This window comes from Gastrolobium bilobum, unplaced genomic scaffold (assembly GCF_033153095.1).
Source record: "Gastrolobium bilobum isolate Gb01-03AN ecotype WA unplaced genomic scaffold, APGP_CSIRO_Gbil_v1 utg32454, whole genome shotgun sequence".
Classification (NCBI taxonomy): domain Eukaryota; kingdom Viridiplantae; phylum Streptophyta; class Magnoliopsida; order Fabales; family Fabaceae; genus Gastrolobium; species Gastrolobium bilobum.
This window is the reverse complement of record NW_026899996.1, coordinates 1-128,838: the sequence shown is the minus strand read 5'-3', so window position 1 is coordinate 128,838 and position 128,838 is coordinate 1. Positions and strand designations below refer to the sequence as shown.

At 32.9% G+C, this 128,838-nt stretch overlaps 10 protein-coding genes, 1 non-coding gene and 1 pseudogene across 12 annotated transcripts; 6 read left to right on the top strand and 6 right to left on the bottom strand.

The window, feature by feature from the left end:
* Positions 1-10,395: 10,395 nt before the first annotated feature.
* Positions 10,396-12,140, bottom strand: LOC133294798 (uncharacterized). Its single transcript, XM_061493549.1, has 3 exons — positions 11,629-12,140; positions 10,841-10,951; positions 10,396-10,738 (listed from the first exon to the last, which is right to left on the bottom strand). The coding sequence occupies exons 1-3, from the start codon at positions 12,138-12,140 to the stop codon at positions 10,396-10,398; spliced, it is 966 nt and encodes a 321-aa protein (XP_061349533.1).
* A 16,805-nt stretch (positions 12,141-28,945) lies between these two features.
* LOC133294800 (NAC domain-containing protein 83-like) lies at positions 28,946-30,906 on the bottom strand. Its single transcript, XM_061493551.1, has 3 exons — positions 30,726-30,906; positions 29,442-29,713; positions 28,946-29,334 (listed from the first exon to the last, which is right to left on the bottom strand). Exons 1-3 carry the CDS (start codon positions 30,904-30,906, stop codon positions 29,080-29,082), a joined length of 708 nt encoding a protein of 235 aa, XP_061349535.1. The 3' UTR covers positions 28,946-29,079.
* A 5,686-nt stretch (positions 30,907-36,592) lies between these two features.
* On the top strand, positions 36,593-38,799 carry LOC133294802 (mitochondrial import inner membrane translocase subunit TIM8-like). Its single transcript, XM_061493552.1, has 2 exons — positions 36,593-36,745; positions 38,278-38,799. Exons 1-2 carry the CDS (start codon positions 36,698-36,700, stop codon positions 38,464-38,466), a joined length of 237 nt encoding a protein of 78 aa, XP_061349536.1. The 5' UTR covers positions 36,593-36,697; the 3' UTR covers positions 38,467-38,799.
* Positions 38,800-46,665: 7,866 nt separating this feature from the next.
* LOC133294797 (probable protein S-acyltransferase 5) lies at positions 46,666-56,968 on the bottom strand. The gene is made up of 5 exons (XM_061493548.1): positions 56,864-56,968; positions 55,837-56,019; positions 49,116-49,412; positions 48,159-48,392; positions 46,666-47,205 (listed from the first exon to the last, which is right to left on the bottom strand). The coding sequence occupies exons 1-5, from the start codon at positions 56,966-56,968 to the stop codon at positions 46,666-46,668; spliced, it is 1,359 nt and encodes a 452-aa protein (XP_061349532.1).
* Positions 56,969-59,421: 2,453 nt separating this feature from the next.
* On the top strand, positions 59,422-60,915 carry LOC133294796 (uncharacterized). The gene is made up of 4 exons (XM_061493547.1): positions 59,422-59,977; positions 60,039-60,288; positions 60,427-60,694; positions 60,823-60,915. Exons 1-4 carry the CDS (start codon positions 59,422-59,424, stop codon positions 60,913-60,915), a joined length of 1,167 nt encoding a protein of 388 aa, XP_061349531.1.
* A 20,075-nt stretch (positions 60,916-80,990) lies between these two features.
* LOC133294799 (bidirectional sugar transporter SWEET14-like) lies at positions 80,991-82,816 on the top strand. Its single transcript, XM_061493550.1, has 6 exons — positions 80,991-81,126; positions 81,285-81,321; positions 81,462-81,672; positions 81,801-81,965; positions 82,096-82,215; positions 82,342-82,816. Exons 1-6 carry the CDS (start codon positions 81,084-81,086, stop codon positions 82,564-82,566), a joined length of 801 nt encoding a protein of 266 aa, XP_061349534.1. The 5' UTR covers positions 80,991-81,083; the 3' UTR covers positions 82,567-82,816.
* A 126-nt stretch (positions 82,817-82,942) lies between these two features.
* On the bottom strand, positions 82,943-83,972 carry LOC133294795 (DNA-directed RNA polymerase subunit alpha-like; annotated as a pseudogene).
* A 9,319-nt stretch (positions 83,973-93,291) lies between these two features.
* On the top strand, positions 93,292-95,083 carry LOC133294794 (bidirectional sugar transporter SWEET13-like). Its single transcript, XM_061493546.1, has 6 exons — positions 93,292-93,431; positions 93,529-93,565; positions 93,665-93,878; positions 93,994-94,155; positions 94,262-94,381; positions 94,468-95,083. The coding sequence occupies exons 1-6, from the start codon at positions 93,386-93,388 to the stop codon at positions 94,651-94,653; spliced, it is 765 nt and encodes a 254-aa protein (XP_061349530.1). The 5' UTR covers positions 93,292-93,385; the 3' UTR covers positions 94,654-95,083.
* Positions 95,084-103,129: 8,046 nt separating this feature from the next.
* On the top strand, positions 103,130-108,623 carry LOC133294792 (membrane-anchored ubiquitin-fold protein 3). The gene is made up of 4 exons (XM_061493543.1): positions 103,130-103,266; positions 103,382-103,598; positions 105,670-105,840; positions 108,313-108,623. The coding sequence occupies exons 2-4, from the start codon at positions 103,469-103,471 to the stop codon at positions 108,366-108,368; spliced, it is 357 nt and encodes a 118-aa protein (XP_061349527.1). The 5' UTR covers positions 103,130-103,266; positions 103,382-103,468; the 3' UTR covers positions 108,369-108,623.
* Positions 108,624-109,343: 720 nt separating this feature from the next.
* LOC133294793 (protein MICRORCHIDIA 7-like) lies at positions 109,344-123,646 on the bottom strand. 2 transcript variants are annotated; one of them, XM_061493544.1, is made up of 20 exons: positions 123,102-123,646; positions 122,492-122,575; positions 122,332-122,366; positions 122,175-122,253; positions 121,494-121,586; positions 121,291-121,375; positions 114,965-115,040; positions 114,316-114,444; positions 114,062-114,160; positions 113,844-113,945; positions 113,395-113,556; positions 113,228-113,323; positions 112,550-112,601; positions 112,354-112,465; positions 112,182-112,255; positions 111,693-112,066; positions 110,798-110,892; positions 110,620-110,698; positions 109,873-109,995; positions 109,344-109,704 (listed from the first exon to the last, which is right to left on the bottom strand). In XM_061493544.1, the coding sequence occupies exons 1-20, from the start codon at positions 123,544-123,546 to the stop codon at positions 109,621-109,623; spliced, it is 2,478 nt and encodes an 825-aa protein (XP_061349528.1). In that variant the 5' UTR covers positions 123,547-123,646; the 3' UTR covers positions 109,344-109,620. The 2 variants fall into 2 exon arrangements, with proteins under 2 accessions (XP_061349528.1, XP_061349529.1); XM_061493545.1 differs by having other exon boundaries at positions 122,492-122,566.
* Positions 123,647-126,065: 2,419 nt separating this feature from the next.
* On the bottom strand, positions 126,066-126,172 carry LOC133294803 (small nucleolar RNA R71). Its single transcript, XR_009749250.1, has one exon. It is a non-coding gene; the product is annotated as a small nucleolar RNA R71 (small nucleolar RNA).
* A 37-nt stretch (positions 126,173-126,209) lies between these two features.
* LOC133294791 (uncharacterized) lies at positions 126,210-127,874 on the top strand (the record flags this gene model as incomplete). The annotated part of the gene is made up of 2 exons (XM_061493542.1): positions 126,210-127,022; positions 127,074-127,874. Coding segments are annotated over exons 1-2 (1,614 nt in total), but the record flags the coding sequence as incomplete, so codon positions are not given.
* Between the last annotated feature and the right edge of the window lie 964 nt (positions 127,875-128,838).

Sequence of the window (128,838 nt, the reverse complement as noted above, 5' to 3'; positions counted from 1 at the left end):
ACAAAATATGTTTTTGGTTACTTTTCTCATAGCCGTTGGATGACAGTGACAGAATCGAGAACCCTTGGAATTGGTAATATGTGATTCTGTAAATTTTTTTATTTAATAAAAAGAAGTATTTTATATATATTTTTTTTGGAGAGAATATTTGTAACTTTAAGCGTAAGTGGAGTTATTATAAAAAAATAATAATCAGTGTTATATTTTATTCTCACATTTTTTATCTTGTTGTCTTCAAGTTTTCAACAGGATAAGAAAAAAATGCAATGCTATTTTATAAATTATTATTTAATAATTTTTTTCATATCATTAAAATGGTTAATGAAATAATTTTTAATAATAATTATTGGAGGAACTAGAAATAGAATTAGCAGCAAACACTGTTTTGGAAATATTTTACATTTAATGTATACGTAATTGTAGGAATAGAATTAACAACAGTAATGTAATTGACAGATAACAGTAATGTGATTAGCTAATATGTTAATATTTTGCATTTAATGTATACATAGTTATATAAATAGAATTAGCTATCAGCATAAATTCAAATTGTAAATATTTCCTGTGTTGTTCTCTTTGTATTTAAGAGTCATATTGGCACAACAACAAAACCAGCCATATTCTTATAAGTTTATCATGGTATCAAAGATTCAAAGCTGAAGTGATCAAGTGTTATGAGTTTGATCCTTATTACCACCTCACTTTTAGGTGGAATTAAGAAAAGCACAATGTAAACAAAAAATAGATCTATACAGCACAAGGTAGACCAAAAAATGTGTCTGTGTCATAACTACATTTCAAATTTAAAGGGCTCTTGCATTATGGTGTATTAGAGAAATACAAAATGATTAATATATCGTCTCCTAATACTTTAAGGTTTTGGATTGAAGTAGCGCTTACCAATACTAAGAATAAAAAAAAACAATTAAAATTGCCATGACATGTTTCACTGAATTATTTGATGGATTCAAGTAACAGTATTGATACTAACACAGAGCAAAAATGACTAAAAAATAGGATCTATTAAAAGAAATTTTTATTCCTAATTATAATTACCAAAGTAATAAAATATTTAATAACTTTAAATACATCTAAAAACTTAAATATAATTTATTTCTATTCAATTAATATTAAACATTATTTATAAATACTTTTTTTAAAAAATAAAGATGATTATATTACAAATAAATGATCATTAAACCTATCTAAAATAAGGAAACAAATAAAAATAATTTACCTCCAATAATTACAAGAGAGTTATATGTATGTGTGTGTGAGGAGAAAGATGGAGAAGAACACGGTCAATTTGTTTAACGTAGGAAAACTTTCTCCAATGTGAAGAAGTAAAAGTCCACGAGACACTAGTTCAGAATCAAACTTTCATTATAAGAATAATGGGTTATAACAGTCAAATTTCCCTAGTCTTTTACTAGAGGTACAATCAAGCTTCACCAAATATGGTGGTAACATCAAACGTCCCTAAAGAGGTCTAACACTCAAACATCTCTTTAGAAGTATTCTCAAATAATCAAGCATCACTTGTAATGGTGGTAATCTCAAACTTTCCTAGAGTGCAGTGTTTAAAAACCCGGCTCGGCCATCGACCCGGCCGAGGTCAGGGGTCAAGGGTCACGGGTTCAACCGGGAGGTCACGGGGTCACTACGCTGACCCGATTTTATATATTAAAAATATATAAATATATATATCCTGTATGAAAATATTAAAAAACAAATCACCAATCATTAAAGATTCAAAATATATTTAACATAATTCATCAATTACAACCACAAGTCAATATTACACAACCTAATTAAAGTATCAAAATACCAAAGTACAAAATTCATATTCTAATGATACCAAAGTATCAAGATACCACAAGTCTAGGTCGCTGGGAGAGAAGATAACGATTAGATTTAGGTTTGCAAGCATTTTTATTTTATTTTTTTAATAAAACAATTTTGTTTCATGAAATTTTCTTTAAAAAAAACATGCAGTAATCTCCTTTGACCCCTCTGACCCGGGAGTCACTGAAACCCGGCCGGGTTTTGGGGGTCGATGTGCATATAGGGTCCAGCTTGTGACCCCAACCCTCAGAGGGGAGGGGTCAGGATTGACCCGGGTCAACCCGGGGGGTGGGGTGGGGTTTTAAAACACTGATAGAGAGGTCTCACTCAAACTTCTCCTTAGAGGTATTCACTCGGATTCTTTCTCTCATGGAGGATTTCTTCCCCTCAATTTGTTAATCTCATCTCTTCACCTAGAGTCTTCTTCATTTAATGTGGAGGATTTCAATACAACTCTTCGTTCTCCCATGAAGTCCTTTCATTTTTCCATGAAGCCTTTTTATTATTCCATGCATTGAAACTTGTATCTAATTAAGGAGAAATAATCCAACAATATATATTAAAAAAACATAAATCAATCAAGTTTCAAGCAATCACAAATTTTAGCTCTCCAAATATGACAACTTCCTCTAAAACGTTCGTCAGGATGTTTAATGAATCATAAATTTAGTTAAGATTAGATTTTTTATGATAACTTCCTTGAAAATGTCAGTCATGTTTAATGAGTCATAAATTTGATTAAGGCAGATGTTTTTGAATTTATAACCCAATAAGTGAATGAAAAATTATTTTCTTATTTGACATAAGATAGTACTCTAATCACATGGGGATAAATGAATATAAGAAAAATCACAAGGGATTTTTTAAAAAAATTCCCTACAAAATTTTACAATGACAATATATTAAAATTAAATTCTTTATTTTAATCATTTGATTGAAATTTTTCATTAAAGAACACTTTGAATTTACTTTTTAAATAACATGATTTTTGGAGGCTCCAATGGAGGTGTTAATTTGTGGGAGCAGCGGGGACAGGATGGTATAGCCTTGCTGCATCCGCTGTTCTCTATTCTCACCCTTAAAAAGGCTTTATTTGGGAGTTGATTTTTGGGGGGGAAAAAGAAGGAAAATTGAAAGTTTTATTAAGCTCTTCTTTGTTTGTGAGTTTAAAAAAATAGGGGAAGGAAATTGGAAATTTTTGCAAAATCCTCCAAAACCCTTCTCACCCTTAAAATTAAAGTTCTCTCAATTTGAGAGATTTAAGGGAGGAAATATTAAAAATTATTTATCTAACCTTAGCATTAAAATGTGAAAACTACATAAATATGAATCATTTTTAAATGTGACATTATTAGAAAAGTCTCAAATACCGACAAAATTTATCAAACGAAAAATATTTCGTCAAACATAGTGACGACGAAATTTTTGACAAAAATCACATTACGTCGAAAATAGAGACGAAACAAGAATTGGCCATAATCACTAACACAAAATTTTTTTGGAAAAAAATTCAGTCAAAATTCTTGATAGAATTTAAATTCTGTTGAAACTTTCAACGAAAATATTTCTGTCAAACTTTTCAAGCAAAAATATTTTCATCCAAATTTTTTGACAGAAATTAATTCCATAAAAATTTTTGTCAGAAAACATTTCCATCAAAATTTTCAATGGAACACATTTCCAGTGAAAATTTTCTACAAAAAATATTTTTGTAAAAATTTGTGACGAAAAAGTATTTTTGTAAAAATTATGATACAAAATTTTGTGTCAAAATTCTGTACAGAATCTAAATTCCGTTAAAATATTTTCATCAAAATATTTCACAAAAAAACATATTCGTCGAAATTTTCGATGTAGAAATTTTCCCTCGAAATTTTTAACGAAACACATTTCCATTGAAAATTTTCGTAAAAAGTTTTGACAAAAAAGATTTGTGTACAAATTTTTGGCAGAAAAAAAAATCGTCACAATTCTTTCTAAATTCTGTCAAAAGTTTTCGACGAAAATATTTTCATCATACTTTTTTACGCAAAGAATTTCTTCTGAAATTTTCGACGAAACACATTTCCATTGAAAATATTTCCGCAAAATTTTCAACAAAAAATATTTCTATCAAAATTTTCAAATAAACACATTTCTGTAAAAAAAATTCGATGGAAAATATTTTCGTAAAAAATTCGACGAAAAATATTTGTGTAAAAAATTTCGACAAAAAAATATTCTGTTAAATTTCTTTACGGAATCTAATTTCATCGAAATTTTCGTTGGGACACATTTTCATCAAAAAAATTTGACGAAAAATATTCCATTAAATTTTTTGACGGAATTCTTTTTTCCGTCAAAACTTTTGATGGAATTTTGATCGTTGAAAATATTTAACAAATCATTTTCGTCAAAACTTTTGATGGAAACTAAATTCCGTCGTAAATTTTCACAGAAAATTTATTTTGGTAAAAAATTTCATTGGATAATTTATTTTGACGGAATTTTCATCGTTCGCAACATAAAATTTTCTTCGAAAATATGATCTTTTTTAGTAGTGTGAAAAATATATAAATAATATTTTTAAAATTTTAACATTTAATTTTATTTGTAAAATAAATAATTATATTAATTTTTATAAAAGGGTAAAATTGTAAAAATATTTCATTGACTCTCTAATTTCTTCCTTACCATTTTTTTAAATTTTAAACAAGAGAAGAGAATACCCTTCAATTACCTTCCCTTCCTTCCCCTCCCTTCCCCTTGAATCTCCTTCCTTTTCTTCCCTTCCTCTTGTTTAAGGCTTTGTTTGGGAGTTTGGAGGGGAAGGGAATCCAAAAGGGAAGGAAATTGGAGGGTATTGCCTTCCATTGTTTGGGAGTTAAAAAAATGGTAAGGGAGAAAAGTGAAAGGTTAATGACATATTTTTACCATTTTAACCTTTTTTAAAAATTAACATAATTATTACATTTTATAAAATAAATTAAATATAAAATTTCTAACAAAATTATTTGGCAAAAAGCGTTTGTCATTTTAAATGACATAAAGTTATGTCATTTTAATATAGAGATAGGCACAAGAAAATATTTTTTTATTCAAAAATTAAATTAAAAAAAAAACCACTCAGTTTCTCTCCAATTATTTCCATTTCTTGTGTCTATCTCTCTCTTAAAATGACATAACTTATGTCATTTAAAATGACAAACATCAAACCCAAATTATTTATATACTTTTCACAATACTAAAAAAGACTATATTTTTGGACGAAATTTCTACGTTACAAACGACGGAAATTTCGTCACAAAATTATTTTTTCGTCTGAATACTTTTCGTCGAAATACGACGGAATTTTTTCCCCGATGAAAATTTTAACAAAAATTAATTTCCTACCAAAATTTTCGACGAAATTTAGTTTCCGTCAAAAGATTTGTCAAAAATGATTTCTTTCATCAAATGTTTTAAACGAAAAAAGAATTTCGTCAAAAATTTTGACGAAATATTTTCCGTTCAAAATTTCGATGGAAATATATTTTGATAAAAATTTCGAAGGAAAATTGTTGTAAAATTTTTTGAGGGAAATGGTTCATTCGAAACTTTCGACAAAATTTAGATTTTGTAAAGAATTTTGACAGAATATTTTTCGGTCAAAAGTTTTTATAGAAATATTTTTTGTCAAAAATTTTTACAAAAATATTTTCTGTCGAAAGTTTTTGACAGAAATGTGTTCCTTTGAAAATTCTGGTGGAAATGTTTTTTTATCAAACATTTTGACAGAAATATTTTTCGTTGAAAATTTTCAATAGAAATGTGTTTCGTTAAAAATTTCGACGGAGATTTTTTTTGTCAAAAAGTTTAACGAAAATGTTTCCGTCGAAAACTTTTGACGAAATTTAAATTCTCTAAAGAATTTTGATGAATTTTTTTTTTTCGTCAAAGATTTTTGATGGAAATGTGTTGCGTTGAAAATGTTGATGGAAATATTTTGCGTCAAAAATTTCTATAAATATGTTTTTTTGTGAGATATTTTGACAAAATTTAGATTCCGTAAAGAATTTTGACAAAAATAATTTTCCGTCAAATTTTTTTAGAGAAATGTTTTTGTCACAAATTTTTGATGGAAATATTTCGTAATTTTTGCAAAACTTTTTGATGAAAATGTTTTCCGTAAAAAATTTTGACGTAATTGTTTTACGTCGAAACTTTTCGATGGAAATGTGTTTCGTCAAAATTTTGGACGAAAATATTTTCATTGAAAGTTTTGACGGAATTTAGATTCTATTAATAAATTTGAATGAATTTTTTTTCCGTAAAAAATTTATGTCAGTGATTATGGCAAAATCTTGTTCCGTCTCTAACTTCGTCTTTAGTTTTGACGGAAAATTTTTGACGTATATGATTTTCATCAAAAATTTCATCACTATTTTTTGACGAAATGATTCACATTTTAATAATTTTACATTTAAAAATGATTCACATTTATGTAGTTTTCACATTTTAATGGTAAGGGTAGATAAGTAATTTTTAATATTTTCCCCCTCAAACCCCCCAAATTGGGGGAACTTTAATTTTAAGAAGAAGGAGGGATTTGAAGGGTTTAGTAAAAATCTTCAATTCCTTCCCCTTTTTTTTTTTTTAACTCCCAAACAAGGGAAGGACTTACTAAAACCCTCTCTTTCTTTTCTTTCCCCTCTTAAAACCTTGTTTAAAGAAACCTGCCATGTCAGAAAAAATAGAATAGAGATTGATACTATTACAGCTAGCGCTAGGGACTTTTTGACCCTTATAACCCTTTATTAATAATTAATTACCAAATTGACCTTCATTATAAACTATTTCGAAAATTTAACCTCCCAAAAAAACATAACACCAATTTGCCCCTGTTTGACCGTTGACCACCAAGCCTACCCGGGTACACCCCTCCCTACCCGGGTATTTTTTGAAATTTTATGCTTACCCAGGTAGAAGGGATGTACCCGAGTATATTTCTTGAGATCTGGAAAATTGCTTGAACTATTTACCCGGGTAGGAAGGGATGTACCGGGGTAAATTGCTTGATTTGGTTGAACAGTAATGAGAGGCTCCATTTGGGGAAAGCGAGCAATGAGTTGAGAACGTTTTGCGAGCTCAATTAGTTTATAATGAAGGTCAAGATAATTAATTATTAATTAAGAGTTATAAGGGTCAAAAAGCCAGCGCTAGGTGGTGGGTTTGAACTGAAAAACAGGTGCACAAGTGCATCCCACAAATGAAAAAAATTTATTTGATAACATTATTCTGAAAACAGTTTAAAAGTTAAAAAACAAAAAAATTGTTTGGTAAATTTGTTTCCAAAATGTGGTTTTAAAGTAGAAAAACTGAAAAAATTATCAAAAGACCAAAAAGTAAAAGAACATATCGCCACTGAGGTGGCACAATATTAACTTTTACTTTTTTATTTTCAGATTATTACCATCATGCCATTAATGAAAATCTTGTTCTCCGTATTTTTGTTATTTTGGGAGTAATAAAACCAAAACATGATAAGGGCGTTCTATAAATTTAGTTTTAAAAATTACAAATTAGATGTTGTTTTTAGAATTACTTTTACAAAACATTGATCAATAAACAATTTTTTTTTATTCTTAAAACAAGAAAAATATTTTACGAAATAGAAATCAAACAGTTAGTCTTGGATACGCTTTTATTCTTAAAAAAATTGCTTTTTATTGTAAAAAAATGTTCTTTTGAGAATTTTTAAATGTTTGGATAACAACTTTTTAAAAAATCAAAATTTAAAATAAAAGTTAAAATGCTGTTTTGTTAACCAGTAGTTGGTTAATTTTTAAAAAAGTACAAACTAAAAGATAATATAAATTTTTAAAATACAATTTTAACCTCATCCTATCATACATATTTTATCTCTCCTTATCTCACTATTTCATGCTGCTTTTTTTAATTAGGTCTTTCAACAACCTATCACTTTTAATCAAACATCTTTCTATAAAATTGGAGCAGTTTGTCGAACGTCTTTTCTGATATTATAATCACATTCTCCAAATTTCATTTGCGTAAATCCCAAAAATTTGTTAATTTTTTTTATAGATCCTTTTTGTAATTTTATATAAAAAAAAGTGTTTTTTTATTTTAACATACAAATAACTTTTTTATATAAAAGTGATTTTCAGATCATACATCCAAACTCAAAATAACTTTACCTTTAAAATAGCTTTACCTTTTAAAAAAAGTTCTTTTAAAAAAATCAATGCATAAAAAGTACTTTTTTTCAAAAGTTGAGAAATGGTGGTCGTGTGATATTATAAGCGAATCGTCCTCATTAGCAATATATAGAATGATTAATATGATTATTATTATAGTGTTAATTAATAAATCTAAAAGATATTAAAATACTTGAGAAATGGTGGTCGTGTGATATGGTTTTGGATAATTTCAAAGTTTTGCAGCAGTAGAGATTTGAATCGTCCTCATTATGCCAAACGTCCTCATTAGCCAATTTACTATATATATATCATATCATTTAATAGATTATTTAAAAGACATTTGTGATTAAAATTGCAAAGGATAAAGATCAAGAAAAATAAAGAATTAATCAAAATTAATCCTCAGCAAGCTGGCCCAGAAATAAAGGCCCAATTTAACTCTTTAAATACAACGAGACGAAGCCTTTGAAAAAGATTCGAAATTCGGAGACGCGAAGAAAAAGAAGAACTCAGAGACAAAGACGAAGGCAGTAGCGGAGGAGGAATACTGGAGCGGTGCAGAGGAGAAAAAAAAGATTAAATCTGCATCATTGATCATCACCATTGAACAAGTTTTACCATGAACCTTCTTTCTTTTAGAGTAGCTTTTAATTTTGTTTTTATGACTATGCGTAGCTAAATTTCTTTAAGTAGTTAGGGCGAGACGGAAACAATGGGTTCTTAAACGCTGTTTGCCTATCTTATGATTTACGTTCTTGATTTAAAGTTATGCAATTAATCTGTTATTTATTATTAGCTTTATTTATGAATTGATCACTCGTAGATAAACATATGAGTTATGCATGACAATAGGGATGTTGGTGTATCAATTCCGATTGATTGATTGCTGGAATTTATATGATCTAGGATAGACTTGTGAATTCTATAACTGTAACTTCTTGCGTTAATGCTTATTTTATGAAAAAGTACTAAGGGATTAGGCTTTTGAGTGGAGTAAAGGATTGAATTACCAAGGGATTGAGATTTAATCGAATATAGAAAGAACTGTTAATAACTTGATCTTGAATGTAATCATAAGAATAGGTAGATTCGTTGGGAAACTATTGGGGGAGTTGAATCCTAGCTACGTCTTTCATAAAAATTTAAAACCAATTTTCTAGCATTATAAATTATAAATTTAATTTCTTGGATATTGAAAACTAAATATAAGTAGTTAAAATCCTATTTTAATTTAATTAAAATATTCTCAAGAAACCCCTTTCACGATCGATCCAACTTTAATTTAATAGGTAAATTAGTGATTGGTCATTACTCATTAGTCCTTGTGGGATCGACAACTTTATTTTACCACTTTATTACTTGTACGATCGGTGCACTTGCCGAAGTCGCAACAACCTTGTTTATATAAAGAGAAGAGAGATTAAGCAATGTTGTGATGGACTACTTTTCATATAGAAAATAAAATAGAAAGAAAATAGACAATATAGAAATTTGAAAGCTAAAGATTGAACGATCAATAGTTTTACATGGTCATAGTCTAATCATATCAATTAAAATATGAGAGAATACGTTCCTTTTTTATTTACTTGTATAAAAAAAGGCTAAATTAATGAGTTAGGAATCATATCAATTAGGGATTTTTTTTTCTAAAAAAGGCTAAATGAAATTTACTTGCCTTTTTCATTTTTTGGAAAATGGTCAATTTGAAATTACTGAACGAATGAGGACTCCATTGTCACTGTCTCATGTTTCTGCATGCAAGGCCATAATCTGCACTGTATGCTGCGTTTTAGTTTCAATATATAATAACAAATTAATCAATTTTATTAGATTATATCGTACTAAAATTGAAATTCATATTAATTGATGAAAATTACTGATCGTTAATGACATATAGTATAATAACAAACTATATCGTACTAAATCTATTCCCTTCCTTGACATTAACTGAACCGGATCAGTCAACCGGGAATGAGCTGATGAATATCATTAATGGACGAGTCAACCTTTTTTTTTAGTACATACGAGACAACTCTATAGTTTGACCCACCATGGATTTGGTGTTGACACTAACTTTGATGGTACCATTATCTCCATCTTTCAAGTTTAACCGGTTCTCTCAACAGAAAAAAGTGTTAAAGATATATAAAATTATTAATATAACATCATTTAACAACTTACTTAAAGTGGGTGAGATTATATTTATAGTTGTAGAATAGGGTTATATTGACAAAAAAATTTTTTTACAAACTACATTATGTCTGATCCAATAATATTATACTGTATTATCACTAGTCAGACATAATCATAATAATATAATTTGTAAGAGTTTGTAAAAAAAAAATATATAAATATAAAATTGTCCGTAGATTTACGTATCTCTGACAAAAACAATCTCTGCCATAGTACCAATGTTGGGAATCAGAATGTCATCATCAAGTTCCGTTGGCCTCTCCTTGCCTTCGGGTTCACCACCACCTACTTGAAAATCTATGTTCTCTGTCAGAGCTTGACTAAACTGCACTGGACAAAACTCAGAATTCCGTGGATCCATGTTGGCCGCGTTGGATGTTGAACCAGTTTCATAGGTAGAATAATATGGTAAACTAAAAGGCTTTGGGTTGTTGTCGTCGTCTCCCATAGATATCCCCATCAACATGTTCAGTTCTGTTGTGCTTTCCTCTGCTATCATGTTTGCTTCACATTCTCTGCTGCTATTACATTTTTTCAAATACACATCAAAATGATATAATTTCATTAAAAATAATACAAAGTTATATTTTTTAAAATCACAAACTAGTTTCGCATATATGTACCTTAGATATGCAGAATATTTGATACATTTTTCATATCTTCGCGATGCCCACAAATCTGCTTCGAGGTTATCCGTGTTCATATGACACAACATTTCCACCTGATCGATTTTCCTGTGAAAAAAAAAATGAAATTTATTATTTTTATATCATAGGAATTTATATATGATAAAAACTTTATATTTTTTGGATATAATGAAATTGATTAAAACGTATGAAATTGATTAAAACGTAAATCACACTCATTTCTCTGTTAAAACCGAACTAACTAAAATATATGATTGGATATAATGAAATTGATTAAAACGTAAATCACACTCATTTCTCTGTTAAAACCTAACTAACTAAAATATATGAAATTGTTGTGAGGATAATTTTTGCACACAATTTTATCTTTATAAATTTATAAAGAAGATTATTTTCAAATTTGAATCGATGAACTTTCAATCACAAAGAGTATATAGATAAAATCACTCTCCATTAAATTTCAATTAATGAGGTTGAGCTGAAGACAAATAATTGCAAAAAAAACTATTTCGCAGATTTAAATAAAAAAGAATAGTTTTACCATCACTTTATGTTTATCCTCTAAATAAGAGAAAACTTTGTTGCACCGAGAACATCCATCTTTTACTAAAAAAGAAAAAAAAAATAGAACTTAAAAAGTAAATATAAAAAAAAGTATGGATAAAAAGAGAAGTTTTTTTCTCTGCTTTTTTTAGTAAAAATGAGCACCAAAGTTTTTCTCCTCTAAACAGAGTATATAGATATATGTGAAAAATTTAATATACCTTTTTCTTGATATGGGTGTTGGTGGTCGTATGTTTTGTAAAATCACAGGACTGATTTGAGGTACTTGATTGTGCTGGTGTTGTTGTTGTGAGGGTTGGGGTTGGGGTTGCTGCGCATGCCATTGAGGTTGATAATTTGTGGAGGCTCCAATGGAGGTGTAATTTGTGGGAGCAGGCACAGGATGATATCCTTGTTGCATCCACTGTTCTCCAAAAGTGGAATAGGATTTGATATTATTACCGCTAGTGTTAGTGTTGGTGATAGTGGTGGGTTTGAAGTTCATTAACAATGGGTGTTCATCGAAACCATTGGTTGGAAGTGGCTCAGGAACGGGAAAAGAAAATGAGTCATCCTCTTCTTGCCTGAGGATTAAATGATCAGCCATGCAAAAGTTAGTGTCTTGAGTGGCGGTGGTGGTGGTTATCGGCGGAGTTTTTGTGGTGGCAGTAAAGTTTGCAGTTCGGCAACATCGGAAAATGGCAGAGAGATCCCAGTCTTTCTCATTAGCCATTTGAGAGAATGAATGATTTTGGGTGAACACAAAAACCTTGTATATATAGAGATAAGGGAAATGGATAATGTGAATAAATCATAATCCTGTAAAGATAAATCAATTATCATGATTTTATAATTATCTATTATAATTTTTTTTATCTTTTCTTTTCACTTATCACCATCAATTCACCTTTGTATTTATAATCATCCCAATGATATAATCATATTTATTAACACATGAGAGAATGAGTAAGCAAAGTTGTGATGGACTATTTTTCATATATTGAATGACCAAAATCCCTTTTATGATAGTTTTACACGGTCATATAATCTAATCATATCAAAGATACCTTCCCTCCTTTTTTCTTTTCTTTTTTCATCCCAAATTGATTTAGGAGTTTTTTTAGGGATATTTCTTTCTAATAAATGCAAAATTAAATTGGATTAATTGCCTTTTTCGTTGACTTTGGGAAATTGTCAATTTGAAATTGCTGCGCCAAAGAGCACTCCGCTGTCACAGTCTCATGAATTTGACATATATCTTACATGAATTTGAATTTTCATTTATCTTACATTTGACCAAAAAGAGTTTTAAATCAACTTGAAATATTGTTTAGGAGTTGAATGACTGATGTTTGAATTCATACTTGTTATTCTTTTTATTAATGCTCATTTGGATACGCTTTTATTTTTAAAAAAATTACTTTTTTTCAAAAAAAAAATTCTTTTGAAATTTTTTAGATGTTTGAATAACAAATTTTTAAAAAAGTAAATTTTAAAATAAAAGTTAAAATGCTGCTTTTTTCTAGCCAGTAATTGACTGATTTTGAAAAAAATAGAAATTAAACGATAATATAATTTTTTTTTTGAAAAAAAATATAAATTTTTAAAGGTGAAAACATCTATCCTTTTAACGGATATAAGCTTATATCATTTTAGATCCTAATCATTGATTTTCGTCCATCAACGGTTATAATTTATTGGGTCAAACTTAATAGGCCAAATTATTATTAATTAATTAATAATTTTGATCCAATAGATTATAACTGTTGATGGACGGAAATCAACGATTACGATCTAAAATGATATAAACTTATATCCTTTAAAATGACAGATATTATTCCCATTTTTAAAATACAATTTTAACCTCATCCTATCATACCTATTTTATCTCTCCTTATCCCGCGGTTATGCTATTTTATCTGTTCTATATTGTAATTTTATATATAAAAAATACTTTTTTATTTTAATATCAAAACAACTTTTTTATGTAAAGATGATTTTTAAATCATACATGCAAACGTGAAATAACTTTATCTTTTCAAAAAAATTCTTTTAAAAAAATAATACATAAAAAATCATTTTTTTAAAAAGCTCGGGCCTTAATCATATAGTTGACAACTAATAATGATATACTATACGTCACACACATTGATAATCAAACTCATAAACAGTACACATGAGCAGTATAATAACATGTGAGGTATTTTTTAATGAAGTGAACGATTAAAGTCGTATTGATGCAACATTTTAATGCCTCGTAGAACTTGATTATAGAGTTTGCATAAAAAATAATGTATGTGTAACACCCCGTAGTACTCCGGTTGTTAACATACATGATATTTAACATTCACAGCGGAAGACTTTATTTGAAAAGGAATAAAGCATCTTATAAAAATACGAGTAAACTTTTTCCAAAACATTTCATAAAAATATTTCTAAAAATGTTCACGTCAGATCCTGCAAAAGCATAAATCTGAATATACATCTACTAATTAATCCCATGAGCCAGTATTAGTGGCCATTGACCATCAAGATATGACATCAAGTGTCATTCCTGACGGAGTCTCACGGACAGCATAACGGCTGTATTTCGGATAACTAGAAACATGATTCCACACATACAGATAACCTAATTAATACAACAATTTAAACAGATAGCTTGCAAGTCCCACACGGACTGCAATCCCCTTAATGGGTCAATACAACTAATAAGGCTCCATGCCCAAATTAACTGAATACATGCATCAAGTCTATATTAATTCGAAGTATAAAAGTATTAGTAAATAATCCATGGCTCTAAGAATACTATCATGAGCCTAAATAAATACATACAATAATCTCCATAAAATAATTAAGCATGTTAACAAGTCTACATGCCAACATCAAATCTAAACATAATATAAAATCATCAGCTGCATCATCAACTACTCCAATGCGGGGGCCTTGCCCCTAGAAGCATCACCACTACTCTGGGTACCTGAAATGATGTCCCCAAACGGGGTAAGATAACAACATCTCAGTAAGCTCAAGGTTCATAGAGGATCCTCTAACCCCTGAGCCCACTTCCTGCATAACAAGTCAGATATAAAGCATATAATACAGACATACAGCATAAACATAGCATCATCATATCATCCTTGTGTAACCCCAGGGTCAAAGCCATAGACGGTTACACATGTGTGACTTCCAGGGTCAAGCCATAGACAGTCAACACAACCTCAGTATGAAATAGCTCCCAGAGTCAAGTCATAGGCAGCCTACATACCATGATCACTGGCCAGGATCCTCATAACATATATCATCAGTGCATCATCATAACATCAAGATCATATAACATCTATATGAATGTGAATGAATGCACATATACATCATACCATATACTTTCATACAATATAACCACAATGCCCACCATCATGGTGGGGCCATAAGAGAGAGGAGTCAACTAGAACTAGGAGCTTACCTTAGGGAGCTTAGCACAAGCCCACACTCCAATATAATACGTATGCTCCAACAAAATCCTCAAGTGCACGGTTCTCTAGGCACACCTAGAGTAGGAACCATTCACATCATTAATTACATATTAATTAATCAAGTCATATCCACGACTTAATCATTTAATGATTCCACTTTTCATACTCATATGCCAATAATATGCCCATTACAAGCCTAGACCAATTATTACTTATTACATATTTTAGTGCATTATTACAAGCCACTTTAATCTTCAATTACTTACATAGCTTAGAATCGCATGCAAGGCTCACTTAGATTATTTTCAACTCATCCAAGTCATATTTATGATTATTATAAGTTACTAAGGGTTCCCCTAAGCCCACTTAGCTTAAATATCACTTTTACAGTTTTTCCATAACTGTACATGCTTCTGTTTTCTAGTTACTGGGCGTGACTCATTTGTTATAAAATTATCATCTTTTAGTATGTTAATCTAGACTCAATTACCTTTCCAAAAAGGTATCATATGCCTCATTTGAAGTTTCCTAGCTCCGGTTATCACCATTTGAAGTTGGACAAACAAAGCTGTTTGCCAACTCCGAACAGGGCCCTAAACATCCTTTACCATTTCTGCGATTATGAAAATTCTACTAAATCAATTGCTCTAAAATTTTTATTTAGACAACTAGACACCTCTATCTTTAATTAGACATATTATGAGCCTAATTTGAGTAATAATTGAGGGAGAAAAAATTCATGGAAGTGTCAGCCATGTACAGCGCCCCTGCACATGCCTCCATGTGCAGTCCTCACTCAAACGAACATACAGAATGGAATATATCTTCAATTGATACCAAATTTTGACACCACGTAGATAACATCTCAATCTTCAATTTGATATAAGGCACATCCATATATGAACTCTGTTGAGGAAGATATGCTCTCCCCAATTTTTCCTAAAAACTGGTTACTTAGCCTTAAATGTGTTTACTTAACAAACCTTAATTACTTTTGATTATAAATCCTAATTCACATTAATTCTTGGATTTTTCTATTATTAAGTCACATTATGAAATATCCTTAGTCCCATTATGTCATGATACTTAAATTTTACTAATTATTTAATTAGTGTACCTAAACCTTACTTTAGTCCATTTTTAGAGTTAAATCCTTGATTACTTTTGTTAATTAATCTCTACCCTTAATTAATCACCTAATTCATCATCTCCTTAATTTTAACACAACTAAACCCTTATGTACTTTATGGGGAAGATTTGATTAGCTATATTAATTAGGATTTTTAGCCATTATTAATCATGATTAGTGAGTTTTACTTAGAGTTAACCCACCTAGTTAATCTTTCTAATCATTTTTCCACACTTAACAACTTAATCACATTTTTTTGTCATCAAACCCTATCCTTACATGATATGGCTGAAATGTTCATGGTCCATTTTTGAGTTCATAGTCATCTTTTTACATGAACATCACTCAAAGGTCCAAAGGTGGCACCTTTAGTCATCCAATCCATCATTCCATGGTTCCAAACACACACACACTTAAGAATCATCATCAAACCATGACATTACAAAATTTTAAACAACATTCTCCTCATGAACATATCAAAACCAAGGCACTCAACAAGAAAAAGGGAGGCTTTTTGGTTCATATTTCCCAAGTGGGAGCTTACATCTTCAAGGTTTCTCCTTTAGCTCAAGTCTCCACCTTTTTCCACCAAGAACACACCTTTAGGCAAGCACACACCTTCATGAACATGCTCATGAGTTAGGCTCAAGAACGTAAGAAGAAAAGATGATATTTTTCATGAAAAAAATTTAAGAACACTTACCCAAAAATCAAAGGAAACAAGCAAGCAAGTGTGATTCTTCAAGAGAGCTCAAGAACACAACTCCATAGCCTTTGCTCTCCACAAAACCGTGGCTGTTTGGGATGATAAGGGACACAAAATTTTTGATTCACACCATGAAAATGGTATGGTTGTGAAGAGGAGAGTGAGGGGAACAATCTTTGTGAAGGAAGTTTGGTGGTTTAGAGAGATTTAGGTGAAGAAATCTTATAGAGAAGTGAGAGAGTTTTCAAAATGTGAAACTTAGAGAGAGAAGGAGGTGAAGGGGCTGCTGATCAGAAATGGAAGGGAAGGAGAGGAGGGTGCCCTAATGAGGGGTGCCATGTCACTTAAGTGATATCCGTCCTTTAGTGAGACCCGGTGTAATTTTTAACTGATCCGTCGTCAAATTTTTACCCGAAAACTCTCAAGACTCTAACTTTAAGTACTTAACATTAATTTTGTCTAATTATCATGTTCATAACTTAAAAATTTGATTAGTAGATCACAGATCCACTAACAGTTGTTTAATTGCATTGTAGTCTTTACTGGTGTTCTTAACTGTACCCGGATTTCATAATCTTCTTAACTTTAACATTTTTGGTCTAATTATGACTTGTTAGGCATATATTGGTCTTTATTTCTATTTTCTTATCTTTTTCCTGTTCCGGGATTCTACCGGATGCTGCTACAACAGTACAAAATACCCGGCATAAGTGACTTTTCAAAAATACCCCAATATGGGTATCAATCTTCACCAAATCATATCCTAACCTCATTCATGATGTTTATATCATTAGATTAGCTCTCTAACTATAATTTGCTAACTTGGAGCTATTCTACTAACTGTTATTACGTCAGCAGTCAAATTTAACAGATAAAAATTCATCTGTGCATAATACCTCAATATGGGTATCAAAATTCTTATAATTTTATGCTCATTCCATTTATGACTATAAGGTCCTCATTATAACCCTCTAATTTAAAAGTCATATAATTAGGGTTATTATAGTATGCATTCTGTATCGTTCTTTAAAATTAACTCTTATAAGGAATATTATATGATTTCTTTAAATTTACTATTAATGATAAGAACAATTAAAAATAACTATATGTTATCTACCAACATTACTTTATACAATACTTTAAGTCAGGTACATAGGAAAATTATTTTACATTGGTCCTACATTCTACTATATATTACATCACTTTAACTTATATGTTACATTATGGCATTACATAATTATACAATACAAAAGTCATATCCAAATCTAATCTATAGGTGTAGGTCTCCACACTTTCAGCATAGAATATTGCAGCATCTCATTGATTTCCTACTATAATATAGAATTCCATGTGATCATCGTAAGAGTAAACATTGATACTCCATCCTTCACCTGACAAGCTTAGGCTAGACATTATGATCATCTGAAAAGGTTAGCATAAAAATAAACAAACGTGAGAAAATTCTCAATAATATTGAGATTTTCTAACTATAACCATTTTCAACCGTAATAACGAAAAATACCATTCTCTTAGACAATTCCATAAAATAAAGTAATATAATAAATAATGCATTGTGTAATATTTAACTGAAGCTAAACAATTTTCCAATTTTATGGTTCTCTGCATATGGAAGATTTATTGTGGAGGAGCTCAAACTACGATAAGGCGTCATTTACCCTATAAACGTCTGAACTCAAACTCTGTGGGTCAGTTCATAGCAGTCTTCATCAGTTAAATGTACGCATTCTCTTTGTAATTATTTGGTACCAAATAATTACTCTACTAGATAATCAGTATATGAAAATAAATAAAATTTAAAAGAAACTAAAGATATTGTAAGAAATGAAATCATTGAACAAAATCAAACTATTGTAACGAAATAAACTTGAACTAAAGAATAAATAAAGAGAAGAGTTTGGCAAAACGACAGAGGCTTGTAAATAAATCTTCGTTTTGAAAAATAAAAAAAATGAGAGAACATTTTTCATCACCCAATATTACCTTATTTTGATTCTGTTTTCCTTTCTCCTCCTGATTTCACTTGTTTCTCTCTCTTAAGGTTTCCTTATGTTCTTTCTTATTCACTGTCTTTGATTTTTCTTCCTTTCGTGTTATGCATGGATGTATTTATATAGAGAGAAATGTATTACGTGTACAGATTACGCAAACTTATATTACATAATCTCTTATTTTTCTAGATAAAATCTATCTCATCTAATGATTAATTTGCTAAAAGAATCATATACTTTCGTTGTGCTGGAGATGTGGGGTGTTACCATGTAGCGTTTTTAGTTTCTGCCATTTATTTTCAACTTGTTTTTTTGTTCTGCACAGTGTTATTAAACCCGACATGGGTATCGACCCGGTCGGGGTACTGGGTCACTAGTCGGACTGATGGGTCATTGGTCGGACCGGTTGACCTGGATATATGTAGATATATAAAAATATATATAAATATGAACATATAAATTCAGTTATATTCTCCATATCTTAAATGAATTAAACAAGGTTCATTAAATAAACTCAAAAACAAGAAGTATAAATAAATAAAAAAACATGCTATTACTATGTCAATTTAAACTGCAACTCGGAATCCCCATAAATATACCACTCAATGACATTGAACTCATATTTTTCAAATTCAACTACATTAAAAATGAGATATGTCACATTCTCTTAATTTATTATTTCGCAAATTGCTTCAGTATTGGAAGCTAAAATTTGAGATCATTGTAGAATAGTATACTAGTAAATAAAATTACTAAAAAAATTTAAAATGAGTTCTACATTTTTTTGACAAGATGAAACAATTTTCGTTTTTGATTTTTTTTTTAAATGCATGACCAGACCGGATCACCGGATTTGGCCTGTTTTATCCGAGTTTTGACCGGGTCAATGCATGACCGGTTAAATGTTTGACCCGAACCGGTCCAATGACCTATTCGCCGGGTTTCAGGTCGACCCGGCCGGGTCGCCCCGAATTTTACAACTATGGACTTCTGCATATATATATATATATATATATAATATTTTAATTTTTATTTATTACTATGTTATTTTTTTTTTGTTATATTACTTTTATATTTATTATTCATTTATATTTTATTATTTAATAATTATTTTACAATTATTATAAATATATAAATAATTATATATGTAGATACATATCCAAGCTAATTATGATTGTTCAGCGCTCAACCCTCAATTTTGGGCGCAAAGAGCACTGCCTTGGCGCTGGGAGTATAAAAAATTTTAATTTTAACTTTTTTTTTAATTTTTCTTTTTGAAATTTGACCATTACACATTCCCCCTATATTCTATCTTTTTCACAATATCATCACACTAAATTTCATAAAAATATAACATTAAATATGTTAAACGTCACACTATTCTCATTATACTATCAAATTGTTTCATCTTCTATTTCTGTAATTTATCATATTTTTTTGGGAAAAGTGTTTGTCATCTTAAATGACATAAAGTTATGTCATTTTAGGAAAGATAGACACAAGAAATTATTTTTTATTTAAAATTTAAATTAAAAAAATAATTCACTTTTTCTCCCATGATTTTCATTTCTTGTGTCTATCTCTCTCCTAAAATGACATAACTTATGTCTTTTAAAATGACAAATATCAAACTCTATTTTTTTTTTCAAAAAAAAAAAAGCGCTTGAAATGCACATTGTGTGGCTTGTATAAATTTCATGGCTAAATTGCCCTTTCCTTTAAATTTTTTTCCATTTTCGCTTTTTAAATTATACACTAATTTATCTAGTTTTGATCAAAGTTGATCAAATAGGCCCACCTTAAAATCAAACTTTAAATGTGACATAACTTTATTTATTGCTCAATATTTATTTGAATAAATAGGTAGAGAGAAAATTGAGTTAATCAAAATGATGAAATGAAGAAAAAAAAATCAATAATCATATTATAATTAACGATAAGGAAAGAATTTTGAAAATCAATAAGGAATTTTAAAACATAAAAACATTTAATACATCGATTCTTTTTTAGCAAATAAGGAAAAAAAATTATATTATTATTACCGATAGCGAATTTCAAATTTTTTAATTTGTAAGAATTTTAAAATACCAGTATATAGTCATATTATTTTTACTGATAATCATTGTATAACTATTGATTATTGCGTTTTCTTTTTATTTTTATTTTCTTATTTTAAAAAATGGGGTGAATCGTATTTTTTTGATGAAAAGTGAAAAAAGGCCAAATTGACATTATTAATAATAGGTTTGATATTTTTGAATTTGTAGGGATTTTAAAATATCACAACATAATGAAAATGATATTTTGAAATCTCTGTAAATTTAAAAATAATGATATGATGATTAAAAAAATGTCCTTTGTTAAATTGCCAAAAATAAGAATCACGTTGATATATTGAAATTTTAATTTGGAGAAAAAATATTCAAAATATCATTATTATTTAAATAACTTAATTGTTTAATTTAATTCTCATCATCTTCATTTATTCGAATAAATAAATTTATTTTTCGAAATAAACTGGTGAAATTTAATCAAAATACGATGAATATTGAAATGTAATTTAGAAATTAAACCAATTAATAGTTTTTTTTTTTTTAAAGTAATCACATTTAACATTTTTGTGCACCACAGTTGGTCAGTTTATAAATTAATTTTTTTCGGACATCCTACCCCCCACAAAAAAAAAAAAAAAAAAAAAAAAAACTTAATTGTCACGTGCAATCCTTCCTCGTTTTTACTATGTTCTCTGGTATTGTGGGTTCCAGCAATTTAAGGTTAAAATGGAAATAAAACTAAAAATAAATTGCTATAAATATTCTTGCAAAGCGCAACAAAATATGTTTTTGGTTACTTTTCTCATAGCCGTTGGATGACAGTGACAGAATCGAGAACCCTTGGAATTGGTAATATGTGATTCTGTAAATTTTTTTATTTAATAAAAAGAAGTATTTTATATATTTTTTTTTCAATTTTTTTTGGAGAGAATATTTGTAACTTTAAGCGTAAGTGGAGTTATTATAAAAAAATAATAATCAGTGTTATATTTTATTCTCACATTTTTTATCTTGTTGTCTTCAAGTTTTCAACATGATAAGAAAAAAATGCAATGCTATTTTATAAATTATTATTTAATAATTTTTTTTTCATATCATTAAAATGGTTAATGAAATAATTTTTAATAATAATTATTGGAGGAACAAACACTATTTTAGAAATTTTATGCATTTAATATATATGTAATTGTAGAAATAGAATTAGCAGCAAACACTGTTTTGGAAATATTTTACATTTAATGTATACGTAATTGTAGGAATAGAATTAGCAACAGTAATGTAATTGACAGGTAACAGTAATGTGATTAGCTAATATGTTAATATTTTGCATTTAATGTATACATAGTTTTATAAATAGAATTAGCTATCAGCATAAATTCAAATTGTAAATATTTCCTGTGTTGTTCTCTTTGTATTTAAGAGTCATATTGGCACAACAAAAAAACCAGCCATATTCTTATAAGTTTATCATGGTATCAAAGATTCAAAGCTGAAGTGATCAAGTGTTATGAGTTTGATCCTTATTACCACCTCACTTTTAGGTGGAATTAAGAAAAGCACAATGTAAACAAAAAATAGATCTATACAGCACAAGGTAGACCAAAAAATGTGTCTGTGTCATAACTACATTTCAAATTTAAAGGGCTCTTGCATTATGGTGTATTAGAGAAATACAAAATGATTAATATATCGTCTCCTAATACTTTAAGGTTTTGGATTGAAGTAGCGCTTACCAATACTAAGAATAAAAAAAAACAATTAAAATTGCCATGACATGTTTCACTGAATTATTTGATGGATTCAAGTAACAGTATTGATACTAACACAGAGCAAAAATGACTAAAAAATAGGATCTATTAAAAGAAATTTTTATTCCTAATTATAATTACCAAAGTAATAAAATATTTAATAACTTTAAATACATCTAAAAACTTAAATATAATTTATTTCTATTCAATTAATATTAAACATTATTTATAAATATTTTTTTAAAAAAATAAAGATGATTATATTACAAATAAATGATCATTAAACCTATCTAAAATAAGGAAACAAATAAAAATAATTTACCTCCAATAATTACAAGAGAGTTATATGTATGTGTGTGTGTGAGGAGAGAGACGGAGAAGAACACAGTCAATTTGTTTAACGTAGGAAAACTTTCTCCAATGTGAAGAAGTAAAAATCCATGAGACACTAGTTCAGAATCAAACTTTCACTATAAGAATAATGGGTTATAACAGTCAAATTTCCCTAGTCTTTTACTAGAGGTACAATCAAGCTTCACCAAATATGGTGGTAACATCAAACGTCCCTAAAGAGGTCTAACACTCAAACATCTCTTTAGAAGTATTCTCAAATAATCAAGCATCACTTGTAATGGTGGTAATCTCAAACTTTCCTAGAGTGCAGTGTTTAAAAACCCGGCTCGGCCATCGACCCGGCCGAGGTCAGGGGTCAAGGGTCACGGGTTCAACCGGGAGGTCACGGGGTCACTACGCTGACCCGATTTTATATATTAAAAAATATAAATATAAATATCCTGTATGAAAATATTAAAAAATAAATCACCAATCATTAAAGATTCAAAATATATTTAACATAATTCATCAATTACAACCACAAGTCAATATTACACAACCTAATTAAAGTATCAAGATACCAAAGTACAAAATTCATATTCTAATGATACCAAAGTATCAAGATACCACAAGTCTAGGTCGTTGGGAGAGAAGATAACGATTAGATTTAGGTTTGCAAGCATTTTTATTTTATTTTTTTAATAAAACAATTTTGTTTCATGGAATTTTCTTTACGAAAAAACATGCAGTAATCCCCTTTGACCCCTCTGACCCGGGAGTCACTGAAACCCGACCGGGTTTTGGGGGTCGGAGGAGTCGATGTGCATATAGGGTCCAACTTGTGACCCCAACTTGTAATGGTGGTAATCTCAAACTTTCCTAGATAGAGAGGTCTCACTCAAACTTCTCCTTAGAGATATTCACTCGGATTCTTTCTCTCATGGAGGATTTCTTCCCCTCAATTTGTTAATCTCATCTCTTCACCTAGAGTCTTCTTCATTTAATGTGGAGGATTTCAATACAACTCTTCGTTCTCCCATGAAGTCCTTTCATTTTTCCACGAAGCCTTTTCATTATTCCATGCATTGAAACTTGTATCTAATTAAGGAGAAATAATCCAACAATATATATTAAAAAAACATAAATCAATCAAGTTTCAAGCAATCACAAATTTTAGCTCTCCAAATATGACAACTTCCTCTAAAACGTTCGTCAGGATGTTTAATGAATCATAAATTTAGTTAAGATTAGATTTTTTATGATAACTTCCTTGAAAATGTCAGTCATGTTTAATGAGTCATAAATTTGATTAAGGCAGATGTTTTTGAATTTATAACCCAATAAGTGAATGAAAAATTATTTTCTCATTTGACATAAGATAGTACTCTAATCACAAGGGGATAAATGAATATAAGAAAAATCACAAGGGATTTTAAAAAAAAATTCCCTACAAAATTTTACAATGACAATATATTAAAATTAAATTCTTTATTTTAATCATTTGATTGAAATTTTTCATTAAAGAACACTTTGAATTTACTTTTTAAATAACATGATTTTTGGAGGCTCCAATGGAGGTGTTAATTTGTGGGAGCAGCGGGGACAGGATGGTATAGCCTTGCTGCATCCGCTGTTCTCTATTCTCACCCTTAAAAAGGCTTTATTTGGGAGTTGATTTTTGGGGGGGGGGGGGAAAGAAGGAAAATTGAAAGTTTTATTAAGCTCTTCTTTGTTTGTGAGTTTAAAAAAATAGGGGAAGGAAATTGGAAATTTTTGCAAAATCCTCCAAAACCCTTCTCACCCTTAAAATTAAAGTTCTCTCAATTTGAGAGATTTAAGGGAGGAAATATTAAAAATTATTTATCTAACCTTAGCATTAAAATGTGAAAACTACATAAATATGAATCATTTTTAAATGTGACATTATTAGAAAAGTCTCAAATACGGACAAAATTTATCAAACGAAAAATATTTCGTCAAACATAGTGACGACGAAATTTTTGACAAAAATCACATTACGTCGAAAATAGAGACGAAACAAGAATTGGCCATAATTACTAACACAAATTTTTTTAGGAAAAAAATTCAGTCAAAATTCTTGATAGAATTTAAATTCTGTTGAAACTTTCAACGAAAATATTTCTGTCAAACTTTTCAAGCAAAAATATTTTCATCCAAATTTTTTGACAGAAATTAATTCCATAAAAAATTTTGTCAGAAAACATTTCCATCAAAATTTTCAATGGAACACATTTCCAGTGAAAATTTTCAACAAAAAATATTTTTGTAAAAATTTGTGACGAAAAAGTATTTTTGTAAAAAATTCTGATACAAAATTTTGTGTCAAAATTCTGTACAGAAACTAAATTCCGTTAAAATATTTCACAAAAAAACATATTCGTCGAAATTTTCGATGAAGAAAATTTCCCTCGAAATTTTTAACGAAACACATTTCCATTGAAAATTTTTGTAAAAAGTTTTGACAAAAAAGATTTGTGTACAAAATTTTGGCAGAAAAAAAAATCGTCACAATTCTTTCTAAATTCTGTCAAAAGTTTTCGACGAAAATATTTTCATCATACTTTTTTACGGAAAAAATTTCTTCTGAAATTTTCGACGAAACACATTTCCATTGAAAATATCTCCGGCAAAACTTTCAACAAAAAATATTTCTATCAAAATCTTCAAATAAACACATTTCTGTAAAAAAAATTCGATGGAAAATATTTTCGTAAAAAATTCGACGAAAAATATTTGTGTAAAAAATTTCGACAAAAAAATATTCTGTTAAATTTCTTTACGGAATCTAATTTCATCAAAATTTTCGTTGGGACACATTTTCATCAAAAAAAATTGACGAAAAATATTCCATTAAATTTTTTGACGGAATTCTTTTTTCCGTCAAAACTTTTGATGGAATTTTGATCGTTGAAAATATTTAACAAATCATTTTCGTCAAAACTTTTGATGGAAACTAAATTCCGTCGTAAATTTTCACAGAAAATTTATTTTTGTAAAAAATTTCATTGGATAAAACTTCTGTCGCCTCTCGATGAAATGTATTCTGTCGGAAAAAAAATTGACGGTATTTTCATCGTTTGCAACGTAAAATTTTCTTCGAAAATATGATCTTTTTTAGTAGTGTGAAAAATATATAAATAATTTTTTTAAAAATTTTACATTTAATTTTATTTGTAAAATAAATAATTATATTAATTTTTATAAAAGGGTAAAATTGTAAAAATATTTCATTGACTCTCTAATTTCTTCCTTACCATTTTTTTAATTTTAAACAAGAGAAGAGAATACCCTTCAATTACCTTCCCTTCCTTCCCCTCCCTTCCCCTTGAATCTCCTTCCCCTTCAACCGGGGGGTCACGGGGTCACTACGCTGACCCGTTTTTATATATTAAAAAAATATAAATATATATATCTTATATGAAAATATTAAAAAACAAATCACCAATCATTAAAGATTCAAAATATATTTAACATAATTCATCAATTACAACCACAAGTCAATATTACACAACCTAATTAAAGTATTAAGATACCAAAGTACAAAATTCATATTCTAATGATACCAAAGTATCAAGATACCACAAGTCTAGGTTGCTGGGAGAGAAGAGAACGATTAGATTTAGGTTTGCAAGCATTTTTATTTTATTTTTTTAATAAAACAATTTTGTTTCATGGAATTTTCTTTAAAAAAAAACATACAGTAATCCCCTTTGACCCCTCTGACCCGGGAGTCACTGAAACCTGGCCGGGTTTTGGGGGTCGGAGGGGTCGATGTGCATATAGGGTCCAACTTGTGACCCCAACCCTCAGAGGGGAGGGGTCAGGTTGACCCGGGTCAACCCGGGGGCGGGGTGGAGTTTTAAAACACTGCTAGAGAGGTCTCACTCAAACTTCTCCTTAGAGGTATTCACTCGGATTCTTTCTCTCATGGAGGATTTCTTCCCCTCAATTTGTTAATCTCATCTCTTCACCCAGAGTCTTCTTCATTTAATCTGGAGGATTTCAATACAACTCTTCGTTCTCCCATGAAGTCCTTTCATTTTCCCATGAAGCCTTTTCATTATTCCATGCATTGAAACTTGTATCTAATTAAGGAGAGATAATCCAACAATATTTTTAAAAAAACATAAATCAATCAAGTTTCAAGCAATCACAAATTTTAGCTCTCCAAATATGACAACTTCCTCTAAAACGTTCGTCAGGATGTTTAATGAATCATAAATTTAGTTAAGATTAGATTTTTTATGATAACTTCCTTGAAAATGTCAGTCATGTTTAATGAGTCATAAATTTGATTAAGGCAGATGTTTTTGAATTTATAACCCAATAAGTGAATGAAAAATTATTTTCTCATTTGACATAAGATAGTACTCTGATCATGCTCTCCTCATATCAAAAGAAGAGTTATTCTTTTTCTTTTTCTTTTTTTCTTTTTAACAATGGACTCCACTTTATTTGTCTCGGTATAGGATAGGAATTCTCTCCAACAATATGAGAGAAATAATTCCCTAGCTAATGTGATTCTCGACCAACTCAGTGTATGATCAAATATGCATTCTCAATATGCAATGATTTGAATCCTTTTGTAGTATGCCTCGACGACATCTCTATAAAGTATAGAGCAAATTCCTTTTCAATACCTGATGATTCGAAGTGCTTCAGACATTTTTTATCTAACACAAATAGTAATTTTTTTAAAAATTATTTTGATAATTAAATTTAAAAATTTGGTATTTGTTCCACTTGACCCAATAGTTCTACAACTTTTATTTTAACTGGTGAAAAGTATTAAAAAAAAAACTAACCTTCAAATTAAGATTAAAAAAAAATGACTTCAAATTGAATTTCATTTCTAAGGACAGTCAACTTCATAGGGATTAAAAGGATAAGAAGCAAACATGTGTTTGTTTCGAAAAGAGCAAAGAAAAACACTTTATTTTTTTAAAAGGAATTCCATAATCAAATGTAGTCAAATAAGGAAGGTAAATTCAATTAACATCTTAAATTTTGGGTTTAACTATTTCATAATAATAATATTATTATTATTATCATCATATATGATCGTAATTTGATGGACATGCATATACATCTTCACTAATAAAGGTAATAATTAAAAAAAGATAACGAGGACATGAAGTAAAGCTGGCCGGTACGTGAAGGAAACTAAATGTGCTAATAGAAATTTAGGATCACCACCAAATGATGGTAGCCTCCGAACAAGTCTGAGCTTACATGTTGGAACCAGACTTGAATATATATAAAAGCGAACCAGACTTGAATATATATAAAAACTCGTTTAATAAAAAGCTCGCAGGCTTCAATTAAAAAGCTTTTCCAATTTATTTTTTTTCATTCTCAGGATTCGAATTCGAGACCTCTAGTTAAGGGCTCAGACTCCTTACCATATGTTCCAAGAGTGTTTGATTTTGCAAATTGATTTGATTCAGTGGCCGTAACACCTCCAATTTTCTAACAATTTTTATAAATATTTTTGTAATAATATATTTGCCAAAATTCATATTTAATTATGGGGAGGATTATATTTATAAATTTTTTATTTACAAACTACAATATGTACTCCCGAAAATATACTAGGTTACACTATGTACTTCCAGGAGTACATTTGTAATTTGCAAAAGTTTGTAAAAAAAAATGTATAAACGGATCCTTCCCTTTTAATTATTATTTAGGATTTTATAAATACTGCAAAAACTAATCTAAAATTAATTTGGAAAAATGTTACCACGGCACATGTAACATCATATTTATGCATGTACATAGACACTACGTTATAGGAAACAATAAAATTAATCTTGACAAAAGAGTCTTTCAATCATTACCGATTGGAGAAAAACACTTATGTGGTTGTGGTCTGGTCCACATGGTTTAAGACAAAAAATAAAATAAAATAAAAGTTATTTGTAATGGAATCGAAATTCAAATACTCATTTAGTTCTATTCTTATAATTTATGACCAGATTGAGCTCATTATTGAAAGTACAACTAAATTCAGGAAAATAAGCACATTACAAGATTAATATTTATGATAGGAAACAAGCATATGATACATTCATTATAATGACCGTTCTTTCTGGTGCGTGGAGCAAATCACTTTGCGTATCCTCTGGCATATGATCTATTTTCTCTAATGGATATAGAACATAAGACTAATTTGCAAACAAGTGATCATTATATACTGCTCTTATAAATCAGCATAACCACTTGTTTCTTCATGGTCTGATGCATTTGAAGAGACCTCTCTGATGTTACTGGAACTTGAACATGAGGAAGATGTAGAAGAATCGGTCTTGCTTACCATCATAAAATCAAACATTCTTGGAGGAGCCCGAACTGTATTTTGCCTATGCATGTGAGTGGTGCTGCCATCACTTTCTATACTTCTTTTCTTCATGAATACGCGACATAGAACCCAATCTCCTATCTCGTTTACGTGGTTCTGCCAACATATATATATGTACAAAAGCATTAAATATATTTCCATATAATGATTTTTGTATTGCGTTACAAACGAAAATTAAAATAATTGACGAAACTTTAACTTACCTGGTTTGAGTTGCAAGCACTAGTTTCTACACTGACTAGGCGATATTCGTGCAAGACCCAATGAGTTCTAGACCCATTTGGCGATTTCCCTTCATAAAAAACCAATGTTTTTCTTATCCCCACAATACCATTACACGTTGAAGATGATATTTTTTTGTCTTTTCCTGTTGCTTTCCAATAGCCACAGTTTGTTGTTCGGTTCATGCGATTGCCATTTCGATACTTTGCTTCCTTGGAGCTGAAAAAGTACCTCTCTTGCTGGTCACAATTTCCTAATTAAACACACATATTAAACAAGAATCGTTAAGTTCCTCGTTATTTTTAACATGCAAGACCTTAGCATATTAAGCAGCAGAACAATTTTAATGACTTAATTTTCTCCTTTATTTTGTTAAATGATATCAGAATTATTATTGCAATGTCAGCGAGAGGTTGCTTAAGGTTTAAGTTAGCAATCTTGTACATGAAATAACTTTAGGGTTATATTATATTAATCTTTTACCATTATCAATTTTTTCAATTCTACATTTTTTTTCTCCATTTCAAATATATATATATATATATGGGTCAAGATCATTTTACACCAGTGTAACTTACACTCTCAATCTTGTCCACTGATTCCACTTATATCTAAGGGTTCAAATTTTTTAGTAATGTGAGCCATTTGATACAAGTAGATCAATGGTCAAGATTGAGTGTAAGAGTTATAACTCTTACACTGGTGTAAGAATATCCTGCCCCTATATATATATATATATATATATATATATATGGGGCAGGATCATCTTACACCAGTGTAAGAATAATAAGTCTTACACCAAATCTTAACCATTGATTTTCTGTATCTAACGGTTAAGATTTATTAGGTCTCACTCATTAATTAATTTTTAATTTCTAATAAATCTCAACTGTTGGATGCACGGAAATCAATGGTTAAGATTTGGTGTAAGATTTATTATTCTTATACTAGTGTAAGTTGATCCTATCTCTATATATGGAGAATGTTATATTTACAAACTTTTTGTTTACAAACTTTTTGTTTACAAACTCTTATAAACTACACTATGTCTTACCAGTAAGACACTCTTGAGTAGAGTCTTATCAGTAAGACATAATTTAGTTTGTAAGTTTGTAAAAAAAAAATTATCAATATAATCTTACTCTATATATAAATATGAAAAAAAATTATGATTATCTCGTGCAATTCAAGATAATATTATTTTGAAATTTTCGAAATAAAATAAATAACCTTTTATTATGTAAATTTTGGGAGTTGTTAGGTACCTGGCAAATCCCAAGGATCGTAGTTGCAGACATTGATCTCAGGAATGATAGAGGCAGGCAAGGGGAATGAGAAGATCTTACATTTCAAGTACTGAAAGACAAGCTCTCCATCTGTTGGCTGGAAACGAAATCCAGGAGGCAATCTGCTCACCCCATTTTTAATAAAATTCAGCTTTTCCATTTGCTTAAACAGCTAAACCTCCTCTTCAAACTTTGACTGTTAACGGGAAAAAAAAAAAAACAAAACAAAAAAGAAAATGGAATTTGGACTCTTAATGAATTAAGTGAGGCTGCAGACAGGCACATTAATGAATTAAGTTCGTACTTACATATATATGGGCTGAGAATGAGAGAGAAAAGCTAACATGGTCTTCATGAAAAGGGGACGATACTTAACCGGCTAAGTTTGATGTTTGACAATTAATTAAACAATTTTTCTTTTCTTATCACGGCCTCGAATTGAAGATCATTTTGTTTGATCACCTTTTGCTATGCATCACCTTTTATATGATAAAGTGACTTTTTTTTTCTTCAAAAATTTATACAGGTAGAATTATTGCCAACACTGCTATCAACTTTTGAGTAAATAAATAATTTATACCACTTTAATTTATCTAACTATTATATTTGAATTGAATATCATCAAAATTTTCCTTTTGTATAGCAATGATAATAAACTTTCACCATTGAAGGCAATGTTATTACCACCGGACCACTAACTAATTCTTAAAAATTGTGACAATAATGTTAATCACTAACCCATATCACTATTTTAGTTGGCATATTATTTTTAGAGGTATGTTATATTTATAAATTTTTTGTTTATAAATTATATTATGCACTACAAGTAGTACATACTAAAAGAGTATGTATTACTCGCGGAATATAGTGTAGTTTGTAAGAATTTGTAAATATAACATAACTCTTATATTTATTTATATATATTTATTATGTTTCTTTACGTAAATTCAATTCAACCACTGATTCAGTACCTTAACTGAGTTAATTATTGAATTTAATAACTCCTCACTAATTATGTCTTAGCAAGGATTAAAACATTATTACCGACAAAGTCCGATTGTACAGTTGGTAAATGATTGAGTTCCTTAAACATACTGACAGGGGTTTAATCTCCGGTCGTGTATATGAAAAAAAAATTTGTTAGTAGAGGTAAAACCCACTCTAGAGATCTCTATGCCTCGAAAGGATTAATTTAATTTTCTGCTATCGGCTGGGGGATACTTTGAGAAAACTCAAGGATTGAAACATCAATTGCAATACCGTTTAAGAACTAAATACTAGTTTGAAGTATGTTCATCTAATATTGTATAGGTCACTACTAGAAAAGTTCATTTTTTTTTACAGAAAAATCCCGTCGAAAATGATAAAAATTTCGTCGAAAATGAAGTTTTCGATGGAATTCAAGCCGTCGAATTTCTCTTCGTTGATAATTTTTTCGAAGGAATTAAAGATTCCGTTGAAAATTTTTGACGAAAAATCAATGAAATTCTGTCAAAAACTATTGTGATGGTTTTCGATGGAAAACAGATTTCGTTGAAAATTTTCGGCAGAAAACCAATGAAATTCCTTCGAAAGCTAATCTAAATATTTTCGACGAAAAATAAATTTCGTCAAAAATTTTCAACAGAAAATCAATGGAATTCCGTCGAAAATTGTTTTGATGATTTTCGACGAAAAATGGATTCCGTCGAAAATTTTCAACGAAATATCAATGAATTTTCGTCAAAAACTGATGTAAAGATTTTCGACGGAAAATAAATTCCGTCAAAAATTTTCAACTGAAAATCAATGGAATTTCGTCAAAAACTAATGTAAAGATTTTCAACGAAAAAAAAATTCCATATAAATTTTTTAGAATTTTTTTTAAAATTTCTCTCTACAAAATGAATACCTATTTTTTGTACTGCACCTGATAAAAAATATAATCAAAGTAAACAACATATCAAAATCAAATCTCCCTAATCAATATATTAAATGAACAAAGTCCATATGATATATTAGGCTAAGTATTAAAAAAGGCTTATACAAATAGCGAGCGGTGTACAATAAATATATATTGTAACCTTGAAAAATTAACAATTAAAAATTAACATATCAATACACAATACAAAACTGATTTCATAATTTAACGAAACAATTTCTTCTCAATCTTTTGTGTACTTCACATGAATACACAATCCTTTTATTCCAACTTATACGGAAAATCAATGAATTTCCGTCGAAAATTGAGATTTTTCTAGTAGTGAGTTATTGACTATTTTTCGACTCAGGTTTTTGGAGCTTATATATGAATGTCCCATAAGATTTTTTTTTCTCCCGTTCTTGATTAACTGAATCGATAAATTGCTGCCACATGGAGTCATGCTTTCCTAATCCGTAATATTACTTACGAGGAAATATACCTGGCGAATTATTCCATATATAACATGACAAATTATATATATATATATTGGTAAATACAAATTATATATATTTGCCTAGTCTGGAGTTTGTTCATCTAGTATTGTATAGGTTATTTACTATTTTTCAACTCGGATTTTTAGAGCTTATGAATGCTCTATTAGATTTTTTTTTCAGTTCTATATTAAGAGAATCGACAAATTGTTGTCATGTGGAGTCATACTTTTGAAATACAGAATTATGCATGAGTGAAAACACTTGGGGGTGTTTACCAAAAAAACAAACACTTGGGGGTGTTATTTAACATGCATGTAGCATGAAAAAATTGCATTCGAGTATATTGGTTTATTATTCATGGCTGAAAATATATAATTTTTTAATCCTTATATTTAATTTTATTTATTTTTCTTCTTTGCTTTTATTTATTTATTTATTTTATTTTATTTTATTTTTTCACAAATTAGCTACCACAAATTTGAGAAATTTCTTGATTGCCATTTTCATCCAACATCTCTTAACAATCATGAACTGAGAAATAGACACGCGGTTACAAAAACTTGGGGGCAAGAGTTTATAGAAATATATACTGTATAAAGCTCATACGTTTAATTCATTGTCAACAACAAATGACTTCAATTAAGCCATTGTTTATCCGAAAGATCAAAATTAAAAAAGACCCATATTGGTTGTTATATAGGTATATATTGCACCACCAAAACATTGATTCACTCCTATCTAATATGGGTCTGACCCATTCACTAAAATGCTTCTCCAAAATTGGGTTGTTACTTTTATAGGAAAGTCTTGCATGTGATTGCGGTGTCTACATTCCCTTTCTGCCAGAGAAATGACTAAGCTTTAAGTTATTTTATGTTTATATAATTTACATGGGATTGCAAAGTTTCATAAATCAGTATCTAACTAACCCATTATCCTCGATTTGCCTTTTTTAAATTTTATTCTAAATTTACCAAAATTTAAAAGTTTTCTTAGTAGATTTGCACATAAATTGACTATGATAATATGAATTAGGCTTTTGTCCTCTTTTTTATTTGTGAACTTGAATTGTTGATGCATAGATGACTCAGATCGACTCACTTTATGTCAAGCTGCAAGTCTTTCTAAAGACGAAGCTTCTTTTTTTCTTTAACAGTTTTCTTTACCACAATGTAGTTCGGCTTCGTTTAATTTTAGTTAGTTTTTTTTTTTTTTTTTGTAAAGTTTCCAGAGAATTGAATTGGAAAAACGAAAAAAGGAAAACCAATAGGGCCATGTTTTCACTAAAGAGAAAAATCACGATCAAACATGTACCTAGTCAACTAAGAGATACTGAAGCTTTCCTGTACCCCAAAAAAAAAAAAAAAAAAAAGGATTGGTACTTTCCTTCACCAAGAAGATGTTGATTTAAAGAACCTATTTTTTTTAATGTTAACAAGAACTAATTTAACTCAAAAGTTTAGACGTAATAGCCTTTTTTATGGTTTATATTATTTTCTAACATGTCCCTTCACACGAGAGTCTATTAGCTTGAAAAGTGGACAATGTACAAAGTCCATCTACTTGTACTAAAAAACTCACACATGACATAATTAATTATTAACTAAATGTAGGCAGTGGGAATCGCACCGGTGATTCTGATATCGAGTAAAGAACTATTTCAACCCAAAAGCCTAAGATGTAAGATGAGAGCTTTTTTAATGGTTTATACAATTCTTTAATAGAAAGATTTACCCCCTCGCTAGCAATTTAAAAGGAAAATTAAACTCCAACTTGCATATTTTCATGTTTGAATCCCTTTGCTTAAGACAGCAGCAAAAATAAAAAAATAAAAAAAGCCTACTATCCTTTTTTTTTTTTTTTTGATAACAAGCCTACTATCCTTTAAACGAGGGTCTTGTAGTTCTATTCTACACATGGGTCTCACTTCTCTTTATAGTTTATAGTGTCTAAACAATCGTTTCCTTTTTTAACTGGGGTTCCCCTCCTCTGTCGTCATTTATGTATAGGTGGAGCCTCTCTACTATAATCATGTGATCGTAATCTTTCATTCTTTTTCTTTCACGCATTACTTTTCAAGGTTCATAAATTCTATGCCAAAGAGAGCTGCGCTTTATAGCAGAAAAGGCAAACTATGCTTAACGCATAAGAAACTTTGTCAATTGTTTTTATCAGGATCGCTTGCAGTTAATTAGCATCGCCAACATTCACAACTCAATTTTGAGAATTTAATTCATTACAAATATAATTCATACATTACTCGATCAGAAGCTTAATTATATACAAAGTAAGGAAATGAACTATATTTGTAAACAAATTCAATCCGACATTAATCCTTTGAAATTATAAACAAATAATTAAATTTTTAATAATAAAAAGAGATAACTAATTAACTAACTTTGAGATGATATATGACCTGATGTCCGAAGAGAGATACGGTTATATACATAATAATCTTGAAGTCTTAATACATATTTAATTTAGTATTAGAATAAACACTTATATGAGATATTAAATAAATGATTTTATAAAAGTTATGTTGTGGGAAAAATGATTGTATCATGTCACTGAGATTCGTTTTTCGTGTCTTAGTTTTTTGTTTTTTTTTGCTTCAAAAAATGCGAGCCCCACAAAATGTTGTGTGTGTAAGAAACTTTACCATATCATGTTAAAGGACAAATGAAAACTCCTTCAATAAATTATCACTTTAATATTTTATTCATCATCAATTTCAAATTTATTTGATGATAAATTAAAGCAAGACATCGAAGTTCACTTGAGATAACACAATTAATAGAGTATGGGACATGAAAGACTAGGGGGTGTAAGTCTTCACCCTATCAAGGAAAACAGACCTAAACTCTTCATCAAACAATTCAGAAATCAATTTGAAAATTAAATGGGTAGAGTTAAGTAATTTATTTCTTAGATCAAATAAAATTAAAATTTTATTAAAATTACTATTTTTTTTTGTTTACCAAAAAAAAAACTACTATTTTTTTCTCATAACTCTTGCCTGACAATAATGATAAGTTGTAGCCAGTAGGGCTAGCCTAGTAGTGGAAGTCAAGGTAAATTGTGTTAGGATGTGTGTATTTGATTCCTGATGTATCCAAAAAAAATATATGGGTTATGTTTATTTCATTTTATACGAAATAAACAATTTTCTTACACACATAAAAAGAGATTGGGTCCCACCACTTTTTTTTTCTCTCCTCTTACCTGTGGGTCCCACTTATATTTTTATTTCTACAACATGAGATAACTTTTTCTTACAATATAAAAAAATTATATCCCAAAATATATATATGGTAAGTTGTTCCTTATATTTGTTTTCTCAAATTTAGGGCCTTTCTTTTAATCAATTGGGCCCAAAATGCCGTTTCCCTTGGTATGCGTGGGTCATTTTTCAAACACATTAATCATCGTCCCGTCGTTTTAGAGGGTTTTCACGAATTTTATCGTCGTTTCGCCACGAGCACTGAATACTCCTACTAGGGTTTTTGTGAGAACTCGTTTGAAGATTCCACTGCCGAATCATCTCTCCAATCTCCATGGATCTTTCAAATCTTAACTCACCTGAAATGCAGCAATTTTACTCTGTAAGTTATATATATACTTCTCTTCGTTCATGTGATTACGTTGAAGCAAGGAAAGAACAGTGAAGGTTGAGCTATAGTGTTTGTTGTTGGAGTTGATTCATATGAATTCTGATTTCCGAGAACCTTGTTTCCTTTTTGGGACCTCTGGCCGAATTAAAGAGTGGATTTTCTGTATACTGGTTTCCCCCCCTCTCGTGTTTATCGTTTAAAAAATAATTGGAAGACTACACATTTTTAATTGGTTTCACAATGTTTATAGCTTAAAGTTTGTGGCTTTTTCAACTGCTTAGCATCAGAGACTTAATGTATTTTGAACTTGAACAGTACATGGGTAATCTGGAACATGTTTCTTGGTAGAGTGTATTATGTGGAAATTGTGGAGTTCAGTCGCTTAGGTTTTCTTTTTGTGAAATGATGAAGCTTGTCTAGGTGGTCAAACTCAGTCTGAACTCTGAACACAAGCTTTAGGTTTTAAATATGAGCTGTCAAACTTGGGAACTCAAACTTCAAATAGAATAAGTATGTTGGATAGTGAAGGTAGATTCTGTTATGGATATAAAATAAGTCTGGATTGTCATGCAAAAGCAAGAACCGCATACCCTAATCATTGCAGTAAAGAGATCTGTGTAATGCAATTTAAATTATCTAATCATTGTTGTTTTTCAAAATTTAAGAAGTGATTAGTGGCACTTCAGCAACTGTTCATGTGGTGTTTGACTATGGCTAAAACACTTTTTCTGTGAATAATGTTTGTCTATATCTTCTTGGTTACACCTTAACTTTGCCAATCATCATATTCTACAGTCTGCTACACAAATAAGAATATCACTGACAAATTTTGCTTGCATAAACTTCATCTTAGACCTGTACTGTTTCAATTTTGAACTTGCCAATTTTTGTTGGTATAATTGTCATTTATTTTTTCTCGAGACTTAGATAGAAGTATACTTCTCATTTCTCAATGAGGAAGCTTTAAAACCCATTATTGTTTGAACTGCAGATATATGCTAAAAGGCCCTAAAGTTTCGAAGGGTGTGGTGGGGAGGGTTTAAAATAAGCAGAATGAGTAAAAAGTGCAATTAGAAACGCTGTCATGCATGGACCAGATTGTATAAAAGAAAACTAAAACACAGTTAGTTAAGGCGTCATTTCTTTGAATAAAGAAGGAAAAATCAGATGATAGAGAAAATGATTTTAGGGTTTTGAGTAGATAGTGTAAGTGTCAATTTTGTAACATCCATTCTGGCATAAAAATTAGCAGTTCTAGCTAGCTTTCTTATGCTGTGTCCGTGCATAATGTGATGTCTAAGTTTCATTTTCTGATTGGTATACTTATACCACATTCAGTTATTAGTACCTAGAGGTTTAAGTTGATGTTCTACTACTTATAAGTAAGTAACTTCTTTCTGGGCATTGTTGTTTTCCTTTCATGAAGATGCTTGTGATCTTACAGATTTGCTGCATAAAGAAGAAAATGTTTTTTCCATGCCTTAGTAAAGTGGTAAAACTTTAACTCTGTTCTCCAAATGCAGCAAGAGCAGCAATTAGCCATGGTTAATGAAATGGTGGCAAAGCTGACAAGCACATGCTGGGACAAATGCATCACTGGTACACCTGGGAGTAAGTTCAGTTCCAGTGAATCTACTTGTCTTTCAAACTGTGCACATCGTTATCTTGAGATGAGCGTCCTTATCATGAAAAGGTTTCAGAGTATGCAGTGAAGATCATGAGCTGTCATATTTTAACTTCTTAATGTTTAGCAGTTTTAAGAATTATTTTATCTTCTCAATTACTTTTTTTTCTTTTTGGCATCTCTGAAATTTGGAGGGGGGAAAAGTTGTATAACTATGATGAATATTTGATATTCTACAACTTATAGCTTGTGTGACTGGGAAGTGTGAAGGACGGATGGATCTTTATTTTAAGTTGTCAAACAAGCAACGAAAATGGGGTTTCGGTCTGTGATGCTGCCATATAAGCAGTCATAAGTACATGGTTGATATATTATTCAACCGCACTGGTGGATTTTATTTCTCTGTTATGCACAAATGAATTTGGTGATTTTTTCAGAAGTGAAATAGTTGGTATTCAAAATCTAATCAGAATATGCAATTCGATATAATCATGAATGAAGTTTTGAATTTTAAAATTGATCTCGACCAATTACAATTATCATAGCAATTAAACATGATCTGTTCTTACACCCATCAATACAACAATTTCTAGTCCTAAAGCGCTACTTGTAATTTTCTGCTTTCTCATCAACTCCTGCAGGCTAGTCGCCCATGGCATCTGCATGGTATTCGGCTTTTGGCTAGGTTGTTTGGAACAGTGGGATGTTGACATATTGATCACGGGACTGGATTGTTTCAAGATTAATATGATAGAAATATTTTAACCCTGAATCATGTATATGATTATAAAATACTTAAACAATATGAAATCAAAGTTGGGATTGTGTGTACCTTATTGGATCGTCACAAAGTGAAAGAAAGGAGGGAACTACATGCCAGATCTTCCTTTCTATCACCTATTTCGATAAAGGCAGTCTCAGCGATGGGAGCATGATGGCTCATGGAGTTTAACTCTAATATATATAGGTTAGAGAGGGGACCTAGCTAATAACCCAGAAAAGATTCTGTGTCTACTGGGTCCACCCATCATGGAAAACCAGAGTCACACTATAGCCTACACTGCTGCCCAACTAGGCCCAATAACAACAAATGCTAGAAGTCCAATTCTATCTGATCACAATAGGCTAGTTACAATAAGAATATTGGAATATCCATTAACCCGATTAATTTTAAATACAAAACTAATTAATTAATATTGCCCATAAAATAAATTTCTAACATTCTCCCACTTGGGCTATATTAATTAATGTAATATTATTTTGAAAATCATTTTATTTAGAAAACGACTCTATCGGGTTAATAACTAAAAATAATTTTACGTGGCCACAATTTTGAAAAACAATATTCCAATTCCAGCATCTCAACACAATTCAATCCAACATAACATCATCATAGGAATATGGCGATCAATATACCGAAAATATCATGGCATATGACCTTCCATACTCACATACAATAAGTATTACATCTTCATGAATCAAGGCCTACTAGCGTAGTAAGAATTAGTGCCAAAATGTGATCAACAATGTGACACACTAATTCTTATCGGTCCTCAATGTAATTTCTCAACCACATGAAATTACATCAGTGCAATTTCCAAGCAACATGAAATTACGCTCTGTAATGCAACTTCTCAACAACATGAAATTGCATTACCACAATTTCAAAACATCAGGAAATTGAATTAACACAATTTCCAAACGACATGAAATTGAATTAACACAATTTCCAAACGACATGAAATTGATGAGATTGGATAAACCAAAATGTCACAATACAACATGAGATCTCAAAATTTGTGACATCCAACCACCTTTAAGCTCACAACATGCTTAAAGATATTATTTCATACATATATTTCTCAGTCGACAGAAGAAATAATAATAATGATGATTATCAATTACGATAATTCAAACAAATATCACAAAATAATTATCAGTTTGCATAGATAAAAGCTTTTAGATAAACAAACTGAATATGACTCCCACTAACCAAAGGAATCAAAAGAATTTAAACTCATGTTATATACACGAAGGAAGCTACTCTAAGGTCTTTCTTATCAAAGCTTTTAGATAAAAGGCTCTTGTTTTAGTTAATAAATCAACATCTTACTAGCAAATAAAATGTCATCTACATAAAGTACTAAGAAAATATATTTACTCTCACTTACTTTCATGTAGATGAATCAATTAATTAGCATACACTGACTTCAGAGATCTGTTTCCTTTGGGCAGATAGATCACCTAGACCAATGCACCTCCAATAATTTTATTACAGTTAAGCTTCCAATTAAAACACAATAACCCCTTTTGGGAAGGAAATTGCATGAAATAACTAGAAGCATTCTTCAATAATTTTTACATTTAAACAGTTCAAGCGGAAGCATACAATCCAATAAACAAAAAAAATATATCACAGCATGCAACATAGGCTGAGAGTACAAAATCATATAACAATATCAATTGAGAGCTAATTTTTTTAATACACTGTGCACCAAAATATACCCAAAAATAAAATTCATAACTGAAGAGCTTAACATAAGTTAATTTTTATCACACAAAAAAAACATAAAATCAAAGTTCTTTCAAATAAGAAATATGTGTCAAAATCATTCTCAAAGGTGATAAAAAAAATAAAAATTCTTCGAAAATCAATTTTTATTCTAATATTAAAATTAAGTACACATATTCCATATTAACCTCAATATAAAACCAGACATATTTGTAACATATAATAATTCAAAATAATAGAATATCAACAATGCCCAACATGTTGCACTACACAACATTCCAATTAGTCCCAAGAAAGGTAAGAATAATGTATCCAATTTGGGTAGTTATCTTTACAAGAAGCTAATTGTACTAACAGAATATCCAAAGTAAATGTAAAGAAGCATGCTGAGAAAATATTTGAAGAGGCCTAAGAAATATAGATTCCTGAAGAGTTAACAAGAAATACCATATATAACCTTTACACTTAAGCCAGATCCCCACCCACTTATTAAGCAAACTAATCAATCTCCAAAAGTTGAAACTAAAATAAGGCTTCGATCTTCTTTTGTTCAGTAGAAAAGATCAAACAAAAAAATAAAAAATAAAAATAAAATAATAATACAAAAGATTCGCGATTTACTTTGTTCATCCAGGTACTGCCCTTGAATTTATTTACTTATTTGCACCCAATATTTTAGAAAAAGGAAACTAAAAGATTAAAGATATGTCTTCTCAATGCATATATTTCTACAAATAGATATCCAACGAGGTTCAACAACCACAATGCTAACAGTACGCATTCCAACAAAACTTTATTTTGGGGATCCATGATTCTTTATATTCATGGTCAACTGATAGAAGCCTCAACCTTCTTTTAAAAAATTAAAACAACAAACTAAAAAATGACATGCAAACATATATATAAACGACACCCAAATCAAAACAAACCGTAACAATGATTTGTATGGGACACGTAAATAATAATGCAAAATCCAAATTGATCAATATAGGAAATATCTTCTTTCGTGATATACACACAAACCGTAACAATTATTATTGTTAACATAAAAGTTAACTGATTTACACACATAACGCAATATAGTCATGAGCAATAACAAAAATAATTAAATATTATAGACTCTCCTTTGGGCAGAGTATATAATATATAATTATTTTTTATCACATGAAGATTTAACAACGGAGAGAATTATATATAATTGTCTAAAATTTATCTCCTTTGGGCAGATAAATTTTATAAATTATATATCTCCTTAATTCCAACATAAAAACATCATACGTAATTTTCAAAAAATTTATCCCCTTTGGGCAGATAAATAATTTTCAATTACATATTCCCATCAATAAAATCTATCTTCATGTAATTTATTATTATATATTAAAAACTCCCTTTGGCAGGTAATTAACATATAATAATTATTAAACAATAATAATAACTCATGAACCAAACATGCTCAAACAACATGAAACACTTTTCCAACATGTGTTTCTAAAAAAAATATTGCATTTGTAAATCAAGAAAAATTCCACTCATATGTCAACCACAATTATTAAAATTGTGTATCAAAACAATATTTCGTTTATATCATTACTGGATGTGCAAAGCAATTTTAAAATTATTATATAAAATTCAAATAATGCAGCGTATATTTAAAATACAGCATGGATATGCTACTCAATAATATAATAATAGGAACAATATAAAACCAATTTTATTGTTGAAGCTTATTAATCTTCGCACATTTGAATCCGTTACTGCAAACCCATTTGACTTTACTGGAAGCAAAAGATAAGATATATCTTATTGTTACAATCTTCTTAAAAATCGGAATCGATAAAATCGGAATTAATATATTTATTAGACAACAGTAAGATATATCTTTTTCAAACAAATATGACGATGCGATTCAAGAAGTATATCTACTAAATTGAATCAGTCAACAACAACAAAATGTAACGATAAAAATAAATATATCTAACAGAATAGATATATCCTAAAATATATATATATATACCAAATATAATAACAATATTATATGTAACATCCCGAAACGGTACTGTGGACAGAGGGTATATGAACAGTAACAATATAATAACAATATACCAAATATAACATCCCTATACCAAATATAATAACTCGATATCTATTGTTATATGTCATTCAAGATATCTATTGTCATATGTCATTCAAACGGTAAAAAAAGAACAGTAATATTATATCACGATGAAGGTTATCTAGAAGGTATACGAACAGTGATATGTCATTAGAAATATATGAATAGAAATATTTCACGTCTGGTTCAATTCCCTGAGAGTGTAAAATACCGAAAAAATCGTTTCTTGTTAAAATAATATAATAATCTGTTAATTTATTTATATAACAAGAAGTTTCTGTTGAAATAAAAAACCGTGCCTAACCCCTAACGGTAGCTCAGTTGGCAGCTGAGCTCCTGAGGGATTGTTTGATGCAGGAATCAAACCCTGCCTCAAGCAGTTTCTTAAAAAATTTGTGGGGGCTAGAGGATAAGTCAAAAATCTTCGGTTGGGGGATTAGTCTAGTCCTTTCTCTGGTTGCGAAGCTTAGTGCACACACTGTTACAATGAGGGGCTAGCCCAAACGGGCTGTACCCCGAAGGCATGGTGCCCGGAAAAGGCTGAATGGGGATACCTCCTGGCAATATACCAAAAAAAAAAAAACTGTGCCTTGAAAATCGGAATTGGCAAAACAAAAAACGGAAAAGCGGAACAGTAATAGTGATACTATATATACACATACAAGTTAATATCATGGGTTTACAGTAAAACCACTAAACAAAACACTAAGGTAGTGTTTGGTTCAGGAGAAAAATTTTTACTAGGGAAATGTAATTGATAGGGAAATAGTTGGAAAGTGAGTTTGGTAGGAAAATGTAAAAAGAGTTGTTTGGTTGACTGAAGTATTACCAGAGAAATTTATTTAAATATGTAAAATCTATGTTCGGGAGAAATTTTGCACCTGTTTTTTTACTTCTCCAGTTATCTCAAAATACCACATCTCAAGGGGTATTCTGTAACAGTGAATTTTATCCAAAAATCAACACAAAAGTCATTTTTCCATCTATCCTATTTGCCTAGTATTTTTTGAAAAAACCTGAACCAAACGTGGTATTTTTCAATATTCACTTACACTTTCTCATCAATCCCAAAATAAACCTTCAACCAAACACTACCTAATGATTATGTTCCACGGAATATTACTTCAAGTAACTGATATCATGCAACAAATATCACGAAAAAGTATCTAACAGTTATGGCCATGACACAACATTTAATATAATAAGACAAATACCAAATTTTGATACTCTGGATCATCTATTATTTTGGCACTAATAGAGGTAGGGTTTTATAAGAGTTATATTGTAGGAAAAGTGATTGTGTTATGTTATAGAGATTCATTTTGCGTGCTGAAGTTTTTTTTTTGCTGCGGGCCCCACAAAATGTTGTGTGTGTAGGAAATTTTTTGTGATCATGTTAAATGATAGATGATAAACCCATAGATGTATATGTTCAAACGGTAAAATATTTAATCATGCCTTTGAAAATCGGAACTGATAAAACAAATAAACATTTCAAGTAAACAAAAATTGGCCATGAAAATCGGAACTGAAAAAAAATGGAACAGTATATTATAACAAACAAACAAATTTTCACTACAAAACTTCCGTGGACTTCTTCAAAAGTTTTGAATAAAATAAATAAATAAATCAACTTGTCAAAGTAACAAAAAACCAACCACTAACATAATACTGCAGATACACCAGCTACCTTATTATAGGTCTTCCTTCTCCAATTTCTGGATACCGATAGCTTAAACGTAATTTATAGGGAATTCCATATTTCTAAAATTTATTAATCCATTTCATTCTCTTCTACGTTACTTCCGTACGCCATAGACAAATAAAAATAAAGATCTCATAGCTAACCAAGTATACCGCAAGACAAATGGTAAAACGACATTTCACTAAAAATAAAAATAAAATAAAAAATGTAAAAACGACAGACTAACAAAAAGCGGAAACAATAATGAGAAGTTTAATCTCACTGACAAGCACATGCAACCATGTTTTATCGCAAAGTATTTTAAATATGGGAATTGTTTTTATTATGTTACATAACATAAAATCATTTTCCTACACACACAAAATTTATATGGGACCTACTTTAAATTTTTTCTCTTTTTCCTATTCTCTCTTCTCTCTCCTCCTTTTGTGAGAATAGGAAATTTGATTTTAGGTTATGTTAAATAACAAAAGCAATTCCCTTTAAATAACCCAACAAAATGAAATATAAAGGGTTAACAACGTAGAAGAAGAAGCCATTTAAATGTTAGAATGAAGGTACTGTAGCTATAGCAAACTTAGGTCGGATAGCTAATTGAAGCTAACAAAAACTCAGTAAATACTAACGTAAAGATTTCGACGTGTAGAGCAAAACCCTAAGTTTCTTAATTCAATACAAAAAAAAATTCATGAAATAATGCATAAAAAAATCCCAAATTCTTTGATTCCATTCAACAACATGGATCCTATAATCATATACATAAGGCTCTGATACCGATAGAAATATTTTAACCCTGAATCATGTATATGATTATAAAATACTTAAACAATATGAAATCAAAGTTGGGATTGTGTGTACCTTATTAGATCGTCACAAAGTGGAAGAAAGGAGGGAACTACATGCCAGATCTTCCTCTCTATCACCTATTTCGATAAAGGCAGCCTCAGCGATGGGAGCATGATGGCTCATGGAGTTTAACTCCAACATATATAGGTTAGAGAGGGGACCTAGCTAATAACCCAGAAAAGATTCTGTGTCCACTGGGTCCACCATCATGGAAAACCAGAGTCACACTAAAGCCTACACTGCTGCCCAACTAGGCTCAATAACAACAGATGCTAGAAGCCCAATTCTATCTGATCACAATGGGCTAGTTACAATAACAATATTAGAATATCCATTAACCCAATTAATTTTAAATACAAAACTAATTAATTAATATTGCCCGTAAAATAAATTTCTAACATAATATAATATGATTATATCTAATGAATAAATTATAATTTTATTATTGTTATTTTATGCTAATATGAGTTTGTAATGAACCAAGCCAAAAATTTCAAATCAGGCTTCTTTATGGATGGGTTTTACGCTTGTCTCAAGTTTGAGTCAGTTGAACCTTTTACGGATAAGTTCTACACCAAAATAAGATTATCGAGCCCATTGAATTCAATCGATCAGACATCAGGTTACATTTTTTAATCAAATCAAAACTTCATGAAACTTATGTGGCCAAAATCTCTTTTAAGACCCTTTTTTTTTCTTCACGAAACATGAAGTGTCTGGATATATCTCTATTAGAGTTATTATAATCACATTACCCACATTTTCTCATAACAATACATCAACAATTCCGGCTAATGAAATTGCCAAAGGAATATAATAAAGGAAAAGCAAACTGAAAGATAAAAAGTGTAATATACAGATTTGAATGATCATTTTCTACAAATTCTATTTTTCTTCTGTACACAAACTCCTTTTTTAAAGCAATTAGGAGATCACCACACAGTACACAGATAACGATCTTGCAATCAGTAAAGCAAATTCCAACCACATTTAACCAAAAGACAAGCATTATTTCTCTATCAACCCCAACTTTAACATAACTCTTTTCTTTAGCCCATTACTCCTTTGAACTTTTAATTTACATCTCTGAAATTTTCCTGACAGGCTGACACTACGCACTATGCAGTGCAGCCGCTTTAGTTGAGTTCCCACTAGGCCCACTACTACAGTCACTAGCAGCGCAATTTGATTCCCCAACTTCAGGTACTCTGTCCAGAACTTCAGGAGTTATGTCCCACTTTCTGCTGGTTCTTTCCCCCAGAGAGTGAAGAAATAAAATATCTTGTCCCTCCCCACCTTCCGTGCGAATTGTCCTGCTTAAATCCGTCGACATATCAGTCAATCCACTATCCTTGCTAAGTTCCTCGTTAGTCAACCTATCTCTATAATCACTTTCCTCTTCGTCAGACTCATTGTAAACTGGCCTCCCTACTAATTCCACGTTCCCGGTGGTTTTTCTCATCATAGGGCTCAGGGACTGAACACCCACTCTTTGAGATGAATCTGATGGCTCCTTTGGAACCTTAGACCTGAAATTGTTCTTGGATGGAGGAATGCTAGTGCAGAATACTTCTTTGAAATTCGCAGCTATCCCTCTGTTATATGGGTTGATTTGTCGGTCATACCGGTATCTAAAATTTTCATAAGTAGACTGGACATAAAACAATGAATTTTCATCAACATATGTAAGAAAACAAAACTAGAAATGCACCCAAGTGTTTCGTTGTTTACAGGTCACCATATCATCTCTATAGCAGGCTACGTCATGGTTTCAAATGTAGAAATGTAGAATGCTATTGAGATATATAGTCCCACATTGGTTGTATGTGCAACTAATGTGGAGTTTATAAGGTCTTGGGCACTCCCACCCTTTGAGCTAGCTTTTGAGGTGGTGTATCCCAAGGTTCTTTACATGGTATTAGAGTCTCGCTGCCCCCCACTTTCTCTTGTGGCGTTTCTTAGCACAGGTAGGTTGGGCCTGTTGCATTGTCCACTCTTCAAGCCCAACGGGCTCTTGTGTGAGGGGGCGTGTTGAGATATATAGTTAGAGCCTCGCCGCCCCCCACTTTCTCTTGTGGCGTTTCTTAGCACAGGTAGGTTGGGCCTGTTGCATTGTCCACTCTTCAAGCCCAATTGGGCTCTTGTGTGAGGGGGCGTGTTGAGATATATAGTCTCACATTGGTTGTATGTTCAACTAATGTGGAGTTTATAAGGTCTTGGGCACTCCCACCCTTTGAGCTAGTTTTTGGGGTGGTGTATCCCAAGGTTCTTTACAAATGTAATAAACGATGATTGGATACACCCACAAACAGTTAAAAGTCAAATGCAAGCAGGTAGGTTGGGCCTGTTGCATTGTCCACTCTTCAAGCCCAATTGGGCTCTTGTGTGAGGGGGCGTGTTGAGATATATAGTCCCACATTGGTTGTATGTGCAACTAATGTGGAGTTTATAAGGTCTTGGGCACTCCCACCCTTTGAGCTAGTTTTTGGGGTGGTGTATCCCAAGGTTCTTTACAAATGTAATAAACGATGATTGGATACACCCACAAACAGTTAAAAGTCAAATGCAAGGTCCAAAAGATCATGAACTGAATGACATTCAAACCTGGTTTGTGCTGATGAGATACGTGTGGAAAACAGTCAAGCCACCAACAAACCAGACACAAACGAAAGTGTAGATTATAAGTGCAACGGATGCGGGAGTTTTGGTCATTGCTTTCCAAATTGATATTTCCTCAGAGTCCATGATCCTCTTAATGTAGACCCAGCTAAAGCCATGTACATACAAGCAAAGCAGAGTTGCAGAGAAGACAAATATGTAGTAGAACCGGTAATTTCGCTGCAGCCAATGTACATACAAGCAAAAAGGGAAAAGAAGAAGAAGCTGATTTAGCAATTTTATGATCATATTAATCATATCTACTATAAATATAATTGTTATATTGTTGTTTGTCCTTTGCCACGTGCCGTTGTAAGTGTATTAGGCATGAAAGCAGAAAAATACCAAAACACTTGTTAAAAATCATCAATTACTTTGTTTTCTGGCAAAGGATAAGAATATGATCAGCATAATTAACAAATACTATGAATTTCAATAGACACGTGGAACTTTTTCAAATATCCATTTAGGAAGCCAAAGACATGATTCCAAGGGCCATTACTATCCCTCCTTCCATAACAAATTCTATTGTTGCGCATTCCCTGTAATTTTTAAGCACTACCTCCATCAGCGGACTATATATTCAACATCCATGATTAAGTTGTTTAGACATGCCTCCTTATCCCTCTTTCAATAGTAATAGTGACTGTACCCGTATCTATTTTTTATTAGTGACTCTAAGCATTTGAACACAGTAAACTAAGAGTTCGAATATCCCACTAAAATTGATTTTATCTGTGGGGAATTCACGAGGGCAAGAAGAAGATTTCATCAAATAGTAGATTAGTGAGACAAAAGAGCAGTTAAAAACTTAGCAGGAAAGAGGAAACATTAATCTTCTAATGACCGAGACACTGTTCTTAGGATACCATCACAGTGAAGATATGAAAGAATGGTCATTACCAATCCAATACACTGGCCCACCCATGGGCAGTGATGATCAAATCGCTCCACGCAGTTATCACATACTGAGCAATGAGAACAACGGAGGGGTCTATACAGCATGCAAGTATCGCAGTATTTGATTTTCACAGGTATACCATTGACAATTACGTCCTTCGTCCGTGGCAAACGTGGCCGTGGACTTTGTCCATTGTTCATATTTGCAATCGCTGGATGGTCATCTGGTTCCGGAGGATAAGCATTACGAGGTACAATGCCTGGATCTCTTCCTGAGGTCAGAACAAGGGTGATCAGAACCTGGGAACACATTTTAAGACTTAGGAGTACAGCACTGAATGAGAAACAGAGCTATAACAGATCTCGATAACAAATGAAAAAGTAATCTATGCCGAAATTTGAAAATTCCTATATATAGTCATCATTTTCTGCTCATTTGAGTAGGGAATAAAAACAATGGTTTTCTGTAGATTCTGTTCACCCATAAATTGTTGAAAATATAAATTGAATTTGAATTATAGTTCCTTAGAGATAAGAATGTTTTGTTTGTTACAGAATTTATTCTGATTATTGTTAAGTAGTTAGGATAGTTTCCTATTTTTATGTATTTGATTGTTGAGAGTCCCTTGTATAAATATCCCTCCTTTAAGAGGTGAAAATAGTTGAATAGAAAAGGAAAACTTTCCAGAACTCATATCTTAACATGGTATCAAAGCAGTGTTCGATCCATTAAAAATTTTATCATTGAATTTTTTTTTTCTAATCTCTCCAGTATCCCTACTCCCATCCTATTTATCCTTTTTTTTCTTCCCGTAATTTCCTACCCGACCCACCCAATCCCATTCCCTAATTTCCTCTGTTTTTTTTCCTTTTCCTAATTTCCCAAAACCCTAATTTTCTACCCGACCCGACCCAACTCCCTCATTTCTTTTTTTTTTCCTTTAGCCGTAATGGCCTCCTCTCCCACATCTCCAGAAGCTTCTCCAGAACGCTCCCCAAACGCGTCTCACACCTCCGCTCCTTCTCCCAACATCATCATCCAAAACGATGCTTCCTCCTTCCCTGTCACCGTCCTTCTTGATGATGGCAACTACCCTCTCTGGTCCCAGTTGATGGATATGCGTATTGGGGCCAGAAATAAGTCCGGCTACCTCACCGGAGCCACCGTGAAACCACCCACCACTGATCCTTTTTATGGCACCTGGATTACTGAGAACAAGAAAGTAAAGAGTTGGCTAATCGAATCGATGACGCCATCCTTGATGCAGCGGTTTATTCGCTTGGAATCCGCTCGAGAGATTTGGGATGCGGCGCTTCGGACCTTCTATGACGGATCCGACGAGACCTGTCTTTTCGAGCTTCATCAGCGCTCCTTCTCCATGAAGCAGCTCGGTCGTCCCCTGTCTACCTACTACACTGATCTCCTGGCCATATTCCAAGAGATCGATCACCGAATCTCATCTTCAGCAACCACTGTCAACGATGTGGTCAACACGCACTCATCCTTAGCCCGCATGCGTGTCTACATTTTTCTGAGCGGCCTTGACTCCGAATATGATCATGTTCGCGGCGAGATTCTCAGGAAAGATCCGAAGCTGGACCTGGAAGGCACATATGCGTTCCTCCGCCGTGAAAATCAGCAGCGTATCACTATGAATCGTCCACTTCCTTCCTCTGACTCCTCTGCCTTGGTTGCTCGTTTCCCCTCTAAGGCTCTGCGGTCATCTTCTGAAGGAGACACCTCTACTCCTCCTCAAGCTCATGCTATCTATGAAGGAATCCTAGGTAAATCTCTTGCTTTCTCTGCATACTCTGGGAATACCTCTTGGATAATTGATACTGCTGCATCGGATCATATGATTCGTGATGCCTCTGAGTTGACACAGTCCTTTCCTTGTGATAAAACCACTGTCACCACCGCTAATGGTGGCTCGGCCCCGATCACTGGTCAGGGCACCATTTCCCTAACACAGACCCTCACCCTCCATTCGGTCCTTGTGGTACCATCTCTCGATTTTAACTTAATTTCTGTCAGTAAACTTACATCAGACCTTAACTGTATTGTGGTTTTTTGGCCTACATTTTGTGAGTTTCAGGACGTCCAGACGCAGGAGATCCTTGGCTATGGTGTTAGACATGGCAACCTCTACTTCTTCCACCTCAAACATGGTTCTTCCCAGCACCCAGTAGCTTCGGTTACCAAGGTGCCAGTCTCTTCTCCTTCTGAAGTTCTAATTTCTGAGTCTTCTCATTCTGCAATATGGCTTTGGCATCGGCGACTGGGACATCTTTATTTTTATTCTCTTAAAAAATTGTTTCCTCACTTATTTGTTAGATGCAGTCCTTCTATGTTTAGGTGTTCTGTTTGTGACATGGCTAAAAGCCATCGCATGTCTTTTTACCCCAGTCCCAATAAGAGTTGTATCCCCTTTCAAGTAATTCATTCAGATGTATGGGGACCTGCTAAGGTTCCCTCCCTTTCCCAGTCTCACTATTATGTGTCCTTTATTGATGAATGTACTAGGATGGTTTGGATTTCACTCCTTCGAAATAAAGCTGAAGTATTTTCTATGTTTCAGAAATTTCATAGTATGGTTAAAAATCAATTTAACAGCTCCATCCATATTCTGCAATCTGATAATGGCCTGGAATATAAAAATAAACCCTTCTCTGACTTTCTAATTTTCCATGGAATTAAACACCAAACATCTTGTACTTATACCCCTCAGCAGAATGGCTTGGCTGAAAGAAAGAATAGACAACTTTTAGAAGTGGTCCGGGCCCAACTGTTTGGCATGAATGTTCCCTCATCCTATTGGGGAGAGGCAGTCCTCTCCGCTACTTATCTCGTAAATCGTACTCCCTCCAGTGCCTTGAATTTCCTCACCCCGCACCAGAAGCTTGAATCCTATTTCTCTATTCCTCATGTCACTAAATTAGAACCTCGAATCTTTGGTTGCACTGCCTATGTTCATGTACCTAAACCCCTCCGCAGTAAGCTTGAACCTTGTGCGAAAAAATGCATCTTTGTCGGATATTCTGAATTCCAAAAAGGATACCGTTGTTACGATCCCACAACTAAAAAATTGCATGTCACACTTGAAGTCTCTTTTCGGGAATCCGAAGCTTTTTATTCAGGGGGAGTCCTCCATCCTTCTTCTCAGGGGGAGACTAAATATATAAGAGAAGAAGAATTTTCCTTCCCTGTGACCATAACTCCTACATCAGCACAAAATCTCACTTCCCCAGAAGTCTCAGCCACGGATCTACACACCAGTCCCGATCATGCAGAACCTCCTACACCTGAAGGGTCACCATGTCTACCTCTCATAACTGAATCTCCTGCTATGGACAACTCTGAAACACAAGCTACTCTTGAGGTAATTCCTGATCCCACTTTACCAAATTCTGATTCGGATATTCAAGTAAGAAGGTCAGAAAGACAAAATAAAGGTGTACCCCGGACTACTTATGAACCAGACCCGAATGCAAAAATTAAATATCCCATTACCAGCTATGTGTCATCTCATAGGATATCTGGATCATATGCTTTAATGATTGATCAATTATCTTCTGTAGCTATTCCTAACAGTGTGCAGGAAGCATTGGAGGATCCAAAATGGAAGGAAGCAATGAACTTTGAAATGAAGGCACTTCAGAGTAATCAAACTTGGAGTCTAACAAATTTGCCAGAAGGAAAGAAGACAATTGGATGCAAATGGGTATACACGGTTAAGCTAAAGGCAGATGGAAGCATAGATAGATATAAAGCGAGACTTGTGGCAAAGGGATACACTCAGAAGTATGGGATAGACTACCAAGACACATTTGCTCCAGTAGCTAAGCTCAACACCATCCGAATCTTAATATCAATAGCAGCAAACAGAGACTGGCCGTTAAAGCAATTTGATGTGAAGAACGCCTTCTTGAATGGTAGTTTAGAGGAAGAAGTCTACATGGAGGTTCCACCAGGAGTAAAGGCAAAAGAAAATACAGTTTGCAAGTTAAATAAAGCCTTATATGGTCTCAAACAGTCACCAAGAGCATGGTTCGGCAGACTTACACTTGCAATGAAGAAGTTTGGCTATAGGCAAAGCAATTCGGACCACACACTGTTTATTAAACGAAAGGAAGGTAAAATTTCCATTTTAATTGTCTATGTAGATGATATGGTTCTAACAGGAGATGATATAGAAGAAATAAAAATATTGGAAAAAAAACTTGCTGCTGAGTTTGAAATGAAGAGTCTAGGACAACTGAAGTACTTCCTGGGAATAGAAATTGCAAGATCTGAACAAGGGATATTCATGTGTCAAAGGAAATATACACTGGACATTTTATCTGAGACTGGAATGATGGCTTGTAAACCGTGTGACACCCCGATTGAGATGAATCACTCCCTTGGCATATATCCAGGACAAGTTGAAACGGATAAAGGCAGATATCAAAGGTTAGTAGGAAAGTTAATATATTTGTCACACACTAGACCTGACATTGCCTACTCTGTAAGTGTAGTGAGCAGGTTCATGCACTCTCCTAGTGAAGAACATATGAAGGTAGTATATCGTATTCTTAGATACCTGAAGGGATCACCAGGAAAAGGTCTTCTATTCTCAAAAAATAAGGAGGCTTGCATAGAAGGATATACAGACTCTGATTGGGCTGGAGATAAAACTACTAGGCAGTCTACTTCCGGGTACTTCACTTTTGTAGAAGGGAATCTAGTCACATGGAGGAGCAAGAAACAGAAGGTAGTAGCAAGATCCAGCGCAGAAGCAGAATTCAGAGGAATGTCATATGGCATCTGCGAACTACTTTGGATAAGAAGCATACTTGCTGATTTAGGGATAAAATATGATCAGCCAGTGAAGCTCTTTTGTGATAACAAAGCTGCTGTGGAAATTGCACACAATCCGGTTCAACATGATAGGACTAAACATGTTGAAGTAGATAGACACTTCATTAAGGAAAACTTAGAAAATCAAGTGATCCAGATACCCCATGTTCGATCAGAAGACCAGCTTGCAGATGTGCTAACAAAAGGTGTTTCAGTAAAAGTATTTGATAGACTCATTGACAAGTTGGGCATGACAGATATACATGCACCAACTTGAGGGGGAGTGTTGAAAATATAAATTGAATTTGAATTATAGTTCCTTAGAGATAAGAATGTTTTGTTTGTTACAGAATTTATTCTGATTATTGTTAAGTAGTTAGGATAGTTTCCTATTTTTATGTATTTGATTGTTGAGAGTCCCTTGTATAAATATCCCTCCTTTAAGAGGTGAAAATAGTTGAATAGAAAAGGAAAACTTTCCAGAACTCATATCTTAACAGTATCATAGTTGTACGCAAATGATGTTGGATTTATTCAATTGTGAAAAGTTTTAGTACGAAAACAAAGAGCTAAGGTTTATATAACTTTTTGTGGGTTGTTAAGAAAGCAGCTCACAAGATCTTTATACCTGACTAATATTTATGAGAACCTACAACATTTTGCTTCATTTCAAAATTATACTCCCTCCTCCCATATCTTCTCCCCCTCAAATCTCAACCAAATTCTGTCTCCAATTCGGAATGTGTGGCAGGCCAGCCAGCAGCATGTTTTTAAACAAGAAATTCTTCAAGTTTATGGAATCCAGATATTATCTCTATAAACATTATTTATAGACAGCAAAATACGCAAGCTGTCTGAACTCAAAATGTCTACAAAAATAATTAGACAAGGCATGTTGCACTTCCAGTCTGAAAATGAATTTCCTTTCAAATTAAGATGAACTCTGAATGCCTTTTGACTTTTCAACTGAACTTATCTTAGCAGTAAATGACAACGCTCCAAAATGATACGTAACTAAGAGCATACTTATCGGTAAGGGGTTATGGGAAAAAACTCTTCTAATTTCAGCATCAATTGTTCCGTATGCAGAGACACTTGCAAGCAAGTAAGATAGAATAAACAGAGCATTTTAAGTGTTAAACATTATGATAACTGAAAAATGTCTTTCTGGATGATTTAAAACTTTGCCTCGAGATAACAAGTCATCATTCTCATTGCAGGTTTTTCGAGAGACAAGCAAGTGAAAGAATTTTTGCACTGATTCTTGATTTTGCAAGTCAAAGTTAACGTGTATTTGGATTTGCTTATTTTTTGTTCAAATCATCTTATTATCAAAAAAATTTGAGAGAGGGCTTTGGAAAAAGGGAAAAAAACCAGTGTATCCTAAAAAATAATCAGATCCAAAAAAGCTCAACATCTATCACATCTTACATTTAGGAAATGGTACAGAGAATACTTGGATATAAAAAAGAAGGGTTTAATGGGATATGCTGTTTGGCATTCCTTTAGGGCACTGCAATACCAATTCAGCATTACAGCATAATCAAAATACGGTGAAACTAAGAGATGAAAAGACCTAGATGGTCGTGCCTCCAGAGTAAATATCTATATTACAACAGAAAAATAATGTGAAATTCTGCTATTGTGCAAGATCCATGGAAAAACCTCTACCAGAATGTATCTTGAAGTAAGATAGTGGTAGTCATTTGCATATAAAAGGAGAACATATGCATCACTTAAATAGATAAGGTAAGACAAGCGATGGCTCTACTAGAAGTCTAGAAGATCATACTAGGGGATGAGAGCGATTATTGAGCATATTAAAACAAATCATGGTTTCATCAATCAATGAATGGGGATAGATTTTAGAGAGAGAAAATAACTTACGAACAGTGTGTGAACAATAACTATGATCAATATTGACAATCCCGAGTGATGAGGAAAATCATCTAACAGTTTCCTGGCTACAAAAGCACAGAAAACGGCAATAGGAGTGATTATAAGAAAAATAGATATAAATATTGATTTCACATCAGGTCCAAATATAAGCCTCCCTTGAAGAAAAAATACCTGAAAAATTTGAGAGACGAATTCAGAACAGGAAGAAAGCCATTATAACAAACCAATGTATTAAAGAATAAAATATTGATCCTTGTACAAATAAATAAAAATGACCAACAACAAGGATCGGTTGCTTCATATAACAACAGTCAATACCCTTTATACTGTTTTGACATGAGAGTAGTTCATAGAATTTTATAGTGCAAATGTAGAAAGTTGAATATGGTTTTGCACAAACAGATTATAGAAATCCTATTCCTGGAGATAACTGTTTATCATTATATACGCGCATCTATAACTTTGTTGCTTCAATCTAACTAGATAAATATTAAGTCATAATTCTCTATAATTCAAATAAAAAGTTGAATATTATCAAATTTGTATCTTACGCGTTTACTTTGATGGTATTCTTGGAAGGAACATTACGAAATGCACATCTAACTGGGAGGCAGAGATCAATTACAACCTCAAGGACCAAAAGAAAGGTATAAAACTCAATTGGTCAGGAACAGCATAACATGGAAAGCAAGGCACATTGCTGCATTCGTCAGCTAACGAAATTGCGAGTCATTATCAAAAGGATGCATAAATTGCAACAGAAACTTAAGAATTTTTCGCCATGAACAAAAAATCAAAGCTCTCTCTGCACATCTGCATCAGTCAACGCGCAAGAAAAATAAATAAATTTACTCGCGCTGCTTCCAAATAAATTCAGATTTTATTTATTCATTTATTTTAACGGAAAACTCGGAAATGAACTCACGATTCACGAAGCAAAAGCCCTAAAGGATCAATTACTGAAAAGCGATCAGTTTGAAAGAAAGAAAGAAAAAAAGTTGTGTTTGTAACTTACGTTATTGCCTTTCCAGGCGTGGTAAGTTCTGACCAGAGAAGGAGCACCGGTAGCTTCGGAATCTGGATTCTCCGGCGGCGGTGGCGGTGGCTGCATTGCATACATTGTGTGCGGAGATCACAATGAAAGTCGTAATGAGCAATGGAGACTGAACAACACACAAAAATCATGAGGCCTCGTTGGTCAAAGCCTCCAAGGAGAAAGGCGGCTTTTCTCTCTCAGCTTTTAAATTATTTTATGACAATACATTCTTTATTCCAAAATTCGCATTTTCAACTTTCATGGGTTGTTTGACTTTTCCAAATATTCTTATTTAAGTTTGTTTTTTGGTAAATATTATTAAAGAGTTTTTTGTTTGTTATTTATGTTACATAACATAACTTTATTTTTCTACGCACACAACAAAGGAGAGAGAAAGTAAAATGATGAAGAAAAAAAAAGAAAAATATGTGGACCCCACTACTTTATTATGTGTTTAGGAAAGTGGAGTTATATTAAGTAACATAATAAACATAAAACTCATTATTAAATTATTTATAAATTGAGGGTCAAAAGTAAGACTAAGTTGTTTTTTTATGCAAAATTATTAAACATAATATCTGATGTAAGCAGCACGTTGTTTATATAATTATTTTTATGTAAATAATAATTAAAATACAAAATAAAATGAAAATAATAATAATTAAATTATTAAATTAAGTAAATTAAAAGGTCGTGTGCCTACGAAAATTAAAAAAAATAGTTCAACTAAAATAATTTCAATTTAGAGGATTTGTTTTAGAGAATAATATTTGTCATATTGTAAAAGTATAAATATGTATGAACCTATGTGGAGCCATAATAAAAGAAAAGAGTAAAACAGAGAATATAAATCTACACAGTTTTATGTATATAGAATATAAAATTATCTCATAAAAGAAATAATAATTTATTCGCTTCATACATTATATGCATCTAAACATTTCTTTGACTTTTCAATATTTCTTCGCAGTCAAGTTAATAATATATCAGCTGAAAGCCTGCAAGATTACTGGGTTAAACCACCATGTTAATGTGTTTTTTTTAAATCTTAAATAAATATTTTATTAAGATAAAAAAAAAAGTGGGCCCACACAAAATTCTTATGGGACTAGTTCGGTATGCCCACATGCAGAGCTCCCACATTCACATATTTTTTTAAAAAAAATTAAGGGCAATATTAATCTTATGCAACAGGATTTTATTTTTATTTTATGTCCATACATCGATACTTGTGCCATTTCTTTTTTTTTTTTTTTCTTCTCTTTTGTGGTGGGCCTCACTTCAAGTTAAGTGTGCATGAGATAAAAAAAATTTGCTGTGACATAAGACTACAATTACCCAAAAATTAATCATGTGATTAATTTTATAACAGTTTCGTATGAGAAACATGTGATATTAATCTTACGGAATTAATAAAATTATGGCTAATTTTTGTTTAGAATAAATTTCTTGTTTTATTCACGTACAACACATAACAGTCCTGTATAAAGGAATGCGAAATTCATTGCATTACATTAATAATATGTTTGAATATTAAATTATTTAAAAAAAAACACTAAAGTAATCATTTACCCATGTTAAATTATTAAGGACCACCGGTGATCAGTGATCACATTGCGGTTGTGACGTTGGTCAATTTAAAAAAAGAGTAAATATCATTTTTAGTCTTTGAAAATATTCACGAAGTCCGTTTTAGTCCTTAGCAAAAAAAAAAGGGACAAAATGGTCCCTAAAATAATAAAAAAGGGGCCACGTTGATTCTTGTGTTAACTCCCCCGTAACGGCCCAACTAACGGTGCCCATGTGGCACGTAAGTGTGCTGACGCGGCTTGGACGTTTGACAGCATGGAAGAAGAGACGACGATGTTTTGTTGCAAATAGGTTGAGAGCTTTCCAAATTAGCGGACAACGTCGTTTCTTGTGTTGAGACAACTCATCAACTACACTGGAATGAACGGTAGTTAGACATCCATATTTCACTTAAGTTTTTCAACTTGCGAGGAACCCCATTGTTTACCTCCGAAGCTTCGTTGAACGGTGAGCATTGTCAAAGACAGTGGTTTCTGGTAAGACAATCGAGCGTGAACAGTGAAGGATTTGGAACGGCTGGTTCTTTGGTGGTTAAAGAAAGTTCGATTGTGGGTGTTGTCTTACATGCACTAAGGTACGTTTTGTCAGAAATCCTTCCATATATGTGGTCCCCCCTCACTACATGTTGTGTATTTTATGTTGGATATGATCCCCATGTGCGGTCCATTGTTTGTTTATTTGGTTAGGGTTTACAAAAAACAAACCCTTTTATGTCTGTGGTCCCGGTTTGAAAAGTTTTTTGGCATTTTTTTAGTGCTTTGTGGACCCTGATGTTAGTCCCTGTATTGCATGCATATTTTGTAAAAGTGACATTTTTTTGCAATTTACTGCCCTGTATGTTTACACGCCAGTGTTGGGTTATATATGCAAAATCATATTGTTGTTAAAATCTGATTGGTTGTTAACGTTGTGAAGTAACTGTCATGTGGTCTGTTTTTTTTTTACAAATGGATGAATATATAGTCATAAGGTATCATCATGGGGGTGTGTTAATCAGAGATGATGAAGGGGTCCTAACCTATGCAAATGGCAAAGTAGTTGATTTACCTGAGATAGATGCTGACTTTGTCAACCTGCGTGACCTTGATACTCTGTTCAAGGGTTATGGGTATGAGACTTGTAAGCAGATGTTGTGGCTCATGCCAAACGCAATGGATTTAGACGTAGGTTTAAGGCCTCTGAGTACGGCCTCTGATATTGTGGAGATGGTTAAGGCTGCATTAAGTAATGGAAACTTCATAGAAATATATTTTGAAGATTGCATTGCAACCCCTGATATTATTGCACCTGCACCTGTGGAAGGCAGTGATAGGGATGAGGATAATCAGCGCGAGTCATTTGGAAGTGGATCTGATCACATTTCCTCAGGTGATAAAGATGATAGTGGAAATGGTGATGAGTTTTCTACTGACTCAGATGATAGTGTGGAGGATGAGCCATATAAACCTCCTCCACCAGGGTATGAAGATGAAACAGAGAGTGAAAAGGAGTTAGAGTGTATAGGTAAGGCTACTGGAAAAAAAGTGTAACAAGAAGAAAAAAAAGGTTGTTGAGGAGGTGGCAGGGGAAGATACAATAGAAGAGGAGGAGAAGCAAATATCTTTCAAGGAGGATGGGTATGGGTATAACTCTGAAGAGTTGAACACTCCTCCTTCAAGTGGTGCTGAGGAGGCTGAAAGGGTTGGCAATCCAAAGTTTAATGTGGATGAGGTGTTTGGTCATGTACACTTAGAGCTGGGGATGAAGTTTGTGAGTTTGCAACACTTTAAAAATGCTATCAAAGACTACAATATTAGTCTAGGAAGACAATTCAAGTGGGTGAAGAATGACAAAGTCAGAGCCCGAGCCAAGTGTAGTAATGAAGAATGTGATTGGATGATTTTTTGTGCTTGGAACAACAAAATGGCCATTTTCCAAGTAAAAACTTTTAATGACTCCCACACTTGCTGCAGATATTTCAGAAACAAGAAAGAAAGTAGGGATTGGGTTGCAAATAAGTTAGAAAAAAGGCTAATGACACAGTCGAACATGACAAGGGCTGAGGCCTATGAACATATGAAAGAGGAGTACAAGGTCCATGTCCATTTGAAAAAAGTGACCAAGGCACTTCATAAAGCCAAGGCCAGAATTGAAGGGTGTGAAAAAGAGCAATATGCAAAATTGAGAGACTACTTAGGAGAGCTTTTGAGAAGCAATCCAGGCTCTACTTGTCAAATGCAAGTCATACCATGTCTTCTGTTTTAACAAATTGGACAGCACCCTGTATTTGTACATTCTGCACTTCTTCTTTGTAAACTTGGACTGCATAAAAATGCAATGTCTTCATGTGCCTATTTTTCTCTGGTTAGGGACCAATAAGGGCCCCGTGCTTTTTGCCAGGGACCAATAAGGTCCTCGAACAATTTGTCAGGGACCAAAATGGCCCTCGTGTTTTGGCATGATTGAGAAATCTAATGTCCAACATGGAACTTTTGTAACATCAATTTCTTGATTTAGGCATCTATATCTGTTCATTTTGGTTTGTGATACAATGCAGCAAACTGACACATTCATTACATGCCTAAGTATGCAATATACCATACTAAGTGTGCAATATGCCTAAGTATGCAATATTTCATGCCTAAGTATGCAATCAGACATAAAGGAATACATTGAAAGCTTCTTTATTACTAATCCAGAAATGTATGATGCAGACAGATTCCAACCAACACAGAATAGGTCATATAATACATCCTTCCTCATTAATTTGGATGACAAGATTACTGAGTACTTATTACACTATTGAAGGAAAAATACATTGGGGTAACTTGTTTTGACTGTTACAACACTAACAACAAACATACACATGATGATCACACCTACACAAGCAGCACCTAAGACCCTAGCTGACCTACCAACATTCCTAATTTGTTTGTCCATCCTATCTAACTCTTCCACCATCTTCAGGTATCGATCATTCAACTTTCTTTCCTGCTCATGATGCTTAATTTCTTGCTCACTAATCTTTACATCTTACTCTCTCATCATCATGTCCACATACTTCAACTTGAAATTAATTTCAGCAACATCCAACTCCACATTGTGAATTCTTGCATCTTCCAGCTCCATCCGTTCATTACAGATGTCATCTACCCATCTAAAAAAATCACAAAATGGCTTCTTCTCCTGCCAAAAAAAACAAACCACGATTACCAAGTATTTCAACTTAATAAAGGGGCAGATTACACATGTATACCTTGAAATTAGTACACCCAAGGAAAGCCCTGTTTGGGTTTCTCTCAGTTTTGGAGGTATAGACAATACTTTGTCACCCACATTTGCACCTACGACCGGCGGTCCTTGTGAGTGTTCTTCCCCCTATTGAAGTACTCTCACTTGATCCCCCATGCCAGAAGAAAGACTCATCTTCTCCTACGCCCCAGCAAATCTGGTAGATGTCTTCCACTGTGGTCGATTTTCGGTCATCAACGTCCGGAGAATTTGGGGGCTTATTTCTGTTTAGGGTTCATTTCATCAATTTGGGGGATTTTGGTGTTTAGGTTTCGATTGAGCATTTTGGGCGATTTTCATCTTCAGGGTTCATTCTCAACGCAAGAAACGACGGCGTCCGCTAATTTGGAAAGCTCTCAACCCATTTGCAACAAAACGTCGTCGTCTCTTCTTCCACGTTGTCAAACGTCCAAGCCGCGTCAGCACACTAACGTGTCACATGGGCACCGTTAGTTGGGCCGTTACGGGGGAGTTAACAGAAGGATCAACGTTGCCATTTTTTTGTTATTTCAAGGACCATTTTGTCCCTTTTCTTTGCTAGGGACTGAAACAGACTTCGTGGATATTGCCAGAGACTAAAAAGGATATTTACTCTCTTTTTAAAAAAAAATGAAAGAGTGTTCCTTTCAAATGTTAGCATTGACCAAAAGAAATATATTTTTGGTACAGGCTAAATTAAATATTAAATAATGATTAATTATATGAATCAGAATCATCCCATTAATTATAGTCATTTGATGGATGAGAATCAACGGATAAGATTAAGATTAAGATTTATTATTTTTATACCGATATAAATTGGTTATGTCCCTACGAAGACATGATCTTTTATACATAAATTATAATCGTTAAATGTATGAAAATCAATGACTAAAATGAAGTATGAAATTTTTTATTCTTGTACCAATATAAATTGATCATGTCCATTTACCAAAAAAAATAAAATAATAAATTGATTATGTCCGTATATTTGTTTGTATAGAAATTATATAAAATCAATTAAAAGGTTAAGATTGTGCATGAACGTGGCCATGAATTAATACATGGGAAAAATGTTTCTGCAGTTACTGCAGATAAACTATATGTATTTATTTCTAAAATGACATTGTTTTGGTATTGAAATTTTAAAAAATTATAAATATAAAGACTATTATAACCCTGAAATAAATTAAAATTGCAAAAATACCATGATTTCTGCTCCAAAATGACGTCGTATTGGGCTTACTGCAGATAACTTATCTGCAGTAACTACAGAAAAAACGAATTTAATCAATTTTTTTTTTCAAATGCAACATACTTTCAATAATTGTAGAGTTGGCAAAACATGGCAACTCACCCCGCCCACAAAAATTCATATTGCTTTTAGCTGGATTGATGGGTCAACCTACCTAAAATATAAAATATTAAAAAATAACAAACATTTCAATGGTAATTTTTTATTTCTAAATATTTACAAAAATCATCAAGCGATAAGTCAAGGAAAAAATAATTTAAGGATTAAGTTAATAATTTCATTTAACATAACTGTACAAATCATATGTTAAGATTAATTAATAATTTCAGTGTTATTATATAACAAAATAATGATATCAAGTATATGAATATTTGCAAACGAACACATCATTGCATCCTATAACTAGAATTTCATAAGCATCTAGTTTGATTTGTATAGAAACTAACATTTAAATACAAAAAATAGCCTTAATTTTTCTTTTATTTTTTGTATTAATTTCTTATTTTACCAAATCAAAAGTGAATAAAAAATAGGGTTCGCTTTTTCTGCAGTAAACCCAATACGACGTCGTTTTGGGACAGAAATCATGGTGTTTTTATAATTTTAATTAATGTCTGGTTATTATAGTCTTTATAATTATAATTTTTTAATATTTCAATCTCAAAACGACGTCGTTTTGGGAGTAAATGCAGATAACTTATATGCAGTAACTGTAGAAAAAATTTTCTGTAAAAAATAACATTCTCAATAAAATAATAGCATATAGGTAGTTGGTGGGTTGAAATATATAACGTATTTGTTCCATTTTGGTGGGTTGGATCCATCGAGTTCAACCCACTTTACTAACTATAAAAAGTAATATCAAAATAAAATAGAGTATGAATTTGATTTTATCTTGCCGTGCATTTCAATTTAAACTATTTTTTAAATTTATATTAATATTTTATTTAACTAATTTTATTATTTTAACATAAGATGCCATGATTATTCAATAAAAATGACAATATATTATTGGATGTAATCATTTTTAAATACTTTATTAAAAATTAAATTCATTCATAAAACATGAAGTGTCATATCCGACACTCTTCTACACCCCGATTATAATTAATATTTAAATTTTTATTATATATCATAAAAAAATTGACCAATATTTTATCAAATTGATATAATAAAAATTAAAAATGGATAGTAAATAAATCTCACTGAAGTTTATAAAAGATTTTCAATTTGAAAATATAATAGTAAATATGGGTTCTTTCTTTCTGCAGTTACTACAGATAATTTATCTACAGTACGCCCAATACGACGTAGTTTTGGGGCAAAAATCATGGTATTTTTGTAATTTTAATTTATTTCAGGGTTATTATGGTCTTTATAATTATAATTTTCTAATCTTTCAATCCCAAAATGACGTCGTTTTGGAAGTAAATACAAATAACTTATCCACATTAACTGCAGAAATATTTTTCTGAATAAATACTCACATCTTATGTTTCTTTTCAAAATTAATGGGTATTATAAGTTTAGCTTTTTTTTTTAAATTATTGAATATTAAATATAATATAGTCTATATAAATTAAAAATATTATTGTAACATCCCGTGAAAATTAGGAACTTATGTAAATTACCACTAGTAATGTGAATGCATGTATTGAATTTGAATCACTTACATATGACTATGATGGGAGGAATTTTTTAATAATATTGGTTACATCATGTAACATCCCGGGCGCTGACGAGGGCGGGGAGTGATCACCGGTGTGAAAGGGCATGGTGCGAAAGGGCACAAACAAGGAGCGGCTTCTGGCAGGCTTCTAGGGACGGGAGTACATGAATGAATCGAATCAACACCCGAAAGAGAGGGATTTCAGAGACTGTGCTGGTATGGGACGGTACAGTTGGGAATAGCTTATAAGAATTAATTGGTACTATCTATACTAACAAGATGCATCTACTTTTCGGTAGCCCGGAACGGAAGAACTCCATAGTTAAGCGTGCTTGACTTGGAGCAATTCTGGGATGGGTGACCTCCTGGGAAGTTTTCCTGGGAAGTGTGCTTTGAGGACAAAGCATGCTGAAAAGTCTTGTGTTAGTTTGTGGGGACAGTCGTTGATCCTTGCAAGTTGTCAGGCGTTACAATTATTTACTATCAAAATGTGTCTTAATGTGTCGAAATCTCATATTTTTTATAATTAACATATCGTCGTATTATATCGTGTCCAGTATCAATATCGATGCAATATACATCGAAGGAACTCCATAATGTTAGGAGTATATATACAAGGCTCAATATTAGTTAATTGAATTTGAATAGGAGGCCCATTACTAATATATATGCATTAAAACAATCATAATATTCTAATCTAAGTGATGATTAGCACCTAAGCACCGATTCAAAAGAGTATGAAAAAAATAATCCTTATCATAGGACAGTTAAAATATATAGGATTTACATTTCTGCAGCTGTTGTACGTGCAACAATCAAATATTTGCCATATATATACTTGAAAGCATTAAATGCAGGGAATCATAACCATACAAAGGATGAAAGTATTAAATATAGAAAATCATAACCATACACCTGTCGTTGTTGTACGTAAAGCGGCTGCAGAAATGATTTCATCAATATATATATAGGGGTAAACATTTCTGCAGCCACTTTAGATAAGCTTATCTACAACTACCCTTTATAACTATGTTCTCCCGGGAGAACATAGTTATAACATTAAAAGTTGCTTTTTTTTCTCTCCCCACTTACTTTTCAAAACTTGTCTGCTGACGTGGAGAGAGGGAAAAAAAACAACTTTAATGTTATAACTATGTTCTCCCGGGAGAACATAGTTATAAATGGGTAGCTGTAGATAAGCTTATCTAAAGTGGCTGCAGAAATATTTTTTCCATATATGTATATACGAGGTTTACATTTCTGCAGCTACTGTACGTGCAACAATTAAATACTTGCCACATATATACTTGAAAGCATTAAATGTGGAGAATCATAACCATACAAAGGACGAAAGCATTAAATGTGGGGAATCATAACCATACACCTGTTGTGGCTGTACGTAAAACGGCTGCATAAATGATTTTACCTATGTATATGAGCTTATCATTTTTCAAGTTGCTTGAGATAACTTTATCTGTGGCTACTAAATTATGGGGAAGGATATTGTAACAACCAATTAGTGTTACTACCAATGTTACTACCAATCAATTTCACTGTTAGTCGATTATGTGGATCCAACGGTTATATTTATTTCCATCTTTGTATGGTTATGATTCCTCATATTTAATGCTTTATATTTATTTCCACCTTTGGATGGTTAAATTTTTTCATATTTAAAGCTATATATATGAGGTAGAATCCTTTGACATCAGTGTCAAATTTGAAATTTGACACCTCATCTGAGAGCCATCAGATCAAAAAATATCAACGATTCTGATTTGTAAGCATGTGGCACCATTGATATTTTTTGATCTGATGGCTCTTAAATAAGGTGTCAAATTTTAAATTTGACACTGATGTCAAAGGATCCTACTTATATAGTCATTGTATCAGATCACACGTCTTCTCCATCATTATTTTGATGTTCTATTAAAATTCATTACTATATTTAGCAAATTCCCTTGATAAATATTATTATTAGTATGGGTATTTTGTTATCAGATAGCCATCAATTTTATCGAAGGCGACATATGATAAGGTGCTGTAAAGGACAATACGTTACTTTAACCTTTAGACGTACATTAGGCCAACTTTTGTCTTTTGCTTTCATCATAATTAAAGTTTGGTTTTGTTTATGTTTTTTGTCGCTTGGGTGAATTGGTGTGGTCTGAATGGAGAGGCCATGAGCAGGGAAGTCCTTGGGCCTCATAATAGAGAGCATTGCCCTTTTAGCTCTTGAAATGGCCCAAATACCATATAACCTTACCCACAAAAAAAAAAAGGAAAAGATAAAATTTATACATTCATAAAAGTAAACACTATTCACATATTCAATATAGTATGGCGTAATTATGAAAAGTAGGCTTGGCAAAAATGAGTCAACCCATCGGGTTGGCTCGTAACTCGGCTAAAATAAGTCGGGTTAGGTTAGAAAAAATGAATTAGTAACTTGAGTCAGCCTGATTCGTTTCAGTTAGAAAAAATGAGTTAGTCAACTCACGGGTCAAACGGATTGGCTCAAAGGTTATATATATTTTTCAAATATAAAAGTATAAAAATTAATGAAGGTAAAGTGGAAAGCTAAAAACACCTGAAATCTCAATTCCAAAGACCCAAACAAAAATACCCTGCAGCTGCCAATAAGTCCAAAATCGTGCATTAAGGACCTTTTTTATAGTATGTGTGACAGTATGAATGTGGTGTCAACTGCCAATAAGTCTAAGTCCAAATGCAAAAGGAATTTTCTATGGTTTATCTGTATAATGTCTTTGTATTGAATGAATTAATAATTTAGGAAAAAAATTTAGAAGTTACAGCATCAATGAAATTTTTTTTTTTTCATTTTTTGAACCAACTCGCGAGCCAACCCAAATCCGACTCGGGTGAGGTTGGGTTGAGTTTTCTGGCTCGTTTATTTTTCGAGCCAACCCTATCCCGACTCGTTTTTTTCGGATTGAACACGAGTTGGGTCGGGTTGATCCGGGTTGGCCCGGGTTGCCAACCCCAATGAAAAGCAAATTGAAGTATCGTTATCGTAACATCTTACATCTATTATAGTTACTTAAAATTAAGGAAAATATGGTTTTTTATATTACATGAGAAAATTTTATCACATGCATACACAAAAAGTGAGTGAAATCCATTTTTTTTCTCTATTTTTCTTAATGGGTCCCAATCCTTTTTCTGTATTGTATGAGATAATTTATCTCATATAAAATAATAAATATATTCCCTTAAAATTAATGGATGGAAAGACATTTCAAAAAGCATAATAGAAGATAATTGTTGTTGCGGGTAGGGGTGTAAATGGTCCAGGCTGGCCTGGCCTACAGTCCGACCTACGTTGAACCTGGCCTAGCCCGTCCTACGCTTAAATGTTGAGTAGGCTTAGGCTTATAAGAAAGCTTTTTTAATAAGTAGGCCATAAGCCAATTTTGTCAAGCCTGGCCTATTTAATTTTTTAAAATTAAATAAAATACAATATTTATTTTAGGGTATATGATATACATTATAGAGCTGGGGTATTATGTTGACTCTTTCTTGTTTGTCATTTTTTATGAATTATGAGAAGTACTAGTGCATGCATAAATAGAACTTTGCTTAGTATATTTTTATAGTTATTTTTTTTGCTATTGTAAAATTTTTAATGCTCACTAGTGAAATTTACATCTCGTGTAGAAAAGTGCAACAATTTATGAACACGTTAATGACTTGTAATCTCAAGCGAATATTTTAAAAAAATTTAATTTTTTTTTTAAAATTTTTAAAAATATTTCACTAAGGAGGCCTACAAGACCTGTAGGCCATATAAGACTCTCTATTTTTTAAAAATAAGTCAGGCTTGGCCTATAAATAAAACCTTTAGTAGACCAATAGGCTAGATAGACTGAATATTTTTTTACGTAGGCTTAAGTCAGGAAGCTCAAAGCCTAGCCCAGCCTGCCCCATTTACACCCCTAGATGCGGTCTAACATTCGACTTTAAGCCACCGCTAATGGGAGAATATCTACCGATGCATTGAGTTTTCGGTACATCTTCCACTCACAATGTGACATGTGTTGTACTTTTTGTCAAATCACTCTCTCACCTGATTTTAAAATAAATTATTTATTAATGATTTGACAAAAATAAGACACATGTCACATTGTGAGTGGTAGATACACAAAAAATTCAGTACATCTCGTAGCAGTGAAGAAGTTTTCCGCTAATGGATATAACGAGAAGAGTATCATTAAAACTCCTGCCTATTTGAGTGATTACCTACTACGTTGATTCACATCAGGATAGTTTAGGCATATTTAGTTTGGGAAAAGTGTGTATAATTTTGAAGGATGTAAAGTTGTGTCATTTTAAGAGAGAGAAAGAGATAGATAAAGGAGGAGAGAGAGTTGACAAAAAAAATAAAGTTGTGGGTCCCACCTCTTTGTGAGAGTGAAATGATGTAAGTTGTGTAATTTAAAAGTATAGACACTTTTCCTATTTAGTTTATTTAAACATTTCAATTCTAGCATTTAAATTATTTGCGCTATCTATATTTCTCAATATCTTAGCATAATTATCTTATTATACTATTTGAATTCAATAGCTTGGGGATACATAACAGAATATACATGAATATTTTTTCCGCTAAACCTCCTTCCTTCTCCCTCTTCTTCCACTTTCTTCCCTTATCCCTTTTATTCTTCTTAATGAGTCCTTAAATTTCCTATTATATTGGTGCTTTCAACGAGCCATGGCTGACAACACATGATTATGCAAAATCACACAACAACTTCAAGACTGCAAAATCACTGCCAACTGACCACTACTAATTCATCAATCTGGAGGTCATTGTTCACCGCCGTCTTGAATCTTTTGAACTAGCTCAAAATCAGCGCTTTGAGGAAATACAAGCATAGTTTAATGTATTATTGATCCCTGCTCAACAATATGCAGGGTCAAACCCCTTTTACCTCAAATGATCTTAATGTGGATTTTTTTTTTTTTTTTTTTTGGTACATTAATGTGGATTTTTTAGATAATGCCCCAATGTACTGTTGGAATTCTTATAAAATTCAAATGTTATGAATAAGAAGTTGGGCAAGAAGAGATATGTCTTTTGACTTTTAAACAGACATAACTATTCACGGGTGAACATATATGATTTTTGACTACCGAACAAGCATGACTCTTCACTGCCAATAAGCACCATTCATCGTGATCAGTCATGGTTTATTAATATGGAAGGAAATCAGAAAAAGTACGAACTTTTCTGATTTCTCTCCCATAGTGAAATTCCTTCAAAAAATATTTTGTATTCATTTGCATTTATTCTGTGTGATTGATCAGCGTTCGTTGTGTCCGCCGCCGGTGTTGTTTCTTTCTATAATGCCATCGTCGAAACAAAGGTAACCCGTTCTATCCTAATGTCCACGAACCTTAAGCGCACCGTTGAGAGTGTAAAATTGCCTTAAGGACACAGTGTCTAACAATGGGCTCGGATTTTCCTTTGTTGCATTTAACATGTTTTCGTATGGTATGATTTAACTTGTGTTATTGCATGTTCCAATTTCTTGTGTGAATTTCATGGAACTGTGAATATTGTCGAATTGATTTCTCTAACACATATTAACCCTTCTCAATGATTTTGTCATCATTTTTACTAACAATCTTAAGACAATATTGTCCTCTCTATGGTGCGCAAGATTCATGAATAATTATCTTCCAAGATAGAACAAATTACCTCTATTTTTTCTACAAAAAAAAATAAAAAAAATAACCTCTATTTTTGTGACGACACTTTCACATAAAATAGCCTCATTGAACTCTACATATGTCTGACCAATCGAACTAGAGTAATAAAATGTAAATGCAAAGAAAAAAAAAACTCTTTTTAAAATTATGATTGTCTATCTATTTATAGAAAACATAGAGTTATGATTGAAAAGACATTCATTCAAAGATAAAGCAACACATTTATTCGGCGATGAAATGACATATCTTTTCAATTCAAATTTCTTATTCGTAAAAAGAATCAATTCGAATAATCCCCCACATGAATAAGACATTAAACTATCGAGACCATATATACCAATATTTATGACATCACAGGAATTATTTCCCATAATTAATAATATAACAATCAATTCAAGCCATAAATATTTCTCATTTTTCATACTTGTCATTTCTGTTACACAAACAGAAATCAAATCCAATTTAATTTACATAAAATTAAACCAAACAAATCAATCTAATGATTGATATCAAATTACCAAAAATTATGATAACAATACCCAATAAAAGAAATTACTAATGATTATTTATAATATTGCAATTTCCAAGGTTGTTAATTAAAATCGCATTTCAACTCGTAGAATCGTACGATACTGCTAGTTTTACTCTATGATCGATTTAACTCACTTCTAGGATTGCAACCAGCTGAGATAGCAGCGTCAAATCACAAAAATGGTTCGATCCAACCATGCCGGATGATTAAAAAATAATACAAGAGAATCTTTACGAACAAGCTCAAAGAAGAAGAGAACAGACAAGCTCAAAGAAGAAAAAGAAGATAACTACTGCAACATTGTACGCTTGCTTGCCATCACGCTCGGGGATTCAATTTGGAATGTCATACCAAGATGGCGGCACAAGAACTTTGCTGGTGAGTTGGTGGGTGACAAAAAAGGCTAAGGTTTTTTGACATGGCCAAATTAAGCCCAAATAAAAAAGTCCAATTGGATTTTATCTTGTTACATTTTGTTACCACTTACCAGAGACAGATTGTTTACATGTTTATACAAAATTTTAAACAGATGAGAGAACATAGTAACATACTATCACATACATAATATATTAATTAAATATAAAAGATATAATGTAAAATAAAAATAACAGGAATGAGTATTAAAGAGTTTTAGTTAATTAAATATTTCTCATACTTAAAATATAAAATATAATAAGGTTAACCCATATTTTTAGAAAAAAAACACTTTTAAAAATTTACGTGATTTTAATACTTAATATGCACAGGTACAATTTTACGATTCATGTCGATATTGCGATTTACAATCTTTTTATTTCCTTTCGATCTTAGGTAAAATTTTGATCTTAACAATATTGACAATTTCAAAATTCTAGTTTTCAAGAAGCAGAACAAATTTCTAAATTTATAATCACAAAATAAGATTAATAATACAAATCATCAACACATTGTTGATTTAATATAAGTAATGTGATCTTGAATTTTAATGACAGGGGAATAAAATAAGTTAAAATTGTCAAGTCACACAAATCAAGAAGAAACCACTTAATAACTTTGAAAAATGCAATACAATGTTACATATACGTAAATTCAAGAATGGTAAATATGAAAGATTGAAGGAAACACAAATTAAATATAATTTGAAGTTTTGAAGCACGAAAACCGGAAACAAAAGATGTGTGTATTAAAAGGTATACCCAGTAACGGTACACATTCAATTCATGAGTGAAGAAAAACATATTATGGTTCTACACGTTGTAGGTACAAGACGTAACTTTTATACAAGACGCAATTGAATTTTTGGGTAAGCACGATTGAATATTATAATTCTATAATATAGATACTAGACACAAACATAAACACAATAATGGAGACACTCCTTGCCCTTTCGATCACTGCCTGACTATTACAGTATATGCACACTTCAAGCATTGGTTTCGACTAGTTCAGAATTTTTTCAAGGAAGTTACACAACCACTCAGCTATACCACCGACTCTATCCAAGGCAATAAATTTTACTTCATGATCAACCTTGTATTACATGTTTGCTTGGTGATTTTCAAGACATAACACCCCCACCAGTGGCGAAGCCACTTGTATGTCAGCTGGTGCCTTGGCACCATCTAAACTGGTATAAATTTTCTTCAAAAGTTATGGTACAGCCTTAATACTGGTTGAATTTTTAAAAATAATATAACATTGGCACTGATTGAATTTTACGTGGTGGGTCTTTTGGCACTGACTGAGTTTTTCTTCTAACTCCGCTACTGAACCCACCAAGTGTATACACATATCCACTTGTGGATTTGGTATTAATAGAGTCGGTGATATAATTTGCTTCAAATTCAGCAAGATACTTTGAGAAATGCAAAGCATGGTCTTGCTGTATTAACACGTATATCTGAGACCTCGGACTTATACATAAGGAATTAATATGCACTACAATTGAGTGCATATCCAATGAACATGCAGTCCACTGTCTTCGATTCGATCTTAACTCTTTTTGGTTTCGAAATCGCAACTTTTGCCAAACACCCCCGCACTTTAAGATAATTCAAGGTAGGCTTTCTTCCTTTCCACATTTCATAGGAGATATTCTTTGTTTTCTTGTGAGATACTCTATTGATTATATAACCACGGAGACTAGGTAATCCTAATTCTAATCCTTATGATATCCTAGGTAGTTTCATATTTAATTTGCTATATGTGATATTGATTTTTTTTAGTAACTTTATAGGTTAATTATATGGATATAGTTGGGAACTTTATGGTTTAAAATTTTAACCCTAGAAAATAATAGAATTAATTATTTTTGGGAATAATCTTAATGGTAATAAGTGGAGATAATGGATTATATATAGTATAAATTTTACCTTTGATAAAATGAGGGAAAATTGATTATGTGCAATAAAAATCTTATTGAATAATTGTGTAAATTATGATTTTGATACCCTGTAATTAATGAATAATGGATATGATGATTGGATTATGTTAATGATGATTGGATTGTGTATAATAGATAATTGATATGATGATTGAATTTGGGCTTTACCTTTAATAGATGTTGGATATTTAAATTATGATATTCTTGAATAATTTGGAAAATTATGATACCCTTGAGCAACTGATATAGAAAATATAGAAAAAATTTCAATTATGAGAATTGTGATAAGATTAAATTTTATTGATTGTGTGTGATTGTAATACAATAATGGTGGGAAGATAGCTTTTGGGATAATACCTCCTGAAAGTGATGAACACAATCTTTGGGCTTTATGTCTTTAATGTTACGTGATGTGAAAACGATATTATCATCCCAAAGTGATATATGGTAACAGGGTTTCTCGAGTTACTAGTAGCAACTTTGAGAAGAGGTGTGCACACTAGTATTTGATATTTTGATGATGGCCAATTTTTATTATACGTGGCTAGTAATAGGGTTTCTCGGGTCACGGGGTAGACTGACAACAAGGTTTCTCAGGTCTATCATGGTTCTCTTCCAACTAAATTCACTAAATGGACTGAATGAATTAAATTAAATTAGATAAATCATGGAAATGACCTATTTTGATTATGTTTTGATTTATGATTATATTTATGGTATTTTGGATTGAGATTACCAGTTTTTGCTAATTGTTTGTATTTGTTTTTGTGTGTTGCAATAATCCTCCGGAGAAGCAGATTTTCAGTGAAACAAGTTCTGAAGATTGGGGCTAATCGTGAGGTAACGTCAAACATTTCTAACTAATTCAAAATTTTACAATTTTTATGTTTTGGATTTAATAAATGTTCAAGATGTATAATTTAGAGTTAAACCTCATATTCATACATTTACATTTGAAATCTTAATATTTATGAGTGTAATAAATTTAGCCTTGTATTTATCCATGTTAAAGGTGCGGCGGTAACATTTCCCAAAATTGGATTTAGATTGATTTTTGTCGTAGTTTTATGGTCTTAACAATTGATTGCAAATGGTTCTTGGCAATATATTATCGGGAAGGATATTGTGGCAACTAAGTTGTGTTATTGCCAAGTAACTACCAATCAATTTCACCGTTAGATCGATTATGTTGATCCAACGGTTGTATTTATTTCCATCTTTGTATGGTCATGATTTCCCATATTTAAAGTGAAAGCATTAAATATGGAAAATCATGACTATACAAAGGTGAAAATAAATATAAAAGATTAAATTTGGGAAATCATGACCATACAAAGATGGAAATAAATATAACCGTTGGATCAATATAATCGATCTAACGGTAAGATTGATTGGTAGTCACTTGATAGTAACACAACTTGGTTGTCACAATATCCTTCCCCATATATTATTATAAGAATATTTTTAAAATTATTAGAAATTTAGGATGTTACAATACCACCACACGATCTGATTTCCTAGTTATACATGTATATGCGTGTAACCAGGTGTGTGTTTTACATTGCCATTGATTCTAATTAACTCGTTTAATGTAGAATAATTAATGTATTAAAAGAGATAGTTAATTGCCTTAACCTTCTACCAAACTAGCCAGTCCAGTTTAGGCCTCAAGTCTAATGAAATATTCCAATCAACAATTCGTAACGACCTCAAGACTCATTAAAAAAGGAAGCTAGCTAACTCCAATCAACAACATTAACATGTATATAACAAAACCCCTGATCATTATTATTCTCCCTCTGGTGTCTTCTTGTCAATTTTAGCAATAATGAATACTAGTGCTGTGTATAGTGCTAGTACTCATTGAGTGGCAATTTGGGATTGGGAGGCATGTTCCTAACTCCTTGAATAATTAGCAATTTAGCGGAGTACAGCAGTTTATTTGCCATTAATAGATATTCTTTAATTAGCAGCAAGGTATTGGTCTATAGTACAGATGTACCCTGAGCTTAGCTAGGAAACATTGTATTATGGCAGCGATGAAAGATTTATTGACCCCAGAAAAATTGGCACCACATTTGTGTGGCCCAGGTGACTTCCAATTATTCACAGGGACAAGGATTTAAAGGGTTACGTTTAATCATGTTGGGCACTTCATGAATGGATGAAATGAAGGATCTATCCTAAAATCAGGAATTTAATTCCATGAAAAGCATTTCCACGGTTGATATTGAGAAGAGCTAGCTTCATGCGAAGCGTGTCTGGTGGATATGGGTCCATCCTCCAGTCATTAAATGTAGAAACAGATAGAACTGAAAGCATGAAATATAATAGGATTTACACTACCTTACCTTCGAATGAATTTTAGAAATAGGTAATTTCGTGGCATTGTATTTTTTCAAAATATATACCAATATTTATGTATATTGTCTGACCTTAAAATTTTGCGACCTCGTGCCCATAGTTATTAAAAATAAAAATTTGGGATATCGCGTGTATCATTTACCGTTTGGGGTATGGATGTTTAATATGGTTAAGATAGAAAATCTCTATTATACTACTTGCCAAAAAGAAAATCTCTATGATAGTAATCAATATCTACCACCGAACTCAAAGTTATGTGCGTATTTAAATCCTTTGTGCTTTCTTTTTCAGGCTAACATCACGAGATCTTTGACGTGATTTTTTCTTAGAAGAACAATTTTTTCATTCTAAGATCATATTTACCATTGGGCCTTTTGGAGGGGGAAAAAAGCATACAAGAATTTCCCCTTCAACACAAGTTCAAGATAAGACAATCTTAATAATAATAATAATAAAAAATCTAATCTAAAGTGAAGGACTTTTTTTAATTAATGACACAACAATTTTCTATGGGGTTAGAGTAAGGTTAAATTATTATGTAAGTCTTTATAATGTTTAAATAAGTTCTTGTATTTTTAAGGTATATAACTTGAGTCTTTATAATTTAAAAATATAACTTGATCTTTATTATTAGAGCGCCGTTGTTGTGCTTTAATAATAGGTAGAATTCAAGGATTTAATTAATTTAAAAAAAAATTATAATTATAATTTATAGTTTAAAAAAGTGTTAACTGGATATCTATATATATACCAGTATTCTAACAATAGGGATTGAATTAAAAACTTCTAAAATTTTAGGATTCAATCATAAACTTTTAAAATACAAAGACATCTTCAATCATAGTAAAAAAGAAGAAGTAAAATACAGGCACTTATAGATTAATTTAACTTCAAAAGAAAGAAAAAAACTCTTGTATAGTATTATAATAAATGGACAGATATCCCAAAATAATTTAGCAATTCATTCAGTATTCAGATTCACAAGAGTGTGAACTGATGAAGGGTCGCACTCGCATTCTTTCAAAGCACATGAAATTATTAGCTAGCACTAGGAATACTGCATTTGTCAATTTTCATTTAAATCAACTCGTCGCATCCTAAGTTCCTAACTCTTTGAGTAAATTCCAGGTGTCCTACGTAGTTTTTAGCCATTTGAGCCACACAATAGGAAACCCGACCCAGAAATCTTGCTATTTAGATATACACATAAAAAAAAATAATCAATCAATCAAATGCGGCGAGTGATGGAAATTTGGTAAGAAACCAACTATATATGCAATTCGATCCACATATAATAGACACCCGTAAAATTTAAATTTAAATAAAGAATTTGGTCGCGTAGTGTGCCACTTAGAAAATTTTGGACCATGCAACTCTTCTCTCTTTTTCTTTTGGGTTTCTTTAGTGCCATGTCACCCGAATTATGGAGAACTCGGTGACGTCAAGAATCAAAATTTCCATATGAATTAGAACAGATGCAAGGCACTAAACGATAAAAGCAATCACCCCCAAATCATAATCACCAAAAAACTTATTTTGACGCCTCGTTCTTGTCCTTTTTTGTGTGCCTCTATGGGCAGCCAAAATCAAACCCTATAGAACGCATTTAACATTTACATACCGATTACTAATTACACGCTGAAGCCAGAGCCATTGTCAATCGAGTTGTTTTGCCATTACCTGTCACAAGTAATTCATTTGATATTAAGCATGTATATAAAGTTGTGAAATTAGGAAATTAATATTTTCATGTTTAATATAGTCCTTGTCATGAAAAAAAAATCTTTCATTGATTCATTAACAAATCGATAATTATAGTAAGCTTATGAAACATAATAGAAGAATTGATTATTTTAACTGTTGATTCTTGATCTACAGATTAATAAATGAATAATGGTTGAAATTTTTCACAAAATATAATCACATATATTTTCATGAAATTTACATATAAAAGCACCAATTTTTAAAAAATACTTTTATACATGTCAATATTTTCTTTTGTTAAACCAATAATCGCCTCGAGTCTTTGAGCTAGCCACCAACATAAATTCCCATATATGGTCTTACCAAAAATAAAAATCAAACATATATTACAGTGACCATACAAATGAGAAAAAATAATAATCACACGTGCATGTAAAACAGCGCTAATCACTTGATCCTTGTTGACCTTCAAAAATATCTGTCCTAATTTTGATGTAAGTCATTAATTAAGTCATTGAAAAATGGTGAAACGCAATTAATGCTAATCATGGGAGATACCCTAAGGTAATAAATATTTAAACATTCATATTAAGTTTGATATATGGCGCAGAAACAGAAAGAAATGGAATATATTATTTTGCTTTATTCTTCTAAATTTCATCTCTTTTAATTAAATTAAAATATACCATATCTTGTTTTATTTTATTTTAAAATACATCTAATATAAAATAAAATTAATATATTCTATTTCTTTTTGGATTTAATATTTCTCATGTTACAGTAAATAATTTTATTTTTTGCACACATAAAAGTATGTGAGTTTCATGTGGAACCATTTGAGGAGAAGGGAAAGAAAAAAAATGAACCTCACATATTTTCTTTTGAGTGTGTAGTAGATAAAATTATTTCCAACATGAGAAATTTATTTCTTAAAAACAATACATAAGATGTTATCATTTCTCGTCATGCCCCGTATTTATATTTTAAATCTCTGAACTTACCACGGAGAAGTCCAATTATACGTAATAAAGGTTGTGGTCACTCATCAGTCATCACAATTCACGAACCCCATATAAAAATGTTTTCTCCTTCTCTCTCATTGGACTTTTCTTTTGTTATTTTTAAAAAATAATAATAAAAGCACAAATAAAGTTACATGTATATGTTTAGCCCCTTATATGAGTTCAATAATATTCGAACGGAACTAATTAAATTGATAGAAAACGGTAAGTTTTAAACTCTTTCACCGCACATGAAGTTTACCTTATTCTTAACGGAGTGTGTGCTCACAATTTAAAACATTTATTAAAAGAGTTTAAAACATTTAATTCTAGTTAAAAATAATTTTGAAGTGAAGTAATTTATATATAAAACATTTATTAAAATATATTTATAGTAAAACTTAATATAAAATTTTCAATCTAGCTAACGTAAAAGTCATATTTTAATTTTATACAACTAAACATGATTTGCTTCTTTTACAAAATCACTTTTTCTATTTGTAAATTAATAAATGGGTCTGATCTCTAGGTTTTTCCAATCACACGCCCTTTTTACCGCCTAACCAAGCAGCTGCAAAATTATATAAAGCAATTAATTTCACCTTTTAATGTTATGAAACCGGTAGATACCAATAAGAGTCATGAAATCAGAGGGTGACATTTGTGTTAATCACGAGGAGGACTTTGAATCTAACTGTTCACGTGTGATAGTCAAAAGCAATAATGAGATATATAGCGCAACAACACACTGAGGTTCGATCTACCCGTAAATTATTTCACATTGCAAAACAATAATTATTTAATTTCATTAAAAAATTGAAAAACATCAATTATTTTTTTATAACTTTATTCTTATCTTTCAATATCTCTATTAAATAAAATGAGACAGTATTAATAAATTAAGAGAGCAACATATTCAAATTAAATTAAGTTTTGTTAAAATATTTTTTTTGTTCTAATTAAATTTTTGTACAAAATTTTGAGTGACAATTATTTTAAAACAAAAGAAAACACTTATCTCTAATGTGACAGTGCATGAACTCACCCCATGTAACACTTGTCCTGTTATAGTCTACAGCTCATGAAAATTTGGTGACCAATAATGGGGGTGATTCAGCCGAAGGTAACCGGCGGCGGAAAACTTGAGAGCAGGGTGAAAGTGAGCTGAGTTGACTTGGTCCGATAGCATAGTATGAGTCTGTTGGTTTGGCCTGACCTGATCCATTTATAGAATAACCAATTGATTGGTCTGGTCTATTAGTCTGCTAATTTTTAATTTTCAAGTAGAACCATGAACCAACTTCACAAAATACTCAAATTCTGTTGTTAAAATAAAAATCGTAATTTCAACGTCTCAATAGAACCATGAATCACAACAACAACTTATCACAATCTACATTTAAGTCACTTTTAAAAGAAAAATGCTCAAACTAAATAACATATATTTCATCATATCCAACAAATCAATCCATACTATGTAAATTAAAATAACTTTATAATTCCAAAAACACATTATGATACTTGTAGTAGACAAAAACTTCTCGTCATTTTCTCTCCCCTGCAAATACAATTCCAATGTTACATAAGTTGGCAAATAATTTGGAAATGTAGAAAACAACAAATAAGATTAAAGAATAAAAAGAAAATAAGATTAAGAAACAAAATCCTTTTTATACCTTTTGTTTTTTTTCAAGCCATACTTATTACGTTCCAATCTCCACCACATATTAAAGCTTGGATGGTATTTTCAGCCAAGCTAGAATGATAAGTATCAATAACTCTTCCTCCAATATTAAATGTTGATTCTGATGCTACAGTAGAGATTGGTACAGATTTTATGCCCCTTCCAAAAGTGATATTCGTGGATATTGAAACTAGGTCCTTCTACCACCTATTTAGCTCACATGCACCAACTGAGCTATCACTATTTTGTACTACTATGAATAATATTATTTTATTTTATTTAAAACAAATAATATGATATAGGCTGGCCTATAGGCTTATAGGCCTGACATGTAAAAATAAATAAATCTATGACCTACTTCCTAAATAGGCTTTTTTAAAAATTCGAGCTTGTTTTATTTGTCTATATATAGTTGACCAAGCCTAACCTGATATAAGCTAGGCCGTAGGCCTTTATAGGCCCGCCAGATCCAATTTCACTCGTACTTGAGAGGATGCCTAAGAAATGATTCGAAAGAGGAAGAGGAGCTAATAATGGAGACGTTATGAGATATAAAATTATTCATGTATTTTAACTCACTAACATAAGCTTGTGAAATAATTGATTTATTTGGAAAGAGTCATGTGAGCAGGGTGGGAACGTTTGGAATTGGGAAAGGAAAAGGAGAAGGCATTTTTCTACACGTAACATGCAAATAAGTGACGGGGTGGCCCGAGTATTAATTAAAGAACTACATCACACCAACACGGTACAATAATGCGTTGAGTTGGCACTCAATGTTAGATACATGGCTTTTGTGGACCCCAGAATGCAACATCTTGGATATTAATCATCATCGATTCACAGTTTCACAACGTCTATGCAATAGCATAGCTTTGACTATATCTCAATGCATGAAAAAAAATCCCCTGCCCTATATATAAAGGATCTCCATATTCTGATTTCATTCGTGGCAGAGTGTGACACAGAGATTAAACTTAGAGCTAGCTTCCCTTCAAATCTTCCTTCTATTCTCTCCTTTCAATCAAGGGAATATTTCTCGGATATTCCAAAACCATGGCTCACGACACTCCTTTGATTTTCGCTGTTGGCATTCTAGGTAACTACACACAGAAAGCTCATTCGCATTCTCTTCTTTTACAACATTTCCATTACTAATTTTCTATCTCTGTCTTCCTTCTCGAGAGAACTAACTAATTAAGGTTCCAGACATTAACTAATATAATTTTCTTCCTTAATTTCTTGTGAATGTTGTAGGTAACATTGTCTCCTTCATTTGCTTTCTAGCACCAGTGTAAGTATCCTTACTTCTTCCTTAATTTAATCCACTTGTTCATTTCTATATTTTTGTGATGCTTAACAAGGATTAATATTCACAAAGCAATTTTACTAATATCAAAATCTAAATCTAAACACATGCATGCATATTTGCAGGTCGACGTTTTATCGAGTTTGTAAGAAGAAAACAACCGAAGGGTTCCAATCAGTTCCATATGTGGCTGCACTCTTCAGTGCTATGCTTTGGATTTTTTATGCCTATATAAAGAAGGGTGAAATACTAATTATCACCATCAATTCATTCGGTTGTTTGATAGAGACAATTTACCTTGTCATCTATATGACTTATTGCTCCAAGAATGCTAGGGTGCGTATATATATGTAAATACATCTTTAAGCAGGGTATATATATATTAATTGAATGTAGCATTCAATGTGTCTCTGTCATTAATTATATATGATTAACATTATTTGAGACTATGATTGGACTTGCAGATCTTCACATTGAAGCTGATTTTCTTGTTCAACTTGGGGGGAATTTTCTTGGTTGTTCTTCTAACCCACGTTCTAGCAAAAGAACGAACAGCCCGTGTCGAGCTTCTTGGATGGATTTGTGTAGTACTTTCTACCAGTGTTTTTGCAGCACCTTTAAGCATTATTGTGAGTATATAATTATAAGATTAATTATTACTTGACACAATTAGCTGAATACCTCTTGTCATCTGTTATAGGTTGATATATACTCACCATTAATCACCATGCATGCATGGTTAATCCTGTTCCATTTCAGAGAGTGGTTATTCGCACCAAAAGTGTAGAGTTCATGCCTTTTACTCTTTCATTTCTCCTCACAGTAAGTGCAATTACGTGGATGGCATACGGTATTCTTCTGAGAGATATCTTTGTTACAGTAAGTACTCCATGACAAATGACAAATCATTTTGATTCTGGGACATGCTATTTTGATTGGTTTTTATGTCTATATGGATCGATAAATAATAATATATAATTTTCCTTTTTCCTTTTTTCTGGACAGCTTCCAAACATAGTGGGTATTGCGTTTGGAACAATTCAAATGGTGCTCTATGCAATATATAGAAAAAACAAGCCCGTAAGCGATCAGAAGCTGCCAGAACAGAAAAGAGATATTAATGATGAAAACGTCAATACAACAGTGACTAATGTGAATCAGGAAGTGATTCCTCAACCCGTTGATATCGAGATTGGAGAAAAGCAAGTTCAGCAACCTGAGAAGCAGTAGGACCAAGTTGCTAATGCTTGTGACCAGACAGAGCACAACAACAGAACATGGGAAGACATTCAGCTACAACAAGAACAAAAGGAGAGTCAAAAAGTTTAACGAAAAGCTACTACACATAATTATTGTTCCTATTTTATGTAATTTCTGTTCTCTTTAATTCCTGTTGTTGAGCATCCAAATATTGGTAAAGCAATTGTCCCCAAATGTTATTCCAAGCAGCTATCGCAAGCCAGTGAAGCCACCATTAAGTTTGCACTTAGTTATGATAAAAGATTTTAGATTTTCGGTCTATTATTTAATTATTATTTTTAAATATATTATAATTGTTAAATGTGCCAAAATCAATAACTAAGATAAAGATAAAGGCTTCTTAATCTTATCCAATAGTATAACTTCCGTCTTGAAAGTTTTTAAATGTTTTTATACGATATCCACGATTCCTATCAATTTTTAATCCAATATACAAATGGATTGGTTCTGTTATATTAGCTATATGTTATGTATTATCAACGAGTTCTACAGAAAGTGGTAAAATGATGTCTTGAGCAGTTACATATCCAGCACCCTTGAAACAAATAGACGCGTCCCGAGTTCCATACAGATGACTTTTCAATACAATTTCTTTCAAATTCATTAAAATGTCATGTACTGATTCTTGAATACTCGCTATGGTAGAATATTCATGTGGTATCTTTTCAGATTTTGCACTTGTGATACACGTCCCCTCTATTTCTCCGAGCAAAACTCTTCACATTGCAATGCCTATTGTATCGGCTTGGTCTTTCATAAGTGGAGAAAGAATAAAACGTCCATAATAAAGACACTTACTATCTACTCTTGATTCAACACGCTTCCACTGTAGTGTCCGAGTAGATACTTTTACTTTCTCTCAAACCATAGTAATATATTTTCTTATCATCAACCCTTTAAAAAAAAATTTCTCTTGAATTTGAAATCTCTTCGATTTTTATTTTTAGTTTTACACACGTCTTTTTTTTTTTTTTTTTTTGAGATCTACATCCATTATGTGGCATAGGGGTTACATTCCGTATAAAATTTAAGACTATACCACTTCTACGAATAGCTCTTAATGCCGCATCTCTTCCGAGATCGGGACCTTTTATCATGACTTCTGCTCGTTGCATATCTTGATCCGCTACTATTCTAATAGCATTTCCTGCTGCAATTTGAGCTGCAAATGGCATTCCCCTCCGTGTACCTTTGAATCCACAAGTACCGGCGGAGGACCAATAAATCACCTGACCCCGATCATCTGTAACAGTCACAATGGTATTGTTTAAACTAGCTTGAACATGAATAACTTCCTTTGGTATTTTACGAGCATGCTTACACGAACCAATACGTCCATTTTTACACGAACCAATTTTTGGTATAGGTTTAGCCATATTTTTTATGATTTCATATTGAAATTATACTATTTTTTCTTTAATCTAAATTTATTTTATCTATGCATCTGGTTTTTAAAAATAAAAAGTTTTTTTTTGTGGAAATATTATCCTTGTCTTTGTTTATGTCTCGGATTTTAACAAATTACTATAATGTGTCCCCGCCTGCGGATCAATCGACATTTTTCACAAATTTTACGAGCAGAGGCCCTTATTTTCATATTTATCATTCCTTTACTTAATCGCAAATCTATTTATTGGAAGAAAATAAGGTTTATTTATTACATTTTTCCATTTTGAATTTCGAATTGTACCCCCCTCCTTAAAAAAATGAATAGAAGGTTCTCGTATAATTCGTATGTCAAAAAAATTACCATATATAACATAAAATTTCTCCGCCGATTCTTTCTAATCGAGCCTCTTGATCTGTCATTATACCCATAGAAGTAGAAAGGATTACAATCCCGATCCCTCCTAAAATTCTATGAATTCGTTGATAATTCAAATAGATTCGTAGACTGGGTGTACTGATTCGTTTTAAATTTAAAATAGTTTTATATGACCCTTTCCTATTTCTTCTATATTGTAGAGTTAAAACTAAAAAATATTTGTTGCTTTCCCTATGTTTTCTGACGTTTTCAACAAACCCCCCTAAAAGTATTTTCATAGTGTTTTCGGTAATGTTAGTAAATGGTATTTGAACCATTCCTTTTTTATTCATGTCAGCGTTTTGTATAGAGGTTATTATGTCTGCGATGATATCCTTGCCCATGATAAATGAAAATTATGGTTGCCCTTGACTTTTCATATAATCAACATGTTTTTTTCTCTATGTTTTTTCTTATTCCTTTTTTTATTTGGTTTTTATGAAATATTAAATGATATTAATATAGATATATATATCTATCATGGTCTCATTTTTTATAATACTTCGGGTTCTAGTGAAACTGTTTTAGTGAAATTTAACTGTCTCAATTCGTGGGTGATTGCACAAAAAATTCGAGTTCCTTTGGGATTTCCCTCTTGGTCAATAACAACCGCAACATTATCATCGTAGTGTATTATATATCATACCGTTACTGTGTTTGAGTTCTTTACAAGTATGTACAATTACAGCTCTGATCACTTCTGATCTTTCTAAGGACGTATTTGGTATTGCTTCCTTTACTACAGCACCAACAATATCACCAATAGAAGCATATCGTCTATTACTAGTTCCTATAATTCGAATACACATCAATTCACGGGCTCCACTATCATCCACTACATTCAAACGAGTTTGGGGTTGAATCATATAATTTTTTGGTTTGTTCTTTCCAGTTCAAAGGTTGAAGTGACAAAAATATTTTGTGTTAAAAAAAACCCTACAATTCCAATTTTTTTGTTTATAACCTTATCTAAAGTGACTGTAGAAATATTTTTTCCACATATATATATATGCAGGATCCTTTGATACTAAATCTTAATCGTTGATTTCGGTGAATCGAACAGTTATAATTTATTGTGGGCAAAAAAAATTAAAATATTACTATTTTAATAAATAATTACGAATACATAGTTGTTTCGAAACTATCTACGGATCTATTGCACTCATTCACGTCCAAATTAGGCGTGACTATTCATGCCTAAATTAGGCGTGACACCCAAGGCATTCACGCCTAATTTAGGCGTGAATCATCTGGTCTTGACACATGGCAAAAAAAGTCAACTTACGAACCATAAAACTTTGGAAAGCCATAACTTTTGACTCGGGTATCCAAATGAGGTAATTCTTTTTTTGATTCCACATAACTTTTTGAGATCTAAGCAATGACATATCATTTGATATATTTTATCTCTCACAAACACAATTCAATTTTGCAATAATTGTATTATATAGTGTATTACCAACAAAATTTTTAAAAATTATTATTAATAAGAAAAATGAATAAGTTGCCATTTTGAACTTAATTACGAATATATTGCACTCATTCAAGCCTAATAATGGTACTATAACATTAAATTCAAAATTTAAAATTCAAATAACCTCCAATAAGTTGATTGCATTTTGTATTTAATAGGAGTTGATTGTGTTTTGTATTTAATAGGAGCTGATTACGTTATAATTTTATGAGTTGGTTACAGATTGTCGCCAATTCAAATAAATTTGCTGGAGGTTTTTTGAATTTTGAATTTAATGTTATAGGAGTTGATTGCATTTTGTATTTAATAGGAACTGATTGCGTTTTGTATTTAATACAGTGTTTTAAAACCCCACCCCACCTCCCGGGTTGACCCGGGTCAACCCTGACCCCTCCCCTCTGAGGGTTGGGGTCACAAGTTGGACCCTATATGCACATCGACCCCTCCGACCCCCAAAACCTGACCGAGTTTCAGTGACTCCCGGGTCAGAGGGGTCAAAGGGGAGTCATTGCATGTTTTTTTTTTTAAAAGAAAATTCCATGAAACAACGTCGTTTTATTAAAAAATAAAAATAAAAATGCTTGCAAACCTAAATCTAATCGTTCTCTTCTCTCCAAACGATCTAGACTTGTGATATCTTGATAATTTGGTATCATTAGAATATGAATTCTGTACTTTGGTATCTTGATACTTTAATTAGGTTGTGTAATATTGACTTGCGGTTATAATTTGTGAATTATGTTAAGGATATTTTGAATCTTTGATGATTGGTGATTTGCTTTTTAATATTTTCATATAGGATATATATATTTATATTTTTTTAATATATAAAATCGAGTCAGCGTAGTGACTCCGTGACCCCCCGGTTGAACCCGTTACTCCTGACCCCTGACCTCGGCCGGGTCAATGACCGGGCCGGGTTTTTAAACACTGATTTAATAGGAAATTTGGTGTCATCTTATTTATAGATGAGTTAATCCACTTTGATACCATCTTTATAGTATCATTGTTGCAAATTTGAATTGTGTTTGTGAGAGATAAAATATATCAAATGAGATGTCATTGTGTAGATCTCGAAAAGTTATGTGGAATCAAAAAAAGAATTACCTCATTCGGATACCCGAGTCAAAAGTTATGACTTTTTAAAGTTTTACGGTTAAACTATTAATTTTTGTGTCACGTGTCAACACCAGACGAGTCACGCCTAATTTAGGCGTGAATGCCTTGGGAGTCACGCCTAACTTGGGCGTGAATAGTCACGCCTAATTTGGGCGTGAATGACTACAATAAATTCGAAAATAGTATCTAAATTGCAACCTATTCGTAATTATTTATTAAAATAGTAATATTTTAATTTTTTTGTGTGTCACACTTATTAATTAATTCTCATCTAATTGACAGAAATCAACGGTTAGGATTTGGTGTCAAATGATCTTATATATATATATATATATATATATATATATATATATATATATATATATATATATATATATATATGGGGAAAATATTTATCCTTTTAAAGGATATAAACTTATGTCATTTTAGATCTTAACCATTGATTTCTGTTAATCAACGGTTATAATTTATTAGGTCAAACTTAATGGGCCAAACTTATTATTAATTAATTAATAATTTTGATCCAATAAATTATAACCGATGATGGATGAAAATCAACAGTTAGGATCTAAAATGACACAAGGTTATATCCTTTAAAAGGACAAATATTTTTCCATATATATATAATTTACTTTTTATTTATTTAAACACATTTTTAATAAGAATACTAAAAGAATAAATTTATTAAATTTTCAATTTGAGTCTAATCAAGCTTGAGCTATCTGTGATTTAAAAATGAACCGAGTTGGATTTAAGAAGGTGGAACTAGAAGGAGATGCTTCTGAAGTATTCTCTTTGCTTGCTGATTGCAATGCAGCTTGTCAGCCTTGTATAGTGGCTAAGATACAAGCACTCATCAGTCAGAATTGAGAGGTAACGCTTTCTCATATTCCAAGAGAAGCTAATTCATGTGCAGATCGGTTAGCCAAGTCTGCTCTTCACAAAGATACTGGATTCTGGAGTCATAGAGTTATGCCGTTTCACCTTGCTCAATTATTTGATCATGATCTTCAGAGAATTTCCTCTTGTAGGGTATAGACCCTGGATAGTTGTTTTTATTTTTGGTTGTTTGTTTGTTTTTGTTTGGGGCTTCGCCCCTTAATGTTATAAAAAAATAAATAAAATGAACCCAGTTTTAAGTTTAGAAAATAATTAAACTTACTTTCTTAATTAATGATCTTATTCTTGATCTGAAAGGTTAAGTGGGTGTTTGAAAGACCTTTTTTCAAAAGAAAAAGTCTCTTATAGCAACTTTGGAAAAAGTAGAATTAAAAAAAAAAAACATCATTTTAACATTTTATCTCAATTTCAATTTCAAAACAAAGCATCATTTTAACATTTTATCTTTGAAAAATGTTAAAATGATGCTTTGAAAAAGTCTCTTATAGAAACTTTGAAAAAAAGTATAATTAAAAAAAAGTTAAAATGGTGCTTTGTTTTGAAATTAAGATTTCTTGCTTCTGAAAAAAAAATGAAAAGTGAAATAATTTTTTTAAAATTCATTTTTGCCCCAACCACTTGACCCGCTAACTTTACATACCTATTAAAAATTATTTATTAATTTAACATTCAAATATTTTTTTATTTATAAGTATTTCTTTTGCATTCCATTCAGACGTAAAATACTTATAACTTTTTTAAATAAAAAACCTTTCTAAAAATATCAAGTCATAAATTTTTTTGTTTTTTTAAAGCCCATCCAAATAGGTTTTAACATGTTATCAAAAAAAAAAAAAAATAGGTTTTAACATAGGCCAACTCAACTTAGCTCAACCCTTACATGAAAGAGAGAAGTTATTATCAATTTAGAAAGACATATTTTAAATAAATTGAAGATATAAATAAAATAATGCTATATCTCAGTAATTTTTTATAACTTTTTAATTACTTAAAATAATAGATAATAAATTTTAAAATAAGATTTTTTGAAACTTAAGATGTATAAAATATATTTGCTTTAAATAATTTACAAACTTACATAGAAGTTGTAGATTTTTCTTTTACCTTTTACTAAAATCACATAAATCCAATGAGTACAATTCAAGGTGGTGCACAAACTTGCCATACGGGTGTTGAAGTGTGCAGATTGCACACCTAAGCCCTCAAAGCGCCAAAATATGGCTGCCAAGTGCCTTGTCATTCAAATTGCATGGCTACACAACCAAAATATTAAAAAATTCTTTTGTTTGCATGCATAGGCATGTATATAATGCATGCCTAAGTATGCAAGATGAGCGCTAGCTTGAGCTCCGGGCTCATTAAAACAAGGCCTGTTTACTAAAGACCCGGGGGATTTATTGTTCCCCTATAAATAAGATTTGTTATCTAAGGTTAAGGATAGCTGGATTGCAAAATTACTCCCTGAAAAGCTTGAGAGAAGGGTAACTCTTACTTTGGTATTATAAACAACAAAACAAGTTTTTGTCACTAACGCAATCGCCGCCTTGTGCTTTTTGTTAAAAAAATCAAACCTAAAAAATATTGAAATACATTCATGTGGTTTGGGTTTGAATGGTTCGTGGAAAACAAACCTCATGAAGAGAGATGGTTTCTAGCTACCATGATCGAGCTGTGGGGTAACTCACAATCTTCATCACAAAATATTTTATTATTCATTCAAACCAAAACTCTTAAATTTTATACCTTAATTTCTAAATTTGGGGAATAGATGGAGATTTGTATATGATTTCAATTAAATTCAAGACTAAAATTTTACTTTCATTTCTATTGACCATAGTTTTAATTTTATTTCAAATTGAACACGCGAAATCTCCATGTAAATCCAAAGTCCAATCCAATAGGCCATCCTTTAAGACCCATATAATTAAGGGGTCATTCCCCTACACACTTAAAGTGAAACTTTTAGAATCTCATTCTATAGGATTTCACTCCATGCACTAGCACAACTCACACCTCATATTTATGTGAGTGTGCTTGCCTCATACATAGTAGAGCTCATTATAACTAAACAATTACGACTCATTATTGATGAATTTTCTCCATCTATAAACATCCCTTCAATTATTGAAGATGCACCTTCTACACATTATTTAGAGATGTTGTTACTCTGCACAAATACACTCAATGCCATTGTACCCTTATACAGATTTCTCCTTTGCTCTCAGGGCCTCACGTGAGATCACATCCGCGGTAATTCTCCATAGAGCCTTTGGTATCTATCATTACCTCTTAGATCATTTTTATATTGAAACAAATTTAATCTCACTTCATTAACAGTTCAGATGAATTGGATTTAAAGAATTAGTATTAAAATTAAAAAAATATTTAGAATGTAAATAAATTAAATAATTGAAACCAAACTAAAACTTTGTTAAAACGTTATAGACGTACAAATTTAGGCATTTTTTCAATTATATATATATATATATATATATATATATATATATATATATATATATAAATGGGTCAGGATCATTTTACATCAGTATAAATTATACTCTCAAAATTGACCGTTGATCCTGTTTACATCTAAGGGTTCAAAATTTTTAGTAATGTGAGTCATTGGATACAAGTAGATCAATGGTCAAGATTGAGTGTAAGACTTCTAACTCTTATACCAGTGTAAGAATATCCTACCCCTATATATATATATATATATATACTATTAAATGTAGTTATATACATACTTACGTATATATTGTATACTATCACAAATCCAACCCTAACTAAATCTTAAAAATTTCCTTTTTAATAGTTGATTGCACAACGTGATTTTAGTAACATTAGTTACAAGAAAAATTACTGCTGGGACTTGCTAGAAAAGATTGTATCTTGGCAAACGTGATACATTTTTTTTAACATAACAAGATGCTCAGATTTATGTGATGTCAAAATTAAAGCAGATGTGTCTAGGTCATTCATGTCACCATCAAAATAATTAAAATAACTTATTTATTCTTCTAATTTCTTGGACGAATCTGTAGTTGTGCTTGTGTGCGTGTTACTCGATATGAATTTTAATACTTCAAGACCGTAACAAGATATGAATTTTTTGGACAAATCAGTATTTGTGTGCGTCTTTAATCCAATCCATTGGTTGCAAAAAAAATTCTACAATCTCTTAGATCATCAATGATCATAATATTAAAGTTAAACGTGTTTTTGTCTTCACCTTTTTCGTCCGTTAAAACTGCATGTTTTGATAATTATACGGGTTTGATTGTCATTTTAAATGACATAAGTTATGTCATTTTAGAAGATAGATAGACACAGAAAAACAAAAATCACGGGAGATAGAAAGTATGTGGTTTTTTTTTAATTTAAAATTCAAATTTTCTGTGTCTGTATCTCTCTTAAAATGACATAACTTTCTGTCATTTAAAATGACTAACACTTTTCCCTAATTATACATGTTGTAATAAAAATGTGTCCTACCACAGGATATTTACATTCAATTAAATCTCATGTAGGCGCCACCGGTCACCGGATACTCACTCGCTTTTCCCATGATTCATATCCAAAGTAGTGGGAATATGGGTCCAGGCCAGGGTATACTCATATTCACCCTTTGCAATGGCAATATACATTACACAAAAGGCGCGTAGCCTTTTTCTATTAAAACAATAATGGGTTCATGCACTCGAACATAATATCAATATATGATATGGCTTTTTCAATATTATTGGTTCTTCAAAAATTAAGCTGACGTAATTTGTGAGCTGTATCATCACGAATTTTAATTTGTTTTTGTTTTGAAAAAAATTAAAGAAACCCTTATCAGTACATTACTGTTCAACATACACGGAAAAAAATCATCATTATCTTTATCTTCTTTTAAACTTTTATGTTTTTGGGGTCTAACACAGGTCACCGAGCTTTTCCTGCTAACACTTTAATATGTAATTTCAATCCAAAATCTTAAGGCGTTAGGTAGTGACTTTTTTAATGCTTTTATTTTATTTTCTAACATACTTCTATTTCCAAATCTGCGTAGAATCTAACACCAACTTGAAGTCTCGTTGAATTATTGAATTTTTTTATCTGATTTTCATCTATGTCGTACGGTTGGCGCTTGTCCTTACATGCTTTGTTGGATAACTAAGACAACTAAGAAAACACAAAACATAGAATATACTTTTATTTTATCTCAACCCTAAATCACATAGCTTTATATTCCTAGCTTTCTGCGAAGGTGGAGGAGAATATATATATAAATGTTGATATGGATAAGGGATTTGAGCTGTTTGTCAATATGTGTACTTTTTCTTTATTATGGAAATACAATACCTATATGCGAAATATTCACGCGTGTATTGCATGAGGCTAAATGTAACAAACTTCACACGGTGACATTCACTATCTAGCTGAACCCTAAAATTGAGAAGGAGTAGTGTGCATTGCGGCTGATACCTAGGTCATCAAGCAAAGGCCTTTCTTGTTTAAGTAAGAGCATATTCTCCATCATCAAACTGACCTTATTTTGTCCACCGTTCATTCCTCCTTTGTGCCAAAGGAGATGATATCTGAACCGTCAAATGTGATTGTACATTAAAAAGATACCCTATAGCTAGTTAGCTATAGTGCTATTCCGAATTTTACGATAGGAGGAGTATCTCTAAAACTTCTATGGAATCCTGCAAAAAAAAAAAATATGAATGGAAGCAAGTGGGTTCAGTCTCCATATAGTGTAGACTTTCTTCCAGTGCATTACAGTGCACAATGACAAATTTAGCTGTGTATCTAGTTTGAACTTAATTTGGTTCTAGTTGGGTCTTGGAAGTTTTTGAAAATTAAAACCCTTTTATGAAAAAGAAACTCAAAAGAAAGAAAAAACGAATATCTACAACGAAGGTGGCGTGCGGGACCGGGACCCCGGGACCAGGCCAATTATAGGATGTGTGCTATATGTAAAAGAGTTCCTTTTAAAACAAGTTAATGAATAAATGTAGTTGGAATTTTAGTGTCTTTGATTTCTTAGTTATTTCTTGTAGTTTTAGTTATCAAATTACTGTATCAAACAGTGCATGTATATATTGATTAATAATTAATCTATTTGAAGTAACATGTCATTAAGAAGCAAAGGAAATTGGACGGAGCAAGCATATCAAACATTGGAATAATTGGAAGATGGAAGTTACATCATTCTCTGCATTTGAAACTTTTTGGTGGCTGGCTGCCCAATTATCAAAAGGAAAAAAGAAACACGTTTATTAATAATATCGACATAAAGAGTAGTGCAAATTCATTTGCCTGTCGCTAACCATAGCTCACCTTCTTCCTTTTCGTGCACTATAAATAGGTTTGCATTCTTGCATATCTGACTCGTCCAATTTAGAGAGATATTTGAGATAGCTTGAACTGAGAGTTTGTCTTTGTCTGTGACAGAAATTTAGAGAGAGCATTTTCTCGGAGAGTACTATTATATTCAAGAGATGACAATGAACCGCGAGTCTTGGGCTTTTGTCTTCGGCCTTATAGGTAGATACTATGTCCATAGTTGATCATTTTTAATTCTTTCAGTACTAGCGACAATTTGTTCACAAGTGATGATGGATTTTTCTTTTTGTTTTAATAGGCAACATCATCTCCTTCATGGTGTTCCTTTCTCCATTGTAAGCGATCTCTTTCCTCTACCATACTCCTATGTGTAGGCTTTCTATAGTGTTATCCGTTGAAGCAATTTCGTTAACTACTTGAATATTTGCGTGCAGACCAACCTTTTACCAAATCTACAAGAAGAAAACTGCTGCTGGGTTTCAATCACTTCCTTATGTTGTTGCACTTTTCAGTGCAATGCTTTGGATTTACTATGCATTCGTCAAAAGGGAATCTGCACTACTTCTCATCACCATTAACACGTTTGGGATTGTTATAGAATCAATTTATCTTGCAATATTTCTCTTTTACTCCACAAAGAAGGACAGGGTATTTATCCTATAACCCCACGTTCATAATATTTTCCTTTTAACTTTTTTAACTAAAATTAAAACTTTTTTAATTATTATAATAACAACTTTTTTGGGGTTGGGATTATATATAGCTTTCTACCATCAAGCTGCTTCTCTTGCTGAATGTGTTTGGATTTGGAGCCATGCTTCTATCAACTCTTTACCTTTCAAAAGGAGCAAAGCGTCTTGCTATTATAGGATGGATTGCCCTTGTTTTCAACATAGGTGTATTTGCTGCGCCTCTCTTCATTATGGTAAGGTTTTCATAACGGTGTAAAACCTAATCTTATTATCAATCTTTTGCAATTTTTTTTTATACATGAGTCAGTGAAATTAATTTTTTATGATTAATATATGCAGAGTAAAGTCATAAAGACGAGGAGTGTGGAATACATGCCGTTTAATTTGTCCCTCTTTTTAACCATCAATGCTGTCATGTGGTTCTTCTATGGCCTTTTCCTCAAGGATTATTACATTGCTGTAAGATAAAACATTGATTCTTTTCTTCTTTTGGTAATTTGATTAAAAAAAAGATTAATTAATATTTGTATTTGGATGATATGCAGCTGCCAAATACGCTTGGGTTTCTGTTCGGCATAGTGCAGATGGTACTGTATTTGATTTACCGAAACGCCACGCCAGTGGTTGAAAAGGACCAAGCGAAGGTTCAAGAACTGAATGGCCATACAATAGATGTTGTGAAGATGGGTTCTATGGTCCCTTCTGACCCCAATTATGCAGCTAAAGTCTGATTTCCCCAATGAGAAAAATATGAATGTCGAAAAAAAAAGGGATCGATGATTTAAAAAAAAAAAGGAAAAGAAAAAAAAAAAAAAAACCTAAACGTACTTTACTGAGTAGGGTCACCTCTCATATCATGGAATATGCAAGAACAGTGCTACGTAGTCGCTGGTATAAGTGTTTGGTTTTATTAAATGCAAAGGTGTGGTTTAAATTTGTCTGTACGGATAGCTGTAATTGTCAAGCAGTCACATATATATAAGCAAAGACATAAACAACCTTAGCCTCTCTCGTTCGTCGGCCATATCACTCCCATGTTGTACTACTACTACTCCGTTACACGTAGTATATTCTCTTCTCAAAGTGTATCCCTCATTTCAATTCACTTTTCCTTGTATACGTAATCAATGTTCAAGTAATGAGAATTAATTATTTTAGTAATTTTGCTGCTGTCTTCGTCTATTGAGCGCACTTTTATTTAAATTTCCGATTTAATCATCATTATCCCTTTGTCAAATTCTATTTGTGATGAATTAATTCAACTCAAAAATTAAGTGAAGGCATTTTTAATAGTTTTATATATTTTTAACATGTCTCTTATACAAGAGCATACTGAACTTGAATGGTAGACAATGCATAGGTAAAATTATTTCTGCAGTCACTTTATGAACAGTATATGGTTATGATTTTTCACATTTAATACTTTCATACTTTGTATGGTTATGATTCGTCGCATTTAATATTTTTAAGTATATATATGGCAAGTATTTGATTGTTGCACATACAGCAGCTGCAGAAATGTAAATCCTATATATATAGGGCTTATCGTTTCTCAAGCTGTTTGAGATAATTTTATCTCCGTCAAGTAAATTATAACCGTATAAAGATGGATCAATGGTGATAAAGAAAGAGAGAGAAAAAGGAAATCATAAGCATTCAAAGGTGAATCAATTAATATAAGGAAATAAATAAATAAAAGGACGTAATTTTGGGGTAGCCGGAGATAAACTTATCTCAGGCTGCTTGAGAAATATTTTTTCCATATATATATATATATATATATATATATGTATATGCCAAGAAACTCCACAAAATTTAATTATTTATTAATTAAATTGGGACGGTAAGGCTCGAACTTATTACATCAAAGTTCTGATACTTCAATCTAAAAATTTAAATCGTTAAATGAAAGTTGTTTTAATGATTTTATATATCTGTTGTTATTTGTCAAATCATCTATAATATTAAAATGAAAGAAAGAGGAGGAGGGTTCTGTTTGCATTTTCATCTGTCATGGACAAGGAGGCAGATAAGCCCTCCTAAAAGTTAAAAAGAAAAAAATGGTATATCTTGATGACGGCGTCGTTCCAAGTTGCAGACAAAAACACAGGACACTATGAACTAATCTAATCTCATCCGAATCCATTTCATCGTAAAAGGGAAGGAGTTAAAATAAAGCAATTCCAATAATTAAAAATTACAAAACCTACACAGATTAGAACGCCAAAGCTATGAAGATTGAATCTTAATAAAAATTTACTTGCGAACCTTTACTGATCAAAATATCAACCCTGAGATATATAGGACAAAGTCAAAACAGAAGAAAAGTGCTTGTGAAAAGTAAAAGTGAATTGCTCGTGGCCAAGGGAACCCACATGTCTAGTTATTGTCTTCCCCTGCTTGAGCCTTCCCCTCCCCCTTTTCCATTTTTTTAATAAAAGAAAACACTTTTTTCTCTTTGTTTAACTATTGTGATCTCATACACTTTTTGCTCTTTGTTTCACTATTGTGATCTCATTCTACACAGCCAGGAAAAATAGTCGTTTCTCACTGAAATAGTAATTGTTCCGGATAGTTATTTGAGTGTTTGAGCAAGTGTACGTGTGTGAGATTAATTATTTGTATGCGCATAGCACGGGTATATTTTTTATAGAAAAAATTTGTTTAATTTTCCAAGAGGAGTATGATATTTTATTTTACTTTTATAATTTAGGGAGTTTGATATTTTGTTTCAAATGAAATGAAATTGGACAACTTATACTGCCTCTATAAAGAACCAAATTCACTCAAAAGTTTAAATTATTGGGTGACGGTCTTTTTGATGGTTTATAATACACTCTCTCCTCTCACACAAGAGCTCTTGAAGCGTGAATATTACACAGTCTCAATTTTTTGATTTTACCTTGTACTTACTTGATTTCTCTAAAAATTGAAAGACAGTGAAGATTAAACTTGTGACCTCGTGATTGCTGAAGCTCTCGTACTATATTAACTCACAGTTTAAGCTGTTGGACAAAGTCCTTTTTAATAGTTTATAACATCCCCGTCACTTCATGTTTCGTGGTAGCCTCCATTGCAAGGTAGACACCGTGAATGTCTCAAACTAAAAGGTGTACATTGAGGGGGGTATAAAAGAAGACAAAGTTGGGATTTGTATTATTTTCTTTTTTTACTTTCTATCAATTCTCCGAGGGAAAAGCTTGAACCTTTTGAGTATGTGTTGTTAATTTGTGTATGCTTTTTTAATCAAATGTTGCGTTCTGATCTAGAGACGAAAATTATGAAGGATTTTTTTTAAAGGCTCAAATTTTTTTATTTTCGGAGTGCGGGGATAAACTCAATTAAAAGGGAGCGGTAGGCGGAGGAAAATGCAAGGATAAAATGCACTAACGAAACGTGAAACGAAAAAATGGGCCACATAGAGAGAGAGAGAGATACTGCATCAAAGGATGACTATGCGTCTCAAGATAAGCATATGAAGGCTTTACGCAAATGAGTGAGCCAAGGTTGCTCTTAAAGTTGCCCATGATTGCGTTGATAGATAACCTTGCCATGCACAATACTTGGTCGACTTGTTCTCGTGCTCAAAGCAGGTGATGTAATAAACCACTTGTTAGGTACCTTTAAAGTATAAAGACCCTCTAACCCATTACAGTATTTGTCAATTATCAAACCCTGTCTTCTATTGCTTTATCTGTTTTTATCCGAACGTCAATGCAGTGATCGTCGATCATTGGGCATGGGTTGCCAATTCGACCTCTGAGATATGATTCCCTTGCTTTTCTTTCTTTCTTTTCTTTTCATAATTTAGTGGTTAATATCATGTCTTAGCCAATGATTGCTACATAATTCTGTCCTACATGTATATCATTTGGTTCTGATTGATTTGATTTATCAATGACTAGTCCTATACCGTGTGTCATGCATCAACTTTGTGGTGGACCATGCTTAGCTCATGAATCATATCTTAGTACCTTTTATGTCTTTTTTTTTTTTTTTTCTCTCCCTGTTTTGAACTTTTCCATCAGTTCAGTTTTCGGTGACCGGCATAGTTCATCTTAATACGTGTTTCATCCAACCCTATCATTTTGTACCACATTAATTAGAGATTTTATGTTCCTACTTTGCAAGTTCACCTTACTCAAATGCATCAATTTGACAAGAAGATATGTTCTATCTGATCGGTTGTCTCAAGTGCTCGTATGTAACCAATTTATTGAAATCTTATTTCAATTATTAATTCTATATATCATCAACAAGTGCCCAAAAAAAAAATATATATATATATATATTGCATGTCCTATCGTATCAGGCAAACTACTAAAGATAATTGGTCATAACACAACGCACTAATTAATGTTTATCCTTAATGACTAATGCGTGATTATATTTTAGGAATCAAATCACTTTTTCCTTCTTCTCATCTCTCTAGCTAAATGAATAATGACACCTCAAAAAAAAAAAAAAAAAACTACCAACTAAGAAATAAGTATTGTCAATCAAATATGCAGAGATTTTTTTATCACTAATTATTATTCAATTAGAGAAACGAAAAAAAAAAGACTGAAAAAGGAGACAGCAAATTTGAGTTCTAGATATTTTATTGGTTGGGTATCAATATTGTTTTTCAAATTTACGAAATTTCTTTAAATTCTTAAGTTTTGAGTTGAAAACTGTCACAAATTTCCTTTAGTCCTTGTTTCCCCCAACCCTGTGCCCGAAAAAAAAAAAAAAAAAAAAAACTTCTCTTTACGTGCCTTATTCATGAAAAGTTTACGTAGATGTTTATATAATAAAGACAAAATCTAACAGAAATGAGAGTAGTTTACTCAAAAAAATTGGCCCTAAGATAGATAGTCGTAAGATACTTTGATATCAATTATTGGTAATCAATTCAGGAGTACTGAAGTGCGTATTATTAATTAATCAATGATGAAATGGCTCCAGTTGTTCTCAAGGTTCGTCAAACTGTTTTGTTCGGCACAGACGCTGTACAATTTGTGTATGATTTGTTGTTCTCCTTTGCGGAAAGACTCTTATTAATTAACTTATAATGTAACTTACACATTACTTAAAATGGTATAACAATTGGTGTGGTGAGAGGTTTGGGTAATTTGAATGAGATCATAGTTAGGTTCAAATATCGGTACTCCTATCTATTGTATATAAAAAAAAAAAATTGATATTATTTAAGCTATGTTACCTGCATAGATGTGTAGCTTCCGAAATTTCAAAAGTAATTAATGTTAATAGAATTATTTTAAAATTTTATTTTATTTGGATAATGTAGAACAAAACCGTGTAATTGTAAGAATGTTTTTTTAAAACTAATAGACCCAGATGGTTAAAGTTGATTTTATAATGTTAATTGAAAATCACTGAACTCTGCCTTAAAATAGTTTCTCACCCAAGAAGGAAGTTGTGGGTACCATTAAAATTAATTTCAATTTTTACAGTTAAAAATTAGGAGAAGGATTAATTTACTATCAATTAAGTTTATTACTTCTTATCACTAAATTTTAATTATTAATTTATGTTAATTTGATGCTTATAATTTATTGGATGATATTTATTAATTAATTATTAATTTCTAATAAATTATAATTATTAAATTAAATAAATTTAACAATTAATATTTGATAATAAAAAATAATAAATTTAATTAGTGATAAATATATTGTGCGCGTAAAACTTATTATGAAAATCCAAACCAAATACACTATGTAGTTGCACAATATTCCTGACAACTTTTTGACTTATAAAGGATTCTGCATGTTGCAAAATATAAACCAAACTTGCCATGTAAATAAAGGAGGGGTTCTTTAGTGGATTGAGTCTGCCTAAAATTGATGAGCTCTCCAATTAAAAAAAAAAATGTTAAACTTTTTGGTCTAAACTTGCTTTATGCAGGGGACCTTACATAAAAAAATTTAGCTTCCTCATACAAAACAGATCTAAACTCTACAGTCCACATATTTTACGTAGAATAGATCTACCTAAAAAGTTGCCGTAATATATAGATGTGTAAGCTATATTACTCTTCCTCGTCCCTTTCCCTGATAAAATAATTAACAACCACAGTAACGTTTAATTTTATTATTATTTTTTAAGTTTCCAAAACAACAATTCATAAATTACTCAAAATTTAAATATAAGGTTATATAAATATATTGCCTATTTAATTTGTATTTTCTACAATAGATGCATGGGTATTGACAACTGGAGAACTTTGAAGTCTTGCTAAAGATATATCTATATTTTGTAAACCAAAATTTGTTTCAATAAGAATACCGAAATTCAAATTATTCAAGAAAGATAAGAGTTATTTTTAGTATAAATTTTGATATATTTAGTTTTGAAAGAATTAATGTTAAAAGAATTCATTTTGAAAAAAAAATTAAAATTGATTTATGCTTGAGAATAATATTTTAAAAGTTAATTTAAAAGAATTTTTTAGTCAAATAGTATTAAGTAAAATCATTTTTAAACCTAAAATGCTTAAAAAATTTACTACTGATGCTTTAAGCAAAAAAAATTAAACCTATCCCGCAAAAATTACAGATGTCTCTTGACTTTTAATATGAGAATAAAGGGAAAAAAAAACCATAAAAGTTGTTGGAATGGATCTTGGCTGACGCAAAAGCTAAAAAATGTAGCTGGATATAGAATTGTTTTTACCAGCTGCAATTTTGCCTTTATCCAACGAAAAAACGTAAACAAACGATACTATGTCAAATGGTCCAGCGAGTTATTTTATATGAATACAAAATTCAAATTTTGATTTTAATTACTGAAATCTAGTTTTTACCAAAACTTTAGTGTCATTTATTATGGCCAGAACTTGCACTTTTAATATTTTTACAAAAAGGATTTATGACTTAATGTACTTCAAACACAATGCAAATAGCAAATGCTAAAATAGTGCCACTTTCGACTTTAACTAATATTGACTTACTAAATTCGATTTCACAATAACCACTTAACATGAGTAATTTGCATAGGTAAAATAAAATAAAAAAATAATTAACTAGTTTAATATGAATGATGTAGAATGGGAATGATGATTAAAGTTACCCATGTATTTACATGATAAATTGGTTGAAAAGCATTAACTCCACGAAAAACTCTATTTTCGATTTTCAAAGATGGTCCATGCTCCACAGTCGAGACGTCTGTCACAACATGCCTTAATAAACTTCGCTTCCATATTCTAGTCAACAAATGCAAAGCTAGCATTCACGTTTAATCAATAATAAATGTGGTTTGACCAGGAAAAAGTTATTACATATACACTACAAAAACATGTACGTAGTCATCTTCAAATAGAAAACATATGACCTCTTTTCTACTCCTTTTCCCCACCCAAAATAGAAAAAAAGCAACCCCAAAACTTAAAAAGGTTAAAAAAAAAAAGATTAATAACCATTCTTGTCCTGTATCTTGGAATATATGGACAGCAAAATCAGTGAACAAATGATTGGTTCTGCTGGGAATATATGATTAAAGCACTCCCCTTGTAAGGCTAGCTAGCTAGGCTTTAATCATTGCACTTGTGCATATATCATTAATATTGTGACATGCCATTAATTGCCTTAAAATGGAGTAGCCTCCCCTCTAATCACATGGACATGGAGAACGACCACGTGGTGCGATATATAGTAAATATTTTGTAGTAGTCCATAAAAACAAGGTTAGATAAAGTACGAGTTGCCTAGCCACTTTAGCCCAATCAGGTTATGGACACTCATATACCTCCATCATGGATCCAGAGAACGAATAAACTGTAGCCATGGTTCTTCAATTCTTCATGCCCATTATATATCAGCAATTACAAAATCAATATAATTAACATCAATGCTAAAATCTCCATTGAATTTGTCTTCACATTCATTGAGCACTTACACATCAAAACATTATGTCAGAGAAGCATCTGACATGTATAAGCACTACACCATTACTGGATCGATTAATTAATGGCTTGTTTTGAGATGCACTGCATGTCATGGGCAACTGGATGTCCTAAATGCTGTAAATGAATGCGTATGTACACCAGAAGTGAGAATTCATTAGCATCTATATATGTTCTATATTAAGTAATAATAGTGGTAATAAGTTGACCAAAAAAATGTAATGCATGATGCCTTTATCTATGAGCAGGAAATTTCGATATTGTCGTGAGGAATGTACGTAACTCCCTTTCTTTTATTACATTTCTTTTCTATCAGTTTTATAAATGAGACTACAACAACCAAAATTATTCCTACAAGACATATGCCTATAGCCAACACAGTGACAGCATGGCATTTAGAATGGAAATCAAATAAATAAAATTATTATATTATTATTTGAATATTTTATTATAAAATACCGAAAATGTCATTAGAAAGTGGATGTAATGATAAGAAAACTAGTAAATAATAAATTAGTTCCATCTCAAATCTCAAATTGAAAAAAGAAAAAAGAAAATATAAAATATATGAAATAAAGTGGGACAAAAGTGATTACATTATATTATATTTTATTTTAAATAATTCAAACAACTAAATTAATTCATGTTTAGGGTTTTTACACGATATATACATGATCTTGTCTTTCTTCTTCCCATATTCAATAATGTTAACAATGTCGCATTGTTGGATTTTAATTTAAAGTATGTTTGCATTATTTTGTTACAAAAAAAAAAATTTTGAAAAAGAAAATAATTTTTACTTTGTGTATACTCGAATGTAATTTTTTTTAAAAAGAGAAAAAAAATTAAACATAATATTTTTTGGAAGTTAAATTAAATTCCTAACTTTTAAGAAAAAGTAAAAATGCTACTTTTTACTTAAAAATACTTTTTGGAGATTGATCCAAATATAAAATAACTCGAATTTTGAAAAAAAAAAATTAGTGCATACTTTTTATTATTATTATTTTTTAAATATCCGTAATTTCTATTTTCAGCTAATGTGTCAAACGGTGTCCTATGTCATCAGTCAATTCAATGACAGTCAGCCCAATCCTGGACAACAGAAGCCGATTTCACGTTGGGCCACAACAAACCCAAACCCCATCTTTTTATTTAATATTCATCAATTGCAATTGAAGAAACGGCACCGTTTGGCTTGATGTGAATGGGGTGTGCAGACTGCAGTGCAGACCGTGTCGTTTTGACTGGGTTCAGTAGTGAGTACGGCATTTCATAATTTTTTGTTTTTTTAATTTTGTTTTTTTAATTTAATCTTTGTCTTGTTGTTGAATTGAGCATTTACCGAAAAAGAAGAAGGAGAAGAAGAAGAGAAAGAGGAAACGAATAAAGTCAAAAGCTGGGAATGGATTCACTCTTATCATAGATATTGAAGGTAGTCTTCAATTTCTCTTTTACTGCTATGGATCTGATCATCTTTGAATACTTGATTTAGTGTATAAATGGAATCTAATCAAATCAAATCAAATTAATTTCGATTGGGATTTTAGGAATCGAGAGAGGAAGGGTTAGGGTTAGGGTAAGGTTGACAAGGCAGAGGAGAAGAAGAAGAAGAAGAAGAAGAGAAGTTAATTCAAATGCCGGAAGACGACTTGGTCGACATCAAGTTTAGGTTGTACGATGGCTCCGATATCGGACCCTTCAGGTACTCCTCCGCCGCCACCGTCGATATGCTTAAGCAAAGGATTGTCTCCGATTGGCCCAAAGGTTACTCTCTTTCGAAACGATTTCAATTTCATTTTTTCGTCACTTTTTTTTTTTTTCTTGTTTACTGGTTCCTTTCAGAACATTAGGAAGTGACTTAATAGTTTGACTTAGGGAGTTCAATTTATATCTGTATCTTTTGGTTTGCCAAAGTCATGTGTGAATGATTCTCGAAGTTTGTTGAGTTGCTGCGTTCCGTATTTCCATAAAGGTCGCTTAAAACTGAGGACTGTTTGATCTTGGTTGGTTCTGCGCAACGTGTTATCCATTTTTTGTAATAGCAAGTGCTAAGTTCAGCATCATAGCTATTATTGATATCATGGTCTTGATGATGTCAGGAAAACCATAGTTGTCTTATGTCAAGTAAATCTGAATTGCATCATCCTAGCAAAGGGAAGCCCCTTATTAGGTTTCAGCTGCTTTTTTTTTTTGTAAAGGACCATAGTTTGCACTATTTCAATCATAGCTGACAATTATTAGTATTATTATTATTATTATTATCAAAGTTGAAGAATTGCTTACTTTTTCCACCATTGTTATTTGTCTGTTAGTTTCATGGGCTTGAATGTGGGTTTATTTGGGTGGGAACTGGGAAGACTGAAGAATGAAGACACAAGCGTTTCATCAGAATTTTCATTCATAAAGGCTTGCAGCACTTGGTTTTGCCTAAAACTTTTCTGGCAAGAGTAAAATATTGCTCGATTGCTACAGTCATCTATTGTCCTCATCATTATGATGCATAGACATTTATTTACCATTCCCTCTCACATATCAATCACAGTTAAGGAATTGGATGTCTGTTCTTATGTCAAGATTGATGTTCTTAGATTTGGTCATGAAATCTCTTATATAACTCTACAAGTTGTATGTTTGAGTTGTGTTGCAATGAGGAATAAACAAATCAGTGCAGGAATAAGCTAATCCAAGATAAATAGAACAAATTGGAACCAAATTGGGGGGATTAGAATCAAACAAAGGCAAGAATATAGTATTCCATGCAGGAATAGAAACCAAACAATCCGAACAGGGTAACCATATCCAAATAAGGGTGGGATCACTGTAAGCCACGGATCAATAGGGCCAAAAAGACTTGAACAAATCAAAACACGGGAACCTCAGCATAACATGCCCAACTGTGGTAGAGGAGTGGCTGAAACTGGAAGCCAAGGCCTGGGACTAGCCAGAAAAGTCAGGGCAAAGAAGTTTGGACTGGTCACCGATGGAGGGTTGGGATGCACTACCTTAAACCGAAACATGTGAATATTACAGGGAAAAAGTTGAAACTATAGGGTCACAAAGGATGATAGCACACTAATGCCATGTTGAAATTATAGGGAAGAGTTGGAAAAGAGAGAAATGTTATTATTTCACAGATAATGAAAATGTGTGTATGATACAAAACACTAACACTCCTATTTATACTGATAATATAGGTCAAGCACTAGAATATTAATTCTAGTACAAGACTACAAGCCCAAAAGAATGAGACTACTAACATAATAAGACTCCGATTATAGTAAGAACCTTAATATTCTAAAAAGTTACATCTCTGTCTTTGAATCCTGCCAAGAACAAATGGAATAGAGTGCTTTTCCCCCAAATTTTTGTGTTAACCTTATTGTGAAACTATAAAATGATTGGGGATGCTTAGATGATTAAAAGGAATGAGAGCCAACATGAATTTGGTCCAGTGTATCAGAAAATCTTAAGTCAATTTGACAGTGGGCCTGACATAATTGAATGTCCCTGAGCCAAATGAAAATTATTTTGAATATGCTCATTATAACATTAGATAAAGAAACGTTACATTGGAAAGTTGTGGGCAAACTGTTTGCAAGGAAAATTTTGGCTTTTCACTTATTCAATTCAAATTGCAATTTAGTGACATTTCTTAGTTAAAGAGGAGATTAAATTTGATTATTATTGTAATGAAGTTTACTGATTCAGGCAACTTGTTATGATGATTATTCATTTACTTCTTTGGGTTCTTATCTACAACTTATTAAGAATAGGTTATGGACAGGTTCTGTCATGTTCTTTCATTTTATTTGTTTTACTTTTTCCCCTAATGTAGGTAAAACAGTCATGCCAAAGTCAGCAAATGAAGTGAAATTGATTAGTTCTGGTAAAATATTGGAAAACAACAAGACTGTCGGTCAGTGTAAAGTACCATTTGGTGAGATTGCGGGGGGAGTTATAATAATGCATGTTGTTGTACAGCCATCTCTAGCAAAAACTAAAGCTGGTAAGATCCATGGACTTCTTTCTATGGAGAATACATCATATTTTTTTAGTGACATTGAAATTTAGATTGTCAGGTTTTTTAAAGATTATTGCTATTTTTTGTATGAAAATTAACTGGAGCTCACGTCAGAACCAACTTCCCTGACTTGGCAGCTGGATCTGCATGAAGACATATTGGCTTGCTAATATCCGGTAGTATAGTGATTTAAGAATCCCTTTCGGAACGTTTCAGTGGCTTGTTATTGACATACAAGCATTGTTGTTAAAACGTAGTGTCAACTCGTAGAAACGGACGAGTTTACGTTTTTTGGGGCAAAAAACGTGTCAAAACGGTAGTAAACTCGTAAAATGAGCTGACTCGGTTGAAATGACGAGTCAACTCGGTAAACTCGGTTGACTCGGCGAGTTTACCGAGTCGACTCAATACTAAAAAATAAAAATAAAAAAGGAGGAAAAGGCTCGTCTCCATCTCTGTGGGTTATTATTTACAATAGCTAACCCATGTCTGACACCCATGACGCCCACGACCCCGAGCCGCCGCCAGAGTTTCTGCTCAGTCGTCCACCGCTGCTGAAACCATCGTTGGCGGCGCCGCTTTACAAGTAGCGATCGTGGTCGCCGGGATCTATATCGCGACGAGGTGTGGCTCCGCCGCTAAGGGAACTAGAAGAATCGTTGCAGCAAAAGCGAGGACTTTGCAAATCTCTGCTTCAAAAGAATGCCCATTTTCAACCTTTCGCTCCATCTACGTACCATTCCTTTATTTTAATATTTTTTTTTTATGAACAATGGCACCTACTGACTTAAGCTAGAAAGTTAGATATATCCCACCTAACTCTTATTTTATTATTTGTTTTGCTCCTTTGTTAAACCATCTTAGTAGGATCCAACCTTTTGTCCATCTACATACTATTTTCTTTATTTTATTATTATTTCTTGGTTAACATGATGGCACCTTTTGATTCAAATTAGATATTATATATTCCACCCACTTTATATTTTATTATTTGGTTCGCTTCTTAGTTTCGTTTCAGTATTATTATTTATATTAAGTGATTATATATACTGTGATTTATTTCTATTCAACTGTGATTTATATTTTATATTCCACCTTTTTAGTATATATTTGATTATATATTCTAATCATTATTCATGGCTTCTTCATAATGGTTTTGATAACTATAAATATATATTGGATATATATGGTACGTAGTAAACTCTTACATTTTGTTTACGTTTCACGATTTTACGTTTTTGCTCACCTTCACCTTTTCTACGTAGACTCTACGTTTTAACAACATTGCATAGAAGAGGTAGAACTGGGGGGAAACCAGAATTTTCAGGGACACTTGTAGATGAACTGAGTTAGCAGCTAACTTCCCCCCCTAGAAAACAACTCTATCTTTTTCAATTTTTTACTTCATGTCATAGGATCCCATTGCTTCGAGTAATTTAATAAGCATTTCATAAATGTTATTGAAAAATGAAAGCTAACTGACACGCTTTTGATCTTTTTTCTCTGACATCTCACCTGACTGCTTTTTTATAGTGATCGCTGGATTTAGGTCCTGCTCAACATCCATTTAATGGAGAGAGGTTCTTCTGTAGACTTAGTAGTCTGTACAAAATGTTCAGACTAAACCAATAAGTAATTGACATATAATCATTTTAATATAAAATGGTAGTGGCTCAAAGATTTTGACAATAATTTAATATAAAATTACGGTGTAGGTTATTTATTGCCATCATATACACATGTTCTATAGACTTTAGTTGTATATTCAGTACGAATAGTACTTCACTAGCGGGGCAATGTTGTATTTTATTTTTTTTATCTCGATGTGAGAATTTGATTTCCCGTTTGGTTCAGGTGGTAAAGGAAACGTATGCTTCATTTTTAGATTCAAAACTTATAAGGCCAGTAATGTATGGCGAGCAACATATGAAAGAGGGAGATCTGATGCCCTTGAGTGTTATACTTCTTATCTTCTTTGTCTATGTCCGGGCACAGACCTCCCTTTTTATCATTTATGAATGGTTGTTGTATTACTTCACAAGCAAACTATGTTTGTCATCCATGACCACCAAGCAATTCTTCTGAATAAATGGTTGCAGTTTGTAGGTCGGATTGTCAAGCCAAATGTCAATATAGCTTACCATTATTACATTCTATATATTTCGTTGTTTGGTTACATCATATTGGGATGGTAGGACACTGCCACACTTTGGATTCAATACCACAAGGTAGGTGCTCCCACGCTATAATTTAATTTTTTCTGGTAGAGGATAGGATATAATAATGACTGAGAGATTCCTAGGTTATGCTGAGGGTGTAGAGTCATTTATAAAATATTAAGCATGTTATGGGCATTGAAGACCGTTGTTTTCTCTTTTGGGCGAGTCCTACTGTACTTTTGATTTGAAGGTTGAAGAAATAATAGTTTGATATTTTCATTTTTCTTTTGCGTAACAGAAAAGAAGATTGATGATTCACCGAAGAAGGTTGTCTGTTCTTGTTCCATATTGTGAAGACAGTTCGTGAATTGGAAATGTTTATCCTTGATCCATCAACCATTACTACAGAAATCATCTGCTTGAACAAACCCTTTTATTTTCAGCATTCCTGTGTAAAGTACGTATACGGGCAATTATATATTCATAGAAAAGTTTGTGTTAATGGTGACTTCTGAATTTGATGTCATTCTTTTATTACAAGAGGGGTTGATGACTTTGTAACCATTGATGCTATCATTGTGCATGACGTTTTCATTGGCATTTCCATTGACGTGCGTGATATCATATGCATCTTAGAGTGCCTAAGCGCTTGATCAGTGTTCACGTTCTTTGTCAACTATATTTATTGTTTTTGGTTGGAAAGTATTTCAACTAGTTTATTACAAGACCCGGGATGAATGCCAGAGTTCAGATCTCGATGGAAATCTGAACTTCTACGAAGGTACAGTTAAAGGTTAAGTCCCAAACAAATATTACCGCATGAGCTGAGGGTACGATGTGATTTATTTGAATTGCATAATCAAAAACAAGTACTGCATCAATTTTTCCGGAGACATTTTGCTAAAAACCATTTTCCTAAAAAAAAAAAAAAAAAAACATAATCTAATTAAATATAGGATAATATTTTTCTGATGTTATATAAAAAAATATTTCGTACTTAAATAATAAATAGGAGAGAGAAAAATTAAAGGTGAGAGAAAAAAAATTTGTTAACACATTTAAAAAATATGAATGTCTTATTGTTAAATATATATATCTTCAAATAAAAAGTTGTTAAAAGGGCAGACTCATCTATTGCTTTCCAAGACTAGACAGAATTAGTTTGTATTCTTTACAAACAAAGGGACCTTTTATCCAAAGTTTTTTTTTCCTAAAAAGAACTTTTTATTATAGTTAAATAGTCATTTTGCTATTGAATGGAAAATATAGGCATACAAAGTGCAGCATTTGCCTTGCTTAAAATTCAAGTGTAAATTTTATGAAACCTTTTAGCAAAACTTCCTCTCCAGTTTGGCAAATGAATTTCAGGTGCCCTCAATTTTACAATATCTCGTGCGTTTTGGAGACCTAGGCACCTCATCCTACATCTCTACTGTACAATCAGTCAACAAGTCATTCTTCTATACTGCATCATAAAGTAGCAAGCTAGAAAATTACATACAATGAATAAACAGTCTGACATCCTAAATCTCAAGTTTGGAACTTCATAACCATATAAGGCAAACATAAACTCCCTATGCCCACAGAAAATGCTGTAACAGGGCTTTCATCGTTCTAGTCTGCCACTAGAAGACTTCCTTTCCAGCAGCCGTACCTTGTCACGCAACTCTTCAATGGTATTTGACGCCTCCTACAGGTGAAAAACTAAATCTAGTGACGCTTATTCAAAAATATCCAATGAATATCCAAATCTCTTGTATTGTATTTTGGATTAAAAAAAAGACAGAAAAGATAGCACTTCTTTTTCCATTCTTATTTTCTATTCAGGGGAAAGGGGTATTAAGTTACGAGGTGAAACCTGAAGCTTCTTTCTCAAACTTTTCTCTTCAGCATTACGTCTATCCCTCTCTTCAGCGAAAACATCAATTAGAGTTTCTTGTTCCTTGTTCAAATCTTCAATCTTTTTTTCTGCGGCATGGAGCTGATAAAGAAGAGGAGACATTTTAAGAAATATGCAATTAAATTTAAAATGGACAAAGCAATTTTAGGGGTTAGATAAATTCATCGAGTACCATATTCATTGTCCTCCTATTTGGTTTCAATTGAATCTACAACATCTTTAACATTAATATTCCCCTCAACCAAGATTTAGACATCAAGTTTGCAAATTACATTTCTATTCCTCTCAAGCTCAAAGGAAAGTTTTACCAAACAATCATAATGCCAGAGACACAAACTTTATGTACCGAATGTTAGGTTGTATAATGCTAACAAGAGTTAAAACTAAAATTGTTATTTAGGCCTTCGGTGCCATTACCAAAGCCTTGATGGGAGGGTTAATAACTTTACCAAAGTTAAATGTAATTAACCATTGTTTAATTTCAAAATTATCCTTATTATCCAAGCATTGATGACGATGGGCCATACAATATTTTATTAAAATTTTGAAATTATTAATGTTTAATCTAGTGAAATCTGACTATGTTTATCTGTTAGGGCTTCAGCCATAACAATTTCACTTATAAATGAAAAGACCATCATCAAACCAAGCTATTCTGATATTTCTAGCACAGATGTCTAAAAGACAAAATTCCATGGTTCAAACCTGAGTTTCAAGAGATTTACACCGGTCTTTCTCATACTGCAATACTTCCCCCAAAATTTCTTCCTCCTTCCGCTCTAATCTGTAACCCAAAAGCACAAAAAAGAAGGATAAGAGTCAATGAATTAGGTTCAATAAAGAAACCAAGGTTTGCAGTGAAATTTCTAAAATTACAACATACCTTTCCTTCAGCTCACGATTCTCCTTTTTCAACTGCTCCAGAGTTTGTAAATCAGCGTCAGATAGTGGTCGCTCACCATCACTAACATCTTGTCCCTGCATTTCAAACACAGTTTAGGAGCCATTGCCAAATAACACAAACAAGAAAAAAATAAATATCAAGATAAAATGCATCTTAAGCTCTAAGCCAATCTAGGCCAGAGTCATGAAGCAGTCTTTTTCAATCAGCTCCACCAAAAGTCATTTTGAGATGCCCATGTTGTAAACAAATTCCCTTAAATAAAATCCTCAATGCCTTGTATTACCCATTATGTTTGATGACTTTCTCGTAAGAGATTGACAGAAAATCATTCTAACATCTAATTGAATCACAAGAACATGCTATATAGGTCAAATCTATTTTAGTTTAAATTTCCTATTGGTGTTAGTTATAACCAGGTTCTAAATATTTTAAAAAAGCAAATCACACGCCAGCAACGAGCTGAGACACAGTACTGAGGCAGGTGCCTTGGAGCATCTTAGGGGTCACTATATTAAAACTTGTAATCATCTATTCTCAATGTTTAATGTTCAGCAATGGATAAAGACCATTGCTTTAACCTGACACCCAGGACCTCCCCCAACCCCTCAAAAAATAAACCTAAGCTCTGTCGGTTTGGATGTTTACAAAATCCTCGTTTTTCTATTATTTTCATCCATTCAGTCACTCTTTCTTCATGCCTTTCTTCTGATAAAATGCAGCAAATTTATTGTAAAAGTAGTAGATTTCTGAATCCACCCTTTTCAAACCTCACATATCACCAGCACTTGCTCAAGTTGCAATGTAAGTATGTATACTGGCAGAAAAAATAGAAAGAAGACAGAGAGAAATAGAGAGAGATGATGATATGCATGACCTTCAGCTTAGAATCTCGCGTGGACTGCAAGGCTTTTCCACTTGATGTAGTCTCTTGTAAACATTCATTATCATTTTCAAATGACTTTTTAGCATTAGATGTCTTTTGATTACCACCTTTTGCTTGTTTCTTAATTTGATCACTGATATCATCACAAGATGAGGATTGTTCAGATGAACTTTGTATCCTACTTTTAGGAGAGGCTGACAAACGACTATTTATGTATGCACTATATCTTTCTGGTTCCTTTCGTATCCGTTTCTGATTCGAATTATAACACAGTTTGTCTGATGTCAATGCTGTTCCCTTGCCATTTGTGGCAGAATAGTTCCTTTTTGATTGAGATGATTCTGGAACACAACCGGTAGGTGTCTCTACAAAATAAGATACATTTGTAGAAATCACAAGGTCATCCATAATAGGATTTCACTCCCCACGAGCAAGCAACATATGTATCAAACTACAACAAAGTAAGGCCTCATATCATACCTTTACCGGCAGAGCCGCTGATTTGTTTCTTACTTCGATTGGAAGCATAACCAATTTTATGGCAGTTAGAGCTCCTAAATAAAGAAGAAAACAATAAATTAGTAAAGCCAAAACACTTCATAGTTTATTCAAACAATTGTCATGAATAATCCAATGGAGAATAAAGAATCACCAATAATTCTTCTGCATTTGTATCAGTCGTGACTCCAGTCTTGATAAAACTAAAGTACGCTCAAAGCCTTGCTTATCATGAGCAGGTTCAACAAAGTTGGCTTCCAACACACCTGCAAATGGAAATGAACCATATCCTAAATGAGTATAGTCAACTTGATAAGAGGATCTCAAAAGAGCACAGGAAAAAGTGTCACCTATGACCCCACGCCCACCACTTCCTGCTGGATTCCAGATCCTCCAGAATGGCTGACAATCATGAAAACCACCCGTAAGAATAAACTATAATGACAACGTTTGGACCTCTACAAACTGAACCTAACTCCCCCAAGTCCAAAAATCCACCAAAAGGGAAAGTCCACATTGATTTTTTTATCATAAAACAGCTTCTGAACTTAATCCCCCCAACAAAAAAAATGAGTAGTTCAAAGGAAGTCTTGACGATTTGAACAAAAGTGAATATCTAGAGTTTTTCATTTAATTTTCAAATTCCAACCAAACAAATAAATGTTAATTTAATTCAAAAGAAACTCATAATAAAAAAGCCAGTTTGAAAACAGACAGCAAACAATTTTACGAACAGAATCGAATCGACATGGATGAAACTTAACAAAAACACAGGAGATAAAGTGCAACAACAGTACAAATATGCCAGTACAAATATATGTGTGTGTGTGCGCGCGCGCGCGCACGCGTCAAATGACCAATTATAGACTAAAATCAACAGACACAAGTTAACAACTGAGAAAATATTCTTTATTATCTCAAAAGCAGTTGGACCACAAAAACTTCAAAAGGGAAAAGAGGGGGATGAGCTTCTTCAGATACAAGATAACATAACCAAAAAACAAATGATGTATCATAACAAACCCCACCTTAATAAGTCGATTCTTGTGATAAACATTAAACCCTGAAACATCAACATGATGAACTGCATCCTTGACAAATCCAATAGTAACAACAGCAACCATCTGTCATAAGATCTAGATTAAATCATACTGCTAAGTTAGGAAGATCAAACTTTAAATTAAATTGACATTACATTTGAATCCTTTGGAATCCCATCAGCCCCCGATTGTGGCTTGTATGTCACCTCCTGAGACATCATCATATCATTCACTATATTGTGATGCAAAACATCTTTCCCTCTAAGAATAATTCGGAAGCCCGGTGGAAATCTCAGGTATAAAATTGAGGCATAACTCTGGATAGACAAGAATAATAATCATGAGAAATATAATAATACACACACACAAAAGGCACATTCACGTGTATATTAAATATGAAATTGAACTAAATCTTTTCGATCAATCTTTAAATAAGTTTTCTTTCTAGAGTCTATGTCTAATTAATTCTCCATTTTCAAGGTTTCAACTTTGAAAACCTTTACTTAATTAACATATACACTTACAGACCAGGAACACAAGAAACAACTTAATATGCTGATGTCTGAAACAAATAATAATAGTAACAATAATAATCTTGAATTACCCTTAGTGAATGTCGGTAAGTTAGGAAGTGTCTAGAGTTGGGGAACTCTTTAGCCATTTGTATTTTTTTCTCATCCCGATTTACACCTCTTATTTGAATATCCTGACACACAACATAAACATGTCAAAATTTGTTTAAAATAAATGGATATTTTTTTTTCTTTTGTAAGGACAAGGAGGGGAGTGTGGAGGATAATATAATTCAGTCATCAGACATACATGTGCGTCTGCATCAAAATCAAGTTCTAGCTGACCTTGATCATCCTCCCAAAGATTGTATATGATTATTCGAGTACCATGATCTTTCATCAGGTTGAACTGAAAATTGTATTAGAGTAAGACAATATCAGTTAACCGACATACAAATATATAACCTGACAGCTCATTAAATTAGGCAATAAAACCCAGAAGAGGAAATGTCAGAAAAGAAAAAGATATGAAATCAATTACCCCCTCAAATAGCAAGTGATTACCTGACGAATTAGATCAGCCTCATTGGAAACTGGCGACCATTGAACTATTGTTTCAACATTTTTATTCCAATCTTTCAGAGAAGTTCGTATCATCCTATTCCATTCCTGTCCACCTCTTTCATAGTCCAGCTTTCATTTCAGTATAAACAACATTTAGATGCATGTTAGAGGAACATAAATTCAAATAATCAAATTCAATAGAAAACACATTCTCAACCATGAATGTCTCTCACAGAAATAGATTCATCCAATCTACAAACATCCCCATCCCATTATTTGTTACTAATGAATCAAATTATTATTTTTGTTGGTGATAACACAAACCTCACAGCTGAAAATGAGATAATTAATTGCAAGCACAGTTGCTACGGTGATCAAGGATAAATCTAGATTAAGATGTAACATATGTCCATGGGAATTCGACAATCCTTGAGTAGATAAATTAGACTCTCCCATTAATTCACTATTTCAATATAATAGTGTAAACTATAATTATATAATACCTCAAAAGATAAAGTTCATTAATTGACAGGCGCAAGGCCTCTTGCAATTACTGATGTGGCTACGTGTGTGCACGTGAGTGCATACATGAAGGTGCGCGTAATGTGTGCATGTAAATTAAAACAAATAAGGAAATAGTACAAATTACCATGGGTACTACAATGTCTTCCTTCCCTGTACTCCTCAAAAATGTGTAAGACAGCAAGCCTATGCTTTGTGTAGAGCTAATAACAATGTCCAAATCACCCAGTTAGATAGAGAAGCATGCCATGATAAACAATGGTTATTGAAATACAAATATAACAAATTCATCCTCAAGCATGACTGATAAGCCCCAGCCCAATAGGGTGTACAAGAGAGACAAAAATAGAAGAGTTTGGGCTCCAACTTATGCTGATCCAAGCCCAAATTATGCGGCCAATGATGATCCAAACCCAAGCCTCACTACCCATGCTGCTCCAAGCTCAACAAAGATGACTCAGCAAGTTTGTTACAACTGAATGGAGGGGCACAGCACAATGGAGGTTAAGTAATGGGAGTGGGAACGTGCATGGGGCATCGGGAATTTGGAAATAGAGAATGGTCCTTGGGAGAGCTTCAGCACCTCTCGAATGTGCTGGGATTTTATAGTTACTACATTAAGCTTTAGTTGATTTCTGTAATAGTTCTGCCATTAAATACTGTAGTTCCATTTCTGCTTGTAATTCAGTTTCTTCATTCAATATATAAGAAAATCCAGATTCTTCTGGGCCCAAATAGCTGTGTTTTATTATTATTTTTCCGTATTCTTGGTGGTCCGTATCAAACTGGTATCAGAGCTCCGATCTAGGAGCTCTGTGGGATGGTAGTCACAAGAAACATGGAGAACCGAATCGAATTGATGGAAGAACGGCTGCGCAGAAACGAAGTTCAAAACGATGAAATACTCAGGAGGATGGACGCGAGTGAGAAGGGAGTTGTGGAGATCATCCGGAGGTTAGATGAAATAGCGGAACGATGGAGAAGTGGCTCTCATGAAGAGCATGATGGTTCCAACAGGGAAGCACCAGGAAGGAGGTTCAACACGGTTCCTCCCATGTCCAGAAGGCTAGACATCCCTTTATTCTGTGGCGATGACGCGTATGGGTGGATTAATAAAGTAGAGAGGTACTTCAGCATCAATGGAATAGCCGAGGGAGAGAAATTGGCAGCGGTGATGGTGACGCTAGAAGGGGAAGCTTTGCAATGGTACCTTTGGTGGGAGATAAACAACCCCAATGCGAATTGGGAGTTTTTTCGTAGGGAGTTGTTGAGCCGGTTTCAGCCTGATGCTCTTGACAACCCTTACAGAGCTCTCTATACCCTTAAGCAAACGGGAACGGTGGCTGAGTTTCGAACTGAGTTCGAAAGAGTAATTGGAGCGTTGTGTTTCGAGGATGAAGAGTTGTTGAAGGGGGCGTGGCTTAACGGAGTTCGGAGCAGCGTTAGGGAGGAACTGATGATGAACCCAGGAATAAGCCTGACTGAGATGATGAAATATGCCCTGAAGATCGAGAGGAGAAACGACGCATGGAGGGAAGAAGAGGTTGGCGCAGGGAGAAGGCTCGGTTGGACTGGGCCAGGAAAAGGAGGTCAAGCCCAACGCGGTTGGGCCAGCTCCAATCGAAATGGCAGCTGGGGTGGTTTGGGTTCACATAACCCATCCAACCCGGGTCGGGTTAATAACTCACCAAATTCATTTAATCAGAACAATCCAGATCCCCAAAATTCTAGGGCACCAAATGACGACGGACAGAGAGAGTCGACCACGAAAATACCTGGCACCGACAGTGGAGGTCCGATGACGGAGAGTCAAGGGAGCAACAACTGTCGTCTCTCACAGGCGGAGATGAGGGATCGTCATATGAAGGGTCTTTGCTTCAAGTGCAACGAGAAGTGGAACCCCAACCATCGGTGCAAATTTCGACAACTTCGTGTGCTGATAGTCGACGAAGAAGATGATGACAAGGTAGAAGACCATGAGGCGGTAGCGACGATGATCGATGATGAAGTCAGGGGTGAAGGAGACAAGGACGTGGCCCTACAACTTTCCATGCATAGTTTGTTGGGTATCACTTCGAGCCAGACGCTCAAGGTGTGGGGAAAAATTCTGGGAACGGACGTCACGGTGATGGTCGACTGTGGAGCGTCAAGCAATTTTGTACGAAGGGAGGTGGCAGAGAAATTGGGTCTGCCCATAACAGAGACCACTGCTTACAACGTGGTGGTGGGTGACGGCCACAAGATCAGCTGTCAAGGGGTCTGTAAGGGGGTGGATATTCTGCTTCAGGGTTCACTGGTTACTCAAAACTTTTATCTTTTCGAATTGGGGAGCTCTGATGTCGTGTTGGGGTTGGAATGGTTGACCCAATTAGGAGAAATTAAGGCCAATTTTAAGGAGCTAACACTGAAGTTTGTTCGAGAAGGTCGTGAAGTTACAATCAGGGGAGACCCAGCACTATACCGTTCTGTGGTCTCTTTGAAATCCATTGTAAAGGCTCTCCAAGACCATGGCCAAGGATTCTACCTGAAGACTGATGACAGAGAAGATGAAAGGAGCAACATTCAGTGGGTGGAGCTAGAGAGGCTGCTTGCAGAATTTGAGGATATATTCCAAAAGCCAAGGGGACTGCCACCGAGCAGGAGTCATGACCATGCCATCAATTTGAAGTCAGGGAGTCAGGTGCCTAACATACGGCCATACAGGTATCCCCATTATCAAAAATCCGAAATTGAAAGTCTTGTTGCTGAGTTGCTTAGTGATGGCATGATAAGACATAGCACTAGTCCTTACTCCAGCCCAATGATTTTAGTAAAAAAAAAAGATGGGAGTTGGAGGGTGTGTGTAGACTATAGGGCCCTGAATAAGCTGATTATCCCTGATAAATTCCCCATCCCGGTGGTTGATGAGTTGTTGGACGAGCTTGGGGGCTCCTCCATTTTTTCTAAGCTTGATCTGAAGTCTGGGTTTCACCAGATCAGAATGCGTGAAGAAGATATACCCAAGACAACGTTTAGAACGCATCAAGGGCATTACGAGTACTTGGTGATGCCCTTTGGGTTAACAAACGCCCCATCCACATTTCAAGCCCTGATGAATGACGTATTGGGCCCATTTCTGAGAAAATTTGTACTGGTATTTTTTGACGACATACTCATATACAGCCAGAACCGCGAAGAGCACATGGAACATTTGATTCAGGTTTTTAGGGTGCTGCGGATTAATTCCTTAGTGTGCAACAAAAAAAAATGTAGTTTTGGCAGGGACCACATGGAGTACTTGGGGCACATCATATCGGCTGAAGGGGTAAGTGCTGACCCTAGTAAGATTGACGCCATGACAAGATGGCCAGCACCCAAAAATATCAAAGGTTTGAGAGGTTTTTTGGGCCTCACAGGTTACTACAGGAGGTTTGTGCAAGATTATGGCAAAGTTGCAAAACCTCTGACGGATTTATTAAAGAAAGATGCCTTTCAGTGGGGTGAGGCAGCAGCGCGCTCTTTTGAAGAGCTAAAGAAGAAGATGGTTACTGTTCCGGTTTTGGCATTGCCAGATTTCTCTCAGCCCTTCACTGTGACCACTGATGCTTCAGGCAAAGGCATTGGGGCCGTCTTAATGCAAGGCAATAGACCAGTGGCCTTTTTGAGTCAAGGTTTTTATCCAAGGGCACAGGCAAAGTCCATTTATGAAAAAGAGTTAATGGCTATAGTATTCGCAGTACAGAAATGGAAGCATTATCTGATGGGGAGGCATTTTATAATTAAATCTGACCAAAGGAGTTTGAAGTTTCTCACTGATCAAAAAGTTTTAAATGAAGACCAGCAAAAGTGGGCTGTGAAGCTACTCGGATTTGATTTTGAAATTCAATATCATCCGGGTAAGGAGAATCACGTTGCCGATGCCCTTTCTAGGCAAATGCAGATGGCCAGCATTACCAGGTTACAAATGCCCGAGTTACAAGAGCTGGAGCAAGAGTTACAAGTTGACAACAAACTGAGGGCTATTTTACAAGACTTACTGGTTGGTAGCACTGCTCATCAGGGGTTTAAATTGAAGGAGGGCAGACTATTCTACAATGATTGGCTGGTTGTCTCTAAAACTTCCAAACTCATCCCTATTTTGCTTCAAGAATTCCATGACTCGAGTTTTGGGGGACATTCGGGTTTTTTCAGAACCTACAAGCGGCTGGCTAACTTGGTTTATTGGGAGGGGATGAAACGAACCATCAAGGATTACGTGGCTGCTTGTATAGTTTGCCAACAAAGCAAGGCCCAAAATCTGACCCCTGCCGGCCTTTTGCAGCCATTGCCCATCCCTGTGAAGGTATGGTCTGATATCTCTATGGACTTTATTGGGGGGCTGCCCAAAGCCATGGGTTTTGATACAATCTTTGTGGTTGTGGACCGTCTAACAAAATATGCCCATTTTTTGCCCCTCACGCACCCATACACAGCAAAGGAGGTCGTTGAATTATTCATCAAAGAGGTAGTGAGGCTTCATGGATTCCCACTGACTATTGTTTCTGATCGTGACAGGGTTTTTCTTAGTGCTTTTTGGACTGAATTGTTCAAAAGTGCCGGTACTAAACTACATTACAGTACCGCTTACCACCCGCAAACGAATGGTCAAACGGAAGTGGTTAACCGGTGCTTAGAGGTATACTTGCGGTGCTTCTGCAGTCCTAAACCCAAGCAATGGCCCAAATGGATTGCATGGGCTGAATTCTGGTATAATACTACCTACAAAGATGCCACAGGCATGACCCCTTTCAAGGCTTTATACGGTACTGACCCTCCTCATCTGCTCCGGTGTGATAGCTACTCCTCTGCAGTAGATGCCATTTCTCGTTCCCTGTCCGAGAGGGATACTGTTTTGCAAGATTTAAAACAGAATTTGGTTCGGGCCCAAAACAGAATGACAATTCATGCCAACCAACATAGGAGAGACGTTCATTTCAGCCCAGGTGACCTAGTTTATCTACGGTTACAACCTTATAGACTCAAGACTCTTGCTAAGCGAGTTAATGAAAAACTTAGCCCAAGATACTATGGTCCGTACCCTATTGTGGAGAGGATTGGGGAGGCTGCCTACCGACTCCAATTACCTCCAGGATGCCAGGTCCATCCGGTATTCCATGTATCTCTTCTTAAGCCGACAGTTACACCTGTTACAAACGCTCAGCCCTTGCCTTCCATGCTGACAGAAGGGTGGGAGCTCATAGTGGAACCTGAAAAGCTGGTTCAATGGAGGCGATCCAACAAGGGCGAGCTGGAAGTTCTGCTCAAATGGTGTCATTTACCCGAGTTTGAAAACACTTGGGAGTCCTTTGATGTCATCCACCAACAGTTCCCTCACTTCCACCTTGAGGACAAGGTACTTAAATTGGGGGGGAGTATTGATAAGCCCCAGCCCAATAGGGTGTACAAGAGAGACAAAAATAGAAGAGTTTGGGCTCCAACTTATGCTGATCCAAGCCCAAATTATGCGGCCAATGATGATCCAAACCCAAGCCTCACTACCCATGCTGCTCCAAGCTCAACAAATGATGACTCAGCAAGTTTGTTACAACTGAATGGAGGGGCACAGCACAATGGAGGTTAAGTAATGGGAGTGGGAACGTGCATGGGGCATCGGGAATTTGGAAATAGAGAATGGTCCTTGGGAGAGCTTCAGCACCTCTCGAATGTGCTGGGATTTTATAGTTACTACATTAAGCTTTAGTTGATTTCTGTAATAGCCTTATTTTTCTGCCATTAAATATTGTAGTTCCATTTCTGCTTGTAATTCAGTTTCTTCATTCAATATATAAGAAAATCCATATTCTTCTGGGCCCAAATAGCTGTGTTTTATTATTATTTTTCCGTATTCTTGGTGGTCCGTATCAATGACATTACGCTGATAGTTATTAATGACAATTCTACAATTATTGATTGTGCCAAAGATAGACCAGGTAACCTAAAATATAAATGGACACTTGTTTCTCCAAACAATAACAAATTACAAAACCATCAGAGTGCAGCAAACAAGGAACTTTTCAAAAGGAAGCATTTTAAATTGCACCCATAATGTAAGCACACTTCTCACAATTACAAAAACTTCTTCCACCAAGAGGGGAAAACTTTACGTAATCTTACCCTTACTTTTTTTGCAAAAAGATTGTTACCTATTTACTTCATATAATTTTAACTTATGAATAAAATAATTATTCAATATCTGCAATGAGAAGTTAACATTACATTGCACTGCTAATAGTGATACGTATAAATACTTGACCTCTGTATATGTAAACGAGCATCCTAAAGCCAACAAATACTAAAACACCAACTATTGATTACTTGAAGAAAGATATAACAAATACTAAAATTACTAATTCAGAATTTAATTCTCACCAACATGCAGAATAATCTCCAGCTTGAAAAGAAAATTGAATGAAACAATAAGAAATTTAAACAAACCTCTTCCCATCTTTCCCATGACAACGGGAGAATACAATTACATCAGCCCCGAGCCTCATGGTACTTGTTTTAAAGCCATTTCCATCTATCACATAAACACTAAAACATCAGTATACTCTCTGGAATGAAATATTCAAAAAGATTTATCTTCTGAAATGAAATATTAAACAAGATTTATCTTCTCCCCTAAACTAAAGGTTTACATTGTCCAATTGTATTTGCCAATTTGCTTTTCTCGGAATACCCCAGCGACATGCATTGACGCATTTTATCAGGATCCATCCCACCACCATTATCTGAAATAACAATCAACAATACAATGTTTTAGATTTCAAAAACAGAAAAAGAAGGGAGAGTATAAAATCTTCTATTAGGACTCTATTCACAAGACATTCATAAATCAAATTTTTAAATCTTTTCTAATATTCTTATCATGTAACATCAGAAATACTGCTTCTAAATGAAAAAAAAGGTGCAGTGCTGATTGTACTTTGGATATCAATTTAAAGAAAGAAAACAAATTATAGATGAAATAAAGGTGGGATTAGAAATTTAAAGTAATCCGAATGAGTTCTAAATTGCCAATCGTATTCCATCATGTACTTGTTTAAGACAAGTAAGGTCCCAACAAACATTGAACATTTTACGCAAGAATTTCTAAACAGATCAGAAATATAAATTGACAAAAAAAAATTCATGGAGGAATAAAAGCCACATATTTCTATGAAATCCTACTGGGTGTTCTTGCACACAGAAGCATGATTAAAGCATATCCTATTTTATATCCCTTTCTATTACCAAAACAAATCATCAGAATTATCAATCTGCTACATTTAGTTTCTTTCCATAGATCTATTAAGTAAACAATTCATAAATGACAATACCTTCAATCAGCAACATCCTGGTGCCATCTTTCTTACTTACAAGCATATCTACATTAACATATGTAGCCCCATTACAAACCTGAAGTCAAATTCAAGAAGTAGTAAATAAGGGAAATAATCACAACCAGTACTTAATAAAACAAGCGAAGTGGCCTACCTCATCCAATGAATTGTCCAAAAGCTCAGCAAAAGCTGCAGAAAAATAATCAATCTAAGCATGCTAAATTACAATAAATGTCTAAGAACCAAAGGGGGGAATATAAATCACTCGATATCACCGAAATGATTAACCACTGATACAAACATGCCCAGATTACCTCCAAGAGCCCACTTATGACTTGTAGCATTAGAATGTAGAAACTTAGGGTGAACTCTGACGTGATCCATACCAACTGCAGATTCTACAGTAAATATCAGGTTATGGTGCATTGTCAAGAACACAGGCAAATTCAAAGAACTCAAAAAAAAAAAAAAAAAAAAACTAGAAAAAAACTAGAAAAAAAATTAAAAAAATCAAGAGCTGCTTCAATTAATCTAATCAACATCAACAATATCTTTATTCCAAACTAATTGGGGTCGGTGGGTAGATGAACCCAAATAAAAGATACAAAGTGTTGAAAAAAAGATAAAATATAACTACGTAAGAATAATATAACTATGTGGGACTTTTTGACACCTTCATCTTATTTTTCACCTTCTGATATTTTTGTTACACAAAGCAACTGTAATGTGATAAAATTCTTTCAATTCGGAATAAACATCAGCACTGAAAAAACAGGACCACTAATAATCACAAGGCTAGAACATAATAAGGTTTGCAATCAGTAAAGAGCTATAACATAATAAGGTTTGCAATCAGTAATTAGCCATCAATTCATGTGAAGAAAGATAATAAACAAAACCCTCTCGAAACAGAGAAACACGCACCGGTTGAAGTATCGAAGCCACAGACAGGAGCGCCATCGTAATCTCCGGCCTTCCAAAACTGCTTAGGGCTATTCAGGACCAAACTCGCACTCCTGTTGGAACTCGCCGCCGAAGCAGAAGCCCACTCCGGCGCCGGCAAGGACAGCAAAGGCTGCGGCGGTGGGAACGGCGCCGGAGGGAGAGGGCTGAGGAATCCAACGGGCAAAACCACTCCCACGTCGTCCATCTTCCGTTTCTTCCTAGGGCTTTCTCCCGAAACGCCGGTTTGCGCCGCGCTGGCGATTACGCTATCCAAATCGACGTCGGAATCGGAATCGCTACTGCTACTACCGCTACTGAGTTCAATAACCGAGTCAGGAGGGAGCGGGGAAACGGCGCCATTTCTCTGCCTGCGATCGGGAACATTCGGAATCTCCAGCGCTTCTTCCTTAACGTAAGCATCCATGCTACAAGTTTAGACTAGAAAGTTAAAACAAAATCGAATGAGAGCGTGGTGGTTGAACAAAAAAGTGTTCCTTAGGCTAAACAAAAAGAATGAATGAACACAACCACGTGAAAGTGAAGAAAAGGCTACACGTTGGTCAAAACTTGCGCCACTATATGAGGATAAAAACAAAAAAAATTATGCAGAAGCATAGACAATCTATGCACATCATGTATTTATATTTAGGATTTGCCTATTAAAAACTCATAGGGTTTAAAGATTACCTTAATTACTTGAGAGTAGATGGAGTCTTGATAAACCTTTAGTTTATCTTGTTTTATGGACTAAAATAATATGAATTATCTAATTAAACAAGTCAAAAACTAGGGTTTTAATAGGATAATCATGAACATTATCTGAATTTTTGTTTAATTGAATCATCCTTGCTATTTTTTAGGGATTTGTTGACAAAAGGAGTCAAAAGATGAAGATTTGATAGATAGAGATCACAACTAGAAGATATGAGATCAAGAGATGATAGAGGAAGATCAAAAACAAGATAGATTTAAGATCTTATCAAGTTGTTAGAGAGGAAGCTTAAGCCTCCATCATGAAGCTTAAGCCTCCTAAACAAGCAAATAGCCTCTGCCAATGGAAGCTTAAGCCCCAATAAGGAAGCTTAAGCCTCCAAAATACGCAAAAAGTCTCGGCCTATGGGCGCTTAAGCCCCTAACTCAGGGCTTAAGCGCGCTGGAAGAAGAAAATTCTGACTGGAAGATCGCACTTAAGCGCCCTACAGCGCGCTTAAGCGCGCAACGCGAATTCTGCAATCACCGTTCTAGGGGGCTTAAGCGCGATGAAGCAAGCTTAAGCGCCCCAGAAACCCAACTTAGGCCCATTCAAGGTGTTTCATCAAGATACGAACTCTTGACCTATAAAAAAACACCATTGGCAACCAGAAGAATAACTTTTACATTGCTAAACAACTCTTGGGTGCTCGGAGGCTGAAGGAACGCGGAGGAACATCAGATTCATGTTCGTGAGGGGCGGAGACGGATCAACGTCAAGTGTTCACTGGAGATATTGAAGATCCACCAATCACTTATGGAGTTTGGGGGAGCTTTTCTATTTTCTTTTGTTCTTGATTTTGCCATGTCCGGCTAGTTCTTTAAGTAGTTAGGGTTAGATGGATTTTAGTCGATTTATTATGCTTTGAATAATTCGTACGTTAATTTTCCTTTTTATCATGAATGAAGTTATCTGTTTTTAATGCTTTATATAGGCTTGAATCTTATATAATGACCATCGGTGAATGCATGACAATAGGAATGTTGGTGTGTGATCCATATCTGATAACTTCATCGTAAACGTTATGATTCTAGGGATAGACATAGGGTTTGCGTAATCTTTAAGATTCTTGAATTTAATGCTTGCATGCTTGGGGAATAACCGGGGAACTAGGGTTCTTCCAATATTGTAAAGGTTTTAGAGTAACAAGGGATTGAGCTCTAATAACATGCGAAAGAATTGATTAGATTGATACTAAGGACAATTAACATTAAGAAGGAATTCAAACGTAATAAGGAGATTAAATGAAATCGAACCCCTAGCTACGTTTTTATTTTATTAGTTAAATCACATCTTTAATTTCTTGTCTTTAATTCTTGCAAGTAATTAGCTTAATATTTAATATTTTAATTTTGCAATTCAAATCCTGTTTCCAAATACACTTTCGATTGTCCAACTAAGTTTGCGATAGTGAATTAGTGCTTGAACTGTAATCCTCGTGGGAACGATCTCTTACTTAATCATATATTACTTGTACGATCGGTGCACTTGCCGTGAGTAGCAACAAGTTTTTGGCGCCGTTGCCGGGGATTACTATTTCAACATTAATAGTAGCTATTAATTCTTTAGATTGGACCTTATTTTCTGTTATTTAATTTTCTGTTATTTAAATTCAGTTTTATTTTCTTATTTTATATAATCTATTTTTCTGGTTTATGCGAGGAACCGTTGACACCGATTCCTTGCAATTCGACCCGGAGATAGAGAAAACAACAAAAAGAAACAGAAAACTTGCTAAAGAAAGAAGACAGCAAGAGAAAGAAGCTTCAAGCTCAACAGAACCAAAAGAAGAAGCAATGAGAGACAACAATGTACCTCCACCACCTCCGAGAACATTAGGAGATTACATGACTCCTGCTCGAGTTCCACAGACGGCGAGCATTGTTAGACCAAACGTGGATGCTAACAATTTTGAACTCAAGCCTGCGTTATTGCAACTGATTCAGAAAGATCAATTTGCCGGAGGAAGCACGGAAGACCCTTACATCCATCTAGAAAACTTCTTGCTATACTGTGATACCTTGAAGATGAATGGGGTGTCTCGGGATGCTATTTTGCTCAGATTGTTCCCTTGTTCACTTAAAGATGATGCGAGAGGATGGTTGCAGTCATTACCTCAAGGAAGCATCACCAACTGGGACGACTTGGCAACAAAATTTTTAGAGAAATTTTTCTCATCTTCGAAAATGGCAAAGCTCAAGGCGGATATCACTTCTTTTGAACAAAAAGAAAGTGAATCTCTATATGAAGCATGGGAAAGATTCAAAGGACTACTCAGGAAGTGTCCCCAACATGGCATTGAAGCCTGGGAGCAAGCGAGAACTTTCTTCCAAGGGATGACACCCAACACAAGAACATTGGTGAATGCTGCATCGGGAGGGTCCTTAAAAACAAAAACTCCAGAGGAAGCCTTGGAATTACTAGAGTCTCTAGCCTCTCAGGAGGATGATAATGCTCCAGTACCACAGAGAAGAGCGGGGATTATGAAGCTTGATGGCTATGATGCCATCTTAGCTCAGAATGAACAGATTTTACAAATTAACAAGAAACAACAAGAACAACTAGATGCTCTCACAAAGCAATTTACCAGTTCTCAAGTCTCTTCTGTTAATAATATTCAAATAACTTGTGGTATTTGTGCAGGTGCTCATGCTACTGAAGACTGCGGGGCACCCGAAACTGCAGATGTTAATGGAATTTGGCATGATAAAAAAGCTCCATATAATCCAGGGAGGAACCAATACGGCAATAATCAAAATCAAGGGTGGAGAAATAAAAATCAAAATCAACACCCGAGATTTAGTTACAGTTCGAACCATCAGCTGAATCCTCCTATGCCAGTGCAACAGCAACCTCCACAACAATCAGAATGGGAAAAGGCCTTTGCACAACTATCCAAGACCACATCGGACTACATTCAAAGTTCCAATAATTTCATAGAGGACACCTCAGCCTTTATGCAAGAGACAAGGGCCTCATTCCGGAATCAAGAAGCTTCTATCCGGAATCTTGAAACTCAGATTGGCCAGCTATCAAAGCAGTTCACTGAAAGAGTTCAAGGAACTTTTCCAGGTAACACTATTCCAAATCCAAGTAGGGAACACTGCAATGCGATTACTACTATGAGTGAGAAAGCCATTGAACCTGTGGTAAAGCCTTCAGTTGAGAAAAAGAAAGATGATGAACTTGCAACTGAAAAGGAAAAAGAAAAGGAAGTTGCCAAAGAATTTGCTGCAGAGAAAACTGTTCCTGAAAAGAAAGAGTTCAAATGGGAGAAAAAGAAAGCTCAAGAAAGGCAAGAAAAGCCATTGGAGCTCTCACCTTATGCAAAGATTCCATATCCGCAGAGGTTCAGAGAGGAAATCAAAAAGCAGCAGTATTCCAAGTTCCTTGACATTTTCAAGAAGCTGCAAATCAATATCCCGTTTACTGAAGCCTTGGAGAACATGCCCAATTACGCAAAGTTCATGAAAGATCTTCTATCGCGAAAGCGTAAGCTACAAGAATGTGAGACGGTGACTCTGACAGAGGAATGCAGTGCCATTACCCAGAAAAAGTTGCCTCCAAAGCTTAAAGATCCAGGAAGATTCAGCATTCCATGCAACATAGGCAATATGGAAGTGAAAAATGTTCTATGTGATCTCGGTGCCAGCATCAACGTGATGCCACTATTTATGATGAAGAAACTGGGGATCACTGAAGTAAGGCCAACCAAGACAATAGTTCAATTGGCTGACCGTTCTACAAAGCAAGCTTATGGCATTATTGAGGACATACTGGTAAAGGTTGACAAATTCATCATTCCTGTTGATTTTGTCATCCTTGATATAGAGGAAAATTCTACTATTCCTATGATCTTCGGAAGACCTTTCTTGGCAACCTCAGGAGCGCTGATTGATGTACCGAAATGCGAGTTGATCTTACGGGTAGACGTGGAGCAAGCAATTTTCAAGTTCTTTGATAAAGAAGTTCCCTCACCTATAATTCAACCGGAAGATCAAGTCTACTATATTAGTGAAAAGAAAGGAGAAGAAGAGCACAAAGAGAATTCTTCTCAAGAAAGTAAGCCAAAGGTTAAAATGGAGAAGCTCAGGAGCAAGGGAAAACACGTAAACACAAAATTCAAAGCTATTGAGCCTACTTCATCTCACTCATATGCACAAGAGTACTATGGGAGGACACCATTTCTGAATGATAGAGCTTGGTCATCACCAAGCCCATGCTTTGAACCACCATGAACATAAAAGAGGTACGTCAGGCTCGGTACGTAAAACAAGCGCCTCTGGGAGGCAACCCAACTATATTTTTTATTTTCCAACATTTTAGTATAGTATTTTAAATTTAGTTTAGCTTATTTTAATTATTCTTAGCATAGTTTATTTTAGTCATATCATAAAAATCAAAAAAAATAAAAACATTGAGGTTAATGATCAAATTCTGTTGAGATGGACTTTCAGGTGTAAATGCATCTGAATATAAATCTGGGAATTGTTATGTGGAAATTGCACTAACTTTGCAAACATGTTGGATACTCGAATACTAATGCTGATATGGTTGCAGACACTACACAGGATGCTGATAGAAATGATATTGCACCCACTACTGAAATTGATGAGGATTGACCATTGTCTCAATGTTTAGATTTTTTTTCTTTTGTTGATTTTAGTTCATGTTGGTATGAGATGTATATTGAGACTGATCCTGACATGACTATGATATTTTTTTGGATATATGACATGCTGACGTAGTTTCCTTATCTGTGACATGTGTGCAGAGTACAATATCAAAATTTGCTGATTTCTTGCTTAGGATTCTTTTAGATTTAAATTTATTGCTGAGGACAACAAGATTTAAATCTGGGAATGGGTACCACGTATTTTATCAGACCATAAACTTCACATGGTCGGCAGGAGAAACTCATGATTACACAAATTACACAGAAATATCCAAGTTACAAATGCAGTT

Coding starts and splice junctions, on each gene's coding strand:
- LOC133294792 (XM_061493543.1), top strand. CDS start 103,469: ATGCCGGAAGACGACTTGGTCGACATCAAGTTTAGGTTGTACGATGGC. Junction 103,599..105,669: donor TGTCTCCGATTGGCCCAAAG/GTTACTCTCTTT, acceptor CCCCTAATGTAG/GTAAAACAGTCATGCCAAAG. Junction 105,841..108,312: donor TCTAGCAAAAACTAAAGCTG/GTAAGATCCATG, acceptor TTTGCGTAACAG/AAAAGAAGATTGATGATTCA.
- LOC133294797 (XM_061493548.1), bottom strand. CDS start 56,968: ATGTATGCAATGCAGCCACCGCCACCGCCGCCGGAGAATCCAGATTCC. Junction 49,413..55,836: donor TTATTGTTCACACACTGTTC/GTAAGTTATTTT, acceptor ATGTGTTCCCAG/GTTCTGATCACCCTTGTTCT. Junction 47,206..48,158: donor ATCTCATCAGCACAAACCAG/GTTTGAATGTCA, acceptor TTTTATGTCCAG/TCTACTTATGAAAATTTTAG.
- LOC133294798 (XM_061493549.1), bottom strand. CDS start 12,140: ATGGCTAATGAGAAAGACTGGGATCTCTCTGCCATTTTCCGATGTTGC. Junction 10,952..11,628: donor ACACCCATATCAAGAAAAAG/GTATATTAAATT, acceptor TTTTTTTCACAG/GAAAATCGATCAGGTGGAAA. Junction 10,739..10,840: donor AAATATTCTGCATATCTAAG/GTACATATATGC, acceptor AAAATGTAATAG/CAGCAGAGAATGTGAAGCAA.
- LOC133294800 (XM_061493551.1), bottom strand. CDS start 30,906: ATGGAAAAGCTGAATTTTATTAAAAATGGGGTGAGCAGATTGCCTCCT. Junction 29,714..30,725: donor CGATCCTTGGGATTTGCCAG/GTACCTAACAAC, acceptor GTGTTTAATTAG/GAAATTGTGACCAGCAAGAG. Junction 29,335..29,441: donor GTGCTTGCAACTCAAACCAG/GTAAGTTAAAGT, acceptor ATATGTTGGCAG/AACCACGTAAACGAGATAGG.
- LOC133294794 (XM_061493546.1), top strand. CDS start 93,386: ATGACAATGAACCGCGAGTCTTGGGCTTTTGTCTTCGGCCTTATAG. Junction 93,432..93,528: donor TTTTGTCTTCGGCCTTATAG/GTAGATACTATG, acceptor TTGTTTTAATAG/GCAACATCATCTCCTTCATG. Junction 94,382..94,467: donor TCAAGGATTATTACATTGCT/GTAAGATAAAAC, acceptor GATGATATGCAG/CTGCCAAATACGCTTGGGTT.
- LOC133294802 (XM_061493552.1), top strand. CDS start 36,698: ATGGATCTTTCAAATCTTAACTCACCTGAAATGCAGCAATTTTACTCT. Junction 36,746..38,277: donor AAATGCAGCAATTTTACTCT/GTAAGTTATATA, acceptor CTCCAAATGCAG/CAAGAGCAGCAATTAGCCAT.
- LOC133294793 (XM_061493544.1), bottom strand. CDS start 123,546: ATGGATGCTTACGTTAAGGAAGAAGCGCTGGAGATTCCGAATGTTCCC. Junction 121,376..121,493: donor GGCAAATACAATTGGACAAT/GTAAACCTTTAG, acceptor TTTATGTGATAG/ATGGAAATGGCTTTAAAACA. Junction 112,256..112,353: donor CAAATGCAGAAGAATTATTG/GTGATTCTTTAT, acceptor TTCTTTATTTAG/GAGCTCTAACTGCCATAAAA.
- LOC133294796 (XM_061493547.1), top strand. CDS start 59,422: ATGGATGAATATATAGTCATAAGGTATCATCATGGGGGTGTGTTAATC. Junction 59,978..60,038: donor AAAGGAGTTAGAGTGTATAG/GTAAGGCTACTG, acceptor AGGAGGTGGCAG/GGGAAGATACAATAGAAGAG. Junction 60,695..60,822: donor GCTCTACTTGTCAAATGCAA/GTCATACCATGT, acceptor TTCTCTGGTTAG/GGACCAATAAGGGCCCCGTG.
- LOC133294799 (XM_061493550.1), top strand. CDS start 81,084: ATGGCTCACGACACTCCTTTGATTTTCGCTGTTGGCATTCTAG. Junction 81,322..81,461: donor ATTTGCTTTCTAGCACCAGT/GTAAGTATCCTT, acceptor GCATATTTGCAG/GTCGACGTTTTATCGAGTTT. Junction 81,966..82,095: donor CAGCACCTTTAAGCATTATT/GTGAGTATATAA, acceptor GTTCCATTTCAG/AGAGTGGTTATTCGCACCAA.